The 144,179-nt window shown below is 44.9% G+C and overlaps 1 protein-coding gene across 2 annotated transcripts; it reads right to left on the bottom strand.

The window, feature by feature from the left end:
* Positions 1-42,509: 42,509 nt before the first annotated feature.
* LOC126163026 (juvenile hormone acid O-methyltransferase-like) lies at positions 42,510-127,255 on the bottom strand. Of its 2 annotated transcripts, XM_049919894.1 has the most exons (6): positions 127,205-127,255; positions 111,226-111,384; positions 98,440-98,660; positions 75,599-75,728; positions 57,128-57,275; positions 42,510-42,806 (listed from the first exon to the last, which is right to left on the bottom strand). In XM_049919894.1, exons 2-6 carry the CDS (start codon positions 111,376-111,378, stop codon positions 42,619-42,621), a joined length of 840 nt encoding a protein of 279 aa, XP_049775851.1. In that variant the 5' UTR covers positions 111,379-111,384; positions 127,205-127,255; the 3' UTR covers positions 42,510-42,618. The 2 variants fall into 2 exon arrangements, with proteins under 2 accessions (XP_049775851.1, XP_049775852.1); XM_049919895.1 differs by lacking the exon at positions 127,205-127,255 and having other exon boundaries at positions 111,226-111,395.
* Positions 127,256-144,179: the final 16,924 nt, after the last annotated feature.

Genomic DNA, 144,179 nt, shown 5'->3' with positions numbered 1-144,179 from the left:
CTACAGGTAGTACAAAGGCGGCAACAGTTATTTAGTTTCTCACCTAATCGTCCCATGTAATGACTACCCACAGTTACTTTAAATGATTATTTGAGTAAACGGTCAGGAATAAGTTTTATTACATCGTTGGATGTAAGGTCCGCCAGTTACGCTAAACAACGGTTTTTTCAAAGTTTGCAAACATGTTTCAGCACCTCTGTGTCATCAGCAGTGGGTTTCTGTTTTATTTAATCTGTAATGTGAACAGTTTTACTAAATGATTACAAAATTACAGAAATATGTAGTTCAAACAACTATTTGTTTCTGTTAGTTAATACCTTTACATTCGGTTTGCATCGTTTTGCAGGACAACTTGTGTATTATGTCGTACTGATAGCTTGTCATCTGCAACCAAACGATGTTTCTTGGGAGCCACCGTATCATTTTACGCTTTAAAATAAATTTAGTTTGTCGCGATATTTCCCGCATATATTCGTTTTTACCTACGTTTTCCTGTGGCAAATCCTTTTTTCTGTTGTGAAGTACACGTAAATATAACACATTTTTCAGAAAATTGGTCGCGATGAGGACTTTACACTTCACCAAAACACACTATAATCGTGGTTGTTGTGTGTCCCAGCCCAGTCAGTATTCATTCGTTCACCAGTGAGTTTGGTGCCAAATTTGAATTTTGATGTATTCTTCAATTTCTCCAGGCGTATTTTATGACGAAATAAATCTCGGGTGCACAGCCTGTTTTGAGTGTGCATAGGACACAATATTTCGGCAATCGACCACGTTGCCATTATTAGTGCACTGATGTACTGACCGGCGGTGGGCCGGCGCCATGTACACTCCTGGAAATTGAAATAAGAACACCGTGAATTCATTGTCCCAGGAAGGGGAAACTTTATTGACACATTCCTGGGGTCAGATACATCACATGGTCACACTGACAGAACCACAGGCACATAGACACAGGCAACAGAGCATGCACAATGTCGGCACTAGTACAGTGTATATCCACCTTTCGCAGCAATGCAGGCTGCTATTCTCCCATGGAGACGATCGTAGAGATGCTGGATGTAGTCCTGTGGAACGGCTTGCCATGCCATTTCCACCTGGCGCCTCAGTTGGACCAGCGTTCGTGCTGGACGTGCAGACCGCGTGAGACGACGCTTCATCCAGTCCCAAACATGCTCAATGGGGGACAGATCCGGAGATCTTGCTGGCCAGGGTAGTTGACTTACACCTTCTAGAGCACGTTGGGTCGCACGGGATACATGCGGACGTGCATTGTCCTGTTGGAACAGCAAGTTCCCTTGCCGGTCTAGGAATGGTAGAACGATGGGTTCGATGACGGTTTGGATGTACCGTGCACTATTCAGTGTCCCCTCGACGATCACCAGTGGTGTACGGCCAGTGTAGGAGATCGCTCCCCACACCATGATGCCGTGTGTTGGCCCTGTGTGCCTCGGTCGTATGCAGTCCTGATTGTGGCGCTCACCTGCACGGCGCCAAACACGCATACGACCATCATTGGCACCAAGGCAGAAGCGACTCTCATCGCTGAAGACGACACGTCTCCATTCGTCCCTCCATTCACGCCTGTCGCGACACCACTGGAGGCGGGCTGCACGATGTTGGGGCGTGAGCGGAAGACGGCCTAACGGTGTGCGGGACCGTAGCCCAGCTTCATGGAGACGGTTGCGAATGGTCCTCGCCGATACCCCAGGAGCAACAGTGTCCCTAATTTGCTGGGAAGTGGCGGTGCGGTCCCCTACGGCACTGCGTAGGATCCTACGGTCTTGGCGTGCATCCGTGCGTCGCTGCGGTCCGGTCCCAGGTCGACGGGCACGTGCACCTTCCGCCGACCACTGGCGACAACATCGATGTACTGTGGAGACCTCACGCCCCACGTGTTGAGCAATTCGGCGGTACGTCCACCCGGCCTCCCGCATGCCCACTATACGCCCTCGCTCAAAGTCCGTCAACTGCACATACGGTTCACGTCCACGCTGTCGCGGCATGCTACCAGTGTTAAAGACTGCGATGGAGCTCCGTATGCCACGGCAAACTGGCTGACACTGACGGCGGCGGTGCACAAATGCTGCGCAGCTAGCGCCATTCGACGGCCAACACCGCGGTTCCTGGTGTGTCCGCTGTGCCGTGCGTGTGATCATTGCTTGTACAGCCCTCTCGCAGTGTCCGGAGCAAGTATGGTGGGTCTGACACACCGGTGTCAATGTGTTCTTTTTTCCATTTCCAGGAGTGTATATATAGGACAATCCCCCTCCCGCTCGTCCCTCAGGCGTTTCCTATGAGTCGGTGCGGTCCAGGTACAGCGTCCGTTCTCCCGCCGTCTGGGCGCTGCGTTCTGGGTCTTCTCGTTCAGGAGGTTCTGCAGGCACCGCTCTCGTTATTCCTCCCTGCTCCCCCGAAGTCGGAACACTCTGGGAAATATCCTTTTTCTTCTTAATCCAATCATACCAGGCTGTTCACACGATATTTATTTCGTCATAAAATACGTCTGGAGAAACTGAAGAATCACATCACATACCTCTACGGGGAGGAGATGCAGTATGAAGAGGATCGACAAGCTGCGTCATCGGAGAAGTCGTATACTGACCTCTTTTGTTTTTCTTATGAAGTGCCGAGAAGAACGTGTGGAACCGAATTTTGCTAAGGTCAAGCATCACATCGACTCAGCGGCGGCCAGAATAATCAAGAAACGTGCCAGCCTAGCACGACAGAGTACGACAGAGAGTTCGCTTCACGCGGTGACGCATGGACACCAAACAAACCAAAATAAAGCTGATGAAACCGAACATCTCCTACAGGGAGAGGGCCGCCATGCGGGAGCTAAGAGAAGATCCAGACGTAGTAATATTACCTGCAGACAAGGGCAACGCAACAGCGATCCTATCCCGACAGGATTACGCTGAGAAGATGCGGGGCCTACTTGGTGACAGCGCATACCGCAAGATGGACACCTATCGTACAAAGAGGGTCGAGAGGAAGACTCTGGCGCTTCTCAAGGATTCAGGCTTCCCTAACAAGATCACCAAGAAGCTACGCCCGAGGGCTGCTGTTCCTCCTAGACTTTACGGACTGCCGAAGGTGCACAAGGAATCGATTCCGCTACGTCCCATTGTCAGCAATATTGGTACCCCAACGTACCTTCTCACCAAGCACCTCAAACAACTGCTTACCCCTTACATTGGGAGAAGTACACACCATATCCGTAACTCCGTGTATTTCCTAGGACGCAACAACAACCTTGTGCTTAAGGAATCTGACATACTGGTGAGCTTCGACGTGGTATCTCTATTCACTAAAGTTGTCTTACAATAATCCTTGGAACTCATCAGCCAGAAATTTGACGAAGAGACCACCAACCTTTTCAGACATTTTCTAACATCACATTACTTCTTATTTAACGGTGAATACTACGGGCAGACAGAAGGAGTAGCCATGGGGAGTCCACTCTCACCCGTTGTCCCAAATATGTACCGGGTGATCAAAAAGTCAGTATAAATTTGAAAACTGAATAAACCACGGAATAATGTAGATAGAGAGGTACAAATTGACACACATGCTTGGAATGACATGGGGTTTTATTAGAACAAAAAAAAATACAAAAGTTCAAAAAATGTCCGACAGATGGCGCTTCATCTGATCAGAATAGCAATAATTAGCATAACAAAGTAAGACAAACAAAGATGATGTTCTTTACAGGAAATGCTCAATATGTCCACCACCATTCCTCAACAACAGCTGTAGTCGAGGAATAATGTTGTGAACAGCACTGTAAACCATGTCCAGAGTGATGGTGACGCATTGGCGTCGGATGTTGTCTTTCAGCATCCCTAGAGATGTCGGTCGATCACGATTCACTTGCGACTTCAGGTAACCCCAAAGCCAATAATCGCACGGACTGAGGTCTGGGGACCTGGGAGGCCAAGCATGACGAAAGTGGCGGCTGAGCAGACGATCATCACCAAACGACGCGCGCAAGAGATCTTTCGGTAGATGTGGTAAATCCAACCCGTACCGTGACTTTCTCGTCATGCAGTGGAGTTTCCACGACAGTTCTAGGATTTTCGGTAGCCCAAATTCTACATTTGTGGGCGTTGACAGACCCACGGAGCGTGAAATGCGCTTCGTCGGTCCACAAGACGTTACTCAACCAATCGTTATCTTCCGCCATCTTTTGAAACGCCACACCGCAAATGCCCTCTGCTTCACTAAATCGCCAGGTAACAGTTCATGATGCCGATGGATTTTGTACGGATAGCATCGGAGGGTACGCCTCAGTGCCAACCAAACAGTAGTGTATGGAATGCCGGTGCGACGTGCGACTGCACGAGTGCTGACTTCCCGGTGCATAGACGAACCCGCTACTGTCTCCATTTCTTCCTGAACTGTCTTAGCAGCATTACGCCTTGTGCTCGGTCGGCCACTAAGGGGTCTATCATCTAAACAACCTATGGCTTCGAACTTCGAAATCATTCTCGCCACAGCTGCATTTGTCAACGGACCTTTACCCGTTCGAATCCCCTTCCTATGGCGATAGGATCGTAACGCTGAACTAGCACATTCCCCATTCTGATAATACAGCTTCACTAAAAGCACCTTTTCAGGTAACGTCAACATGCTGCGACTTCTGGCGCATCTGATTCTCTCTCTCATTACAGCTCCTTTTATACACGATTGTCATGCGCAGTCACTGACGTTTTGCTGTCCAGCGCCATCTGTCGGACATTTTGTGAACTTTGTTTTTTTGTGGTACTAATAAAACCCCATATCATTCCAAGCATGTGTGTCAATTTTTACCTCTCTATCTACATTATTCCGTGGTATATTAAGTTTTCAAATTTATACTGACTTTTTGATCACCCGGTACATGGAACATTTCGAGGAGGAAGCCCTTGAATCAGCACATCTAAAACCCACCTGTTTCTTGAGATATGTGGATGATACCTTCGTTGTCTGGCCACATGGAAAAGATAAATTGGCAGACTTCCTCACACATCTCAACTCCAGACACGACAATATTAATTTCACCATGGAGATCAAAACGGAAGGGATGCTCCCTTTCCTAGATGTTTTGATTAGAAGACGAGCAGTCGGCACTTTGGGCCACAGCGTGTATCTACATCTACATCTACATTTATACTCCGCAAGCCACCCAGCGGTGTGTGGCGGAGGGCACTTTACGTGCCACTGTCATTACCTCCCTTTCCTGTTCCAGTCGCGTATGGTTCGCGGGAAGAACGACTGTCTGAAAGCCTCTGTGCGCGCTCTAATCTCTCTAATTTTACATTCGTGATCTCCTCGGGAGGTATAAGTAGGGGGAAGCAATATATTCGATACCTCATCCAGAAACGCACCCTCTCGAAACCTGGCGAGCAAGCTACACCGCGATGCAGAGCGCCTCTCTTGCAGAGTCTGCCACTTGAGTTTGTTAAACATCTCCGTAACGCTATCACGGTTACCAAATAACCCTGTGACGAAACGCGCCGCTCTTCTTTGGATCTTCTCTATCTCCTCCGTCAACCCGATCTGCTACGGATCCCACACTGATGGGCAATACTCAGGTATAGGTCGAACGAGTGTTTTGTAAGCCACCTCCTTTGTTGATGGACTACATTTTCTAAGGACTCTCCCAATGAATCTCAACCTGGTACCCGCCTTACCAACAATTAATTTTATGTGATAATTCCACTTCAAATCGTTCCGCACGCATACTCCCAGATATTTTACAGAAGTAACTGCTACCAGTGTTTGTTCCGCTATCATATAATCATACAATAAAGGATCCTTCTTTCTATGTATTCGCAATACATTACATTTATCTATGTTAAGGGTCAGTTGCCACTCCCTGCACCAAGTGCCTATCCGCTGCAGATCTTCCTGCATTTCGCTGCAATTTTCTAATGCTGCAACTTCTCTGTATGCTACAGAATCATCCGCGAAAAGCCGCATGGAACTTCCGACACTATCTACTTGGTCATTTATATATATTGTGAAAAGCAATGGTCCCATAACACTCCTCTGTGGCACGACAGAGGTTACCATAACGTCTGTAGACGTCTCTCCATTGATAACAACATGCTGTGATCTATTTGCTAAAAACTCTTCAGTCCAGCCACACAGCTGGTCTGATATTCCGTAGGCTCTTACTTTATCAGGCGACAGTGCGGAACTGTATCGAATGCCTTCCGGAAGTCAAGGAAAATAGCATCTACCTAGGAGCCTGTATCTAATATTTTCTGGGTCTCATGAACAAACAAAGCGAGTTGGGTCTCACACGATCGCTGTTTCCGGAATCCATGTCGATTCCTACAGAGTAGATTCTGGGTTTCCAAAAACGACATGATACGCGAGCAAAAAACATGTTCTAAAATTCTACAACAGATCGACGTCAGAGATATAGGTCTATAGTTTTGCGCATCTGCTCGACGACCCTTCTTGAAGACTGGGATTACCTGTGCTCTTTTCCAATCATTTGGAACCTTCCGTTCCTCTAGAGACCTGCGGTACACTGCTGTTAGAAGGGGGGCAAGTTCTTTTGCGTACTCTGTGTAGAATCGAATTGGTATCCCGTCAGGTCCAGTGGACTTTCCTCTGTTGAGTGATTCCAGTTGCTTTTCTATTCCTTGGACACTTATTTCGATGTCAGCCATTTTTTTCGTTTGTGCGAGGATTTAGAGAAGGAACTGCCGTGCGGTCTTCCTCTGTGAAACAGCTTTGGAAAAAGGTGTTTAGTATTTCAGCTGTACGCTTGTCATCCTCTGTTTCAATGCCATCATCATCCCGGAGTGTCTGGATATGCTGTTTCGAGCCACTTACTGATTTGACGTAAGACCAGAACTTCCTAGGATTTTCTGTCAAGTCGGTACATAGAATTTTACTTTCGAATTCACTGAACGCTTCACGCATAGCCCTGCTTACGCTAACTTTGACATCGTTTAGCTTCTGTTTGTCTGAGAGGTTTTGGCTGCGTTTAAACTTGGAGTGAAGCTCTCTTTGCTTTCGCAGTAGTTTCCTAACTTTGTTGTTGAACCACGGTGGGTTTTTGCCGTCCCTCACAGTTTTACTCGGCACGTACCTGTCTATAACGCATTTTACGATCGCCTTGAACTTTTTCCATAAACACTGAACATTGTCAGTGTCGGAACAGAAATTTTCTTTTTGATCTGTTAGGTAGTCTGAAATCTGCCTTCTATTACTCTTGCTAAACAGATAAACCTTCCTCCCTTTTCTCATATTCCTATTAACTTCCATATTCAGGGATGCTGCAATGGCCTTATGATCACTGATTCCCTGTTCTACACTCACAGAGTCGAAAAGTTCGGGTGTGTTTGTTATCAGTAGGTCCAAGATGTCGGTTCCCTGTTTAATTGCTCGAGGTAATTTTCGGATAGTGCACTCAGTATAATGTCACTCGATGCTCTGTCCCTACCACCCGTCCTAAACATCTGAGTGTCCCAGTCTATATCTGGTAAATTGAAATCTCCACCTAAGACAATAACATGCTGAGAAAATTTATGTGAAATGTATTCCAAATTTTCTCTCAGTTGTTCTGCCACTAATGCTGCTGAGTCGGGACGTCGGTAAAAGGAGCCAATTATTAACCTAGCTCGGTTGTTGAGTATAACCTCCACCCATAATAATTCACAGGAACTATCCACTTCTACCTCACTACAGGATAAACGACTACTAACAGCGACAAACACTCCACCACCGGTTGCATGCAATCTATCCTTTCTAAACACCGTCTGTGCGCTTGTAAAAGTTTCGGCAGAATTTATCTCTGGCTTCAGCCAGCTTTCTGTCCCTATAACGATTTCAGTTTCGGTGCTTTCTATCAGCGCTTGAAGTTCCGGTACTTAACCAATGCAGCTTCGACAGTTTACAATTACAATACCGATTGTTGCTTGGTCCCCGCATGTCCTGACTTTGCCCCGCACCCTTTGAGGCTGGTGCCCTTTCTGTACTTGCCCGAGGCCATCTAACCTAAAAAAAAACAGCCCAGTCCACGCCACACAACCCCTGCTACCCGTGTAGCCGCTTGCTGCGTGTAGTGGACTCCTGGCCTATCCAGCGGAACCCGAAACCCCACCACCCTATGGCGCAAGTCGAGGAATCTTCAGCCCACACGGTCGCAGAACCGTCTCAGCCTCTGATTCAGACCCTCCACTCGGCTCTGTATCAAAGGTCCGCAGTCAGTCCTGTCGACGATGCTGCAGATGGTGAGCTCTGCTTTCATCCCGCTAGCGAGACTGGCAGTCTTCACCAAATCAGATAGCCGCCGGAAGCCAGAGAGGATTTCCTCCGATCCATAGCGACACACATCATTGGTGCCGACATGAGCGACCACCTGCAGATGGGTGCACCCTGTACCCTTCATGGCATCCGGAAGGACCCTTTCCACTTCTGGAATGACTCCCCCCAGTATGCACACGAAGTGCACATTGGTTTTCTTGCTGCCATATCCCTAAGGGGCCCCATTACGCGCCTGACGTTGGAGCTCCCAACTACCATTAAGCCCACCCTCTGCGACCGCCCGGATCTTGCAGACTGAGGGGCAACCTCTGGAACAGGACATGCAGCCTTGTCCGGCCGAAGATCAGTATCAGCCTGAGACAGAGCCTGAAACCGGTTCGTCAGACAAACTGGAGAGTCTTTCCGTTCAGCCCTCTGGAATGTCTTTCGCCCCCTGCCACACCTCGAGACGACCTCCCACTCTACCACATGTGAGGGATCAGCATCTATGTGGGCAGTATTCCGGGCAGCCACAGTCGTAGTCCGATCAGGGGATGCTTGGGCCGAGCTGGCCGTCCCCGACAAACCGCCATCCGGACCCCCACAGTGATGCCCATTGGCAACAGCCTCAAGCTGTGTGACCGAAGCCAACACTGCCTGAAGCTGGGAGAGAAGGGATGCCAACTCAGCCTGCATCCGAACATAGCAGTTGCAGTCCCTATCCATGCTTAAAACTGTTGTGCAAAGAACGTCTGAACTAACCCTACAGAGAGCACAAACAATTCGACACAAAATTTAAACGGTTATTAAAATACAAGATTGCCTAATAGATGCAGTAATGCTGCTACTTGCGCACTGCTGACACACTGCTCGGCGGTGAAAGGAGAATACGCGATTTTACACTATTCAGGTACTAAAACGCGATGCTACAACTCTCAGATACTATAATACGCCAGAAATTTATGAATTAAACAATGCAAGTACAAAAAACACGCAAAGGAATTAAGAATTAAACTATGTAACAAATAAGTGAGCTAAGAGTATACGACTTGCTGCTGCAGCTGCTTATCCAACGGCGGCAGGGAGCACACCGATTTGTACCTACATGCGGATAGCTGCCACCACCCGGCACAAAAGAATGGCGTGCTAAAAACTCTTGTACACAGAGCTCACACCATCTCCGACAGGGACAGTCTCCAACAAGAATTGGACCATCTGAAGACCGTGTTTCGGAGGAACGGTTACAAGGAAGGGCAAATTCGGAAGGCTCTACATCCCACACCTGCAGCACCGGCGAAAACTGAGGATTAACCTCAAGAGGAGGCGGACTTGGCTATTACTCCGTTTTGTGGGGCCTTACCCGGAAACATTGGACGCATTTTACGTAAACACCAAGTGAAAACCATCTTCCGTCCTCCAGGCAAAACCAAGAGCCTTCTTGGTAGTGTCAGGGACAACCTTGGTCTACATAAATCAGGGGTTTATCAGAAACCTTGCCATTGCGGTAGTGTATACATAGGGCAGACCATTCGTACCATTGAGAAACGATGCCGAGAACATCAACGGCATACTAGACTGCAACAGCCCAGTAAGTCGGCAATCGCTTAGCATTGCCTGTCGGAACACCACAGCATTGATTATGACCAAACCAAAGTCCTGACACAGACTTCCAAATACTGGGACTGTGTCATCAAAGAAGCCATAGAGATCAGAGTAAGGGAGCCACAACTAAATCGTGACAGCGGTTACATCCTTAGAAAGGAAACCCACGATCACCCGGATTAAGAAGAAAAAGGATATTTCCCAGAGTGTACCGACTTCGGGGGAGGAGGGAAGAATAAAGAGATTGCGGCGGGAGAACGGACGCCGGTCAGTACATCAGCGCACCTGATAATGGCAACGTGGTCGATGCCGAAATATTGTGTCCTATGCACACTCGTACCAGGCTGTTCACCAGAGATTTATTTCGGCAATTTGAATTTTGTTTACATTTTATCTGTGTGTGTGTGTGTATGTGTGTGTGTGTGCGTGTGTGTGTGTGTGTGTGTTTGTTCTGTACGCTTCTTAGCTGCTAGTGTTGTCTGTTAAGTGGTGTTCCCTTAGTATGGAAAATTGATGAGCCTTCGCAGAGCATAGTGTATTCATTTGTCATATATCTATATATATATATATATATATATGACAAATGAATACACTATATATCCTACCCCCATGAACCATGGACCCTGCCGTTGGTGGGGAGGCTTGCGTGCCTCAGCGATACAGATGGCCTGGCCGTACCGTAGGTGCAACCACAACGGAGGGGTATCTGTTGAGAGGCCAGACAAACGTGTGGTTCCTGAAGAGGGGCAGCAGCCTTTTCAGTAGTTGCAGGGGGCAACCGTCTGGATGATTGACTGATCGGGCCTTGCAACACTAACCAAAACGGCCTTGCTGTGCCGGTACTGCGAACAGCTTAAAGCAAGGGGAAACTACAGCCGTAATTTTTCCCGAGGGCATGCAGCTTTAATGTATAGTTAAATGATGATGGCGTCCTCTTGGGTAAATTATTCCGGAGGTAAAATAGTCCCCTATTCGGATCTCCGGGCGGGGACAACTCAAGAGGACGTCGTTATCAGGAGAAAGAAAACTGGCGTTCTACGGATCGGAGCGTGGAATGTCAGATCCCTCAATCGGGCAGGTAGGTTAGAAAATTTAAAAACGGAAATGGATAGGTTAAAGTTGGATATGGTAGGAATTAGTGAAGTTTGCTGGCAGGAGGAACAAGACTTCTGGTCAGGTGACTACAGGGTTATAAATACAAAATCAAATAGGGGTAATGCAGGAGTAGGTTTAATAACGAATAAAAAAATAAGAGTGCGGGTAAGCTATTACCAACAGCATAGTGAACGCATTATTGTGGCCAAGATAGATATGAAACCCATGCCTACTACAGTAGTTCAAGTTTATATGCCAACTAGCTCTGCAGATGATGAAGAAATTTATGAAATGTACGATGAGATAAAAGAAATTATTCAGGTAGTGAAGGGAGACGAAAATTTAATGGTCATGGGTGATTGGCATTCGGGAGTAGGAAAAGGGAGAGAAGGAAACGCAGTGGGTGAATATGGATTGGGGGAGAGAAATGAAAGAGGAAGCCGTTTGGTGGAATTTTGCACAGAGCATAACTTAATCATAGCTAACACTTGGTTCAAGAATCATGAAAGAAGGTTGTATACATAGAAGAATCCTGGAGATACTACAAGGTATCAGATAGATTATATAATGGTAAGACAGAGATTTAGGAACCAGGTTTTAAATTGTAAGACATTTCCAGGGGCAGATGTGGACTCTGACCACAATCTATTGGTTATGAACTGTAAATTAAAACTGAAGAAACTGCAAAAAGGTGGGAATTTAAGGAGATGGGACCTGGATAAACTGAAGGAACCAGAGGTTGTACAGAGTTTCAGAGAGAGCATAAGGGAACAACTGACAGGAATGGGGGAAAGAAATACAGTAGAAGAAGAATGGGTAGCTCTGAGGGATGAACTAGTGAAGGCAGCAGAGGATCAGGTAGGTAAAAAGACGAGGGCTAGTAGAAATCCTTGGGTAAAAGAAGAAATATTGAATTTAATTGATGAAAGGAGAAAATATAATAATGCAGTAAATGAAGCAGGCAAAAAGGAAGACAGATGTCTCAAAAATGAGATCGACAGGAAGTGCAAAATGGCTAAGCAGGGATGGCTAGAAGACAAATGTAAGGATGTAGAGGCTTATCTCACTAGGGGTAAGATGGATACTGCCTACAGGAAAATTAAAGAGACTTTTGGAGAAAAGAGAACCACTTGTATGAATATCAAGAGCTCAGATGGAAACCCAGTTCTAAGCAAAGAAGGGAAAGCAGAAAGGTGGAAGGAGTATATAGGGGGTCTATACAAGGGCGATGTACTTTAGGACAGTATTATGGAAATGGAAGAGGATGTAGATGAAGATGAAATGGGAGATAAGATACTGCGTGAAGAGTTTGACAGAGCACTGAAAGACCTGAGTCAAAACAAGGCCCCGGGAGTAGACAACATTCCATTAGAACTACTGATGGCCTCGGGAGAGCCAGTCATGACAAAACTCTACCATCTGGTGAGCAAGATGTATGAGACAGGCGAAATACCCTCAGACTGCAAGGTGAATATAATAATTCCAATCCCAAAGAAAGCAGGTGTTGACAGATGTGAAAATTACCGCACTATCAGTTTAATAAGTCACAGCTGCAAAATACTAACGCGAATTCTTTACAGACGAATGGAAAAACTGGTAGAAGCCGACTTCGGCGAAGATCAGTTTGGATTCCGCAGAAATGTTGTAGCACATGAGGCAATACTGACCCTACGACTTATCTTAGAAAACAGATTAAGTAAAGGCAAACCGACATTGCTACCACTTGTAGACTTAGAGAAAGCTTTTGACAATGTTGACTGGAATACTCTCTTTCAAATTCTAAAGGCGGCAGGGGTAAAATACAGGGAGCGAAAGGCTATTTACAATTTGCACAGAAACCAGATAGCAGTTATAAGAGTCGAGGGGCATGAAAGGGAATCAGCGGTTGGGAAGGGAGTGAGACAAGTTTTGTAGCCTCTTCCCGATGTTATTCAATCTGTATATTGAGCAAGCTGTAAAGGAAACAAAAGAAAAATTCGGGGTAGGTATTAAAGTCCATGGAGAAGAAATAAAAACATTGAGGTTCGCCGATGACATTGTAATTCTGTCAGAGACAGCAAAGGACTTGGAAGAGCAGTTGAACGGAATGGACACTGTCTTGAAAGGAGGATATAAGATGAACATCAACAAAAGCAAAACGAGGATCATGGAATGTAGTCGAATTAAGTCGGGTGATGCTGAGGAAATTAGATTAGGAAATGAGACACTTAAAGTAGTAAAGGAGTTCTGCTATAATAGAAGCTTTCGAAATGTGGTGCTATAGAAGAATGCTGAAGATTAGATGGGTAGATCACATAACTAATGAGGAGGTATTGAACAGAATTGGGGAGAAGGGGAGTTTGTGGCACAACTTGACAAGAAGAAGGGACCGGTTGGTAGGACATGTTCTGAGGCATCAATGGATCACAAATTTAGTATTGGAGGGCAGCGTGGAGGGTAAAGATCGTAGAGGGAGACCAAGAGATGAATACACTAAGCAGCTAAGCAGATTCAGATGGATGTAGGCTGCAGTATGTACTGGGAGATGAAGAAGCTTGCACAGGATAGAGTAGCATGGAGAGCTGCATCAAACCAGTCTCAGGACTGAAGACAACAAATATATATATATATATATATATATATATATATATGGGTAGATTTTTTAGCTGTTTGTATTGTCTTTTATGTAAAGTTCCTTTACTGTGTTAAGTAGTGTGCCCTTGCAGAGTGTAGTTTATTCATTTATGATCTGTTTTCCTCCTGCTATTGCCTTCTGTATGTGGAAGTTTTCCTCAATGGTCGGTTTGCTGTATAGGCTGTGGCTGGATTTTAATATTCCTGTCTGTGTCTATTGCAGTTGGGTGGTGATTGTGCGCTGTTAGGTGGTCATCAAATGTGCTGTGGGAGCTGTTGCTTTTTAAATCTCTGACATGTTCTGAATATCTTGTTTTGAAGTTTCTGCATGTCTGTCCATTGTATACTGACTGGCAGCTGTGCATGTGAGTTAATATATTCCTTAGCTGTTAAATTTATGTGTGGGTGTTTCTTGTGTTCTGATCTTTTTCTGTGTTGTGTTCTCTCCCCTGCATCCTATTTGGAGTTCCTGTTTCTTTAATATGGTGCCTATTCTATGAATAATTTAGTTGTTGTAGATAAGTATGTGCCATTTCGTTTTGTCTGTATGTCGTTGCTGCGTTGTGTCTTGCATGTGGTCATTGTTAGTGTTTTGTGTTGTTCTGTGTTGTATGAGAACTTGTGTCTGTCGTGTGATCTTTTCTGTATTGTTTACATACTTTTCGGTTTAATTTGTCTACCATACGGATATTATAACCATTTGTTGTTCTCATCATCATTTCATCCTCATCACCGATTACAGTGACAGTTGGAAGGAGACAAAGAGATAATGACAAACTTGCGTCAACACCGACTCAAAGGAAGGCCTCGGCGCTTGTTCGTGACGTCACGTCAGCTAGGCACGGCGAACGCCAGTATAATGGTGGTATCTCCCTCTCTGACACAGGAAAAGTGAAACTATTGGCGGTAGTTGACCGACACACATTGTTCTGAGTGATTTCTGCAATCAATTAATTGTGCAATTCATTACACTTCTTAACAAATACCGTACCCCTGAACTTAATTTTCCACCTGTTTTAAGGATTGACATACAAAAACAACTTCATGGTCCAGCAGCAACAGAATTCGTGCTTCTTTACCTTATTTGTAAATCTGAGGAAGTTACGTTTGTACTGGGTTGCTTTTATTTAACGAATAAATTTTTTTATCTTATGAAGTTTCTCCTTTCAGTTGCAAGAGGGGAATATTTATATTTCTAATGTGCATGTTTAAAAAAGTTTAAGCTCAGCAGTATTTTCGATGTATGAAGCTATTTTGTTTCCTGTTTAGAATTCCTTTAGTTGAAAACGACTGTAATCTAATGACTGGCAACAGTTGGACATTAACACATGTAAATTAGTTCACATTTCCAATGACGATGTCAAACGAAAATAAATAAATAAATAAAAGAAACGAGTTCATTGTAAGGGGGTTGGGGTAAGTTTCGATAACAATATGGATCAAGTAAATATAGTTACTTGAATGTAAAATTTCCGAAGCTTGCAATGGGGCAAAGCATCTTTTCATATTGATCTACGTTTGTTTCGACACGATTCAGTAATACAGAACTATGATCTTCATTTGTAGCTTTACGATAGTAAGAAAATCTTTCATCTAAATAAAACTGCAGAATACAAAAGAGTACCAAACATTTGGTCCAAAAATAAGAGATTTATAGCGATAAGCACGCCCAGGCGTTTCTGCCTGCAACAGATCTGGCGTTCGCAGTGCCTAGCTGACGTGACGTCACCAACAAGCGCTGAGGCCTTCCTTTGAGTCGGTGTTGACGCAAGTCGCCCAATGTGGCGTCCACTGAAATAAGACTTGCACTCGGCGACCGAACTTCCCTGGTTGGGGCCTCCCGACCAACAATGCCACACGATCATTCCTTTTTTTTCCGCCTGAGAAGCAGATCCATTAGAGACATTTCGGTCCTTCTAAAGCTGCCCAGGTCGACTGTTAATAGCGAGACTGTCAAGTGGGAACGCGAAGGAACAACCACGACTGAACCAAGATCAGGCAGACTAGATGTACTGACAGATGTGGACGGTCGAACGTTGTGGAAGATACCTGTAAAAATCATATGTCCATGAAAAGACTTCCTCGTGAATTCCACGGTGGTATCAGTTGTCCAGCTTACACAGTGATAGTGCGCAAGGAATCAAAAAGAATAGGCTACAATGGCCGAGCAGCTACTCATAGACCACGCATTTTTATAGTCAGTGTTAAGCGCCACTTAAGATGATGTTTTAAGGAGACCGAGCGACCGCTACGGTCGCAGGTTCGAATCCTGCCACGGGCATAGATGTGTGTGATGTCCTTAGGTTAGTTAGGTTTAAGTAGTTCTAAGTTCTAGGGGACTGATGACCTCAGATGTTAAGTCCCACAGTGCTCAGAGCCATTTGAACAATTTTTTTAAGGAGACACCACTGGGTGGTGGATGACTGGAAACGAGTATTGCACAGAGATGAATCGCGCTATACCATGCGTCAATCCTATGAAAGACTTTGGGTTTGTCGAATTGCTAGAGAGAGCGACCTGCCATATTGTGTTGTGAGTAATAACGATCCTGAAATAGATTGACCTCAGAAGGGACCTGACCTGAATCCAATGGAACACTATGGGATCACTTAAGACTTCGATGTCGCTCGAGATACCAGGTCCAACATTACTACCTTGTCTGGTTTCAGCTCTTAAGGAAGAACGAGCTATCATTCCCCCACAGACACCAAGGTACCTCATTGGAAGTGTCCCCAACAGAGTTCATGCAGTAATAAAGGCGAAGGATGGACCCCTCTCACATCAATGTCCACTAACAGGTATGCGGATACATCTGGTGATATAGTGCACCACGTAGAAAGATATAGCTGTCACATAGATGTCTCAGTTACAGATACAGCAGAGAAAATATTGTTAAGGTTACATTTCTTCTTTTACTGAAGTATAAAAATGAATTATTTTCTTACCTAATTCATTTTTATACCTAGGTGTTATAAGCCTACCACTACCCTTGTAATTTTGTTTGTTTTTGCCTAAATAACAGAAAACCCTGTCTCTATGTTGCCAGATATAACCCTCTTACCAAACTTAGTTTAGTTTCCAAATAATGTGCACTATTAGAAGATAGTTATGTTAATAGTAAAAGCTAATCAATAGGATTTGACCGTGCGTTATGTATAATGGATAAGTAAATCAGAGTATTCAATTCTTTGCCCGGATCTCGTGGTCGTGCGGTAGCGTTCTCGTTTCCCACGCCTGGGATCCCGGGTTCGATTCCCGGTGGGGTCAGAGATTTTCTCTGCCTCGTGATGGCTGGGTGTTGTGTGCTGTCCTTATGTTAGTTAGGTTTAAGTAGTTCTAAGTTCTAGGGGACTGATGACCATAGATGTTAAGTCCCATAGTGCTCAGAGCCATTTGAACCATTTTATTCAATTCTTTTCCTAAGATCTTACCCAGCGATTAGAAAGAAACGCAGTATGAATAGTATTATATTGAAGCTAATGCAAATCAGTTCCAAGTTCATTTAGTGGTTTACAATAGTTACTAACGGTCGCCAGCCTACCCAGGCAATGAAACAGTAAAGTATTGGAAAAGCAGAAGTATGAATTCTGCCTACTTTCTTGCAACTGTTTAAGTTGCTTCTTCAAATAATTATTACTGCACGTAAAAAAAGTTGGTGTAGACATTGGAATTTCTTTTTGACTGCTACACCTTGTAAGTAGGCTGTTTAGGTTCTTATATTGGTAACGCCAATGCCACGTAGCGCTCTGTATGAAAATCACTGACTGTGCTGTGTGCAGTCTGTGGCTGCTTTGCATTGTTGTTGGCTATTGTAGTGTTGGGCAGTTGGCTGTTAACAGCGCGCAGCGTTGCGCAGTTGGAGGTGAGCCACCAGCAGTGGTGGATGTGGAGAGTGAGATGGCGGAGTTTTGAGAGCGGATGATCTGGACAGAGACAATAAATTTGTAAGACTGGATGTCATGAACTGATATATAATGACTTTTGAACACTGTTAAGGTAAATACATTGTTGTTCCTCTGTCAAAATCTTTCATTTGCTAACTATGCCTACCAGTAGTTAGTCCCTTCAGTAGTTAGAATCTTTTATTTAGCTGGCAGTAGTGGCGCTCGGTGTATTGCAGTAGTTCAAGTAACGAAGATTTTTGTGAGGTAAGTGATTTGTGAAAGGTATGGCTGAATGTTAGTCAGGGCCATTCTTTTGTAGGGATTATTGAAAGTCAGATTGCGTTGCGCTAAAAATATTGTGTGTCAGTTTAGTGTTGATCAGAATAAGTAAAGAGCGAATTGTCTGAGTACGTTCAAATAACGTAATGGGTTAACCAGCATAGTAATTCAATAATTTTTCTAAGGGGACGTTTCAACCTTTATACATTACGATCTTAAAAGAAAACCCAGTAGATAACTCCGAGGAAGCTAAAAAAATTATTCCTGGGGGAGGGGGGACCTTTAGAAAAGCACTTTCTGTATTCAACAAACTCAAATACTAAAATATACTTAGATACTAAAGCACACACTTTTTATACTGAACATTTCACTTCAAGAAAATCTCTTTCTTACTGGAATTTACTTTCAAACACTATTATTCTTTGAACTAACACTGTGTAGTCATTTAGCAGGTTCTAGTAACTTGGCTTCACTCTGATTTAATTTTACGTAAGCAAACTTTTACTATAATAAAGCGCTGTACCTCTGAGGATGTCTGCCGCAGTCGGAGGCAAAACGTCAGGAGAGAGTTTTATATTTCGACCACGGCCTATCAGCCTGGAAGTTTCAAGTGAATACCGGCCGTGAAAGCCTACATTGTATGATTTTACTATAATACTTTGCAATTGTTAAAAAAACTTTCTCATTATTTCCAAAAAACAACTTAAATGGCGCCTTTTTATATCAACTTGTCACTTCATAAATCTGTAAAACAGGATTTCTCGGATTAATCAAACACCAGGAAGGAACCCTTTATAGGTGTATGATTAGGATGAAATAACAGGTGAACCAGTCCTTTAAAGTTCGAGAACGATTATTCACAGTTTAAGTTAATGGTTTACGCTGTATAAAAGTAGAATAAAAAAAAATTATCTGGTGGCTGTGGACTTGAGAGTGGCGAACAATTACAGCGGCTACACTCCCACAGCTTCGCGTAGTTCGCGTATGAGGTCGTTGTGACAGAGACGGTCGAAAACTTTTTCGATGTCCAGGAACACGGCCCCTGTGGCTTTGGCCGTGTATTATATGTTCGACTACGCGGAGGAATTGTGTGTTATTGAGTGGTGATTCCTAAAGCCGAACCGCTCCAGTCTTAGGGTGTCGTTGGTGATGCAGTGTCTAGTGATGCGTTTTAGCATTACCTTCTCAACAATCTTGCTGGGCGAGCACAGCAGACCGATGGGTCGGTAATTATGGGGGCGAGAGTGTTCTTTCCCCGGCTTCCTGAACATCAGGACCTTGGCCACCTTCCAAAAGTCAGGGACATGGAGGACACGAATGTGAATGCCATCAGACGCAGGGGCTTTCCTAGCATTGGTATGTTTGATAGCCCAAGTAATTTCATTTGTCCTCCTGCGTCTGATTGCGTCACGCGAGGGCTGGGCTACAAGTCGTGTAACCTTCTGGTCCGTTTCAAATGTGAATACTGGATCTGAAGAAGCCTGATTCGGCATGAAAGACGCTGGAAGTGTTGTGACATAAGCTCTGCCTTCTCCATCGCGGAGTAAGCTGGGCCGTCTGGTCCTTGTAGAATGGGAATGTAATGTTTCTCCCTGGTGAAGTGTCTGGCTAGCTTCCACACGCCAGGACGTGTGGTCTCTAGCCTGCGAGATACTCTTCCCCCTCCCCCCCCCCCCATTGTTCGTTTCGAAATGTTTGTATTTTGTCCCGTATTATACCCTGAAGTCTCTAGAACGGGCACCTGGTACTCTGTCAGTATCTCCTGAGGCTGTTGCTCATTGAGATAAGGTCCAGGATTTCCTGGGGCAGGGTCGTCGAGTGTTGTTTTGGTGTTATACGTGGAATGGCATCAGTCATTGAGTCCTGGACGGGAGTAGTAAGAGTCTCCACCGCCTCATCAATTTGTTGCGTGTTGTTAATTTAGTGGCTGTCCGGAATACGACTATCAAGCTTTTCATTGAACAGGGTCCATTTCGCGCCCTTGTAGCTCAGTATCCTGCGTGGTTCTGTGTCCTGCAGTTTTTCTTTCGTGTAAGCGCTGGCAGTTGAGGCATTGTTCGGGGGGGGGGGGGGGGGGGTGCGCCGCGTGTTGTAAACCTCTACATTGACTACCATGTGAAGAAATAATTTTAACTTCAGCAGGTCGCGGCCAGCTTGACCATGTAGTTATGGGATGATCTCACTGTGACGAGATCAAGTTATTCGATTTACACGAATGCACTCCCATACGAGGGCGGTGAGTTCCTCGTATACTGTCTCGATCTGGGTTCGATAGTGTACCCCCTTGATCAAGTACTGCTTGCTAGTTTCCAAGACTGCCCTGTACATGAAGTGTTTTACCTTTCTTTCTTTAAGAAAGTCCAGCAGATTCTTGTAGTGTAATTTGTTCGCCACGTACTGTGCGGCGTGGTCCCCGGTGAGTTTGGAGTAGAATGTTGTAGGGTTGTGTTTGTTATTAAATTATTTGTTTAGGAGACTAAGGTCTCCATAGTTGTGTACAATGACTGGTGGGAAGCCAGCCGAGGGCTTGTTCGGATTCTGCGCAGCTGCTTGTGTGTTTGTGCGTGCTGCAGTAGCAGGGTTGTTCCCTGTGTTGCTGGTGTTGCTATTTTGCGTTGTAGGTAGAGTCGGCAGCAGGACACGGCGGTTGCCTCGTGAGTTTGTGGGTTCACTTGTTTGTGTGTTTTAGGGGGTTTGTGTCGTAGACCAATCTGCTGCCATGACAGTTGTTGGTCTCTTCTGTCGGCTCTTGCTCCGGCTCTGTCGGAGCCTCGACCGCCAGAGGTGAAAGCGAGGACATATCTAATGTGTTTGTAGCAGGCGCTCGTGTGTCTGGAGCCTGTGTCGGGGTTTGTGTGTGTTCGGAGCCTCGGCCGCCAGAGGTGAAAGCGAGGAGATATCTAATGTGTTTGTAGCAGGCGCTCGTGTGTCTGGTGCCTGTGTCGGGGTTTGTGTGTGTTCGGAGCCTCGGCCGCCAGAGGTGAAAGCGAGGACATATCTAATGTGTTTGTGGCAGGCGCTCGTGTGTGTGGTGCCTGTGCCGGGGTTTGTGTGTGTTCACCCTCCATCAGCAGCTCGATCAGCTGTTGCTGCTCGGCGATCTTTTGATCCTTCGAAGCAACTGCCTCTTGGAACACGGAGAGTGGGATGGAGATGCTGGCGGGAACAGCCAGCATTCCCGCCTCTCGTGCTGCAGCTTTGCTACGGGTTAATGGAGGAGATATGCTGGAAGGATCGGACATGTTTCCTGCATAAGGATGTTTTATTTGGATAGGTTCAAGGGGGCAGGCGGTGTACGACAATTTTGCTCTTTTCGAAAACGACAACTTTTGATTTTTCGGCGAGAGTGTAATGTATTGTGTACCTACAGAAGAGGGGAGTCACTACGACCTATTTGCACAAAGTGCAATGCGTGGCGCAAGAGAGCGCGGGTACAAGAGAGCGGCCTACAGTGCGCGGGGTTATCCGACGTGAACGAATCCCAGCCACTGAAACACCCTACCAAAGAACGTGAGAGTCCCGCTGCGGGCGGTTTGCAATTGAGGTTGCGGAGAGGTGAGCCGAAACTCTTGCCGCTTAGCGTTCGGAAGCGAATGCCAGTACGGCCTGCAAGTAACTTGTCGTACGTCCTCAATTTCTCTTCCTGGTGTCGTTCAGTTTAACATACAGTTGCCCAACAACTCGCAGCTATGCCATAAGCCGTTTGCAGTTTTCATCCGAGGCATTTTCGTGCAAATTAGCACGCAAAGCTTCTCCTGCTCCACAAGGGTGTTGCCTCAATCACTGCTGCCTACAGACTGTGTGACTTACTTTCTGCGCTCGCTCTAGGTAGCTCGCTAATTCACCCTTGCCACATTTTCCACTCCCCAGAGCCACTTTCGTTTCAAATAAAAGCACGCTGGGTTTTACATAACACCTATTTCTTACATTGTTCTTAAGCGTGGCCATTTATTACAACTGTCAAATTTACATCAACATGAGTAGTTTTTACACACAACTATTTTTAAATATAAATGTCATAATAGAATAAAATGTTCTCGGGTTTCCAACGGCGTCACTTGCTTAAAACTAGACGAGCTTTCAGCCAAGCACTCCTTGGCCATTGTCAAGTGGTATGACTGCCAGTGGGCTGTTGGTGCGCCCTTAAATACGCTAGCTGCCGGCTGTGACGTCACTGGTGCCCGTGACATTGCCATATGTGGGCATGTTTTGAGTCGGCGTTCGATGTGCCCTCTTCAACCGCGCGATCGCTGGATCCCACGCAGCGCTGAGCTGCAAGCCACTGTCTCTATTCAGGGTGTTTGCGGTAATTTTTATTTCAATAGGTTCCTTTATTAAACTGTCCCAGAAGCCGTTAGTGCGAGCCTCCACAGAGGTATCTGTCAGATTTTATGTAGTGACCGTTTTCTAACACATGCTCAGCTAACGCAGATTTATCTGGATAGCGTAGGCGATAATACCTCTCATGTTCCTCCCTGCGTTGTTCCACAGTGCGCACTGTTTGTCCGATGTACTTCTGGCCACACTCGCAAGGTATTTCGTAGACTCCAGGTGTTCTGAGACCTACTGTGTCTTTAACTGGTCTCAGTAATTGACCGATTTTCGTTGGAGGCCTGAAGATTGATTTAATCTTGTGTCTTTTCAACAAGCGGCTTATCTTGCCCGACACAGAGCCACAGAATGGCAGTAAGCAAGTTTCTTTTCCTGCTCTTCGTCGGTGGTCTTATTCTGATATTTCCCAGAAAGCACTTCTTTCACTCGATGGGCGCTGTAGCCGCTATTCCTGAAAACCTTGCGTAGGTGGCTCAGTTCGTGGGGCAGGTTATCGTCGTCTGAGATTACTCTTGCACGATGCACCAATGTTTGTAATACTGTGCGCTTCTGTGCTGGATGATGATGGCTAGTGGCGTGAAGGTACAGGTCTGTGTGGGTGGGTTTTCTGTAGACGCTGTGGCCGAGGCACCCATTTCGTTTACGGTGGACAAGGACGTCGAGGAAGTGCAATGCATTATCTTTTTCCACCTCCTTGGTGAAATGGATATTACTGTTGATGTCATTGAGATGTTACAAAAACTCGTCTAGTTTTTCGCGTCCGTGTGGCCAAATGACGAACGTGTCGTCAACGTATCGAAAGAAACACTTCGGCTTCAATGGCGCAGTATCTATGGCAATATCCACAAAATTCTCCATGAAGAGGTTTGTAACAGCTGGAGCCAACGGGCTACCCATTACTACGCCGTCTGTCTGATCGTAATACTGGCCGTTGTACACGAAAAAGGAGGACGTAAGAGTGTGCCTAAATAGTTAGACCACGTCACTTACAAAGTACTGGGAAGACACAAGATCAAATCAATCTTCAGGCCTCCAACGAAAATCCGTCAATTAATGAGACCAGTTAAAGACGCAGTAGGTCTCAGAACACCTGGAGTCTACGAAATACCTTGCGAGTGTGGCCAGAAGTACATCGGACAAACAGTGCGCACTGTGGAACAACGCAGGGAGGAACATGAGAGGTATTATCGCCTACGCTATCCAGATAAATCTGCGTTAGCTGAGCGTGCGTTAGAAAACGGTCACCACATAAAATCTGACAGATACCTCTGTGGTGGCTCGCACTAACGGCTTCTGGGACAGTTTAATAAAGGAAGCTATTGAAATAAAAATTACCGCAAACACCCTGAATAGAGACAGTGGCTTGCAGCTCAGCGCTGCGTGGGATCCAGCGGTCACGCGGTTGAAGAGGGCACATCGAACGCCGACTCAAGACATGCTCACATATGGCAATGTCACGGGCACCAGTGACGTCACAGGCGGCAGCTAGCGTATATAAGGGCGCACCAGTCATACCACTCGACAATGGCCAAGGAGTGCTAGGCCGAAAGCTGGTGTAGTTTTAAGCAATTGACGCGGTTGGAAACCAGAGAACATTTTGTTCAATGTTATCGCCGCGAGACTCTGCATTCATACATAAATGTCATAAGAAAATTATTGAACATAATAAATAATTTACATAGTATTTTACGAACATTACTAACATACAATGCCAAAAACTTCAATCTCCAGTATAGTACACTTTACATGTACAGAAAATGTAGTACCAATATGCGAAAAATTTAAAGAAGAAAATTATAAAAAATGTTCACGAACCATAAACAAATGGTGTTATATTGTGAGGAGGATGGCAAAAAGAAAGTGTGAGAGATGAAGTACGGTTAACATTTTGGGAAATTGCGAAAGAGAGGGGGAGTGGTGTAAGGCTTCAAAATTATCGGGAGTAATTTTACATCCGAAATGGTCGCCCCAACCGATTTGGTGTCAACTGTAAGTGAATTAAAGCCTAATAAGTGGACTGCGGATTTTTAGGTCGTAAAACGCGTAATTTAGGCACCTAAAATAGGTTCTTTCAATACATCATTTAGGCCATATTAAAACTAAAATAGACCCTAAAAAGTATTTCACAGAAAAACTAAACGTAATGTAAAGTGCGCATTGTTCACTTATGAGCGAATTGTTATTCGTTTACGATAAGGAAAATGAAAACAGGTGTTCGTCAGGATATAAGTCAGGAGCGGAGGGCGTTGTAAAATGAAAATTAATTGAGTGGAATGGACCCAGTTTATTCTTGTAATGATGGTACAGTGGTGCCTACGTAGGGCTGAGCAGCCCCAAGAGGGGTTGCCGTCTGCTCATCAGAGAGGCAGAGGCTAGAGGAGCGACTACTCGGGGCCGAGGTCAGAAGCTAAGAGAGCGCGGAGCTGTTTCCAAGCCGCCCTCGCCGCTCCCGGCCGCGTCCCCACGTGATCACACGATTAGTCTCTGATTGGAGGATTGATTCCGCCCACGCGCCTTGCTAGTAGCGTACCCCCGTCAGCGCAACCAACCCGTGGGACTTGAGTCTGACCGAGGAGCACGTGGCAGGAATGTGCCGACCATGGTCTTCCGGCCAGCACCTTCCACCACAGTATGCCCAAGCCGGCTACGGCCGAACATTATGCCTAAAAAATTTATTTAATAAAATTTTGTCGGCAATGATCCCTCTTGGGGGTCTCCTCCCTGCACACAGGCACAGCTGCAAAACACAGAAAGCATTACCCACTATTAATGTTCCAAATGACTCCAAACCTTTATAGATTATCGAAGATAAAAACACGGTACAGAACACAAGCCATATGTTGAAATACATGTCATATATAATTTAACAAAATGGGATAAACTAGTGGTTTCAAAGTTGAGACCATAGTTGGATTCACAGTAAATGACTAACTCCTTTATAGGTTTTTCATTGAAAAACTACGGTGCTTGTCAGTCAGTGTTAATTTATACACCGAGAAAGAACGTTCTAAATCACCGGATGGGTCAGGGACGCACTTCATTAGCGGCACGTGTCTCCTTTATAGGTTTTCCATTGAAAAACTACGGTGCTTGTCAGTCAGTGTTAATTTATACACCGAGAAAGAACGTTCTAAATCACCGGATGGGTCAGGGACGCACTTCATTAGCGGCACGTGTTGGATAGGAACGCTGCTTCCAGCGGAACTGGATTTTCAGGTACTGATGCTGCCGCGCTCACGTCCTTCAGGCCGGGTCTCTTCTGGAAAACCTGCTCCTTTTTTGCCTGTACTTTTCAGCCGACTTCTACTGGCGCTTCATTAATTTTCTTTCTCACTTCCCGTGGCAAAGCAATGTTCTCGTAGGTAGATCTCCCTGAGCCTTGTAATTCGGAAATAATTCTCGCCATAAATGTGTAGGTTGCTCTAGTATAAGTCCAGTCCCGTTGAACTGAGGGATCTTTGAGTAACTGTTTTGCGGAAGTTACAGTAGCGGCATCCTCCGGCGGATATTGAACTACCCTCTGAATCGCTGGGATGTGCTTGCTGTAATATTCTGCTGCAGCGAACGACGTGCCCCAGCGGGTAACTATAGGTTCAGGTGGCAAGGGGACATCTGGAAGTTGCTCCTTGAATGCTTGTACCCTTGATGGTCCCTTAACAAAAACTTCTTTTGCCGTGGAGATTAATTTATTTACCTTAGGGAACTCTAGCCTTACTTGCTCCGCAATATGGTTGATACCGTGTGCTACACAAGTTACATGCAGCATCAGAGGGTAGAACACTTGGAGCAAATGAGACGCGGCAAGCATGTATGCAGCGGCATCTATGACGGCCAGAAGCACTTTATTTTCATCTGCGCCATTTCGATATGGCACCTTCAGCCTATTGTTGACAAACTGTGCGATTGTTTGTTGGTTAGTCTTTGGGAGTTATTCTGAGCAAATCGAATACGCTGTGGATGGCACATCTGGATCCAACTTGCCAACAGTCAGATTTGCAATGTACCGGCCGAGATTGTCAGTAGTTCCATCCACAGAAATCCATATGCAAGACTCCCCAATTTCTTCTTGGATTCTTTGCAATGCATCAGTGTAAGTTGGGTCCACGTAATTTTTACGCAACGTTGATTCTGCAGGTACAGACTGACGGCAGTACTTCTAAAGAAAACCTTTGAAAATAGGATTTTCCTATTTTTCTAAAAGGCTGCGTTAAGTGGGACTTTCGAAACCTAATCCAAGAAAGAAGCATGATGCTGTAGAGAAGTGTGTATCGAAGTGGCATTCTTTGTGGCTTTCGTTTATAAAAAATCAAAAAAACATTAGAAAAACTTAAAGCACAGTTTACAAATTTTTGTTTCCCAAGTATCCTGTCACTGAATAGATTTTTGTTATAACTCAAAACTTTTATAAAATGTGCATCATTTTAAAAACCTTCATGCTTTGTACCGTAGAAATGACATTTTCACATCGCTTAATTTTCCTTTACATCAAAATCGAACTCGGCAACTTAGAAGTTATGGTAAAACAATTAAGCCCCTGTGTCTGTAAGTATTATTTTAAAGGATATTTACACAATAAACTGCCTCACAAATGCCCTGGTGTCGAAAGATGTGAGAAGAAATTCGCAATTCCGAAATTGGAAAAGCTAAGAGGAGGAGGAGGATATTAGTGTTTAACGTCCCGTCGACAACGAGGTCATTAGAGACGGAGCGCAAGCTCGGGTGAGAGAAGGATGGGGAAGGAAATCGGCCGTGCCCTTTCAAAGGAACCATCCCGGCATTTGCCTGAAGCGATTTAGGGAAATCACGGAAAACCTAAATCAGGATGGAAAAGCTAAGAGGCATAAAAATATAACAGCTGACTTCTATGTTGCAAGCCTGGCAAAATATAATTTTCCCATCTGTTGTATAGAGCGGAAACTCTGTCAGCCAATGTCTTATGCGATTACACTTTGAACCAGCAGTTTTCGCCATTTTCTTCTGTTGGACCACTTGCGCACAGAAACTAGAATAGCTTTTGAACAGTGAACATGTTCCACTTTGTACATTCAGCTTTACACTATGTAACAGTTGCCGCCACCAAAATAGATAAGGGAAGGTCATACCCGCTGCGTGACTTCGTCAGCGCATAGCACTCTGATTTGTTAGCTTCACAGCGTTGTTGCCACATTCGCGACACTGCAAAACGATGGGCAGCACCAGCTGAATTTTCAGTCTTTCCGTGCAGTACTCACGTGTGGCTTCAGTCTTCACGTGAAAGGTGAATGTCCGAAAGAACAGATACCATCGGTGACCATGCAGCTCGTTAGAATGAATTTACAATGAAATGAACGCCCTTAGCTGCTTACAGGCGTTGACATACGTCAACGGGGATAGATGAAAATATGTGCCCCGACGGGGACTCGAACCCGCGATCTCCTGTTTATATGGCAGACGCTCTATCCGTCTGAGCCACCGAGAACACAGAGGACATCGCGATTGCAGGGATTTATCTCTGGCACGCCTCCCGCGAAACCCACATTCTCAACGTATTGTCCCGCACTACATTCGTAGTGCCCCCGCCCATTATACTCATTACTCGCGGCGCGTTGCCGATTCCCGTAAGAGTTCGGGCTCTATTTGTGCATTCGCACAGAAGAAGAAGATGGTCAAGTGGCCGGTGAGCCTTAACTATATATATATACTAAGATGGTATCTGTTCTTTCGGACATGTAATGAGTATAATGGGCGGGGGCACTACGAATGTAGTGCGGGACAATACGTTGAGAATGTGGGTTTCACGGGAGGCGTGCCAGAGATAAATCCCTGCAGTCGTGCTTTGTGTACTCGGTGGCTCAGACGGGTAGAGCGTCTGCCATGTAAGCAGGAGATCCCGTGTTCGAGTCCCGGTCGGAGCACACATTTTCATCTGTCCCCATTGACGTATGTCAACCCCTGTAAGCAGCTGAGGATTTTCCTTTCATTGTGAACTGATTTCTGTTTGTAGTAAGTGTAATGCAGGAGCAAGGGCGTGCATCGAGCGGTAAGCGTAAAGGGCGACAAACTAATATTGTAGTATCAAACGAACTGATCTCCAGATGTGAGCACACATCGTGATTCTCGAAGAAAGGGACATAAATGAAAACGGAAATATACGGAAAATGGCGAGTTTGACAAAAAGTTTGGGCGTAGAACTGCACTCCGTTACTACGAAAGAGAACGGTATCTGACGGATAGAAAAATACATATTGATCTCGTGATAAAATTTATTATTCTGGCTCAGAGACCTCCGTTAATTGCCTTCTCCGTTCACCAGATTTTCGATTTAGAAAGTGTAACGATCGTTGAAAATGTTTATGGAATACAGGGTCAGTACAGCAGCAAGAACTAAGTTTTGTGTACAGTGCACTGTTTGCGTTCTGAGGATAACAGTCTTGCAGTACATTTCGGTGGAACGTGGCTTTGACAAAACCATACGCACAAATTCAGTATACTTTTCTCGGCTTCAACGGAAATATTAGTCTAAACTTACCCACAATTTCTTTTTTATAGCGTATACCGGCGTCTTGCGAGGTGGGCTAGTACTGAAGGGTTTGCAGCAGCTGCAGATTTAAAATTTCACGAGGTAAGGAACATCCACAGTTTTGTTAAGACGAGTCCAAGGAACTAAAATCCTGTCGCGGATAGATGAGCTTGCAAATAAATTGCGTTCATAAAGGGTGACAATTATTGAACTGTATGAAATGAAATCGTCATAATTTCTGAACCGTTTGCGTTAGGACGTTCAAACTGCACAGTTGGCTGCATGGGAATTACTATGGGAATTAGTATGCGCATGCGCATAGCACATAGCGACCAAGCCCACTTTCGTTTGGGTGGGTTCGTCAATGAGCAAAATTGGCGCATTTGGGGGACTGAGAATCCCCATTTCGCGATCGAGAAGTCTCTTCGGCCTCAACGGCTGACTGTGTGGTGTACAATGTCCAGTCACGGAATAATCGATCCGATATTCCTTGATGACACGGTGACTACCGAACGGTACGTGAAGGTTTTGGAAGATGATTTCATCCCCATCATCCCAAGTGACCCTGATTTCGACAAGATGTGATGCATGTAAGACGGAGCTCGACCCCATCGAAGCAGGAGAGTGTTTGATATCCTGGAGGAGCGAGCACTTAGGGGACCGCATCCTGGCGGTGGGTCACTGGCATGTGCCTCGATTGGCCACCATATTCTCAGGATCTGAACACTTGCGACTCCTGTTTGCGGGGCTATATTAAAGACAAGGTGTACAGAAAAACCGCCAAAACTGTTACTGTGTTGAAAAACGCCATTCAGGAGCTCATCGACAGCATCGATGTTTCGATACTTCAGTGGGTCATGCAGAATTTCGCTTTTCGTCTGCACCACATCATCGGCAATGATGGCAGGCACATAGAACATAACCTAAATCCGAATATCTGTAGTGACGTTTACATGTTGAATAAAGCGTGTGCACGCCATAGTTTGTAACTAATTCACATTTTGCTTTTTCAGATAGTTCAATAATTGTCACTCCGTAGGTGACGCGTTAAAATAATGATGTCTCAGATGTTACCAGAATTAATTTCAGGAACGTACCTACAGCTTTTACATGGGGGGGGGGGGGGTCCAACACTATCATTTTGGAAGGTAAACCTGTCTTCGCCCACCACATAAAAAGGTTTTGCTGTTAACGCCAATAGAGTCAATCAAGAAGAAATCAAAAAACCCACAAATACGGTAGCATCCACATTACATGCAGGTAAAACTGTAGAGAAACACTAATTGATCCAAGTGTCTTTAAATAAAACATATGTATTGTAGCTGTTGAGGTATTTATTTATGAAAAAGCAACTAATTGTAAGCTAACATTGGAGGTAATTATATATTTTTGAATATCATTATTAATCATTTCTGTTAAGCAATAATATTATTATATTAGTCTTTATATTTAGATTGTGACACTTTGGCATTTTGCTGTAACTTCAGGTCGTAAGTTAATTTAAAAATAAACTTTAATTACTTTAATTTAAAGTATTATATTTAGCCTTTTACGTCTTGCTGCTAACTTACTAATAATTTCTTCACAATCTGATTGCACCGCCAGATCACGATGAACACTCAGTAGAGCAAGACCAGTAAGTCTTTCACCTCCCATTTTATTCCTTATGTAAGTTTTTAGCGTCTTCATAGTCGAGAAACATCTTTCAGAGGTCGCCGTTGACACTGTGAGTCTGACTAATATGATAAGAAGCTTTTTCATCGAAGGGAAAAACAGTTCATCACACTGATCAATAACTTCTATTGCGGTGACAGGTTTTTCCTCTACAGATTTCCAGTGATTGTGCCATATCTCGTATTAACTCAGATTGTTGTGCCTACATTCTCACCAAGAAATATTTGCACTATCTTCTTAAGATTTTCTTTTGTCCTGGAGTCATTATTGTTTTTCTCAGGCAGAAGCATCTGAATTCCTTCGATTGTTTCTCCATGTGGTTTAAAACGAGCATCAAATTCTGTTATCACATGTTCAATAAAAGAGTAAAACACATTTCGACGATAATATATTTCAGCAGTTTCTCCTGATACATCGCTGCGCTGGGTTTGCCTTCCAGTCGCTCTTGGAACAGCTATGTCACTTGAGCCCATCTACTTTGACTGCTCGAAAAGGACTGAGAACTCACTTTGATTACGAATATTTTTTAGAGTAGTTTTAACTGTTTTCGCGTAACTGCAAGTGTTCATCAGGTCAACATTGACCTTCTGCATTGCTTTATTCAGGTTCGCTGGATATGAAAAAACTTTTCGTAATATAACAAGCGACATGATAAATTGAGTATTGGCCCATTTGTTCACTTGTAATTAAATGTTAATCTAGAAGGTTCTTCTTTATTTTTTACAAAACTGCGGCTCAAAATCATATAACCCTTTTTATAACGGTAAATAGGAGACTCACCCTTCTTTGCTTCATCCTCAGTTTTCCTAGATGGTCCCGCTCCTTCGCGCTGGGATTCCGCATCACGTGGTGACATGCCACTCTCTTTCGAAACAGGTGCATCAGAATTCTGTGTCTCTTTTTTAGAAAAAAAAAACAGAAAGTCTTGTCCGTTTCATAGTTTTCTTCTTTCTTCAAACACGACTCTTTTAAACAACCAAACACACGCACGCACACTATAATCGAGCTTAACACACGACGTTCGAAACTTCGTCACTCTAATTGTGATTTCCCAACGGGAAGCGACAGAACACACTGGATTGGTTCCGTTAAGTGTTTCCAGCCAAAAATAAGTTAATACCGCTACGAGCTCATCCAAATTCCACTACAGTTTCAAATGTAATTTATGATATAGTCTAGGTAATTCCTGAGGATATACAGGCTAAATAAATAATTTAAGCTATAATCAAATATATTTCATATCTTTCCAACTGGCGCATTTAACGATCAGCAACAGCTAGGACGACAGTGTCCAGTGATGGACCTGAATATCGAGCTTCATTCAAATAGTTGCTGTAAATACAGTAAATGTAGTTTGATGCGACAGGTAATTTTCCTCTTTATATGGAATCTGAACTGGCTAATGCGTAAGGAATTAATTAACAAGGTTTTGTTAGCTTTGTGTGTGTGAAACTTTTCAATGTTTATTAAAATCGCAGCGAAATGTATGAATTTGTTGATGCAGCAATGCTTTGGTCACCTTCAGTTCTCAGGTAATAATTGATACGTTTTTCAAACTTACGGAAATGTTCCTCCGTAATTGTGTACGAAATATAATAATGATCAATAACGGTTGTTGTTTTGGATGTCTAGTCATACTTTCAACAAGTGGTTCAAAATGGTTCAAATGGCTCTGAGCACTATGGGACTTAACTGCTGAGGTCATCAGTCCCCTAGAACTTAGAACTACTTAAACCTAACTAACCTAAGGACATCACCCACATCCATGCACGAGGCAGGATTCGACCCTGCGACCGTAGCGGTCGCGCGGTTCCAGACTCTAGCGCCTAGAAAGGCTCGGCCACTCTGGCCGGCTTTCAACAAGTCACTTAACGTTTCTGCGAGTAGCTTAATAAGTCTTTAAGTTTTAATGTCTGTTATCATGAAGAAAGACTGTTCGGTATCTGCATTCCCGTGCATATATTACATGTTTTGTACTTGGCAGTGAAAATTTACGAGGGTTTTACATTTCGCCAAAGAAAGTTGAAGTCCGCTACATCTTTAACAATTTCAGAATTTCGCCGCTACGCTACGAACGCCAAAAAACTCCAATTCGCGTAGAGGAATTCCGCTACGGTTGGCAACATTGCACTCACTTCCTGTTGCACACATAGTGAGGGTGGGGGTAGACACCCCGCCGCAGGGCACAGCTATTTTTTGCAGCTCATTCCTCCATGCCGTCCAGAGTGGCCGTGCGGTTCCAGGCGCTACAGTCTGGAACCGCGCGACCGCTACGGTCGCAGGTTCGAATCCTGCCTTGGGCATGGATGTGTGTGATGTCCTTAGGTTAGTTAGGTTTAAGTAGTTCTAAGTCCTAGGGGACTGATGACCTCAGAAGTTAAGTCCCATAGTGCTCTGAGCCATTTGAACCATTTTTTTTCGTACCTCCATGGCTTCTCACTACGTCAACCAAGCGTAGTGCGCGAGTATTTTGTGGCACGGGGTTTCAAAAGCGGGTATTCTTCTAATATTGGCGTTTTTTGTGTATACTAAGGAAGGGGGGGGGGCTCCGTATCCCCTTATGTACGTCCGTGATTAATTTTATAGTTTTGTTAACAACTTTCCTGCTGGAAGTTTTTGCAAGGTCTGACAGAACGCAAATTCATCAGCGACGACAGTATTCGTTGCACAGGTGGAATAGGTTCACTCTACATACGGTATTTTGTTGTTTATCTTGGTATAGTTTTCGTTTTCACGTGAAAATATTTATGGCGTGGTTCTATACATTCTGAGAGTGTTTACATATTTTTTCAGTCCTGATAGGTCCACTCTGTTTTTTTTCCAAACGTTGAAGTAAAAAATTATTTTCTTCAAAATTTATTGTAACATTAGTTTATTTTATAACAGTTGACTGGAATTCTCTTTTGGAAAGTACTCCTACATATTCTAGACTAAAAATACATATGTCTGGTGTTTTTTCGGAATTTTTACTAGCATTTGAAATCACCGTTGACTGGCAATGCTGTAAAGGCCTGGCCAGACAGAAAACAGCTTGCATCAGCGGCATACGGCACAGTGGATGGCTGGGGCGTTAAGTGACGAGCACCGCCACTAGAGGAGAGCGGCTGGCAAGTGTCGCGCTGTGTAATCCGCCGAAATCCCATTAGGACGTTGCATGTGCAGCACAGTAGGACAGAGCTGCCTCGCACTGCTGCTGGCGAGTGCGCTACCAGACGCGAACAGTCCGACCGGCGGTGAATCTCGATTGTGAGACAAGCTGGTTGCCGCTGCGTCGGAGCCGCTTTCTGTGAGACCGACACCATACAACAACGAGCACGTCATTGATGCTGCGTAGCCGTTGCAGCTCAAGGCCACAGGTTGAAGCACAAGGCCGCGTTGTGTCTGGTCAGGCGTTAGGGTGCGGTCACAGTGGCTTCGATATCGGTGGATTCCGCTGACGACCGACATCGGCCAGAGAATGCCGATCTTTTCAAATCAGTACGCCACTATGTGCGCGGTTACACTATAGACGATCTTATTTCCCGAACGTTCAGACTTCAGACGACAATCGGTGAAATTCAAGTCAGTTTGTTTTCTTCGGTCAAATCGACCGACGTTCCCGCAAACGAAATATGGAGCGTGGGAAACTGATTAACTTAGTCCAAGAAAGAGCGAGTTTGTGGCATCCTGAGGATGGAAATATCACCATCGGGTTATAGCTCGGAATCTATGCACTGAAATCGCAGGTTTATTCGAAACCTCAAATAGGTAATATCTGTATTGGAAATTTTAAGCATAAATTATAACCTCAAAAAATAACGTATTCTAGTGAAAACGTATCTTATATGCTTATAACAACTGTACTGGATCTTTCTTGCGGTAGGTTGTCATTAGTTGTCAACAAATCATTATTACTGCTTACTGGCGTTTTATGCCAGCGGGGGAGTGATTCTGTTAATACGACGTGGTTTGCAAATGTGGTGTACGGTATGTATTTCCACTTTCAAGAGCTTTGTGTTTTCAGAGTGTCTTATGCTACGTATTTTGCTTGTCTTTCGCTCTTGCGCTAAATGACAGTCATTGAAGGTTAATTGACGTACGTCTGCCCAGCGAAACAGTGTTTATAACTTGCTTTTCAAGGTCATCACGAATTACCTTGAGTATGTAACAGAACGTTTCTCCCGTCATCTCATATATTCGTAAAACTTTCTGCTTATTCCGATAAAGAGGACAGAGTGTATAGTACGAGGCAGGAAAGCTCAAATGATTCAAATGGCTCTGAGCACTATGGGACTTAACATCTAAGGTCATCAGTCCCCTAGAACTTAGAACTACTTAAACCTAACTAACCTAAGGACAACACACACATCCATGCCCGAGGCAGGATTCGAACCTGCGACCGTAGTGGTCGTGCGGTTCCAGACTGAAGCGCTTTGAACCGCTTGGCCACACTGGCCGGCAGGAAAGCTCATTCGTATGTATTCGGCGTCTCTTTAACAGCAGAAGGCACTATGCAGCACTCGTATCCAAGCACAGAGGTGTCGGATCTAAAAGGTTAAAATCAAACCTACTTCATACCTACAATAGCTTCTAACCTAACCTAACCTAACCTAGCCTAGCCTAGCCTCTTTGACCCTGCAAAAAACTGACAAAGGAGATCGGACACACTATGACCACGCTGTCGCTCGATATTATCGGGCGACTTCTGGCCTATATCTCGGACGACCGTTGTCGGTGCCACTGTGAACACAGCCTTAGACCGTGAGATGTGCTCCAGGTGCGTATTTTCGTTACAGCCGCTAGTGTTCAGTTTGGCGGGTGGATAACAAAAATTCAACAATGACCTTGAAACGCCCCCTTAGAAAAATTTATGAATTACTGTGTAGTAAATCTTTTACATTATTTGATTTTCAAACAGCTGAGCAATACTGAACGTACTCAGACATTCACTAAAATGACACAGAATATTTTTAGCGCAACGCAATCTGACTTTCAGTAATCCCTGCAAAAGAATGGCCCTGACTATAAGCCATACCTTTCACAAATCACTTACCTCACAAAAATCTTCGTTACTCGAACTACTGCAATACACCGAGCGCCACTACTGCCAGCTAAATAAAAGATTCTAACTACTGAAGGGACTAACTACTGATAGGCATAGTTAGCAAATGAAAGATTTTGACAGAGAAACAACAATGTATTTACCTTAACAGTGTTCACAAGTCATTGTATATCAGTTCATGACATCCAGTCTTACAAATTTACTGTCTCTTTCCAGATCATCCGCTCTCAAAACTCCGCCATCTCTCTCCCCACATCCACCACTGCTGGAGGCTCACCTCCAACTGCGCAACGCCCAACACTACGATAACAATGTTCCAACAATCCAAATCAGCCACAGACTGCACACAGCATAGCCAGTGATTTACATACAGAGCGCTACGTGGCGTTACCAATATAAAAACCTAAACAGCCTACTTACAACCTTGCTTTTCTACAACGAGAGTCGCTGTATAACTGAGGAGAAAAGTGAGAGTTTTTTTCTTTTTTTCTTTTTTACGACGGTTGTTAGGCCATTTCAACTCTCCTTTCTTATGTGTGTTTATCTTCTTTTTCCATCTGAGGTCGATTCAAGGCCTACGAATATCTTTCCTTGTGATTCTACGAGCTACAGATTTTTTTTCCAAATATCGACTTCAGTGCTTCTACCTATGATTCTTCGATGCAAGTCTAATCTTTTAAAAATAGAAGAAATAGGTGCCTTTTAGGATTTTAAAGTTGAAGTAGGCAAAAAGAGGCCTTAACATTGAAATAGGTTGTATTAGGTGCTATGAAGTGAACGGTTTCGGTTTTAATTAGTCATGAAACGCATAAGTACAAGTTTATTTGCAACAAAGAACTCAGGAAAGGAATAGGTTTTAACCTAAAGATCCACGGTCTACTAATAAGTGTGTTACATACAGATGTGTGAGTTATGGGTTTCTTATATGAGTTCTTGTAAATGTTGTAGTGGTGGCGACAATGTAGTGTAACGGAAAAAACAACCTCGCAGCTGTCCTCAGCAGCATCAACGGGCGGCTGCAAATGATAATAACTTGATTGTTAAAGGCTGAGTGGAACGCTGTTCATTTGCTTGGAAAATGGTTCCGAATGAAATGAACGTAGGGCTTCTGGTCATTACGGTCTGAGGTTGAGAGATGGACAGTTCAGTTTTGGCTTGAGAGTCAGTCGTTCGGAAGTAGTAATGGACAGTCGGGAGTTGGCCGCAAGAACTGTGGTAGTGCGCCAGCGATCTGTTGAATTCAGTATTGCGCGTCCGGTAAAGTAATGTGAGACGCGTGGCTCACTGGTTAGTAAAGAGCATGTCAGTATAGGGGGATATTATTGATTTTCCGCGAGAGAGGTTATTTACGCGAACGTGTATCTGAAGTTTGAGTGTCGAGATCTGAGTCTATTGAAAGTTAATATGAGGTTAATGCCCAAAGATTTAATTCGGTAATAGTTGATGCACTGAAACACTTATTGGCCTTTGATAAGGTTAAATTGATTTGTTTGGTGATATTTGAAACGGATCGGAGAGCCGACTATTCCGAAGTAATAAAAGCAGTGCCTCTGTCTAGCTCGCTCAAAATTAGTTGAGTCGAAGCTTTTGAATACGTTGCGGTATTCTTGTGGATTTGTGGGAAATGTTTGAGATTGTAACTCCGTTGTATGTTAGGTTGGCGAGCCCTACGTACACGCGAATGGAACATTATATGGTAACAGCACTTGGTAATTGATTTAACGTTGCGACTCAGATTTGAAGGTTTAATTTCGTACTCTCTGGAATTGAACAAGTTTCTACGGAACCATTTCACTGAGCAAACACAGTTGACCCATCCACTGTGAATAGAAAATTGCGAGTGGCTTAAAGCAACATTTTTAATTTGCGCGCTTTATTGGTCCAACGCCTTAAATGACTTTGTACCCTAACCCGCTAAACGTCAGAGTTTAAGTGGTGGTTGTTGTGGTTTATTTTTATTTATTTTTCAGATATTTAGTCCGTTTTTCAGGGAGTTGCCAGATCTCGTAACGTACCATCGTATTAAAGAGAAATGAAATATTATTGTTCAAAGTGAAAGAAAACTATATCCCGCCATATTAATAAATTGAAACCCATCTACTGTCCTTTGATGCAAAGGAAGAGAAAAATAAATGGTTAAAGAAAGTAATAATTTTAATAAAGAATAATTATTAGATCAGAGAAGTTTGCTAGACCGAAGTTTTGAAGCTTGTGGAATAATCAAAGATATTAAAACGAGGTTACTAATTAGGAAAGAAACAAAGTTGTTAAAACTAGTCAAAAGAAGAAGTATAATATCATTCGGAAGGAAAGATCAGGAGTAGCTGGCATATCAGGAACAGAAAATAATATTTTGAACAGTTGCTAGTACGAAATATTTAGTAATGATAGCAAAGACAGAGATTACCAGTAGTCAATCCGGCAAGCACCGTATCGATGGCGTGAATTTAAATTCATAACTGACTTCAGAGACAAGATGTGTAATATTTAAACGAGTATTTTTAACGTTGAATTGCCATAGGAAGAGTGGAAGAAAAATATCGGGCTTGAGTTTTTGAAGAACTTCAATGGTACAGGATTTCGTGAGTATTTACTCCGCTGGTCGGTAAGTTATGTGAAATGAATTGACAGGAGTATAATCCCGTAAGGTTTAAAAGTACATGACTGACCGCCATTTAAGACCTGTGTACTAAAGTTGCGAACGGAAAATATTATTTGTTACTAAATTATTTAGTCCCAAGATGGGCTTTGTGTGTTATTTGTTAGGAGATTGAATGTTACGAGTGGATTCATCTCTCGTGTATATGCTAACATTCTTGAATACCGTAAAAAATTATTAGATGAACTTTGTATGTGTTGATGCACAATATACGCGTCATTTATCTTAGGAGTTGAGCATAGAAAAGGCTGAAGTCAAAGTAACCACGCTCATTGAAATAGTTGGACTGTAGGGGGGATAGCATGGAAAGGCCCTGCTATGTATTAATAGGAAAACTGTTAGCACAGGGTTAACGTTTTGCTCTTATGGAAGCAGTACGAGCGTGCATTACATTTAGAAGTTGGCGCGGCTGGTACTCAAGTGCTGCAGAGTATGATTGCAGCTGCCTTAGTTAAAACAGTCTTGGAATCGAATAATCTTAGCCCAGCATGACGTCTTGTAAGGCTGTATTCATTGTGAATTGTGAATAACTTTGGTTTACTTGCACGTGTGAAACGGAGTGACGTGAGTAAAGCAAGAAACAACACAGCTACCAGTAGTGGTATGTGCCGAAGTTCTACATCCGGCGTAGACGATTTGTTCATTAGTTCACCTACAGTTAAGGTGGAGACTGTTTCTTCAAACAGTGTCTGTGACCCAATTAGTGAACGTCGTTTCGTACCATTCTCGGTAGAAGTTTTCTTTGGGAAGGACGCATATGCACAATAATACGATACATACAGCATGCTGGTGTATAGTGTTCATGGTTGCGTATTAAAATAGTGATCCTGTACCAGATAAAACAAAGAATAGGGGATATTCGGATTAACTCTTTAACAAGGCAAGTGGGCGAAAGAGATACAGTGTTGTATAGATATACAGGGTGCATCAAAAAGAATCATCCAATCAGGCACATCTATATTTCTGAAACTAATAAACATATACAATGAATTTTGTTTTTTGATGAACGGGAGACTGAAAAAGTTTTTTTTCATAGCTTTTCATAGGTGTTCAACATGCCCCCTTTGATGATGATGATGATTGGTTTGTGGGACGCTCTACTGCGCGGTCAGCAGCTCCCGTAAAAAGTTCCAATTTTTACACAGTCCAATTAGCCACTGTCATGAATGATGACGATGGTGATGACATGATGACAACACAAACACCCAGTCCTTGGGCACAGAAAATCGCCAACCCGGCCGGGAATCGAACCCAGGACCCCATGATCCTGAGGCAGCAACGCTGTCCACTAGCTGCGGACTGCCCCCTTTGAGATGCACGGCCTATGTTAATGCGGTATTCAAACTGTTCTCACACTGCCGCGAGGATGTATCGAGTTACAGCTTCCACAGCTGCTGTTATGCGATGTCTCACTTCATTCATTATTGCTGGTAACGGAGGTACAGAAATAGTCTTTTATAAACTCCCACAAGAAATAATCACATACAGTCAGGTCCAGTGACCTTGTAGGCCAGTAATGTAAAGAAGAATCATGTGGTCCAGTGTAATCGATCCATCGTTCAGTAATCCTTTGATTTAAAAATTCCCGCACTTCCAGATGCCAGAGCCCCGTTCTGTTAGTAAATGAAGTCGTTCGAATCAGTCTCCAACTGTGGGTAAAAGAAATTTCTCAAGCATATCGAGATACGTGCTTCCTGCAATAGTTTTCTTGGCAAAGAAAAATGGACCATACAGCTTTTCCCGTGAAACTGCACAAAACACATTAAATTTTGGAGAGTCCCTCATGTTGTACAACTTCATGTGTGTGTTCCGTGCCACATGTTCCATTCGGATGGTTCACCTTTCCATTTAAATGGAATGTTGCCACATTACTAAACACTAAGTGCGGAAGAAAACTGTTCTCCTCCGTCTTACCAAGAACGAAATTACAGAACTCGACACGTTGTTGTTTGTCACCTTCACGAAGAGCTTGCAGTAGCTGAATTTTGTATGATTTCATGTGTAAACGTTGACGCAACACACGCCAGATGGACATTGGGGGCATGCTGAGCTGTCGAGCTGCACGGCGATGCGGATTTCTGCGGACTTCTTATGAAACTATGACGGATACATTCGACATCTGTGTCAGACACTTGGGGCGGCCCGGCGATTTGTTTTTACACAAACAACCTGTTTTTCGGAGTTGTTCATGCCATCATCTAATGCTCTGTGCTGCAGGAGAATCCACACCATACGTTATACCAAAATAACGCTGCACAGTTATTACCGAACCGCTCCGCGCAAAACGTAGAACACAAAACACTTTCTGTTGTCCCGACACCATTTTTACTAGAACTGAAGTGGGTGCATACTGCTGCTACCTAGCGGGAACCATGTAAAAGTCGAGAATTTGTTGTTTCCAACACTACGTTGTTCACGCACATATGTCAAATAACATAATAGTTATGATTTTTTTAAATGGGATGATTCTTTTTGATACACGCTGTATTTATCGGACGTCCGATTAGAGTATTCCTAACACGGCTAGCAATTCGTTTGCTTATCCGAAAATGGCACAGAAAATGGCGTAACTGTTTAGGTGTGGTGAAAGGCTGTAGCTGCACGCTCCGGAGCTTTCATTACTGTGGTTACGCCCCTGGTATTGAGCGCCCGATGAATGACTGTCTATTTGTTTCCGTACATGTCATAATTTCTCTTATCTTATTTTCGAGAGCCCCGTGTAAGACACAAGATTGTGGCAGCAATGCGTTTGTATGGTCTTCCTGAAATATAGCTCCTCTACACTTACGCAATAGGATTTGGCAAGATATTCGTCTTCTTTGAGGATCGTCCTTGAAGTTCCCATCCTTTGCAGATCGTAAATCTAGCTGTTCAGCTTTGAGCAGTCTACAGTGCAACATTCGTATAGTTGTACCTCTTGTTAAATATCCTCCCTTTAAGTTTTGGTTATTACTCTTTCGTATTATTATACAGTGGTATCTAGTAGAAAGTAGATGAGGATGCAAGAGGAATTGTCGCTTCCCCAGCCAGTGGATGTGGCGTTAGATGTCTTGCCTTGCCCTCGGTCGTCTTCTCGGTCTTTTGGTTTATGTCAAAGTGTAGTTTTGGTGGCCTTTATTCCTACGGAGAACCAATGCCCCGAGGAACATGTTGTGATGTGAATTCCCTTGTTGGTTTTTTTTTTTTGGTCATCAGTCTACAGACTGGTTTGATGCGGCCCGCCACGAATTTCTTTCCTGTGCTAACCTCTTCATCTCAGAGTAGCACTTGCAACCTACGTCCTCAATTATTTGCTTGACGTATTCCAATCTCTGTCTTCCTCTACAGCTCCCTCTAGTACCATGGAAGTAATTCCCTCATGTCTTAGCAGATGTCCTATCATCCTGTCCCTTCTCCTTATCAGTGTTTTCCACATATTCCTTTCCTCTCCGATTCTGCGTAGAACCTCCTCATTCCTTACCTTATGAGTCCACCTAATTTTCAACATTCGTCTATAGCACCACATCTCAAATGCTTCGATTCTCTTCTGTTCCGGTTTCCCCCACAGTCCATGTTTCACTACCATACAATGCTGTACTCCAGAAGTACATCCTCAGAAATTTCTTCCTCAAATCAATGTTGGTTTACCATGTTATTATGGCCATGAGAAATTCATTCTGGGATGGCTGGGATCTTTTTGACTTGCTCTTTCCTAGTGGCGTCCTTGGTGCAATTATGCTGCCCTGCTGCAGTCGATCTGATGTTCCCTGTGTCCAAGTAGACAACCTATAGCTTAGAGAGGTAAATCATGCCATCTGCTGATAAACAGCTAACACGAAGTGCCCAGAAAGAGTGTAACAGTATTTATAACTTTGCTGATTTTTAGTGTCTTACAGGTGTTCTCTCGCTAATTAAGTGTACTGCGGTGGCTAAATTGCATTCACAACACTCATAAAAATACAAATACACAACGTCGATACCTGTCAAATGTTATAAAGCATAATAGTTTCTGACATCTACAATTGTGTAGGTGTATGACGTTTAATATTTTAATTTAACATATTGCTGTCTACAAGGTATCGTGATAACTGCCAACTGTGTTAGTTCTTAAAACATCTTATTTCTAGGGAAACCAAATAAATGTATAACGATCTCTTTAATAGCGCCTGCGAATTTCCCCATAAAAGAAAGATGTCTTTAAACCGTATGTTCGTTCTTGTTATGTATTCATGGCTTTATTTTCACATTTACTGTCAATTTTTCTCGATACCCAAAGATTATATGCAAAGAAGCCTCTCTTAGCTCATGACGTATCAAGACAGCGAGTGATACTTCAGTCTCTACTTTGTGTGGTCCCTTTCTCGATTTTACGAGAACATACCCTAAAATGTTTAGTGGCGCTTTTGGGCGACGTTACGCAATTAACATGCTATAAAATGAAGCTGCAACTTTTAAGGGTATATAATGATACAACTGAATTTCAGGAATTTATCACTGGAACGATAGAAACTTTGATATTGTAAATCACAGACACCGATTTAAAACTCTGCTGAAGTAGGCCTACAGGTGAGAGATTAAACATGGCAGCAAATAGCCGAACAATTTCATAGGTTATGATGAATTTATTTCACAATACAGATTTGTGCTTGATATTACTTTGACTCCAATAACTTTCGTATGCTGCATCATCAACTGCTAATTTAAGATGCGTCTACGGCTTCCTCGCGACGCAGAGGATACAAGGGAAGTTGTAAGAAAACTTCGTTTTCCCAGTATCTTCGTCACGACGTATGGTAATTGACTTTTGCTTTAGGTTGGCTTCCCATACTGCGTTCATGAAGTCTTCCTTCTCGTGCGCGGGTATGTGACTCAAGAATGGGTTGACAGAGGTCAAGATACCTGAAATAAAGAAAAAAAGTCTGCTATTTACTACACATAGACAGCAAGAAAATTTTAGGGAAGAGGATGCTAGGTCACGTGTAGGCAAAGTAGCGTATTTTAATCCATGTAAGAGCACAATAAAAGTTTCATAATCACACATAGATATCTGTTTCCAACAGTTGAGTCTCTGTATGTAACGCGGGAACTGTGTCAGACACATATACTATTAGGACCAAAACTGCTGTTACTTGGTGGTGTACTCTGAGATAAGAATTCTGCTCTGAAACATATTACAGTATCTGACGAACCTTTCATCGCAACTTACTGCGCTTGTGCAGGAAAATTTAAAATGCATGACAGTATCTGTCGGTGAGCAGAGTGAAGGGAGGTAGTACAGAGTGAAACACTGTGACAGCATGATTTACACCAGCCACAAATAACTAATGCTGCCCGACCTATGCACATCACAAAAGAGTTAGAATGATCTCCAAATTTCCCTATATGTAACAATGAACGTCTCTGCGTTCGCATGTGACTAAGGATTGCAAGGAAAAGAAGTGAGAAAAAAAACCAGTAATGCGAAGAACTTTCATCGCACGTCAAGGTGAGTAGAGAACTTTTGATATAATACAATGCCACACACACACCTCACACATACGCAACCACGCGTAACACAAAATATATGGACTTTGCACTTTTACTTTGATGTGAAACTAACGAAAGTGATGATTCCCACCCTCGCTGGCTCAGATGGATAGAGCGTCTGCCATGTAAGCAGGAGACCCCCGGTTCGAGTCCCGGTCAGGGCACACATTTTCAGCTGTCCCTATTGAGGTATATCAACAACACCTGTTGGGAGCTGAGGGTTTCGATTAATTATCATTTCTTTACAGAGAAGCTGCATGGTCATCACTGGTATCTGTTCTTTCTGAACAGTTAATATCTTCATATAGTTATAGGCTACCCGGCCATTGACCTTCTTCTGTGCGAATGCGCACACTTTGCCCGAACACTCACGGGGATCGTCACCTTAGTTGGCGTGAGTAATGAGTGAATGGGCAAATATCCTTTAGGAACATTACGAATGTAGGTTATGGACAGATGGGAATGTGGGTCTCACGGGAAGCTATCCTCTGTGCCCTCGGTGGCTCAGATGGATAGAGCATCAGCCATGTAAGCAGGGGATCCCGCGTTCGAGTCCCGGTCAGGGCACACATTTTCAGCTGTCCCCATTGAGGTATATCAACAACACCTGTTGGCAGCTGAGGGTTTCGATTAATTATCATTTCTTTGAATAAGGTCTTTACTGTTCGTCTCATTGCGTATTTCTTTAAATTATCTTCTGTACTATACTGTACCAGTTCTTTCTACATATGGTCCTTACGACACATCGTGCAAATGATACCTTCGTCCTTCAGTGTCGCAACCATTGTATGAGGGAATTGTATGGACTACCAAAATGGATGACAATACCAACCTCTGCTCAGGACTGCCAGCACCTCGTCCCCAGCACAATAAGGTTCAAAAATGGCTCTGAGCACAATGGGACTTAACTTCTAAGGTCATCAGTCCCCTAGAACTTAGAACTACTTAAACATAACTAACCTAAGGACATCACACACATCCATACCCGAGGCAGGATTCGAACCTGCGACCGTAGCGGCCACGCGGTTCCAGAACCGCACGGCCACCCAGGCCGGCACAGCACAATAAGGCTTTTGTGTTAAAGCAGGAAAGAGTGAAAGTATTAACTGTGTAAATACACGTAATAAAACTGAGGTTCGTTATGCCTCATTTACGACTGCATGCTGAAAAGTAATGCCTACGAATTTTTTACATGAAAATTCTTTAAGTTTTTTAAATAAAACAAATGTTATCAGCATTCAACACCTTTATTCTTCTTGGCTACATATTTTTTCTCAACATTGTCACTCTGGCGACGAACAAATTTTTCCCAACGAGAGACCAGTTTGTTGAGACTGTTAGTATGGAATGTTTGACTCTGTCGACAGAGGCACAAGCTGACCTCTGGTCGCACTGCTTCATCACTATCAAAGTGAAGCCATCGAAGGTGTTCTGTAGTTTCTGGGAACAGATGAAAATCGGATGGGGCCAAGTCGAGACTGTATATAGAATGATGTGACGGTGAAACCAAGGCGTCGGATTGTTGCAGATGTCACAGAGCTCGTGCATAGGCTGGCAGAGGTTGCGTCTGAGTGGACGGACTCGTGGAATTCGAAACTCCATTTCGGCACGCTGTTTGTTATGCGCCGGCATAGTTAGGTAATAGACCGTCACGTTAGACGCTACAATTCGGAGCCCTCTAGCGGAAGAGGCCTGAAAATCGGTAGACATGAAGAATAAAGATGTACAATGTCATAACGTTTGATTTACATAAAAAGCTTTAAGAGCTTCCACGTAAAACATTCTCAGGAACTTCTTTACAACACCCTCTACATCTGGAGTCATTATATCTTTAATGGTAATGATGGTCCATTACAAAATTAAGTAAGGTGCCGGTACTAAATCAAGTTTTTAAAGTTTGTCAACAGTTCGCATTATTGCAGTTTGCAACGAATAACATCGTTATTTTATTTTTCGATCGTTTACGGTATTTAATAACGTGTTGCCTTTTCTTTTCTTTTCTTTTCAAATGTGATATAGTATTTTTGTTACTAGAATTTATAAAGGTTGTTGTTCTTTCCTTTGATGCGTTGTTGGAAACAGTATTGTAACGGCGTTGCTGTGCATACTAGACAAACATTAGTAATGAAATAGTGTTAAATTAAGATAATCTTGCATGATTCATGAAATGAGTATTGGAAGCATGTAAAGTAGTCTACGGTAACATCTGTGCTATACGAGTACTAATAGCAAACATGTAAACCTTCGTGCCTGCTTGTTTGTCTTTCAACAAATCAGTCTCCAAAACTACTACACCAATTTCTACCAGATTTTCACTGGTAATGTCAACGTAGCTTGAGACCATGTACAAGCTTTATTGCAACAAAATCGAATCATGGAAAAAAATGTATCCATACATGTAAAAATGTATGTTCCATATCTTCTCCGAAACCAATGAACCGATTTCAAAGTAGACATTTAACTTACGGTCTGAAAAGAATTGCTGCGGGTGTAAGAACCCCTGCAAATCAAAGTGGTGAAAAAGAAGTGTAGGACACGACATGCGAATGCCCAGATTTTATTCATCCAGTAATTGAGAACTAGAGCACTTAGTGACTTACAAAAAACTTTAAACATAATTTCAAGCCTTTAAGAAACTCCCACAAAATAATGAAAGGAAAAAAGTTTATCGCTTACTACTATTTCGCTGTTCATTTTCGCATCAGACATGAACTTTTAATTTATTACTTCCTTTTTACTAACTGTATTCGCATCACATTTTGCAGAGAATATTGGCATAAACCCCAGAATACACGTGAAAAATTTTATGACTGTTCGACACATACGTCAGGATATATGAAGTCATAAACACTGAGATGCGTTAAAAACTGCCGCATCGTGCATGACATTTAACTTTATTATTACTAACCCACAGAACAGATTTCGATGAAATTTCATAAAAAGATTGAACCCTCAGGGAAAATATGGATTACTTGAGAACGAGTATTGTGCAAGATACTTACTGATTTCAAGAATGTGACGTTAATTAGGGAAAACTGTATACTCTTTGATATAACCATTTACTCATTGATTTTTGAACTTTATCATATTTATGGAAATGCTTCTGTTGGTTGATATTTGCTATCTGATATGATTAAAATGCATATACAGTGCTTTTGCAATCATCGGTGTGTTCCGTCAGTACTTGCACACTAACGTACACTTTGCATAATGTACAGCTATTATGCACGCATCCAGTATTCGAGGACGAGAGCACTTGTCAGTGACTTGCAACTATTTTTGCATATCATTTAAAACTTTCTGTGGTGTCACCACACTTGCTAGGTGGTAGCCTTTAAATGGGCCGCGGTCCGCTAGTATACATCGGACCCGCGTGTTGCCACTATCAGTGATTGCAGACCGAGCGCCGCCACACGGCAGGTCTAGAGAGACTTCCTAGCACTCGTCCCAGTTGTACAACCGACTTTGTTAGCGATGGTTCACTGACAAAATACGCTCTCATTTGCCGAGACGATAGTTAGCATAGCCTTCAGCTACGTCATTTGCTACGACCTTGCAAGGCGCCATTACCAGTTACTATTGATTCTGAGTCATGTACAGTCAAGAGCGACGCTGATCATTAATGGATTAAAGTTAAGTATTCCACCAGCTACGTCCGTTTTTCTAAAGTCTAATTTCCTTGTCCTGTTCCAGACCTCATGCCAGCCTGCGTGAGCTAAAACGCATGCCTTTCGGCTTCCTCTAGTAACACGGTGTTGGCTCTCCTGCCAACCCACAACACTGGCGACGAGGCAACACCGCGTTCGTAAGTATACTGCCCTGATTTACATGTGTAATGGCTTCGCCACCATCTCCAGATGTACTGTCCGAATTTTATCGCTTACAGAATCAGCAGACGCAGGCCTTACTGGATGCCCTCGGACAGCTCGTCCAGGGTCAACGTGCAATGCAAAACGATGCGGCGGCCGCCGCTCCACCGCTAACGCAGCCACAACACGCAGTTGCACCTCCTTTTCGTCCTTTTGATGCTACACTGGAAAGCTGGAGTGGTCACGTCAATTTGGATTCCATCTCGCCGCCTACAGAATTCAAGGTAACGAGCGGCAGCCTTTTTTATTGTCCTCCGTCAGGGTGCACACGTACCGTGTGATAGTCAAATTATTTCCCCGACGCGACGTAGCAACTCTGTCCTACGAAGAAATTTTGTCTGCATTAGATGCATATTTCAAAGAATCAGTCAATGTAGTTGCCAAACGATATACCTTCTCTCGTACAAAACGTACAGCAGGTCAGACTAATCGGGATTGGGTTGCAACCTTGCAAGGCCTTACTAGGGATTGTGCTTTTGAGTGTCAATGTGGACTCCCTTATTCAGATACTATGGTACGTGATGCAATTGCACAAAGAAATTATTCACAGATCGAGAAAGAAGCATTGGCTCTCGTATTTGGTGTTACAAAGTTTCATGATTTCTTGTATGGTCGTCACTTTACCATCATCACAGACCACGAACCTTTGACATCGCTTTTTCATCCGACCAAGCCTGTACCTCCACGTACAGCGCAGAAATTCATTCGCTGGTCTATTTTCCTCTCGCAGTACCGCTACGATATCTTGTATCGGTCCACTGCTAAGCACGGAAACGCCGATGCGTTGTCCCGTTTACCTGTTGTTGAGGATAGAGCATTCGATTCCTCCGAACTTGCTTGCATGTTCATTGATTCGGAAACCGATGACGTGGTCGAATCGTTTCCGATTGATTTTCGTCGTGTAGCTACAGCCACAGCTGCCGACCCTGTCGTTGCTACCGTTCTGCGTTTTGTTGCTACTCAGTGGCCCTTGTCAAAGTCACGGATCGGGGTCCCGTTGGTTCGCCGATTTTTTGCTCACAAGGAGAGACTTCTTGTACGACGTGGTGTTTTGCTGTTGCGTCCTGATAACGATCAGTCCCGGGTCGTGGTCCCACGTTCGTTACAGTCCTCTGTCTTACAGCTTCTCCGCCAAGGACATTGGTGTACAGTGAGAACGAAACAACTTGCTCGTCAGCACTGTACTTCGGTCGGAATCGATGCCGCGATTACGAATATGTGCTCTTCTTGCATGGTGTGTGCCGAACAACAATCAGCACCACCGCGGAAATTCTTTGCATGGCCAAAAGCCGCTTCCCCTTGGCAACGCTTACACATCGATTTTGCTGGTCCATTCTGGAATGCTCGATGGTTGGTTGTGGTAGATTCATTCATTAATTTTCCTTTTGTTGTCCGGATGTCTTCCACGACGTCATCTGCCACCATCCAAGCGTTATCCGCTGTCTTTTGCATTGAAGGTCTTCCACAGACTATTGTTTCCGACAATGGCCCACAATTCATGTCCGCAGGATTTCAGTCATTCTGCAAGGCCAATGGTATTCAACAACTGACGGCCGCACCGTTTTCGCCACAGTCAGACGGTTTCGCTGAACGATTGGTCAGGACTTTCAAGTCACAGATGTTGAAGTTGAAAGAGTCGCATTCTCGGGAGGACGCGTTATTGCTCTTTTTGTCCTCATATCGCTCTCAGCCCCGAGATGGTCGCTCGCCGGCTGAGTTGCTTCACGGTCGCCCTCATCGAACCTTGATGTCTTTGCTACATCCGCCGCATCAGGTTCCTGTGCAGCGGTAGACACCTGCTTTTGCCCCAGGCGATGTTGTCTACTACCGCCACTATCGAGGTTCACGGCGTTGGCTCGAAGGGCGCATTCTTCGCTGCCTCGGCCGCGCTATGTATCTGGTTTTGGGGGCCTCTGGTGAGGTGCGTCGGCATCTCAATCAGCTGCGCCTGTGTCGTCGCACGGGATCTGCCGCTCCCTGTCTGCTTTCAGCGACGGTGCCGTCCGGTCAGCGCCCTGGGGACCCATCTACTGGCTCGCCTCAGCCCCAGGTGTTACAGACGCTGCCTTCCATTTTGCCCCATGGCGACGCGCCGCCGCCGCCGCCGCCGCCTGTTCTCCCGCCGGCGACGCCCGCAGTGGACGCGTCACTGCAACCGCCGGGCGCCTCCCTGGGTCACGCGCTGCCGATCGCTTCCCGTGACCAGTTGTCCTCCGCCATGGAACTCTTGCCCGCTCCGGACCATATGTCGTCTTCGCCCTTGGGGTGCCCCGGCCCGATGGAGGTCGACCCTTCGGCCTCTCCTGTCTCTCTGTGGGCGCATACACCACAAGTTGGCGTGCATCCTGGAGCAGGTTTTCAGGCGTTTCCTAGCTCCCCGCAGTCCGAATAGCTGGGTGCGGGTGGCACAGCCTCGCCTGTTGTTAGGCTTCCCACCTCGTCGCATACAACATGGGGTCCTTCCCACGGGGGGCGGAAGCCTTATGCCCCAACCGTGCGCCGATTTGCGGGGAAGGAATGTGGTGTCACCGCCAGACACCACACTTGCTAGGTGGTAGCATTTAAATCGGCCGCGGTCCGCTAGTATACGTCGGACCCGCGTGTCGCCACTATCAGTGATTGCAGACCGAGCGCCGCCACACGGCAGGTCTAGAGAGACTTCCTAGCACTCGCCCCAGTTGTACAACCGACTTTGCTAGCGATGTTTCACTGACAAAATACGCTCTCATTTGCCGAGACGATAGTTAGCATAGCTTTCAGCTACGTCATTTGCTACGACCTAGCAAGGCGCCATTACCAACTAGCCACAGACTGCACGCAGCACAGCTAGTGATTTTCATACTGAGCGCTACGTAACGTTGCGAATAAGAAAACCTAAACAGCCTACTTACACAGTTACTATTGATACTGAGTCATGTACAGTCAAGAGCGACGCTCATCATTAATAGATTAAAGTTAAGTATTCCACCAGCTACGTCCGTTTTTCTAAAGTCTAATTTCCTTGTAGTGTTCCAGACCTTACGCCAGCCTACGTGAGCTAAAACGCGTGCCTTTCGGCTTCCTCTAGTACCCGGTGTTGGCTCTCCTGCCAACCCACAACACTTTCAAGAAACTTTTTCTCGCTTACAACCTCCGCAAAATGAAAAAAAGAAAAAAAAACTCATTTACTGCATTTTCGCCTATCGTGCAGCAACACAGTCACGTGAGGCGTGACGTCATAACGTTTAAATTTATTACGTCTTATGGACTAACTATCTTCGCAACGTATTTAGCAGACAGTACCCACATATATCGCTGAATGTACCTACATACCTACAAATGTCATTGTACGACACAGAGGAGGAGATGGATAGGGAGAAGGGGGCGAAGAGGATATGGACATAGACTAAAAAAATTTAACAAATGAAAGTGTACACCACGAACGAATCATCCGAGTGGGACAGAAATTGATAGATGTAATTTACATGTACAGATGAACAAATACAATTTCAGAAAAACTGGATGATTTATTCAGGAGAAAGAGCTTCAGGAATTGAGCAAAGAAAAACGCGTTGGTCTACCTCTGATCCTTATGGAAGCTGTTATTTGGCTTGGCATTGATTGATAGATGTGTTGCATATTCTCTTGAGGTATTTCGTCCAACTGGCGCATTAGAACGTAAAAATCCCGAAATGGTTGCAGGGCCCTGCCTGTTATGCTCAAAACGTTAATTGGGGACAGATGCGGTGACCTTGCTAGCCAAGCAAGGCTGTGGCAAGCACCAAGACAAGCAGTAGAAACTCTCATTGTGTGCAGGCGGGTATTAAGGCTAAAATGTACGCCCACGGTGGCTTGACACGAAGGGGTCAAAACAGGACGCAGAATGTCGTCGACATATCAACCAAAGGAGTCCTTATGAAAAGAAATGGCACCCCACACCATCACTCCTGGTTCTCAGGCTACATGGCGGGCAACATTCAGGTTGGTATCCCATCTAATATCATTGGAATAGAATTGTCTTCAGTGATGAGTCACGCTTCTAAATGATCCCCGATGACCAGTGAAGTCGTATCTAGAGACGACCCAGATCTTTCACTGTGTGATTTTCACACCCTTGTCGACCTGAGGAAAGTCATACATGAATGTCGTTTTCAGTCGTTAGGAAGTATTGATCGTCTCGTCCTCCAGTGGTATAAATGTCTTAACGCATGTGGTGATTGCTTTTGAATGGAACCATTTTATGGTCTCACTCAGGCGGACGTTCGATTTTCGTTTGACTGCGTCCCATAGAAAGAGTAGATGGACAGAGAGAGGGTGCCGAGGAGAGGAACAAAGACAGGAGGGAGTAGCACAATGGGAGAAGATGGACAGTGTGGCAGTTGGAGGAGGTGGACAGAGAGAAGAGATAGGAGTGGGACAAAGAGGGGAGGGAGTAGCAAGTGGAGACGAACGGGATCAGATGGAGAGAGAGCGACAGGTGGAAAAGGTGGACGGAGAGAGGAGAAGGAGATGGACAGACAGAGGGGAAAGGAGGACTGGACTACCAGAATTTAAATGATTGTATACCCAGGCATGTTGGATACTCAGTTAGTGAAGTAATGTTTCAAGTCAGCCTGTTTAAGCTTCACAATAATTAATTTCTGTTATCTAACTAGGAAATTTTTACACACAGTTCGAAGGTAACCAGTGGTTTCAGTTCTCTAAAGTACTCAGAATTATGATAGTGAAGAAATACTGAGCCGCGCGGAGTGGCCACGCAGTTGGAGGCGCCATGTCACTAATCGTGCGGCCGCTCCCGCCGGAGGTTCGAGTCCTCCCTCGGGCATGGGTGTGAGTGTTGTCCTTAGAGTTAAGTAGTTAAAGTAGTGTGTAAGTCTAGGGACCGATGACCTCAGCAGTTTGGTCCCTTAGGAATTCACACACATTTAAAGAAGAAATACTGATATTTCAAAGTGATTTGTGTGTTGATTATCCTATTTCTGGTCACTGTCCTTTCTTTAGAAGTGAACTTAAGTTGTGCTGATAGTTGCTACAAACGTCGGTTTCCTCATCTACTGTCGATCGTCTATACACGACGTAATTTAAAATCAAGCAGAATAAGAGTATACAAGTATCCTATTTTAAATCGCTATTTACTATCCTTGTGTGCTGTGATAGCATTAAAAGCGGCGGCTTCTCCATTATGTTTATGCAAACATAATCACGGTCATTTACAAACAAAACAGAAAATTTGCGAAACAGATTCGCCTATTGCGACTATACACTGAGGTGACAAAAGTCATGGCATTTCCCCTAATATCGTATCGGACCTCCTTTTGCCCGGTGCAGTGCAGCAGCTCGACGTGGTATGGACTCAACAATTCTTGGAAGCCCGCTGCAGAGAATCTGAACCGTCAGTAACAGTGAAAGTGTTGCCGTTGCTGGATTGTGTGCTCGAACTGACCTCTCGATTATGTCCTATAAATGTTCGCTGGAATTCATGTCAGGCGATCTGAATGGTCAAATCATTTGCGCTTATTGTCGAGAATGTTCTTCAAACGAATAGCGAACAATTGTGCCCCGATGACAAGGCGCATTGTAATCCACGAAAATCCTATCATTGATTGGGAACACAAAGCCGATGAATGGCTGCAAATAGTCTCCAAGTAGCCGAACATAACTATAACCAATTAATTCAGTTTGACCACACTCCATTACTAAGCCACAACAAGTTTGCACAGTCCCTTGTTGACAACTTGGGTCCATGGCTTCGACGGATCTACGCCACACTCGAATCTTACCATCAGCTCTCACCAAATGAAATGTGGACTTGCGTGACAGTGCCACGATTTTCCAATCGTAGCGTCCAACCTATATAGTCATGAACCCAGAAGATGCGCTACAAAGGCACTCGCGTCGGTCGTCTGTTGCCATGACCTATTAACGACAAATTTCACCGCATTGTCCTAACGGATACGTTCGTCGTACGTCCGACATTGATTCCTGGGTTTATTTCACACGGAATGAGTGCTGTCGACAAGGGATCTCAGATCGATTCCATATTCCTAGATGTCCAGAAGGCTTTTGATACCTTTCCTCACAAGCGACTATTAATCAAATTGCGTGCATATGGAGTGTCGTCTCAGTTGCGTGACTGGATTCGTGATTTCCTCTCAGAGAGGTCACAGTTCGTCGCGATAGACGTTAAATCATCGAGTAGAACAGAAGTGATATCTAGTGTTCCGCAAGGTAGTGTCATAGACCTCCTGCTGTTCCTGATTTACATAAATGACCTAGGTGATAATCTGAGCAGCACCCTTAGATTGTTTCCAGATGATGCTGTAATTTACCGTCTAGTAAAATCATCAGACGATCAATTCTAATCACAAAATGATCTAGAGAGAATTTCTGTATGGTGCGAAAAGTGGCAATTGGCAATAAACAAAGAAAAGTGCGAGGTCATCCACATGGGTACTGAAAGAAATCCGATAAATTTTGAGTATACGATAAATCGCACAAATCTAAGGGCTGTCAATTCGACTAAAGACCTAGCAATTACAATTATGAGCAACTTAAATTGGAAAGACCACATAGATAATATCGTGGGGAAAGCGAAACAAAGACTGTGCTTTGTTGGCAGAACACTTAGAAGATGTGACAAACCCACTAAAGAGACAGCCTACATTACATATTCCTCTCCTGGAATATTGCTACGCTGTATGGGATCCTGACCGGGTAGGATTGACGGAGGACATCGAAAAAGTGCAAAGAAGGGCAGGTCGTTCCGTGTTATCGCGCAATAAGGGTGAGAGTGTCACTGATAAGATACGCGAGTTGGGGTGGCAGTCACTGAAACAAAGGCGGTTTTCTTTGCGGCGAGATCTATTTACGAAATTTCATTCACCTACTTTCTCCTCTAAATGCGTAAATATTTTGTTGACCCCACCTAATTAGGGAGAAATGTTCATCATAAAAAAATAAGAGAAATCAGAGTTCGAATGGAAAGATTTGGGTGTTCCTTTTTCCCACGCGCCATTCTAGAGTGGAATGTTAGAGAAATAGTATAAAAATGGTTCCATGAACCCTCTGCCACGCACTTAAGTGTGAATTGCAGAGTAACCATGTAGATGTAGTAGATGGAACTCTTTGTCTGTTACCACTGCCAACTCTACGAAAATGCCGCTGCTCTCGGTCGTTAAGCGAAGGATGTCGTCGGCCACTGCGTTGTCCGTCGTGAGAGGTAATGCCTGAAGTTTAGTATCCTCGACACACTCTTGACACTGTGGATCTCGGAATATTGAATTCCCTAATGATTTCGGAAATTCAGTGTTCCATGCGTTACCTCCAACTAACAATTCGCATTCAGAATCTGTTAATTTTCGTCGTGCGGCCATAATCACGTCGGAAACCTTTTCATATGAATCACCCGACTACAAATGAAAAATCCGCCAATGCAGTGCCCTTTTATATCTTGCGTACACGATACTATCGCCATCTGTATATGTGCACATCGCTACCACAAGACTTTTCTCACCTCAGTGTACATTGACATCAGCTGTTTGCGACATGAAAATTTGTGGTGGAGTGGGACTCGAGCCCGGAATTGCGGCTTATCGGAAGCAATCACCTTAACCACAGCGGCTATCCCAGCACGCCCGCCCCGGTGGCCGAGCAGTTCTAGGCGCTTCAGTCCGGAACCGCGCTACTGCTACGGCCCCAGGTTCGAATCCTGCCTCGGACATGGATGTGTGTGATGTCCTTAGGTTAGTTAGGTTTAAGTAGTTCTAAGTTCTAGGGGACTGATAACCTCAGATGTTAAGTTCCATAGTGCTCAGAGCCATTTGAACCATTTATCCCAGCACGCCTCCATGACCGATCAAACCTTCCATAGGTCACGTAGTCACAGCCCTTATGCTCGCACAATTCGTGATTCCAACACAGGGAGGCAGATATTATATCGTCATTTTAGATTGATTACTGCGTTTCATTAGTAGGTATGGATGCTGCAGATTGTTCGTTTTTTGTGCACTGGTTAATGGACATTGTCATAAGACAGGTTGTCTGTTCAAAGAGCTGGACAGTATCTTGTCTCTAGAGGAAAATAATAATTTCTGGACAAATACTGAAATTAACGAAGGTGTACATCGAGTCATTAGTTGGTACAGGGTGTTTAAAAAATGACCGGTATATTTGAAATGGCAGTAAAAACTAAACGGGCAGCGATAGAAATACACCGTTTGTTGCAATATGCTTGGGACAACAGTACATTTTCAGGCAGACAAACTTTCGAAATTACAGTAGTTACTATTTTCAACAACAGATGGCGCTGCGGACTGGGAAACTCTATAGTACGATATTTTCCACATATCCACCATGCGTAGCAATAATATGGCGTAGTCTCTGAATGAAATTACCCGAAACCTTTGACAACGTGTCTGGCGGAATGGCTTCACATGCAGATGAGATGTACTGCTTCAGCTGTTCAATTGTTTCTGGATTCTGGCGGTACACCTGGTCTTTCAATTGTCCCCACAGAAAGAAGTCACAGGGGTTCATGTCTGGCGAATAGGGAGGCCAATCCACGCCGCCTCCTGTATGTTTCGGATAGCCCAAAGCAATCACACGATCATCGAAATATTCATTCAGGAAATTAAAGACGTCGGCCGTGCGATGTGGCCGGGCACCATCTTGCATAAACCACGAGGTGTTCACAGTGTCGTCTAAGGCAGTTTGTACCGCCACAAATTCACGAAGAATGTCCAGATAGCGTGGTGCAGTAATCGTTTCGGATCTGAAAAATGGGCCAATGATTCCTTTGGAAGAAATGGCGCCCCAGACCAGTACTTTTTGAGAATGCAGGGACGATGGGACTGCAACATGGGGCTTTTCGGTTCCCCATATGCGCCAGTTCTGTTTATTGACGAAGCCGTCCAGGTAAAAATAAGCTTCGTCAGTAAACCAAAGGCTGCCCACATGCATATCGCCGTCATCAGTCCTGTGCACTATATCGTTAGCGAATGTCTCTCGTGCAGCAATGGTAGCCGCGCTGAGGGGTTGCCGCGTTTGAATATTGTATGGATAGAGGTGTAAACTCTGGCGCATGAGACGATACGTGGACGTTGGCGTCATTTGGACCGCAGCTGCAACACGGCGAACGGAAACCCGAGGCCGCTGTTGGATCACCTGCTGCACTAGTTGCGCGTTGCCCTCTGTGGTTGCCGTACGCAGTCGCCCTACCTTTCCAGCACGTTCATCCGTCACGTTCCCAGTCTGTTGAAATTTTTCAAACAGATCCTTTATTGTATCGCTTTTCGGTCCTTTGGTTACATTAAACCTCCGTTGAAAACTTCGTCTTGTTGCAATAACACTGTGTTCTAGGCGGTGGAATTCCAACACCAGAAAAATCCTCTGTTCTAAGAAATAAACCATGTTGTCTACAGCACACTTGCACGTTGTGAACAGCACACGCTTACAGCAGAAAGACGACGTACAGAATGGCGCACCCACAGACTGCGTTGTCTTCTATATCTTTCACATCACTTGCAGCGCCATCTGTTGTTGAAAAATGTAACTACTGTAATTTCGAAAGTTTGTCCGCCTGAAAATGTACTGTTGTCCCAAGCATATTGCAACAAACGGTGTACTTCTATCGCTGCTCGTTTAGTTTTTATTGCCGTTTCAAATATACCGGTCATTTTTGAAACACCCTGTAAATAGGCAGTCAAAATCCATGATGTATTCTGCATGTTGAAAAAATTTGAATTTATGGCACCTCAAATACTACATAGCACATTTAACACATTCTCACATTCACATATGGATTTCATGTTTGAATTAAACACTTTCGTACAGACATTAAACTCTTACCTTTACAGTCTTCTTTAGTGTCGTAATCAATGCTTCTGGGTTCTGAAATCCGGTAAACGACTTCGAAACCTGCGTCCAGCAACAGCTGCAGGAAGTCTGCTGTTGGGTCCTTGGAATAGTGGTACGGCGACAGGAACAGCTCAACGTCCTGCAACAGAAGTGGGGACATTTCATGGTCGTCAACTGTGCGGCCTGTTGCTACCAGCAGACCTTCTTCCATAGCTTTTTATAAAAAAAATGGCTCTGAGCACTATGGGACTTAACTTCTGAAGTCATCAGTCCCCTAGAACTTAGAACTACTTAAACCTAACTAACCTAAGGACATCACACAACACCCAGTCATCACGAGGCAGAGAGCTTTTTATACCTGGGATTCATAGTCATGTAGAACTTTATAAAAGACATAGTTACGCCAGTGACTGTAACACTTTCTCTATTTCACGATTGCAATTTCGGCCTTAGACCATTATCAAATGCATATTTTTGTGGCTTTAAGCCATGTCGACTTAAAATGAGCTGACACATTTATACGTCGTCGTCATTACTATTAAATACATTCGTGACGCTGTTACATATTGCGGGCACACATATCCATAAGTTTTATGATCTTTTATTTTTCCATAGCGTGCAACAGTCACTGACGAAAAAGCGATAACAGGTGGTAACGCCTATAAGCTACGTAGAAAGCCCGCTGTCTTTCTCCCTCTAAAGTGTTCCTTGTTTCAAGTTTATCACATCAGCCCGCCACCAAGTTTTCTGGCAGACGTAGATTCGTTTGAAACTGTAATGCTGACAACACAAGTCTTACGACTTGAGCGCTGGTGTGTTTTCATGTAGTCAGTGAATCAGTGGACTGCAGAGTGTAGTAGTGGCAGGCGGAATTTTGAGGGACAGAATTACTTGGAATATTAGGAAATATAAAACGTGAAATTGGTGAAGACCACTGGTAAGCAGTATGATTGTGATTAGAAGAGGAATATTAATTGGAAATATATACGAGAAAGATGATAATAAGCTGTACTGTGGAAGTAATGGTCGAGTTTAAAGTGGCTCAAGTGGTAAGGCTAACAATCTCGCGTGAATCGTAAGAAGCAGTAATTATCCTGTACAATGTTACATCTGATCTTTTGTGATTTTGATGGGGTCATTTTCCGAATCCTTCCAGCCAGATTGAAATCAGTATTTTAAGAGCGGAGTGCGAGTAGCAGCTGAAGCTGTTTAGGTTTGAAATGCTTGTCGTATAAACAGTGACGGTATTTGTGTGCTTTGCTGCTTCTTAATTACTGAATACAAACCATGTGCATACTAGCATCTAATAAATTGGAATGAACAATTATGAAACTACATTAACATCGAAACGGCAGAGTCTTGGTACTAGACGTGCAGTCACAACTCTCAAGAGTCCCATGTTTCTCTTTATGTGTTTCTCCCACTCCCCCACCCTCCCTCCTCTCCAACTAAATAATTTCCTAAATTTGTGACCGATAATGTCGTTTCAAATATGGGACTTGGCGTGGGCAGAAGACTACATTGTGTTGGATGAGCTTGTTAAGGTTGCTTCAGATTCCTTTCATCAGGAATCTGGAACATGTCAGCTGCTGTTTGGCTAAGGACAGAACTGAGTAGTTTTAACTGTTACTAAATTGAAAATTAATTGAATTATATTGACAATTTTCATGTTAGGTCCGTCTGTGCATAAGCGAATCAAACGAATTTGATCATGATATACATGTACCGCCTACTATTTTACTTTACATATTAGACACTGTAAACTGAGCTTAGAAACAGCTGTGGCACATTCTGATTCTCTATAACGTAACAATAGTCCAAATTTCTGCTTACAGTGTTCATAGGTGCTGCTCTGTACGTGTTCTTGTTCTGGTTTTATAGCGATTCTTCTGCTTTCTGACATTCCAATTTTCATTGGTGCAGCACTGTGAATATGGACGTTCATTTACTTCGTTTTATGCTTTGAATGTTTTTGCCAAATACTGAGCATACATACTACAACAGACACAACAAATCGCATTAGGGGCAATCACACATAGGAGCCAGTATTCAAACAATGAAGCAAAAGATAATAATCAGTAACTTCACAATAACTAAGACAGACAAAGTATACGTAACATTATTCATTAATAAAGAACAATCAACACAAAAACAAAGGAATACATAAATACCAACATCATACGACCATTGAAATCGGACTCAATAACACCACTCCAGGCAAATGTGAGAAAGACTTTTCAAAAATTCAACATGCACACTCAGACAGACAGAAATACTATGTAACTCAGAAGGACCCACAAGAACCAATACTCTACAGCCAAACAAAAGTAGCTAAATACAACATACCCATAAACTAGATATAAATTTCAGAAAAGCTCCAACGTACCACCTGACAAAATGTTTCCAATAAGTGCTCACAAAACATTAAAAACAGAAACTAATAAGCCGTGAAAAAGCAGAGATAACCTAATAGAACATATGTACAACATGTATACACCACACACAGGATTACTGATCTCATTTGACATTGAAAACATGTACACTTCCTTCCTCATCATGAACACAATCGAAATGATAGAGCTAAGTGTCACATTACACGGCAGCCACATTTCTGTAGTGTCAGGAATAAGAATTAAGCTCTAAATGATCACTTGACAAAACTACTTCAAGTATGAAGACGAATATTATCTGCAATTGGATTTGCTACCAATGGATCCCCAATATCAAGAATCTTAGCTAACATTTTATCCCTCATTTCGTAAACCAAATATTTGAAAAAACAGTGACTGAAAAAAGATTTAAAATCACGTATTGGCCCAGATATGTGGACGGTGTAATTTACCTGGAAAATGAGCCGAAAGGAAAAACAGATGAAATCCACTCACATGGAACGCCTTGACCGTGTGGTCGCAAGTTCAATCTTTAGTAATGCTCATTTGAAAGTATTGTATAAACGATTAAGACACAAAATATATTCGCTACCATGTGCGTCAGGAGGGCGATAGAAAATGAGTGTCCAGGAGCATTTTCTATGGGATTTATGTATTACACATCACAACATGAACATCGTCGACGTTCAAGAAATGTTCAAAACAAACCATTAACTTGCCCCATGAACCGAAAGAAAAATAGCACTCCAGAGTGATCACAAAGGCTCGCACCATTAAGATCGAAGTCGAACTCCTTGGGAGTTACAAACCGTGCGTTTCAGATGCAGACGCGATTTGTGGCTCCCTGTCCGGCAGCAGAAAGTGTCATCACATCTGTCTCTATGCTGTTCATGTTTGGAACACAACCTACGACCAGCTTAGAGACATAAGTGATGACACTTTCTGCAGGATCTGGCCATCATTTTACAGAACAATGCTCAAGCACTTACAGTGCAAGCTGTTACTGATTTGTTTGACTGACGGGGTAATAAGTGCTATACCACCTACTGCACTCCCCTGACTTAAGCCCTCGTAAGTTCAACTCGATTTCTAAACTGAAGGAAACACTTCGCTTCAGAACTGCTACAAATTCATCGGGCAATAGACCGCGCCGCTCGAACTGTCAACACAACTGGCACTGCTAAGAGTATTCTACGACTTCCACGTCGCTGGCAGTGGGCTGTACACAATGCTAGTGACTACTTTGAAGGTCAGGAAGCCGGCCGGTGTGGCCAAGCGGTTCTAGGCGCTTCAGTCTGGAACTGCGCGACCGCTACGGTCACAGGTTCGAATCCTGCCTCGGGCATGGACGTGTGTGATGTCCTTAGGTTGGTTAGGTTTAAGTAGTTCTAAGTTCTAGGGGACTGATGACCTCAGATGTTAAGTCCCATAGTGCTCAGAGTCATTTGAACCATTTTGAAAGTCAGTAATACTTTGAAACACGTATATGTTTTGTGCGAGCTGTAAATAAACAGTTGCCAATATTAAAGTTCCAACCCTTGAATTTTAATATTTTTCACAGTATTTTCCCAATACCTAAATTATTTCAGATCTATCTTTCTGACAACGTACTGAAATGCTTTTGGAACAGATGTTGTCTGGACTATTTTCAATTTAATTTATAACGCTATGCTTTTCATGACGTACACCTCGAATAAGTATTTATAATTCTATCAGTTAAAGTGAAAATACAGCAAATCTGAAAAATGTGCATGCAAACGACATTTCAATACGAATCCAAAAATCTAACGTAAATGCAGTAAGTAAAAATCACACTTTACTATCGTAGTAAATGCAGTAAGTAAAAATCACACTTTACTATCGTATGAAATGAAATGGTTTTAGATCAGGAGCCAAACCAACATTTTCAGTAAGTACGATTGCAGACCGTTCTTAAGTGAATAAAACGAAATGCGTATGGTAAAAGAAATAGGAAATTTTTTGGAGTAGCAAAGACGGATTTGAAATACTTTAAATAAGTAAATAACAGCTACGACACAAAGGCGACAAAAATGAAAAACTGAGTAAATGATTATAAAGCTGCCACCTCAATCCATTCGAGGGATGAAAGACGACACAGGAAAAAAATGGAGATCTGACACTATCGTCTATGTGTCAGCAATGACATCTACTTCCAAAATGTTCTGTAACTCATTGGAATGTTCACACTCAATGCGAGGAGTGAGTACATTGAAGCTACTTGAGCCTTTTAACGTTAGGCAGAGATAACATAGGTAAGCGTATTTCGTTGTTATCTGTGCCTAACATAAAACTATATGTCAAAATCTTGTCCTTGAAAATGGCTTACTGACGAAATCGCAATCGTAAAACAAAATTCTGACAGACGAAGGCAAGATGACAACTTTTAAAAAATCGGATGTGTTATTCGAAAATAATACCAACCTGTGTATCAATGCACATAATGAAGTTGATTTAAAGTAAAAGTTAGTGTTATAATACAAGAAGTTACAAGATAATTTAAGACAACCATTAAATTACAGAAACATCATTGGTCAACATAACACATAAAGACAACATAATCATGGATTTGTAATACTGAGCAGACATCTTTTGTAACGTTTTATGGATATGTTGTTAGAAGATCATATAAGATGGTAAAATCGCGATGAGCTACCGAAAATGATTGAGAGATTATTGATGTAATAAAATATGTTTAATGATTAGTGTAGTACTGAAACACAATTGTTTCCTTGCTACTCAAACACGTTTTATATGTTACAAACTCCTGAGATATAAAGCAGAAAGACAGTCGCACAAAAAACATTTAAATTTCAAAAATTAGCACTAATGATAATGATGGGTGTAACCAACAGGTAACAGCGCAGAATGTTTATGTATATTTTCTGGTAACACATAATTAATTTTCGGACTTTAACAGCGAGGATCTAATTTATGAAACTAGCAGGGAGATACTTCCGTAAATGACTGTGTAGAATAACCAGGTATCAGAAAAACAGCCTAAAATAATAGCTTCTATATCTACATCATACTCCGCAAGCCACATAATGGTGTGTGGCGGAGGGTACTATCGGTACCACTATCTGATCCCTCCAACCCTGTTCCACTCGCGAATAGTGCGTGGGAAGAACGATTGTCGGTAAGCTTCTGTATTGGTTCTAATTTCTCTAAATTTCTCCTAGTGGTCAATACGCGAGATATATGTGGGGAGAAGTAATATTTGTCTGACTCCTCCTGAAAAATGCTGTCCCGAAATTTTAATAGTAAATCTCTCCGTGATGGACAACCTCTCTCTTGTAACGTCCGCCAGTGGAGTTTGCTTAGCATCTCCGTAACGCGCTCTCGCCAACTGAACGATCCCGTGACGAAACGCGCCGCTCTTCGTTGGATCTTCTCTATCTCCTCTATCAATCCTACATTATACGCATCCCAGATAGATGATCAGTACTCAAGAATCGGGCGAACAAGCGCCTCATAAGCCACTTCTTTCGTGGATGAGTTACATTTCCTTACGACTATTCCGATGAATCTGACTATTGTGTCTCATTTTCCCGCTATCTGTTTCATATAGTCATTCCACTTAAGGTCGTTCTGGATGGTTACGCCTGGATATTTTAAAGCGGACGTTGTCTCCAGCTGTTTGCCATCAATAGTGTAGCTGTACAGTAATGGATTTCTTTTCCTATGTATGCGCAACATGTTGCATTTATTTACGTTCGGGGTCAACTGCCAGAGCCTGCACCATTCATCAATTCTCTGCAGGTCGTTCTGCAAATTCTTACTATCTTCTGGCGTTCCAACTTTGGTATAAACAACTGCATCATCTGCGAATGGCCTTGAAGAGCATCCGACGCTTTCTACTAGATCGTTTACATATATTGTGAACAGCAACGGACCTATCACACTTCCCTGTGGTACTCCGGATATTACCTTTACATGTGTCGATTTAGTTCCGTTTAGAGCGACGTGTTGAGATCTGTCTGCAAGAAAGTCTTGAATCCAATCGCAGGGCTGCTCCGATACTCCGTAACCTCTATTTTTTTCATTAAACGGCAAGGCGGGACGGTGTCAAGTGCCTTACTGAAATCAAGGAACACGTCATCAGCCTGTGGAACTCATGGAGGAAAAGAGCGAGCTTTCGCAGGGTCTCTGTTTGCGGAATCCATGTTGATTTTTTTAGAGGAGCTGTTCATTTTCCAAGAGCGTCATAATTGTTGAGAATAAAACATGTTCCATAATTCTGCAACAGATTGACGTCAACGATATAGGTCTATAATTGTGTGGATCTGTCTTATGGCCCTTTCTTAAAAGCGGGAATGACCTGCGCTTTTTTCCAGTCGTTAGGTACCTTTCGTTGCTCAAGCGATCTACGATAAATAACTACTAGAAGCGGAGCAAGCTCTTTCGCATAATCTTTATAGAATCTTGTAGGTAATCTGGTCCTGAAACCTTTCCGCTACGATAAATAACTGCTAGAAGCGGAGCAAGCTCTTTCGCATAATCTTTATAGAATCTTATAGGTAATCTGGTCCTGAAACCTTTCCGCGATTGTACATCTACATCTACATGATTACTCTGCAATTCACATTTAAGTCCTTGGCAGAGGGTTCATCGAACCACAATCATACTATCTCTCTACCATTCCACTCCCGAACAGCGCGCGGGAAAAAACGAACATCTAAACCTTTCTGTTCGAGCTCTGATTTCTCTTACACTCCTGGAAATGGAAAAAAGAACACATTGACACCGGTGTGTCAGACCCACCATACTTGCTCCGGACACTGCGAGAGGGCTGTACAAGCAATGATCACACGCACGGCACAGCAGACACACCAGGAACCGCGGTGTTGGTCGTCGAATGGCGCTAGCTGCGCAGCATTTGTGCACCGCCGCCGTCAGTGTCAGCCAGTTTGCCGTGGCATACGGAGCTCCATCGCAGTCTTTAACACTGGTAGCATGCCGCGACAGCGTGGACGTGAACCGTATGTGCAGTTGACGGACTTTGAGCGAGGGCGTATAGTGGGCATGCGGGAGGCCGGGTGGACGTACCGCCGAATTGCTCAACACGTGGGGCGTGAGGTCTCCACAGTACATCGATGTTGTCGCCAGTGGTCGGCGGAAGGTGCACGTGCCCGTCGACCTGGGACCGCACCGCAGAGACGCACGGATGCATGCCAAGACCGTAGGATCCTACGCAGTGCCGTAGGGGACCGCACCGCCACTTCCCAGCAAATTAGGGACACTGTTGCTCCTGGGGTATCGGCGAGGACCATTCGCTACCGTCTCCATGAAGCTGGGCTACGGTCCCGCACACCGTTAGGCCGTCTTCCGCTCACATCCCAACATCGTGCAGCCCGCCTCCAGTGGCGTCGCGACAGGCGTGAATGGAGGGTCGAATGGAGACGTGTCGTCTTCAGCGATGAGAGTCGCTTCTGCCTTGGTGCCAATGATGGTCGTATGCGTGTTTGGCGCCGTGCAGGTGAGCGCCACAATCAGGACTGCATACGACCGAGGCACACAGGGCCAACACCCGGCATCATGGTGTGGGGAGCGATCTCCTACACTGGCCGTACACCACTGGTGATCGTCGAGGGGACACTGAATAGTGCACGGTACATCCAAACCGTCATCGAACCCATCGTTCTACCATTCCTAGACCGGCAAGGGAACTTGCTGTTCCAACAGGACAATGCACGTCCGCATGTATCCCGTGCCACCCAACGTGCTCTAGAAGGTGTAAGTCAACTACCCTGGCCAGCAAGATCTGCGGATCTGTCCCCCATTGAGCATGTTTGGGACTGGATGAAGCGTCGTCTCACGCGGTCTGCACGTCCAGCACGAACGCTGGTCCAATTGAGGCGCCAGGTGGAAATGGCATGGCAAGCCGTTCCACAGGACTACATCCAGCATCTCTACGATCGTCTCCATGGGAGAATAGCAGCCTGCATTGCTGCGAAAGGTGGATATACACTGTACTAGTGCCGACATTGTGCATGCTCTGTTGCCTGTGTCTATGTGCTTGTGGTTCTGTCAGTGTGATCATGTGATGTATCTGACCCCAGGAATGTGTCAATAAAGTTTCCCCTTCCTGGGACAATGAATTCACGGTGTTCTTATTTCAATTTCCAGGCGTGTATTTTATTTTGATGATCATTCCTACCGATGTAGGTTGGACTCAACAAGATATTTTCAATTCCGCGATCGGCTATCTCAATATCTGCCATTTCAACGTTCGCACGACGGTTGGAAGCAGGGATCGTGTTACGATCTTCCGCGGTGAAACAACTTCGGAAGATCGAATTCAGTATTTTTGCCTTCTCTCTGTTATCTTCCGTTTCGGTGCCGGTGTGGTCGCTGAGAGAATGAGTAGATGATTTTGACCCACTTACAGATTTTACATACGACCAAAACCTCTCAGGGTTTTTGCTCAGGTTTGTTGACAACGTCTTACTTTCAAAACCATTTAACGCTTCTCTCATTGCTCTCCTTGCGCTCATTTTCACTTCGTTCAACTTTTGTTTGTCAGCTAGGATTTTACTTCTCTTGAATCTGAGACGAAGTACTCTTTGTTTACGTAGCGCTTTTCTAACACGGCTATGAAAGCATAGTGGATCTTTCCCATCCCTTAAAACCTTACGCGGAACAAACTCATCTAGGGCATATTGAACGATGCTTTTGAATTTTTTCGATTGGTTTTCCACATCTTCGTCCTCATCACCGAATATTTGATGCTGACTGCTGATATATTCTGAAATTTGTATCCTGTCACCCTTGCTAAGCAAATATATCTTTCTACCTCTCTTAACGTTCCTTGTAGGACCCTTCGTCATAGGTGCTGTCACAGCCTTATGATCACTGATACCTTCCCCTACATTAACTGATTCGATATGTTCAGGTCTGTTTGTTGCCAGGAGGTCTAAGACGTTACTCTCACGAGATGGTTCTCTAACTATCTGCTCAAGGTAATTTTCGGACAAGACATCCAGAACAACGCCACACGAATTCCTGTCTCTGGCACCAGTTTTGGTGGCATAACACTCCCAATCTATACCTGGCAAGTTGAAGTCACCCCCTATTACAACGGCATGATCAGGGAAATTACTAATGATATTCTGCAAGCTCTGTCTGAAACGCTCTACAACTACAGATCTTGACCCAGGTGATGTATAAAAGCATCCGATCACCATTTTTGACCGTTCTTTGCTACTCAGTTTCAGCCAGATTAATTCACGTTTGGAATCAGTGATAACCTCGTTAGATTTTATCGAATTTTTTACTGCAATAAACACGCCGCCACCATTGGTGACTAACCTATCCTTACGACAAACATTCCAGTCTGAATTTGGGATTACGTTGTCACTGACCTCTGGCTTCAACCACCTTTCTGTTCCCAATACTATCTGTGCATTATAACCTTCAATAAGCGATACTAATCCTGGGACTTTTCCTTGGATGCTCCTGCAGTTTACTAAAATCATATTAATCTTTTCTATCTCTGATCTGCGACGACCAACATTCTCTGAGGTCGCTGTGGCTGATTTAACTGGCAAATCGTGTTTGTTCCCAGGGGGGGGGGGTCATCTAACCTAAAAGGGCCCGATGTGCATGCCACACGTACTGCGCTACCCTAGTAGCAGCTTCCTGAGTGTAGTGCACGCCTGACTTGTTAAGGGGAACCCTTCAATGCAGCACCTGACGGCGAAGGTCGAGAAATTCGCATCCGATACCGTCGCAGAGCCGTCTGAGTCTCTGGTTTAGACCTTCCACTCTGCTCCAAACCAGAGGACCGTGATCAACCCTAGGTACGATGCTACAAATAGGCAGATTAGCTTGCACTTCTACGGTCAATGAAAAAAAAAATACAAGAAAATTACTTTCATTAAGAATTTATAGAAATAGTTGCTTCTAATAAATTCTATTGCATTAATGTACATTTGCTTACTAATTAATTTGTAGGGTGATATAATTAAACTTCCAAACCGCTGTAGAAATAACACCCTGGCGTTGTAAGCATCATAATTTAATAGTGGTCGCTACAAAAATGGTTCAAATGGCTCTGAGCACTACGGGACTTAACATCTGTGGTCATCAGTCCCCTAGAACTTAGAACTAATTAAACCTAACTAACCTAAGGGCATCACACACATCCATGCCCGAGGCAGGATTCGAACCTGCGACCGTAGCAGTCGCGCGGTTCCGGACTGAGCGCCTAGAACCGGTAGACCACCGCGGCCGGCAGTGGTCGCTACAAATGACAATCATACAACAATGCCTAAGGTGTACGTTTGACATTAAAGAAACTGTACTACTCAGCGTGCTTGGGTGTACAGGTGCGATACTGTTAGTTACGTAAGCCCATCCACCAAGGCAAGGTCATATCACATCGGATGGGAAAATCGGTTTTTAGGCCACGAGGGGTACCCGCGAGGTCTAAGGCGCCTTATCCCGGTCCGCGCGGCTTCCCCCCCCCCACCCCCCACCATCTGAGGTTCGAGTCCTCCCTAGGGGCCCGCATCTCGTGGTCGTGCGGTAGCGTTCTCGCTTCCCACGCCCGGGTTCCCGGGTTCGATTCCCGGCGGGGTCAGGGATTTTCTCTGCCTCGTGTTGGCTGGGTGTTGTGTGCTGTCCTTAGGTTAGTTAGGTTTAAGTAGTTCTAAGTTCTAGGGGACTTATGACCACAGCAGTTGAGTCCCATAGTGCTCAGAGCCATTTGAACCATTTGAACCATCCTCCCTAGGGCATGGGTGTGTGTGTTGTCCTTAGCGTAAGTTCGGTTTAAGTTAGATTAAGTAGAGGATAAGCTTAGGGACCGATGACCTACGCAGTTTTGCCGGCCGGAGTGGCCGTGCGGTTCTAGGCGCTACAGTCTGGAACCGCGTGACCGCTACGGTCGCTGGTTCGAATCCTGCCTCGGGCATGGATGTGTGTGATGTCCTTAGGTTAGTTAGGTTTAAGTAGTTCTAAGTTATAGGGAACTGATGACCACAGCAGTTAAGTCCCATAGTGCTCAGAGCCATTTGGACCATTTGAACCTACGCAGTTTGGTTCCATAAGACCTTACTACAAATTTCCTAAAAAAATTTAATTGTCGTGAGGTCAAAAACCGCATACAAAGAATCACTCACATGGTTTTTAATTGTCCTGAGGCCAAAAATACCATAAAAAGCATCAATCAAAACCATATAGGGTTATTAATTTCCGTGTGACTGGCGCAAAACATGATCAGTATGCTGTCCACCGTTTTGTGCATCAAGTTGAAGCCGAGAAATATCATGTTCCACAACTGGTCGAGGTGTTTCCGTGGTCACGTTCAGAAAGTGTTGCGCAATGCATGCCTTCAATACAGCTAAGTTTACAATCGTAACACAGAACCTTTCTGATAGTCCCACAACCGGAAGTCACACTGATTATGATCAGGAGGTCGGGACGGCCAGGCTGATAGGAAATGGCGGCTGATAATTCTAGCATTCCCGAAATGGCGCTTCAGCAGCTGTTTACCTGGATTTTCAATGTTTGGAGGTGCGCTATCTTGCATAAAAATGATCCCATCGATACATCCACGTTGTTGGAGAGCTAAAATGACGTGGTTGCGCAAAACACACTCATAGCGCTTACCAGTGATGGTACAGCTAACAGGGCCGGAGGCAACTGTCTCTTCGGAAAAATATGGCCCTATGATAAATGATGCCGTAAACACGCACCACAAAGTGACCTTTCCAGGATGAAGTGGTATTGCAACCAGAACCACTTCATCCTGAAAAGGTCACTTTGCGTGTGGATTTTCCGTTTTCCATATTCGACAATTCTGTGTATTGACATATCCTGGCAGATGGAAGTGGACTGTCCACAAAATCTTCCACGGCCAATCATTGTCCACTTTCATGAGGGCAAAAAATTCTAAAGCAGAGGTCTGTCTTACTGACAGGTCAAAAGGAAGCAACTCGTACACAGGGATAATTTTGACTGGATAGCAAAGAAGGATGTTTCGTAGAATTTTACCCACAGTGCTCACGGGTATGTCCAGCGTTCGGGCCATTCTCCGTGCACTACACGTTTGCACACCACCACTCGTCTCCTCCTGCATTGCTGTGGCCACTGCTTCCGCTGACGTCGAATCAGTTCGTTTCCTCCCTCTACCAGGTTCCACACCAAAAGAACTCGTCTTTTCGAATTTCTGAATCATTTTCTCCTGACCCACTGCAGTCATCGAACCAACGCCTTTTTTCAAACTCTCCAATGTCCGGAACTTCTGCAGAGCGACGTGTGAACAGTCATCATTCTTGTAGTACAGCTTTACAAGCAAGGCGCGATGTTACATTGACACAGTCTTGGCGAACGTCGCAGACGCGAAAGGAGAAAAGGCCGTGTACTTGGCCACACTATTTTTTTCTTTGGCCATACGTTTTCCCCCTTCACCGATAATATTCCGTTGCAATTTGACATCAATCTGACCAGTTATGTTATTTCTACAGTGTACTGAAAGTTTAACTTTAACTATAATAACCCTATATATAATAGTCAGCTGCTTTTTGCTACGTTGACTAAGCGTCTTATATAAGAGTGTTTCTATTAATCTTCTTCTGTTTTTATTTCTGCTGTATCTTCACCAGTACAGTTTTCTCAAATAAATCTGTTGAAGAACTCGAAAGTAATGTATAAAATGATGTTAGGATAGCACTGTGAAACTGGGTACTGTACAAGGGAAGTCATAAAGTAAAGAGAGTTTTCTAACTTTTTGCCGTAGAGCTTGGTAACACTGATAGTATCCAATGCTGAAATATTGTCATCTGCAGCAATTCTACACAAGGTGTCTTTCTTATTTCCGCGTTAGTCGTTGTATTGTAGTAGACCGTGAAACATGGCAGTTCCATTGTCGATCTGCACCAAGGAAATGAGGGCAGCCATTAGCTTTTTGTTTGCGGAAGGTGTTAAACCTGCGGAAATTATTCGTCGAATGCAAGCGAAGAAGGGTGATAGCTGTTTATCGCGAAGCAAGATCTATGAATGTATAAAGCGCTTCAATCGGGGACGAACTAACCTGTGTGACGAGGAAAGATCGTGCAGGCCATTGACGTCAACAACTGAGTACAATTTGGAAGTAGGCGAGGGTACGGTGATGGAAAACAGATGAATTACAGTGGACAAAATCGCCAATACTTTACACATCAGTCATGTTTTAGCGTATTGCATCTTACACGACAGGTTAGATTTTCGGAAAGTGTGTGCAAAGTGGATACCGACAGAATTGTCAGCGCAGCTTAGGCGCAAAAGATGGACGTATGTCTTAAACCTCTGGCCCATAATCATAGCGAGGGAGATGGATTTTTTCGGCAAATCGTTACTGCAGACGATACAAGGGTGAATCATCACAAACCGGAGAGTAAGGCTGCGAGCATCGTTCGGAAACACCCATCATCAACAGAAGTTAAGAAATTTAAACATCAACCATCAGCTGCTAAGATTATGCTAACTGTACTCTGGGACATGGAAGATATGGTAGCTGTTCTTATCACCCCAAGAGGCGAAACTGTGAACAGTGAGAGCTATTGTGATGTGTCGCGAATTACACTGAACCCTGCAAGCAGATCCAAACTTTGCAGAAAACTGGGAAAAGATGTCATCCTGCAGCAACATAATGCTCGGTCACATTCTGCCAAACGGACGACCGAAGCAATAAAGGAGTTGCGATTCGAATTGCTGGAATACCCGCTATACAGTCCAGTCCTGACTACAAGCGATTTCCATATGTTTGAACCACTGAAGAAAGCGCTCAGAGGAAAAAGTTTTTCAACCGATGCAGAAGTCATTGATGCGGTGGAAAATTGGTTAAGGTGCAACCAAAAACCTTTTTTTCCGACGGAATCAAAAACTTGTGAAACGTTGGACGAAGTGCATTGAAGTGCAGGGAGTTTATGTAGAAAAATAATGTATGTTTCAGTTTTCTATCGTTTAGAATAACTATTCCTTTTCTCGAAATTTCCTATACTTTTTGACTGTCTCTCGTATATTATTCTTCTTCTTCTCTTCTTCTTAAGTTGCCAATCCTAAGATTGATTTGCAGCAGCTCTCCATTCAGCGCGATTGTCGGCCAGCCTCTTCAATTCCGTGAAACTTCCGCATCCTAGGTCCTGCATTATCTGGCTTATGTACTTTCTTCTAGGTCTGCCTCTTGCCCTTTTGCCCTCCACAAGGCCTTCCGTTATAGTGTGGAGAAGACTTTCATGTCTCAGAATGTGTCCCATCCATATATCTCTCCTCTTCTTGACCGTCTTCCAAAGAACTGGAACTTCCTCCGCTCTCTGCAGGACTTCTTCATTTGTCATCCTGGCCGTCCATGGAATTTTTAACATCCTTCGCAGACACCACATTTCGAATCCTCCAATCCTTCTTCTTTCGTCCTCTCCAAGTGTCCAGGTTTCGCTGCCGTAGAGAAGCACACTCCCAACAAAGGTCTTTATTAACCGCTTCCTTAACGACAGACTTATCATATTTGATGTGAGGAGTCCTTTCCTTTTATAGAATGCAATCTTTGCCTGATTTATCCTACTTATTACATCTTTCCTACTACGACCATCTGATGTTATTGTGCTTCCCAAGTAGACAAAGTCTTGTATTTCTTTCAGCTTCTCTCCATTCAGCCTTATATTATGCACTGATCAGCCAGAACATTTTGACCACCGACCTACTATCGATATAAACCCGTCCAGGCGATAGCAGCAACAGGCGAGGAATGATTTCGTCAGACACACACACAGTGCATGTAGTATCAGTGAGCGTGCTATCCGTGGGTAGAAGGGGAAGGGACGTGATCTATCTGAGTTTGACTGAGGGCAGATTGTGGTGGCCCAGAAGCTTGGCACGAGCATTTCGCAAACTGCGCGACTTCTCGGGTGTTCGAGGACTGCTGTGGTGCCTTCAACAAGTGGCGAAACCAAGGTGAAACCACGTCCAGACGTCGTGGGGTTGGACGGCCATCCCTCATTACAGGTGTCGGACGTCATAGGCTGCTCAGACTGGTAAAAAAGGACAGGCGGCGAACTGCGGCGGAACTAACATCAGACTATAATGCTGGGCAGAGTACAGGAGTGTCTGAGTACACAGTGCACCGAACACTTGTAACAATGGGCCTTCGCAGCCGACGACCCATGTATGTGTCAGTGTTAGCAACACGACATTGCCAACTACGACTGAAATGGGCACGTGACGATCGGTACTAGACATCTGCGCAGTGTCAAAGCGTTGCACGTTCTGATGAGCCCGATACCTTCATCATGCCGATGGGAGCGCGCGAATCTGCTGTCTTCCAGGGGAACAGCTCCTTGCCACCTGCATTTCTGGACGGCTGGCGGCGGCTCCATTATGCTCTGGGGAACATTCAGGTGGGCATCATGGCTCGAGCCATGGCGACCAAGGAGTATCGTGCACTGGTTGGAGACGCGAACATTCAGCTGGGCACCAATGGGTGCAGTGGAGCTCGGGGTATCACGCACTGGTTGGAGACGCGAACATTCAGCTGGGCATCAATGGGTGCAGTGGAGCTCGTCATGGCTCGAGCCATGGCGACCAAGGAGTATCGCGCACTCGTTGGAGACGCGAACATTCAGCTGGGCATCAATAGGTGCAGTGGAGCTCGTCATGGCTCGAGCCATGACGACCAAGGAGTATCGCGCATTGGTTGGAGACGCGAACATTCAGCTGGGCATCAATGGGTGCAGTGGAGCTGGTCATGGCTCGAGCCATGACGACCAAGGAGTATCGCGCACTGGTTGGAGACACGAACATTCAGCTGGTTACCAATGGGTGCAGTGGAGCTCGTCATGGCTCGAGCCATGACGACCAAGGAGTATCGCGCACTCGTTGGAGACGCGAATATTCAGCTGGGCACCAATGGGTGCAGTGGAGCTCGTCATGGCTCGAGCCATGACGACCAAGGAGTATCGCGCACTGGTTGGAGACGCGAATATTCAGCTGGGCATCAATGTGTGCAGTGGAGCTCGTTATGGCTCGAGCCATGACGAGCAAGGAGTATCGCGCACTGGTTGGAGACTACGTACACCCCTTCATGGAGAACATGTTTCCCGACGTCAGCGGCATTTTTAGCAAGGTAATGCGCCGTGTCACGAGGCCAGGAGTCTGATGGAATGGTTCAAGGAACACAGTGGTGAGTTCCTATTCATGTACTGGCTTCCAGACTTGCCAGATATAAACCATATATAACACATCTCGGATGTGATTGAACGAAGTGTCAGAGCTAATCATCCATCTTCCAGAAATTTACGGGAATTAGATGACTTGTGTGTGCAGATTGGTGCCATCTCCCTCCAGCGACCCACCAAGGCCTCACTGCTTCCAAGCATACACGCGTCGCCGCTGTTATCCGTCGCAAATGTGGACGTACCACCTATTGGGTAGGTGGTCATAATATCGTGGCTGATCAGTGTAGATGTACACTCCTGGAAATGGAAAAAAGAACACATTGACACCGGTGTGTCACACCCACCATACTTGCTCCGGACACTGCGAGAGGGCTTTACAAGCAATGATCACACGCACGGCACAGCGGACACACCAGGAACCGCGGTGTTGGCCGTCGAATGGCGCTAGCTGCGCAGCATTTGTGCACCGCCGCCGTCAGTGTCAGCCAGTTTGCCGTGGCATACGGAGCTCCATCGCAGTCTTTAACACTGGTAGCATGCCGCTACAGCGTGGACGTGAACCGTATGTGCAGTTGACGGACTTTGAGCGAGGGCGTATAGTGGGCATGCGGGAGGCCGGGTGGACGTACCGCCGAATTGCTCAACACGTGGGGCGTGAGGTCTCCACAGTACATCGATGTTGTCGCCAGTTGTCGGCGGAAGGTGCACGTGCCCGTCGACCTGGGACCGGACCGCAGCGACGCACGGATGCACGCCAAGACCGTAGGATCCTACGAAGTGCCGTAGGGGACCGCACCGCCACTTCCCAGCAAATTAGGGACACTGTTGCTCCTGGGGTATCGGCGAGGACCATTCGCAACCGTCTCCATGAAGCTGGGCTACGGTCCCGCACACCGTTAGGCCGTCTTCCGCTCACGCCCCAACATCGTGCAGCCCGCCTCCAGTGGTGTCGCGACAGGCGTGAATGGAGGGACGAATGGAGACGTGTCGTCTTCAGCGATGAGAGTCGCTTCTGCCTTGGTGCCAATGATGGCCGTATGCGTGTTTGGCGCCGTGCAGGTGAGCGCCACAATCAGGACTGCATACGACCGAGGCACACAGGGCCAACACCCGGCATCATGGTGTGGGGAGCGATCTCCTACACTGGCCGTACACCACTGGTGATCGTCGAGGGGACACTGAATAGTGCACGGTACATCCAAACCGTCATCGAACCCATCGTTCTACCATTCCTAGACCGGCAAGGGAACTTGCTGTTCCAACAGGATAATGCACGTCCGCATGTATCCCGTGCCACCCAACGTGCTCTAGAAGGTTTAAGTCAACTACCCTGGCCAGCAAGATCTCCGGATCTGTCCCCCATTGAGCATGTTTGGGACTGGGTGAAGCGTCGTCTCACGCGGTCTGCACGTCCAGCACGAACGCTGGTCCAACTGAGGCGCAAGGTGGAAATGGCATGGCAAGCCGTTCCACAGGACTACATCCAGCATCTCTACGATCGTCTCCATGGGAGAATAGCAGCCTGCATTGCTGCGAAAGGTGGATATACACTGTACTAGTGCCGACATTGTGCATGCTCTGTTGCCTGTGTCTATGTGCCTGTGGTTCTGTCAGTGTGATCATGTGATGTATCTGACCCCAGGAATGTGTCAATAAAGTTTCCCCTTCCTGGGACAATGAATTCACGGTGTTCTTATTTCAATTTCCAGGAGTGTATTTTGATTAGGTTTTTAGTTATTCACAATTTTTATACACTTTTTTTGTAATACGTCCGATTGTTTCTATGTTATGAACATTGCGAAGTTTCCTAAAATATTAGAAAGTTGTAAATGTATAGTCTCAATACACATTCTTCAAAATTTCTTTTACACATCTGAGCTAATTATCAGTGAACTTACTTGCATGTATTTGCTCCACCTGGGATCTTTTCCCACGATATCATGTGCGAGGAAAGGGCTTGTTGCCATCATGACGAATACAGCTTCTCCTCCAGACGCCAGTAGCTTGTACATGTTCAGTATCGCGCGCCTGAAAAAAAAATAAAAAAAATACAGCACTTCTTTTAGTGTAATTGGTGTACACAAATTTCTTATCATTAAATTCAATAATCTTTCCAATTCTCGGGTCCACATTGCATTAAATCTAATCTGTATCTACATCTACACTCTGCAAACCACTGTGGAGTGCACGGCAGAGGGTACTTTCCACTGAAAAATATATTAAGAGATTCTTCCAGTTCCATTCGCGTGTAGAACGCAGGAAGATGGAGTGCTTTCCTGCATCTGTGCGCACGGTAATACTCTACCTGACCATAAATGTCAGGACATTCTAATGTAATGCGGAATCGAACACTAGGTATCATGAGAGGCTGACAAACGGTATTCAGTGGGACGGAGATTATTGTTCTGTCAGTAGAGAAGCGGTAACAGCCCAAAGTGTTGGGCGGGAGAGCTCAGTTACTTCTAACGTAGAATATTCTTTGGATATCAGCTGGGGACATTTCAACCCTTCTAAGGTCGACCAAGTCGACTGTTGATGAGAGTGTGAAGCGGAAACGCGGAGGAACAACCACGGCTAAACAAGAACAGGCAGACCTTATGCACTGACGGACGCGAACTGTCGAGCATCCCAGAGGGTGGTTGCAAAATATCGTATGAAATCAGTGGAAGGAATCACTCCTGAGTTCATAAGTGCTACTACAATTCCAGCTAGCACAACGTCTGTGCGTAGGAAGTTAAAAGGAATGGGGTACAAGGGTCGAACAACTCCTCGCAAGTCACACATTTTTGCAGTCAGTATTAAGTGACGGTTGTGGTGGCGTAATAAGCTGCGCCACTGAACAGTTGATGGCTGGAAGCTATTGATTCCGAGTGACGGTTCACGTGACATCTTGTGACAATTCATGTGTAGTGCCAACAGTGAAGTGCAGATGAGATGGTGTCACGGTATGGCGGTGTTTTACGTGGTCAGAATGCGGTCTCCTTACTGTGCCTAAGAAAACGCTAAGTGGGGAGGGATGCGAATGCATTTTACAGCATTATGTACTGCGTACAGCAGAGGAACAGTTCGGAGACGATGATGGTTTGTATCAGCATGACAATGTGTTCCGTCATAAAACAGCAATTGTGAAGCGACGGTCTGAGGACAGTAACATTCTTGAAATGAAATGGTCGGCCCAGAATCCAGCCCTGAATTCAATGGAACACCTTTAGAATGAGTTAGAACGTTGCTACAGATCTCAGCGTCCAATATAGTTACCTCCTCTGCTTTTGGCTCTTTAGGAAGCAGGGGCTGCCTTTCCTCAGCAGACATTCAGTCACCCCGTTGAAAGTGTTTCCAGCAGAGTTCAGAGCCGTCATAAAGGCGGTCGGTGGACTGACCCCATCTTAATGTTCACTAACATTTGTCCGGATACCTTTGATCAGAGACTGTATATGTACTTTCTATTCGCGTTACCTACGAGAGTGACGTGTAGAAGGTTGCAGTATACTTCTAGATTCCACACTGATTCTTAGAACTTTGCAAACAGACTTTCATGGGGTTGTTTGTTTCTGTTTTCAAACGACTGCCTGTTGACTTTTTTTGCATCCGTGATATTCTCACATGGATCAGACAAACCTGTGACTATTCGTGCTGTTGGTTCTACGTGTTCGGTATGGGTCTCTCAATCTTGAGAAACATTCTATACTATGTAGCACGAGTGCTTTTTAAGCAGTCTTCTATGTAGACTCATTCCATTTTCCCAGTATTCCACCAATGAAGTGAAGTCTATTATCTGCATTGTTGCACTGTCTATGACAGAGGCTCATGTTACCGTTCCCTTTCTTATCCTTACAAATTTTTTCACCCACATGTTTGTATGGGATGACTAATTCCAATCGTGACTCACTGATGCTCAAATAGCAGATACAACATTTGAGCGTTTTGTGAAGTGCACGATTTTACATTTAAAGCAAGTACTCTCGGCATTACATTGAAGTGGCGCCAAGATCTGGGTGCATAACTGTGCAGCTATTTAATTTCAGGTATGAAGCCATTTTTATGCATTGGCTGTATTTTTATTTTAAACAACCATTTTATCGCATTGGAACCGAGTCTTCTACAGGGAAAAAGGACTTCGTGCAACAAACGAGTCGCTTCCACAACTTAAGGTTGTAAGAGTGCAATAAGACTATAGGGGACCTACATAAATCTATTTTTCTTTTATTAATTTGCTATGCTTATTATTTATTGTATTAAATATCGACATTCAAATACTACAAATATATCTGTCTGGACATAAATTTTTCAACGTATATTTACGTATCTTTCCGAAAAGAGAACATATTTCGACTATCGAAACTGAACGATCGAATGAAAGGATCCGTAACGAGGGAACAATGACTTTTAACATGACGGGATGGCTGGTATGTTGGCTCCTATGTGTGAGGAGACGGATAAAATATTTAAATTATGTATACCGCATCATGTGAACAACACAAAGTGCTTATTGAAAGAACTGTGAAACTGAATGAAGTTGGACCTTTATTAAGTGTGCAGGGGCGCGTATCGGTAGCCGCTGCTGAAAAAATCTGTGTACATGATATCAGATTTGATCATTACGGGGACTGTGCAGTTTTGTTTCAGTGACTGCCACCCCAACTAGCGTATCATATCAGTGACACTCACACCCCTATTGCGCGATAACACGAAACGTGATGCCCTTTTTTGCACTTTTTCGATGTCTTCCGTCAATCCTACCTGGTAAGGATCCCACATCGCGCAGCAATATTCCAGCAGAGGACGGACAAGTGTAATGTAGGCTGTCTCTTTAGTGGGTTTGTCGCATCTTCTAAGTGTTCTACCAACAAAGCACAGTCTTTGTTTCGCCTTCCCCACAATATTATCTATGTGGTCTTTCCAATTTAAGTTGCTCATAATTGTAATTCCTAGGTCTTTAGTCGAAATGACAGCCCTTAGATTTGTGCGATTTATCGTATACCCAAAATTTATCGGATTTCTTTCAGTACCCATGTGGATGACCTCGCACTTTTCTTTGTTTAGCGCCAATAACCACTTTTCGCACCATACTGAAATTCTCTCTAGATCATTTTGTAATTGGAACTGATCGTCTGATGATTTTACTAGACGGTAAATTACAGCCTCATCTGCAAACAATCTAAGGGGGCTGTTCAGATTATCACCTAGATCATTTATGTAAATCAGGAACAGCAGAGGGCCTGTGATACTACTTTGCGGAACGCCAGATATCACTTTTGTTCTGCTCGATGATTTACCGTCTATCACTACGAACTGTGACCTCTCTGAGAGGAAATCACGAATCCACACAACTGAGACGATACTCCATATGCACGCAATTTGATTAATAGTCGCTTGTGAGGAACGGTATCAAAAGTCTTCTGGAAACTAGGAATATGGAATCGATGGGACATCCCTTGTCTACAGCACTCATTACTTCATGGGAATAAAGAGCTTGCTGTGTTGCACAAGAACGATATTTTCTGATTCCGTGTTGGTTATGTATCAATAAGTCATTTTCGTCAAGGTGATTCATAATGTTCGGGTACAGTATATGCTCCAAAATCGTACTGCAAATTGAAGTCAGTGATATGGGTCTGTAATTCAATGGATTACTACATTTTCTTTCTTGAATATTGGTGTGACCTGTTCTGCTTTCCAGTCTCTAGGAACAGACCTTCCGTCAAGTGAGCGGATGCATATGATTGCTAAGAAAGGCGCTATTGTTTCTGCATACTCTGAAAGGAACCTGATTGGTATATCATCTGGACCAGAAGACTTGCCTTTCTTAAGTGATTGGAGTTGTTTCGCAAAACCTAAGATATCTACTTTTATGTCAATCATGCTAACAGCTGTTTTGGTTTAGAATTCTGGAATATTTACTTAATCTTCTGTATTTAGTAACTCCGCTTTAGTGGCAGCATCATCGATAACATTTCAATCGCTATCGTGCTTCGAGGGGCCGGCCGAAGTGGCCGTGCGGTTAAAGGCGCTGCAGTCTGGAACCGCAAGGCCGCTACGGTCGCAGGTTCGAATCCTGCCTCTTGCATGGATGTTTGTGATGTCCTTAGGTTAGTTAGGTTTAACTAGTTCTAAGTTCTAGGGGACTAATGACCTCAGCAGTTGAGTCCCATAGTGCTCAGAGCCATTTTTTAGCCAGCGCTTCGAGGGGAGTGGGATGTATGCGGTTTGGAGTGAGGTGACATGATATGTGGCAGTGATATGCTGTTTCACTGATCATAGGCATTTCTGAACGAACAAGGTACGTAATATAGTAAGTAACATTAGAGAATAATTTAAGTCGTAATATATCTTAAATACGGTCTTTGATTTGCAATTTACTGACACTGACCACATCAAAATTCGTCATTTGGAACACGATATGTGACTTTTAAACTGAGTAGCGTACCAAAATCCACCGAGGCATGCGGTAACCGGTTTCGGCCATTGAAATACAAGCTGTGGTGGCGCCACGACTGAAAAGGGGGAGCCTCCAGGTGAGGCGGAAGCGAGGGCGTCTAGAAGATCCTCGAAGCTTCGCATAGCAATAATTCTGGGGGAAACAAAATGTAAGGTGCAGATTTTGTGGGGAGACGTACCATGGGAACAGTTCGCGACTCCGTACCTGGCCCTCAGGGTGGGAAATGCAAAAGTAGTCCACTCAGAAAAATACACTAATCTTCATCAAACGAGCTGGACATAGAAGGACAAGGCGGACTGCAATCATTGTTGGTAGGCAGGTAAATGGTACCAAACGTACAATACGATTACACTTTCAGCCTGGAAAGACCAACATGCATTGTGGTGCATGGTTGGTTGGTTGGTTGGTTTGGGGAAGGAGACGAGACAGCGTGGTCATCGATCTCATCGGATTAGGGAAGGATTGGGAAGGAAGTCGGCCGTGCCCTTTCAGAGGAACCATCCCGGCATTTGCCTGGAGTGATTTAGGGAAATCACGCAAAACCTAAATCAGGATGGCTGGACGCGGGATTGAACCGTCGTCCTCCCGAATGCGAGTCCAGTGTGTGGTGCATGGTCCAAAGACATAATTTTTCGAATCGCATCGAGACCCTATAGTTGCGAACATAAGCATCAGCACGAGTGGCATGGCCTGTACTCAGATGTAGTCCTGTGATGCTCCATCCCACGCCGCTTGCTCCTGAGCGATCAGGTCCTACGTATTGTTGGGTGTAGGTGGAGTCCTGATGGCATACTCCACAATATCCCACACATTCTCCATCGGCCAGAGGCTGGTGATGCGGCTAGCCCTAGCAGAGTATAAAAAATGGTTCAAATGGCTCTGAGCACAATCGGACTTAACATCTGAGGTGATTAGTCCCCTAGAACTTAGAACTACTTAAACCTAACTAACCTAAGGACATCACTCACATTCATGCCCGAGGCAGGATTCGAACCTGCGATCGTAGCGGTCGCGCGGTTCCAGACAGAAGCACCTAAAACCACTCAGCAATTGCGGCCGGCCAAGAGCGTCGAGATGCAGTGTAGAGTGATTCCGGATTGAAGCGCCTAGAACCGCTCGGCCACAGCGGACGGCTACCAGAGTATCCGTAGCTGCAAGGCATGCTCAGGAGGTGGCTGTGGCTGTAGTATGAGGATGAGAGTTGCCTTGTTGAAAGAGAGCATGGCCAAGGGCGTGCACATACAGTCGAACTACCGCTTGCAGGACCACAGCCGTGTACTGTGAACTAGAGACAGTAACGATGAATTGGAACCACAGGAGAATGCTACCCACAGCATCGCACCAGGCTGACAGGACGTGTGATAGGAGACCACAAACTGTGACGTTTTGCACTGCGGCTCCTGGCACAGTCCAGCCACTAAAAAGGACTTGACGCCAGTCTGCAGAGCCCCATGCTCATCGTTGCTGACACCAGGCGCGTCGGGCGCGACACCGTAGGCTTGTGAGCGACGTGCGTTATAACAGTCGGAGTACTGTGAGGCCTTTGTGATGCACCCGCCTGTCAATAGTACTAGCTCTTACGGCACGTTGCATGGTAGGCGGATAGCCCGCCAGATATAACGTGTTATTGCCTTCAGATCTAATCGCGTGTGGTGGACAAACTGTCGGTGCTCCCGGCTTGTATTGCGTGTCCTGATCCTACATGTCATGCATGCATGCCTTCCTGTATCCATTGTCGGCACTGATGGACAACGGTAGGCTCTGTACGACCGTCGTGGTGCGCAATAGGACGAGAGGAGCACCCAGTCACCAGCGACGCCACGGTGCGGCCGCTCTAGAACTCGTTCAGCTGGGCAATTTACCAATACTATCAGACGTGTCGCCTGACCGCAGCGCACATACAGCTGATATTTATTTATGCTATCCGCTGTCATACTGGCTGTCACAGGCGTTTGGGGCCCTTTTATATCTGCCTATAAGAGAGACATCACGAGTCACTCATGGTCAATGAGTAGGTGACGAACCGTGCAAATGAAATTGGTGCCACAGTTGGTATCGTGCAACATACGAAGGCGGTATGCAGTGCATCAATTGGGTCGTTCTGGATGCAGCTCTTTTTATAACAATGAGTGTACTTTTTGCAGCTAATCCTGGGATCGCTAAATTATTATAAGCAGGGTTCAGAATGAGCTTATGCAGTAGGATCATGTGTGGAGCATCAAAATATCAAAATTTTATATTTTCAGAAAATTGATATATCTGACGTCCCAGTCGGGTAAATAGTTGGGGTCGCCGGTCCTTGTTCTAGGTAGATCGAGACTAGGGCTGACTGAGAACGGATCTGTAGTTAACGGGAGCTCAAACTCAATGACGCAATATGCTTTTTGGTACTTCTGACTTTTTAAAGTCGAAATATGAACAATCGCATAGGAAGTCTTTAGCTGGTGTTTACAAGTTCCACTTTTGACTGTGATAATAGTCAAAAAGTTCTAGTTTAGATCAGATGAACAAAGTTGAAGTCATGTTATGGCGTCATATCTCACCTTGGTACCGTGAAGTGGATTTACGCTCAATATCTGGCTGTCAGCTTGCTTAGTGTTGTGTTGGATAATAGCAGATTGCCTTTTGGTCGCGAGTGTGGGTGCTATTTTTATTGTATTGGAGAACATTGCGCGCTTAAGCAGTTTCAGAAGTATCCTGGCATTTTGCTTGTAAAGTCCCACGTGGCAACAATATGCTTTGCTTCGGACTGGGGTCGATAGACAGCCAAATTTACGGGAGACTAGAAATTATTGGCTACAGTGAAGGCTGCATTAATTATGGTGAACGGTACTTTCATCTTTGTTGCTAATGTACGGCAACTTAATATGAGGACACAGGTCCGCGACAACATTGTGCGTTTTTACCGGATTCGTGTGACACTTATTTGCTGGTGTACAATCTCACCCCAAGTTGTTTTTGGCAATGCAGAGCTTAGGTACTCTAGCCCCCTTGAAGCGCAGCGTTAAAACGAATGCCGACCAGGTAAGGGCAGATAGGTTTTAACAGATGGATGCAGTGCTGGTACAGAAGGAGTAACTGAACCAGCAGACCAGTCTCTGGTATCACTAGACCATACATGGCTGTTAGTCCACTGCTTACGGCTGCAGATAGTTCGTTCTAAAATACATTGTATGATTGCTTTTGTAGTCTTTCTTGTATCCGTTCTAAGTTGATGCATTAATAATTAATGGGTAAGCAGGAATAGCAGTTCAAGCAGAGGATGAATTTTTATGCACCAGTCCCCCCTCCCCCCCCTCTCTCTCTCTCTCCCTCTTCCCCTGTATGAGTGTATACAGTTTTATCTCATGAGGGTTCTAGGCCGCTGTCCTGTTTTTTTTTTTTTCAGAAATACTTAACAGTTTCGGCCTACCAACTCTACTGATGGCATCGCCAGCACCAGCTCCCGGACCATCGTGACTGCACCTTGACTTTCAACCTCAACACCCTCAGCAGCATAATCATCAGTACCTGGAGCATAACTGCAATAGCGCTGCCTGTGCAAGGACCGTCAACAACTGGATGCGGTCACTGTAGTTTTGACGACGATCATCTATCGGCCAGTAGCAGTCTCTCAGCACATTCTGTTTGTGATAATGACCATCAGGTTTGTTTGCCCCACAGCTTTGCCGTACTCAGTGATTCGAGGTGCAATTAGGGAAAGGATATCGTTTGCCCACATCTACACTCCTGGAAATTGAAATAAGAACACCATGAATTCATTGTCCCAGGAAGGGGAAACTTTATTGACACATTCCTGGGGTCAGATACATCACATGATCACACTGACAGAACCACAGGCACATAGACACAGGCAACAGAGCATGCACAATGTCGGCACTAGTACAGTGTATATCCACCTTTCGCAGCAATGCAGGCTGCTATTCTCCCATGGAGACGATCGTAGAGATGCTGGATGTAGTCCTGTGGAACGGCTTGCCATGCCATTTCCACCTGGCGCCTCAGTTGGACCAGCGTTCGTGCTGGACGTGCAGACCGCGTGAGACGACGCTTCATCCAGTCCCAAACATGCTCAATGGGGGACAGATCCGGAGATCTTGCTGGCCAGGGTAGTTGACTTACACCTTCTAGAGCACGTTGGGTGGCACGGGATACATGCGGACGTGCATTGTCCTGTTGGAACAGCAAGTTCCCTTGCCGGTCTAGGAATGGTAGAACGATGGGTTCGATGACGGTTTGGATGTACCGTGCACTATTCAGTGTCCCCTCGACGATCACCAGTGGTGTACGGCCAGTGGAGGAGATCGCTCCCCACACCATGATGCCGGGTGTTGGCCCTGTGTGCCTCGGTCGTATGCAGTCCTGATTGTGGCGCTCACCTGCACGGCGCCAAACACGCATACGACCATCATTGGCACCAAGGCAGAAGCGACTCTTATCGCTGAAGACGACACGTCTCCATTCGTCCCTCCATTCACGCCTGTCGCGACACCACTGGAGGCGGGCTGCACGATGTTGGGGCGTGAGCGGAAGACGGCCTAACGGTGTGCGGGACCGTAGCCCAGCTTCATGGAGACGGTTGCGAATGGTTCTCGCCGATACCCCAGGAGCAACAGTGTCCCTAATTTGCTGGGAAGTGGCGGTGCGGTCCCCTACGGCACTGCGTAGGATCCTACGGTCTTGGCATGCATCCGTGCGTCGCTGCGGTCCGGTCCCAGGTCGACGGGCACGTGCACCTTCCGCCGACCACTGGCGACAACATCGATGTACTGTGGAGACCTCACGCCCCACGTGTTGAGCAATTCGGCGGTACGTGCCTCCCGCATGCCCACTATACGCCCTCGCTCAAAGTCCGTCAACTGCACATACGGTTCACGTCCACGCTGTCGCGGCATGCTACCAGTGTTAAAGACTGCGATGGAGCTCCGTATGCCACGGCAAACTGGCTGACACTGACGGCGGCGGTGCACAAATGCTGCGCAGCTAGCGCCATTCGACGGCCAACACCGCGGTTCCTGGTGTGTCCGCTGTGCCGTGCGTGGGATCATTGCTTGTACGGCCCTCTTGCAGTGTCCGGAGCAAGTATGGTGGGTCTGACACACCGGTGTCAATGTGTTCTTTTTTCCATTTCCAGGAGTGTATAATTGGGTCGGATAGCATTACCCTATCTTTTTTCCTTTAAGCGCGTGTCAACCCATGTTGTAAAGGGAATTTCACGAGATCTTAAACGGCCTGTGATATCCTGCCACTAAGTGTAGCGCTACACTACGCTGCGAGTTCACCGATCTGCAGAAGGATGGAGTTTCCTAAAATTCCACTAAACATATTGGGGTGAAAATGGCGTGATGTCGCGGGGCAACTCAGTTGCTGTGTGGTTTGGGATATCTACCCTAAATGACATGTAGGCTCGATTCTCCAGGAGAGAGATTCTGGGGAAACCGTTAGGAGCGTCCTGTATCTGGACATCCGCATTCATGTGTTTGATCAAAAACGTGGGTGAGCGGGGTCTTGCAGATGATGTAGCTGGAAAAGAGGGCATTATTAATATCTAAAATATGGACAGTTATTACTCTGTGTGGTTACTTTTAGCTTGCGAGATAAAGTACAATAAACACCCACAGTATACAAGTAAACAGCACAGGGTGATAATAATAGTGGGTATTATGAACAAGGTGGTATTTAATTCCCCACAAAACTCCAGGACGTTGCTACATTTGAGAGGCGGAATAACTATTGTAATCCGTCACTTCACTGTTACACATTAAAAGACCCGACTTCAAAACAAGCGTTAGGCATTGTTTTGGAGTAAGATGCATCGAAGCATATGAATTTATAGAGTATTACTTAGCTGATTTTCTAGTTGACGGTCTCACTGTCTTCCGTAACGGCACGATACTCTGATCTAGTATGAAGAAAACCAACTGATGGAAGGACTGCAAAATTCAGATGGCTTCTAAAACTTACTGAATGAAGTAAAGTTCCTGAACTTTAAACTGTTTGTATTCAGCAGTATTTCGCACTCTGAAAAATTAGCACAAAACACTTCTGCCTTCAGCAGTTCTGCAGAAGCACACCATCATTTACAAAACCATGCTACCAAAAATGTCCATTTACAGCTAACCTCCCTCCAAGACTGTATACAACGAACAACAGAGATTTAACTTGTAAACCGAAGAGTTTACAGCTCTGACAATATTAATCGCTGGTGCATCTTTAAAAAACTTAATAAAATGAATTTAGACAATTTTAAGTAAAATGCTTCAACATTAATTCAAATATGTAGAATATGAAATAATTGGTTTTATGAAGATGTATTTATCCGAAGTCATTTTTATATAACACAAGATATCGATACCTCCTGGTATCATAAGATTCTTACTGTACCACTGGCTCGATTGCATTACACCACATGTCTATTCGAGTATACAGACGGAATGAATGTAGGTAAGAGAAGTACAATAATGAAATGCAGAACATTCAGGAAAGAGTTGTTGCATTCTTTCGCTTCACCAAACTTGCTAGTCGGCGTCAAAGGCAGATATGTTGTTCATCGCTCAGGGAAAAAAAAACGCAATACTGCAGCCCATTCTAATTTAGTGCTAGTTAATGAAAATGTACTAGCAGAAGATGAAATTGAGAAAAGACTACAAAATGTTTTTGTTTCTTTGTTCCATGAGCTATACAGTCAATAGACTAAGTAGGAGGCGAGACCGCGGTTTCCACCGCTGCACGAGGAATTTGCGTCGGTGAATGTAATCTTCCCGGAGTCGACGGCCATGCAGAAGAATAAGATGCCTGATAGTGCATTTCACTGTTGTGTTTACTCTTACAACAATGTAAAAAAAGGAAAATATTGCACGTGGTGAAATATGTCCAGTTCTGATCTAGCCACGATTACTTTTGCACACAAGCTGATTACGTGACAGTAATGTGCACGTTGTTCTGCGCTGTAAGTACGTTCGATATGTTGAAGATAACAAATGGTTCAAAAGGCTCTGAGCACTATGGGACTTAACGTCTGAGGTCATCAGTCCCCTAGAACTTAGAACTACTTAAACCTAACTAACCTAAGGACATCACATACATCCATGCCCGAGGCAGGATTCGACCCTGCGACCTTAGCGGTCGCGCGGTTCCAGACTCTAGCGCCTAGAAAGGCTCGGCCACTCCGGCCGGCTGAAGATAACAGAAATGTGTTTGTGTAATGATATATTTTGAAATAACCTAAATGAAGAAATTTCTGAAAATATCCACTGAGGAAATAGTTTAACGAGCTGATAATGCTGATTTAAAACTAAAAGCGCATTACGACGCTAAAGTGTACTGTGTAGCTATGTTTGGTCGTTGCACATTACGTCCACTTGAATTTAACATTGAATATTTGGATGTTCGTGAAAGGATAGAAGCAAGAAATTGTTTGTCAGTGAAAGGTTCTGTAATTAACTGCCCTAAAATGGATCATAATGAACACGAACTTTAAAATACCAGCTCAGATTAAACTGAGATTAACTATGTGCTTGTCAGAAACCATTGCACCCTGGGCCATCGCCAAAGCCATAGCTGTCGTAGGTTAAATCTGGCTGACGTAGCAACACAATCAACCGCGCTATTAATAAACAACATTCTATCGGAAGATCTTGATATGGCAGCCAGCCAGGAATCGCAATTCTCAGAAGTAAGATATTTTGTGAAAACAGTGGTCTGGCAAGCTGCGCATTTCCGTACTTACGAAACAAGTTGCCAAGAATAGTCGACTTGTTTCGCTATTAATAAATGCAATCATCTTTTTCCTCTCGAAGTTGTGTAATACTGAACAGCCAGGGAAACTGGTAGACCTGCCTAGTATCGCGTAGGGCCCCCGCTAGCACGCAGAAGTGCCGCAACACGACGTGGCATGGACTCCACTAATATCTGAAGTAGTGCTCGAGGGAATTGACACGGTGAATCCTACAGGGCTGGCCATAAATCCGTAAGAGTACGAGAGGGATGGAGATCCCTGAGATTCTGAACAGCACGTTACAAGGCACCCGAGATATGCCCAAAAAAGTTCATGCCTGGGGAGTTTGGTGGCCAGAGGAAGTATTTAAACTCAGAAGAGTGTTCCTGGAGCCACTCTGTAGAAATTCTGGACGTGTGAGGTGTGTCGCATTGTCCTGCTGGAATTGCCCAAGTCCGTCGAGATGCAGAGTGGACATGAACGGATGCAGGTGATCAGACAGGATGCTTACGTACTTGTCACCTGTCAGAGTCGTATCTAGACGCATCAGAGGTCCCATATTACTTCACCTCCACTCGCCCCACACCATTACAGAGCCTCCACTAGCTTGAACAGACCATGCTGACACACAGAGCCCATGGATTCATGGGGTTGTCTCCATGCCAGTACACGTCCATCCCATTGACACAATTTGAAACGAGACTCGTCCGAACAAGCACCATGTTCCCAGTCATCAACAGTCTAATGTCGGTATTGACGGGCCCAGGCGAGGCGTAAAACTTTCTGATGTGCAGTCATCAAGGGTACACGAGTTGGCCTTCGGCACCGAAAGCCCTTGTCGATGATGTTTCGTTGAATGGTTCGCACGCTGACACTTATTGATGGCCCAGCATTGAAATCTGCAGCAATTTGCGGAAGGATTGCACTTCTGTCACGTTGAACGATTCTCTTCAGTCCTCGGTAGTCCCGTTCTTGCAGAATCTTTTTCCTGGTGCAGCGGTGTCGGAGATTTGATGTTTTACCGGATCCTGACTTTCACGGTACACTCGTTAGTCGAACTATTCAAAAGCATATACCCAAGCGGCCATCTAGTTTCCTCGTCTTTCGCCCGTCTATTGTATTGTATTGTATGCATGTGGACGGAGGGACTTCGTCCCAGCCATAGCCCTCAGTGGATCACAACCCCACAAAAAGCTACAGCAGTCCACTCACCCCACCGCCGCCCCACACCGAACCCAGGGTTGTTGTGCGGTTCGGTCCCCAGTGGACCCCCCCGGGGACGTCTCATACCAGACGAGTGTAACCCCAATGTTTGCGTGGTAGAGCAATTATGGTGTACGCGTACGAGGAGAAACTGTTTAACCAGAAATCGCCGACATAGCATTCGCCGAGGCAGATGGAAAACCGCCTTAAAAACCACCCACAGACTGGTCGGCACACCGGACCTCGACACTAATCCTCGGGGCCGGTTCGTGCTGGGGACCAGCGTGACGTCCCGCCCGGAAAGCAGTGCGTCAGACCTCACGTCTAACAGGGCGGCCCTCTCCAACCTACAGTACATACAGGGTGTTTCAAAAATGACCGGTATATTTGAAACGGCTATAAAAACTAAACGAGCAGCGATAGAAATACACCGTTTGTTGCAATATGCTTGGGACAACAGTACATTTTCAGGCGGACAAACTTTCGAAATTACAGTAGTTACAATTTTCAACAACAGATGGCGCTGCAAATGATGTGAAAGATATAGAAGACAACGCAGTCTGTGGGTGCGCCATTCTGTACGTCGTCTTTCTGCTGTAAGCGTGTGCTGTTCACAATGTGCAAGTGTGCTGTAGACAACATAGTTTATTCCTTAGAACAGAGGATTTTTCTGGTGTTGGAATTCCACCGCCTAGAACACAGTGTTGTTGCAACAAGACGAAGTTTTCAACGGAGGTTTAATGTAACCAAAGGACCGAAATGCGATACATTAAAGGATCCGTTTGAAAAATTTCAACGGACTGGGAACGTGACGGATGAACGTGCTGGAAAGGTAGGGCGACCGCGTACGGCAACCACAGAGGGCAACGCGCAGCTAGTGCAGCAGGTGATCCAACAGCGGCCTCGGGTTTCCGTTCGCCGTGTTGCAGCTGCGGTCCAAATGACGCCAACGTCCACGTATCGTCTCATGCGCCAGAGTTTACACCTCTATCCATACAATATTCAAACGCGGCAACCCCTCAGCGCCGCTACCATTGCTGCACGAGAGACATTCGCTAACGCTATAGTGCACAGGATTGATGACGGCGATATGCATGTGGGCAGCATTTGGTTTACTGACGAAGCTTATTTTTACCTGGACGGCTTCGTCAATAAACAGAACTGGCGCATATGGGGAACCGAAAAGCCCCATGTTGCAGTCCCATCGTCCCTGCATCCTCAAAAAGTACTGGTCTGGGCCGCCATTTCTTCCAAAGGAATCATTGGCCCATTTTTCAGATCCGAAACGATTACTGCATCACGCTATCTGGACATTCTTCGTGAACTTGTGGCGGTACAAACTGCCTTAGACGACACTGCGAACACCTCGTGGTTTATGCAAGATGGTGCCCGGCCACATCGCACGGCCGACGTCTTTAATTTCCTGAATGAATATTTCGATGATCGTGTGATTACTTTGGGCTATCCGAAACATACAGGAGGCGGCGTGGATTGGCCTCCCTATTCGCCAGACATGAACCCCTGTGACTTCTTTCTGTGGGGACACTTGAAAGACCAGGTGTACCGCCAGAATCCAGAAACAATTGAACAGCTGAAGCAGTACATCTCATCTGCATGTGAAGCCATTCCGCCAGACACGTTGTCAAAGGTTTCGGGTAATTTCATTCAGAGACTACGCCATATTATTGCTACGCATGGTGGATATGTGGAAAATATCGTACTATAGAGTTTCCCAGACCGCAGCGCCATCTGTTGTTGAAAATTGTAACTACTGTAATTTCGAAAGTTTGTCTGCCTGAAAATGTACTGTTGTCCCAAGCATATTGCAACAAACGGTGTATTTCTATCGCTGCTCGTTTAGTTTTTATTGCCGTTTCAAATATACCGGTCATTTTTGAAACACCCTGTACATAGGTGTGATAAGTCTTGCTCTCGTACACTGCGTTCCTCAAGTGTTTCCGAGAACTCGAGATTCAGAGTTCTGTGAGAGTGTTTTAATTCACTTCGCAAAACATGAGACAGATGATCACGAGTCAGTAGCTAACACTCTGTAAGAAAAGATCTATACAGAAGCAGCGAAGCCTAAAGCTAAGTGTCCCTTTTCGCTGTAACGCCAAGTAGATAAATAAGTATTTTCAGGAAAGAGAAACAGAGTGAGGCATACGAAGATATTATGACATATAATTCTACTTAATGCGCAACGACAATCTCCACTTTCTGGACGACCTTCAACGATACAGCCAGTTGGATTGGTCTGGTAATTTCTCTCCACGCCGGAATAGTGAAAACAGCAGTCTGATAATCACCGTGCAACGACGTGTAAGTCCTTTACGCTTGACTTTTTCCACATTGTCGGCTCAAGACATCTTCTCGGAGAAGAACGATGTTGCCGACTCTGATTTTGCATTTTCGGCTACGTTCTGAATTGATAAAAACTCTTGGGTAACGGTAAGTAATATTTTCTCCAGCGAGTCTATAGGTCTTCTGTTAGTCTCTGCTGACACTTGAATTCGTTCAGTTGACTTTGAGAGCTCGTTCCCTCTCAGTAAAGTAGCGAATCCCCCCACTATTAGAAAGCGCGCTGACGTGAGCACTTCGATATCACTCTGGGAGATAGCTCTCGAGCGAGTTGAGTCCAGCTTCGATTTTCATAACAGTTTGAAGTCTCTCGTCGTCCAGCTTACTTCGCCCGAGTGCTTTACGAAGGCATCGGTTTACTGAAACAACGATCCCTTCCAACCAAGCAGCACGTGGAGCGCTGAACTACCTGGAGATACACCTTTGAGTGATAGATTCGTGGGTTCGATCAGACGTAAGGGTTTCCCTAAGTTCCAATATTTGTCGGTGAGCTGTTTGGGTGGTCTTAGCCTCGTCACTGTAAATACACTACGCGACACAATTAAACTGTCACGTTTCTGAAACCTCGTCATTTTCTCCCATTACGACGCAGAAGATACAAATTTGGTTCGAGGATGCCTACAGTCTTCCCAAAGCAAAGTGTCGACACTTGCGGAAAAAGGGTCGCACTTCAGAAGTTCATGTGGCATGTAATGTGGATTAATGGTGTCACATTGGCACTAAACTCCATCACGATTTTGACCAACCCCACCATTGAATGTGGCACACGATGGGAAGGTCGTCCCATCCCCCTTTACCAACATCTCAACCATTCTCCTGAAGTCTCTGCGATGGAGGTCAGAACCGGACTCATACGAGTTCAAATCATTCTGTTTTCCTATGGATGGTCGAGGAAAACATTTTAGACACAACACCGCTCAGAATTCACACAAAAAAGTCTCAGCAGGTGGCACAAAGTGTGTCAATGAAAGCGCCCCTGCTCCTGTGGTGTGTTTCCACACATTTTGCACTCGAAAACGACAGTTTACACTGCATCCATGATATGGCCTCGATCAAATGTTATAACATTGCACGTCTCACTAATCCTAGATCTGAGTGACACGGTGATGGCCAACATAAACCTGTGGACATCTCTATCTAGTTGAACTAATCCATCCGCCTGGCAGCAGGCAAGCGCGGATGCAGCGTTCATTTAAGGTGGGTGGAGTTTTTGAGTGGGTATCGCCCCATCCCCCCTCAAACATGTCATCATACCATCACAACCACGTGTAAAGTTCCTTCGATGCCTGAGATTTTAATAATAATAAAAATGAAATAGTTAAAATGTTTTAGTTTTTTTTTTTGGTCATCAGTCTACTGACTGGTTTGATGCGGCCCGCCACGAATTCCTTTCCTGTGCTAACCTCTTCATCTCAGAGTAGCACTTGCAACCTACATCCTCAATTATTTGCTTGACGTATTCCAATCTCTGTCTTCCTCTACAGTTTTTGCCCTCTACAGCTCCCTCTAGTACCATGGAAGTCATTCCCTCACGTCTTAGCAGATGTCCTATCATCCTGTCCCTTCTCCTTATCAGTGTTTTCCACATATTCCTTTCCTCTCCGATTCTGCGTAGAACCTCCTCATTCCTTACCTTATCAGTCCACCTAATTTTCAACATTCGTCTATAGCACCACATCTCAAATGCTTCGATTCTCTTCTGTTCCAGTTTTCCCACAGTCCATGTTTCACTACCATACAATGCTGTACTCCAGGCGTACATCCTCAGAAATTTCTTCCTCAAATTAAGGCCGGTATTTGAGATTAGTAGACTTCTGTTGGCCATAAATGCCATTTTTGCCATAGCGAGTCTGCTTTTGATGTCCTCCTTGCTCCGTCCGTCATTGATTATTTTACTGCCTAGGTAGCAGAATTCCTTAACTTCATTGACTTCGTGACCATCAATACTGATGTTAAGTTTCTCGCTGTTCTCGTTTCTACTACTTCTCATTACCTTCGTCTTTCTCCGATTTACTCTCAAACCATACTGTGTACTCATTAGACTGTTCATTCCGTTCAGCAGATCATTTAATCCTTCTTCACTTTCACTCAGGATAGCAATGTCATCAGCGAATCGTATCATTGATATCCATTCTCCTTGTATTTTAATTCCACTCCTGAACCTTTCTTTTATTTCCATCATTGCTTCCTCGATGTACAGATTGAAGAGTAGGGGCAAAAGGCTACAGCCTTGTCTTACACCCTTCTTAATACGAGCACTTCGTTCTTGATCGTCCACTCTTATTATTCCCTCTTGGTTGTTGTACATATAGTATATGACCCGTCTCTCCCTATAGCTTACCCCAACTTTTTTCAGAATCTCGAACAGCTTGCACCATTTTATATTGTCGAACGCTTTTTCGAGGTCGACAAATCCTATGAAAGTGTCTTGATTTTTCTTTAGCCTTGCTTCCATTATTAGCCGTAACGTCAGAATTGCCTCTCTCGTCCCTTTACTTTTCCTAAAGCCAAACTGATCGTCACCTAGCGCATTCTCAATTTTCTTTTCCATTCTTCTGTATATTATTCTTGTAAGCAGCTCCGATGCATGAGCTGTTAAGCTGATTGTGCGATAATTCTCGCACTTGTCAGCTCTTGCCGTCTTCGGAACTGTGTGGATGAGGCTTTTCCGAAAGTCAGATGGTATATCGCCAGGCTCTTATATTCTACATAGCAACGTGAATAGTCGTTTTGTTGCCACTTCCCCCAATGATTTTAGAAATTCTGATGGAATGTTATCTATCCCTTCTGCCTTATTTGACCGTAAGTCCTCCAAAGCTCTTTTAAATTCCGATTCTAACACTGGATCCCCTATCTCTTCTAAATCGACTCCTGTTTCTTCTTCTATCACATCAGACAAATCTTCACCTTCAAAGAGGCTTTCAATGTATTCTTTCCACCTATCTGCTCTCTCCTCTGCACTTAACAGTGGAATTCCCGTTGCACTCTTAATGTTACCACCGTTGCTTTTAATGTCACCAAAGCTTGTTTCGACTTTCCTGTAAGCTGAGTCTGTCCTTCCGACAATCATACCTTTTTCGATGTCTTCACATTTTTCCTGCATCCATTTCGTCTTAGCTTCCCTGCACTTCCTATTTATTTCATTCCTCAGCGACTTGTATTTCTGTATTCCTGATTTTCCCGGAACATGTTTGTGCTTCCTCCTTTCATCAATCAACTGAAGTATTTCTTCTGTTACCCATGGTTTCTTCGCAGCTACCTTTTTCGTACCCATGTTTTAATTCCCAACTTCTGTGAGGGCCCTTTTTAGAGATGTTAATTCCTCTTCAACTGTACTGCCTACTGCGCTATTCCTTATTGCTGTATCTATAGCGTTAGAGAACTTCAAACGTATCTCGTCATTCCTTAGTACTTCCGTATCCCACTTCTTTGGGTATTGATTCTTCCTGACTAATGTCTTGAACTCCAGCCTACTCTTCATCACTACTATATTGTGATCTGAGTCTATATCTGCTCCTGGGTACGCCTTACAATCCAGTAGCTGACTTCGGAATCTCTGTCTGACCATGATGTAATCTAATTAAAATCTTCCCGTATCTCCCGGCCTTTTCCAATTATACCTCCTCCTCTTGTGATTATTGAACAGGGTATTCGCTATTATTAGCTGAAACTTGTTACAGAACTCAATTAGTCTTTCTCCTCTTTCATTCCTTGTCCCAAGCCCATAGTCTCCTGTAACCTTTTCTTCTACTCCTTCCCCTACAACTGCATTCCAGTCGCCCATGACTATTAGATTTTCGTCCCCCTTTACATACTGCATTACCCCTTCAATATCCTCATACACTTTCTCTATCTGTTCATCTTCAGCTTGCGACGTCGGTATGTATACCTGAACTATCGTTGTCGTTGTTGGTCTGCTGTCGACTCTGATTAGAACAACCCAGTCACTGAACTGTTCACAGTAGCACACCCTCTGCCCTACCTTCCTATTCATAACGAATCCTACACCTGTTATACCATTTTCTGCTGCTGTTGATATTACCCGATACTCATCTGACCAGAACTCCTTGTATTCCTTCCACTTCATTCACTGACCCCTACTATATCTAGATTGAGCCTTTGCATTTCCCTTTTCAGATTTTCTAGTTTCCCTACCACATTCAAGTTTCTGACATTCCACGCCCCGACTCGAAGAACGTTATCCTTTCGTAAATTATTCAATATTTTTCTCATGGTAACCTCCCCCTCGGCAGTCCCCTCCCGGAGATCCGAATGGAGGACTATTCCGGAATCTTTTGCCAATGGAGAGATCATCATGACACTTCTTCAATTACAGGCCACATGTCCTGTGGATATACGTTACGTGTCTTTAATGCAGTGGTTCCCATTGCCTTCTGCATTGCCATGTTTTAGTACTATCACAATAATTTGTTTACAGCAGGGGTTAGTGATGTACTTTTGCTTCTTGGGGTTGGGACATTATGACCGATATCCATATAACCCTCTCACCCCTCCCCCAGTGGAACCAGCTCCTGGCAACGGGAACGCTCTCTCTCCCTCTCTCTCTCTCTCTCTCGGCAACACAACATTTACCTCTGAGATGCTCATGAATGTAGATAAAATGACACATTTTCTCACCTGTACCCGACTGAAGAGATGGTCCAGCTGATACATGACCAACTGTACTTGCTCCAACGGCGGGGTAAAGAGGTATCCTTCTGCTGGGTGCCTGGTCATGTCGGCATATGGGGCAATGAACAGGCTGATCGGGATGCCAAGGAGGCCTGCAGAGAGCAGGATGTGGTCCAGTGTCCTATCCCCTTGCAGTCAGTCATCGCTGCACTCCACAGGAAGTGCACGGAGTTGTGGGAGGACGAATGGTTGGCGGTGACGGCCAATAAACTGCGGTCGGTAAAGTCAACCACTCGGCCGTGGCGTTCCTCCTGCCGGCTGCTCAGGCGGGAAGAGGTGGCGCTCACACGTCTTCGGATCGGGCACTGTCCTCTGACACATAGCTATTTATTACGGCGGGAGGATCATCCGTTTTGTGATGCCTGTGGTGTGCACATCTCTGTCCGGCACATTTTAACAGACTGCGTTTTATACCGTGATGCAAGGGCAGAAGCACAAGTTGATGGGGATCTGCCCTGTGTTTTAGCTAACGATGAGACGTGTGTGTCTAGGGTTTTTAAGTTTTGTGATGTGTCTGGACTCTGGCCTAAACTTTTAGGCTGGCGGTTTTAGTGTATTGCAGAGTGGCTGACTCCTCCCTTTTTTCCTTGCGGTCAGCCAGCCACTTCCATCTGCTCCATTGTTTTAGCTCCCTCTACCTTTTTCTTCCTGTGTTGTCCATGTTTTACTGCTGACGCCCTGCTTCATCCCACGCTTCGGTGTGGGTGAGCACATATTTTTCCATGATTGTTCCCTGTGTTTTATGTTCCGGTTGATGTAAATGTTCTGAGTTTTTTTCTTGACACCCGTCTCACTATGATACTGAACGGGCGCTGAAGACCCTGCTGTCGTGCGCCCACAAAACCCTTCTACTACTACTACTACTACACTCCTGGAAATGGAAAAAAGAACACATTGACACCGGTGTGTCAGACCCACCATACTTGCTCCGGACTCTGCGAGAGGGCTGTACAAGCAATGATCACACGCACGGCACAGCGGACACACCAGGAACCGCGGTGTTGGCCGTCGAATGGCGCTAGCTGCGCAGCATTTGTGCACCGCCGCCGTCAGTGTCAGCCAGTTTGCCGTGGCATACGGAGCTCCACCGCAGTCTTTAACACTGGTAGCATGCCGCGACAGCGTGGACGTGAACCGTATGTGCTGTTGACGGACTTTGAGCGAGGGCGTATAGTGGGCATGCGGGAGGCCGGGTGGACGTACCGCCGAATTGCTCAACACGTGGGGCGTGAGGTCTCCACAGTACATCGATGTTGTCGCCAGTGGTCGGCGGAAGGTGCACGTGCCCGTCGACCTGGGACCGGACCGCAGCGACGCACGGATGCACGCCAAGACCGTAGGATCCTACGCAGTGCCGTAGGGGACTGCACCGCCACTTCCCAGCAAATTAGGGACACTGTTGCTCCTGGGGTATCGGCGAGGACCATTCGCAACCGTCTCCATGAAGCTGGGCTACGGTCCCGCACACCGTTAGGCCGTCTTCCGCTCACGCCCCAACATCGTGCAGCCCGCCTCCAGTGGTGTCGCGACAGGCGTGAATGGAGGGACGAATGGAGACGTGTCGTCTTCAGCGATGAGAGTCGCTTCTGCCTTGGTGCCAATGATGGTCGTATGCGTGTTTGGCGCCGTGCAGGTGAGCGCCACAATCAGGACTGCATACGACCGAAGCACACAGGGCCAACACCCGGCATCATGGTGTGGGGAGCGATCTCCTACACTGGCCGTACACCACTGGTGATCGTCGAGGGGACACTGAATAGTGCACGGTACATCCAAACCGTCATCGAACCCATCGTTCTACCATTCCTAGACCGGCAAGGGAACTTGCTGTTCCAACAGGACAATGCACGTCCGCATGTATCCCGTGCCACCCAACGTGCTCTAGAAGGTGTAAGTCAACTACCCTGGCCAGCAAGATCTCCGGATCTGTCCCCCATTGAGCATGTTTGGGACTGGATGAAGCGTCGTCTCACGCGGTCTGCACGTCCAGCACGAACGCTGGTCCAACTGAGGCGCCAGGTGGAAATGGCATGGCAAGCCGTTCCACAGGACTACATCCAGCATCTCTACGATCGTCTCCATGGGAGAATAGCAGCCTGCATTGCTGCGAAAGGTGGATATACACTGTACTAGTGCCGACATTGTGCATGCTCTGTTGCCTGTGTCTATGTGCCTGTGGTTCTGTCAGTGTGATCATGTGATGTATCTGACCCCAGGAATGTGTCAATAAAGTTTCCCCTTCCTGGGACAATGAATTCACGGTGTTCTTATTTCAATTTCCAGGAGTGTACTACATCTCATTGACTGCAGATGTCATGAGACTGGCTCACCTGTTGTCTGGTATCCAGTGCATTGAGTACACAGTGAATATTTTTCCGTAAGGTGCATGCTCCCACGCCGGAGTCTGCTCCAAGTGGCGAGATGCCGCGTCGTACACGTCATACTGTATGACGCCCGGGAGTGCGTTGTGCTCGTCGGCGTGCTTCAGCATGACCGGGCTCACGTCCGTCGCGACGAGCCTCACGCCTCTGGGAAGCCGTGCCGCTATCACCTGCCGCGAGAAACGGGAGTTCACGGATTCTGAGATACACATCAGCGAATAAAAATTTGTTCTATAGTGATTATACGAGAAAGTTTTTTGGTCAGCGTGTGTTTCTGGTCATCGCAAAAGAGGATGTAACCAAAACGCAAAGGACGTTACTACAAATCTACATCTACATCTACATCCATACTCCGCAAGCCACCTGACGGTGTGTGGCGGAGGGTACCTTCAGTACCTCTATCGGTTCTCCCTTCTATTCCAGTCTCGTATTGCTCGTGGAAAGAAGGATTGTCGGTATGCCTCTGTGTGGGCTCTAATCTCTCTGATTTTATCCTCATGGTCTCTTCGCGAGATATACGTAGGAGGGAGCAATATACTGCTTGACTCTTCGGTGAAGGTATGTTCTCGAAACTTTGACAAAAGCCCGTACCGAGCTACTGAGCGTCTCTCCTGTAGAGTCTTCCATTGGAGTTTATCTATCATCTCCGTAACGCTTTCGCGATTACTAAATGATCCTGTAACGAAGCGCGCTGCTTTCCGTTGGATCTTCTCTATATCTTCTATCAATCCTATCTGGTACGGATCCCACACTGCTGAGCAGTATTCAAGCAGTGGGCGAACAAGCGTACTGTACCCTACTTCCTTTGTTTTCGGATTGCATTTCCTTAGGATTCTTCCAATGAATCTCAGTCTGGCATCTGCTTTACCGACGATCAACATTATATGATCATTCCATTTTAAATCACTCCTAATGCGTACTCCCAGATAATTTATGGTATTAACTGCTCCCAGTTGTTGACCTGCTATTTTGTAGCTAAATGATAAAGGATCTATCTTTCTGTGTATTCGCAGCACATTACACTTGCCTACATTGAGATTCAATTGCCATTCCCTGCACCATGCGTCAATTCGCTGCAGATCCTCCTGCATTTCAGTACAATTTTCCATTGTTACAACTTCTCGATACACCACAGCATCATCTGCAAAAAGCCTCAGTGAACTTCCGATGTCATCCACCAGGTCATTTATGTATATTGTGAATAGCAACGGTCCTATGACACTCCCCTGCGGCACACCTGAAATCACTCTTACTTCGGAAGACTTCTCTCCATTGAGAATGACATGCTGCGTCCTGTTATCTAGGAACTCCTCAATCCAATCACGCAATTGGTCTGATAGTCCATATGCTCTTACTTTGTTCATTAAACGACTGTGGGGAACTGTATCGAACGCCTTGCGAAAGTCAAGAAACACGGCATCTACCTGGGAACCCGTGTCTATGGCCCTCTGAGTCCCGTGGACGAATAGCGCGAGATGGGTTTCACATGACCGTCTTTTTCGAAACCCATGCTGATTCCTACAGAGTAGATTTCTGGTCTCCATAAAAGTCATTATACTCGAACACAATACGTGTTCCAAAATTCTACAACTGATCGACGTTAGAGATATTGATCTATAGTTCTGCACATCCGCTCGACGTCCCTTCTTCAAAACGGGGAAATGCTATGAATTCGGCAATGAAATGTAAAGAAATGCCTGGGGCTAGTTTTGTTGGATTCCAGTGCGGGGAAGGGACAGGAATAGACTCCTAGTGTGGAATTTTTTATTGCTACACCGAATGTGGGGCACTTTGATTTCCTCCGGAAGCTCGTTCATTTGCTTTGCCTGTGAATGTAAGCGATAATACCGCAAGAGATTAACAGTGTAGGTCTGAGAAATTGACTGGTTTTCTCTTCTAATTCGTGGGTGCTGAATGATTCAGGTTTTGGTTGTCGGGCTGGATTTCTCTTGTGATACGCCAGCCTTTATCGAAATCCTTGAAGACTTGTTATTATTCTGCGGCTTCCTATAATCTTCTGCAGATTCAACTATGGAAAAATAATCGAAATATGTGCAAAGAATTACCGAACATTACTCTCAGTTGATAAATCTAGATCTAGCAAAAGATATCGAGTATGTTATGGATACTCTTAGTCATTCTTTCAAAGATTTCAGCAAAGTTAATTTGAAAGAAGCATTTCTCCACAAAGGGAACAAGTTTCTTCTCATTCCATATGCTGTTAATTTGAAGAACTAACATGAGAATTTTAAAGCGCTACTCACACTTATCAAGTATGAGAGTGAAGAGATACCTAGGTAACTGCAATTCTTCTCGGCGTTGAGTTTCGGTACACAAAGCACGGCTGGGACAGAAGACACAGAAAAAAAAACGCTATTAGAGAAAAACTGACCTTATCGTAATGAACTCCTAGCTGGGCAGAGGAATATAGTGAACGTCCTCTTTATTAACTCCAAAAATGTGTGTCTAGATCTACCTTGATTGGATTGAGGAGTTCCTAGATAACAGGACGCAGCATATTATTCTCAATTGAGAGAAGTCTTCCGAAGTAAGAGTGATTTCAGGTGTGCCGCAGGGGAGTGTCATAGGACCGTTGCTATTCACAATATACATAAATGACCTGGTGGATGACATCGGAAGTTCAATGAGGCTTTTTGCAGATGATGCTGTGGTGTATCGAGAGGTTGCAACAATGGAAAATTGTACTGAAATGCAGGAGGATCTGCAGCGAATTGACGCATGGTGTAAGGAATGGCAATTGAATCTCAATGTAGGCAAGTGTAATGTGCTGCGAATACACAGAAAGATAGATCCTTTATCATTTAGCTACAAAATAGCAGGTCAGCAACTGGAAGCAGTTAATACCATAAATTATCTGGGAGTACGCATTAGGAGTGATTTAAAATGGAATGATCATATAATGTTGATCGTCGGTAAAGCAGATGCCAGATTGAGATTCATTGGAAGAATCCTAAGGAAATGCAATCTGAAAACAAAGGAAGTAGGGTACAGTACGCTTGTTCGCCCACTGCTTGAATACTGCTCAGCAGTGTGGGATCCGTACCAGATAGGGTTGATACAAGACATAGAGAAGATCCAACGGAGAGCAGCGCGCTTCGTTACAGGATCATTTATGAATCGCGAAAGCGTTACGGAGATGATAGATAAACTCCAGTGGAAGACTCTGCAGGAGAGACGCTCAGTAGCTCGGTACGGGCTTTTGGCAAAGTTTCGAGAACATACCTTCACCGAAGAGTCAAGCAGTATATTGCTCCCTCCTACATATATCTCGAGAAGAGACCATGAGGATAAAATCAGAGAGATTAGAGCCCACACAGAGGCATACCGACAATCCTTCTTTCCACAAACAATACGAGACTGGAATAGAAGGGAGAACCGATAGAGGTACTGAAGGTACCCTCCGCCACACACCGTCAGGTGGCTTGCGGAGTATGGATGTAGATGTAGATGTAGATGTACTGCACGTTAAATACTGTCTTGTTAAAGTCCTTGTGAAATACGTGGGCAAAACTTCACGTGTACTCATGTACTTGCGATAGACGTTTTCGAGGATCAGTAAATCAAAAATTAAAGGAGAGAATTTTGTAGGCCCGCAAAGTTATTGATTTAATGTCTGAATAACATTTCCTCGATTTGTTAGTGACACTGACAAAAAAAAGGCATGACTATCTTTCAGGAGTGTCTGCAAGAACTTTGGAAGGCAGCCATAGGGCAGAGAACTACAACGATATTGCCCAAGAATTACTGAGATCATACCAACTAATGGGCTGTAACATGTCACTTGAATTGCATTTCTGGAATGATCATTAGGACTGCTTCCTGACAACCTTGACGTTTTTAGAGACGAACAAGAAGAACGGTTCCAGTAGGACATTTCTGAAGTGGAAAAGGCGTCATCAAGGCAAATAGAGACCCGCGATGTCGTCCGACTACTGCAGGTCCAAATGGAGCGATGTTTTTGTTCCTGATTAGGAAGGAACCATTTTTTGGTATGATTATTTTCTTTACTCTTATGTCACTTGTTTCTTCGATTCCTTTGCACATCGACAAAGCTTTTTGCTGTTTCCTTTGGAAAGGCTTAATGCGACAGCTGTCATTTTGCCAGAAGCACGAAACAGATTGGGATTTACAAAAACAATTATTATATGAGAAGTATGGTTGGCACAGAAAGTCTGATATCAAGGGATGAATTGTCTCTCAGAAACGGTGTATACTGTTCCTGCACTACTGAAAAATGCGGCTTTCAGTAGATCAGTGTAATCAGAAAAAGTGGTCCACTCTGAGGGGGAGAAGCGACAACAAGCCATCACCAAGCACCCAGATACGTGTCTGGCTCATGCACATTGCATGAAAGCCACACTGGCTGCTCATCATTGGGCAATGAAATACACTAATTTCCTCTAAGTAATATCTGCCTCCCAGTGTTCCATTCGCCTGTAACGACTAACAGCCAGAGAAATAAGCATCAGCTTATCATTCAAACAATACACACACTACTGTTTTTATGTTAATGTGTGATGGTACTATGTTAACTGTTTGAAGTGAAACACTTCAGAGTTAGGGTTCATTGGCTTCCTTTGGCTCATGGTAAAATATGTCATACGTTATGAATGAAAACAAACAGCCATGTCTAAACTTCTACAATATTTTTTTAAGTAACTGATTTCCGGCTGTTAGGCCGTCATCGGGCACTAAGATATTTGTGACTGCGAATTTTTCATATCAAAGATTGTAAACTAGGTGCGTTCAGAGACTCATAAATAACAGATATTAAAGTAGAATACAACAATAAAGTAAGAAAAATTATTTCTATAAAAATAGTTGAGTAAAAACAATTTAGTTCAAATCAAATATATGACTTAATTAATGGTTTAGATAACAAATTCCAACAACTGTTCAGAGACGAAAAAGCAAACTGATGAAAATCCAGTAATCTTTGGTCACTTGTTACGAAGTTAAGACTGTAAAAGATAGTACTGTTTTAGATAAGTATTACATTAAAAGTGAGATAAATGATGAGAGTAGCCTGGTAAGTGAAACAACAGTAATTATATGTAGTAGAATTATAGGGAAACTGAAAAAAAAGTAATTGAAGTAAAGTATGGGCCATATAAGTAGAACAGTAATTTACAAAGTAGTTTGGTTGGACTTGTTCGCAGCATCTGCAGTTAAATGTGGTGAGTAAGAGAACTCTCTCTAATCATTCAGTACCACGTTTGCGAAACTGAAATACACTCCTGGAAATTGAAATAAGAACACCGTGAATTCATTGTCCCAGGAAGGGGAAACTTTATTGACACATTCCTGGGGTCAGATACATCACATGATCACACTGACAGAACCACAGGCACATAGACACAGGCAACAGAGCATGCACAATGTCGGCACTAGTACAGTGTATATCCACCTTTCGCAGCAATGCAGGCTGCTATTCTCCCATGGAGACGATCGTAGAGATGCTGGATGTAGTCCTGTAGAACGGCTTGCCATGCCATTTCCACCTGGCGCCTCAGTTGGACCAGCGTTCGTGCTGGACGTGCAGACCGCGTGAGACGACGCTTCATCCAGTCCCAAACATGCTCATTGGGGGACAGATCCGGAGATCTTGCTGGCCAGGGTAGTTGACTTACACCTACTAGAGCACGTTGGGTGGCACGGGATACATGCGGACGTGCATTGTCCTGTTGGAACAGCAAGTTCCCTTGCCGGTCTAGGAATGGTAGAACGATGGGTTCGATGACGGTTTGGATGTACCGTGCACTATTCAGTGTCCCCTCGACGATCACCAGTGGTGTACGGCCAGTGTAGGGGATCGCTCCCCACACCATGATGCCGGGTGTTGGCCCTGTGTGCCTCGGTCGTATGCAGTCCTGATTGTGGCGCTCACCTGCACGGCGCCAAACACGCATACGACCATCATTGGCACCAAGGCAGAAGCGACTCTCATCGCTGAAGACGACACGTCTCCATTCGTCCCTCCATTCACGCCTGTCGCGACACCACTGGAGGCGGGCTGCACGATGTTGGGGCGTGAGCGGAAGACGGCCTAACGGTGTGCGGGACCGTAGCCCAGCTTCATGGAGACGGTTGCGAATGGTCCTCGCTGATACCCTAGGAGCAACAGTGTCCCTAATTTGCTGGGAAGTGGGGGTGCGGTCCCCTACGGCACTGCGTAGGATCCTACGGTCTTGGCGTGCATCCGTGCGTCGCTGCGGTCCGGTCCCAGGTCGACGGGCACGTGAACCTTCCGCGGACCATTGGCGACAACATCGATGTACTGTGGAGACCTCACGCCCCACGTGTTGCGCAATTCGGCGGTACGTCCACCCGGCCTCCCGCAGGCCCACTATACGCCCTCGCTCAAAGTCCGTCAACTGCACATACGGTTCACGTCCACGCTGTCGCGGCATGCTACCAGTGTTACAGACTGCGATGGAGCTCCGTATGCCACGGCAAACTGGCTGACACTGACGGCGGCAGTGCACAAATGCTGCGCAGCTAGCGCCATTCGACGGCCAACACCGCGGTTCCTGGTGTGTCCGCTGTGCCGTGCGTGTGATCATTGCTTGTACAGCCCTCTCGCAGTGTCCGGAGCAAGTATGGTGGGTCTGACACAGCGGTGTCAATGTGTTCTTTTTTCCATTTCCAGGAGTGTATGTTTATTCATTCCCATTATCTCATGACGGTTCATCTTCTTCTCTCTCTATATATATATGACTTCATGCTGCACATTGTAACTGTGGTCTTCATTAAGTCTCCAACTTCTTTAGTGTTCCGTCATGTAGTTCGATATTGCCCTCCTAAGCTGGCTTTTGCAGAATTCGCGCAGTTACAAGTGATTTTGTATATTCTAAAGCTGATTTGGTGTCCTTATAATTGTATAAAATGTGTTCTGTAATGTTGTACACGTAAGATTTAAGTTTCCTCTCTACATTCGGAGCGACTTTTCCTGAATCTGGACTTGTGTATATTTATTTGAGGTGTGTGTCGAACGCAGGGCAAGGAAGAATGCAGAACTCTTGTTTTTCTTTTTATACGCAGTATGAAGTCTACCAAGGCAACAGTAAAACCATAGCTTGATATTGTTTGTTTAATTTTGCATGGAATTTATCACACACAGTTATCTAAGCTAAATAGTTTGTACAGGATAGGGAAAAAAAGCCACTGATGTCAATGAGCAGGAGAACTGCCCATCACAGAAACCGCTGGAAACCTCGATTTCGATGCACCAATCGGGTGCTATTACATGTCTGAGTCAAGTGTAATCACGTTTCTGGATTCTCAGTCCCTCATTTTTTCAGATGAGGCCTGGTTCAGCCTGTTGGCATAGATGAGGTCAGAGAACATGCTACATTACACATCAGAAACTCCACGTCCATACGTCGAAGATCCGTTACAAAATCTGAAGATAGGTGTTTTTTGCGATATGCCTAGTATCTGCATCTTAAATGTTTCTTTCAGGTAATCGTTAGTGATGACTGCTATGTCCAGAAACTGTGCAATCCATATCTGGATCAACTCACAGAAGATGAACGAATGTATAGATATTTTCAGCGAGACAGAGCAATTGGACACACTATCTTGATAACCCTGTCACGACTGCATGAGATGTTCGGTGAGCAGGAGGAAGTCGGCAGAGGCAGAGATATCTCCTGGCCACCTCGATCGCCGGGTCTGATTTTTATCTGGGGGTGAAACTGAAGGATCAGATGTACTCAAATAATACTCCCACACACTGGAACAGCTACGGCAGAACACTATTGCTGCTATCCCTAAGACAAAGCTACTACACGTGTCTCACAGTTTGATAAACCGAACACGATGCTGCGACTTCAATGGCGGCCACTTTCGGTATCTCCTGTGATGTTCATTAACGAAAGTCAATCGTTTGTCAGTCTTATTGTACATATTTTCTGTGTCAGTTGTATTCTTCACATTTTTATCGAAGTAATTCTTCTCACTTTAGTGTTATACGTAACGTTATTAACTGTCTTCTTTCGCAGTCAACTATGAGACTCTTTGGATTACCTAGTTTAAAATTGTAAGTAGGCTGTTTATGTTTTCTTATTGGCAACGTTACGTAGCGCTCTATATGAAAATCACGGGCTGTGCTGTGTGCAGTCTGTGGCTAGTTTGCATTGTTGTCTGCCATTGTAGTGTTGGGCAGCGGCAGCTGGATGTGAACAGCGCGTAGCGTTGCACAGTTGGAGGTGAGCCGCCAGCAGTGGTGGATGTGAGGAGAGAGATGGCGGAGTTTTGAAATTACATATATTATAACTTGTGATGATATTTAGGTAAATAGATTGTTTGTTCTCCATTAAAATCTTTCATTTGCTAACTATCCCTATCAGTAGTTAGTGCCTTCCGTAGTTTGAATCTTTTATTTAGCTGGCAGTAGTGGCGCTCGCTGTATTGCAGTAGTTCGAGTAACGGAGATTTTTGGTGAGGTAAGTGATTTGTGAAAGGTATAGATTAATGTTAGTCAGGTCCATTCTTTTGTAGGGATTTTTGAAAGTCAGATTGTGTTGCGCTAAAAATATTGTGTCAGTTTAAGCACAGTCTTATATAATTGTTCTAAGGGGACGTTTCAAAATCTATAAAATTCACGGTCATCCTTGTACCTGATGACTGCATAACAATCGAAAACCGATTGATGAAATAAATATTGTGAAATATTGTGCAATTGCTGTCATTCAAAATGACTTGAGAGTGACTTGTTAATCACCTTTGTGGAGAGTATCATAAATTTAGCTGTGGCGCAAAATAGATTCAGTATCTGATGAAAATTATCCGGACAATGCTATGTAATGCTGCATTGACCACTAGACATCAGGAGAGTGGTACGCGCTAGCATAAACCGAAGCGGCGAGTATAGTGTTTTTGAGTACAGAAGAACTAACGGCAGAGCGGTTCCGTTAGGACAGCTCAGTGATTCGAAAGTGAACTAGCCATTTGATGTCATCGAGTAATAGATCCATCAAGGACATTACAACGCGTCTAAAACTGCCCAGGTCGAAACTTTGGAGATGTAACTGTGAAGTGGAAACATGAAGAAACAACCAGAGATAAACGAGCGGCATGCCCACCTCACGTATTGACCGACAGGGTCATCGTGCTTTGCATAGGATGGTCGTAAAAAATCGCTTTAAATCAGTGCAAAGAGTCTCTCGTCAGCTTCAAAGCGCAGTCAGCAGTCCAACTAGCACAGCCACTGTGCTTAGGGAGTTAAAAAGAATGGAGTGTCTCAGATACTGCACTGCAGTAAAAGCAATGAGACACAATGCTCGAGAAATTCGTCATAAGCGTTAAATTTCTAAAATCAGTACTGACCGAAATGTTTGGAAATTTGTGGTAAGGTGTTATGGGACCAAACTGCTGAGGTCATCCGTCCCTAGGCTTACGCACTATTTAATCTAACTTAAACTAACACTAAGGACAACACACGCACGCCCGAGGGAGGACTCGATCCTCCGACCGGGGGGGGGGGGGGGGGGGGAGGGGAGCCGCGCGGATACTGAGCGACGGTTGGTGTTTTGTAAAGAGTGATGCCACTGGGTAGTGGATGACTTGAAACGAATGATTCTGGGTCATGAATCACGCTATTCCTGTGACAATCCAATGGAAGAGTCTAGGTTTGGAGAATGCCTGGAGAGCGTGATGTACCCTCACGTAAAGAGCTAACAGTGAAATACAGCGGAGGTTTTGTTACGGTATGGGTATGCATTTCGTGATTAGGGCGTGATAGCTATATTGCTCTTAAAAACCTCTAAATGCGGAAGGATATGAACTAATTTTACAACAGTATTTGTTTTGTAAATAAAAATGCCTTGCCTTGCTGCACTGTGTTCTATTTTCCCAGATGCGTTTTGCCTTTTTTCACTTTAAGGCATCATCAGTGGGTTCTATAATGATAAAATTATGATACACTTTTGTTTTGATATGTATTATTCGTAGATTATAAAACTCTGTGTGTGTGTGTGTGTGTGTGTGTGTGTGTGTGAGTGAATGAATGAAAGAGAGAGACTAAATATGCACGGATTTTTCTTGGTTTAAATGTCTTGTGGAGAGGTTCATGGACAAGTGAGTGGAAAGAGAGTTGGGAGGTATTATTATTATGATCCTCTGTTGTATTGTTACTCTATTATTTTATCTATTAGTGTAAACAATGAGTTGTTTGGTATACTTAATTGATAATTCAACAGGGTTTACTCTTCTGCTTTGGTTTTCTGTATATGACAATTTTCTTTCAGAGTTAGGAGGTGTTTTTTATTGTTGATTCTAATTATTTTCATGTCTTGTTCTCTAATGGTTGGTTTGTGATTGTGTTCTCTTAGGTGTTCTGCAAATGTGGAGTGGTTTGTCATGAACTTCTAGGCTCTCATGAGTTCTTTGTATCTGACATCAAATGTTCTACCTCTCGGAAGACTCAGAGTGCATCAAAACAATAAGTGCAAACAAAATAAAAAGTGGGAAGAAACTCAAAAAACGTGTACGTAACTTCCTGACAGATTAAAACTGTGTGCCGGACCGAGACTCGAACTCGGTACCTTTGCCTTTCGCGGGCAAATGCTCTACCAACTGAGCTACCGAAGCACGACTCACGACCCATCCTCACACCTTCAGTTCTGCCAGTACCTCGTCTCCTACCTTCCAAACTTCACAGAAGCTCTTCTGCGAACCTTGAAGGCGGACTTGCCCGCGAAAGGCAAAGGGCCTGTGTTCGAGTCTCGGTCCAGCACACAGTTTTAACCTGTCAGGAAGTTTCATATCAGCGCACATTCCGCTGCAGAGTGAAAATCTCATTCTGGAAACGTGTACGTGTTTTATGTTTCGTAAATAGAGCGGTAATGCGACCTCCAAGTGACCAGGTGAGAGGAGACACTAATGCCAGCTAAAAGCAGGAAGAGCCGTAAGTAATCACTTGTTTACATAAAAAGCGAGCAGTAAACTGTTTTATAATCTACGAGTAATACATATCAAAACAAAAGCGTATCATAACTGTATCATTATAGTTCCCACTGATAATGCCTTAAAGTGAGAAAAAGGCGAAACGCATCTGGAAAAATGAAACACAGTGCAGCAAGAGAAAGCGTTTTTATTTACAAAACAAATGTTTCTGTGCTCTCTGCGGAGGATGGCCAAGCAAAGAAACTCGTCATTTTACAGCACTGTGTACTGAGTACAGTACAGGAACAGTCCGGAGACGTGATCGTTTGTATCGGTATACAAATGTACCCCGTCATAAAGCAGTATCTGTGAGACAATGGATTGTGGACAATAACATTCCTAAAATGGAATGGCCTCGCCAGATCCCTGACGTGAACCCACTGGAACATATATGGACTGAGTTAGAAGGCAGACTTCGCTTCATAGCCCAGTGTCCAACATCACTACCTAGCCTTGTTTCGGCTCTTGAGGAACAATTAGCTGTCATTCCTCTACAGACATTTACACACCTCACTGAAAATGTCCCAGCAGAATTGGAGCCGTCATAAAGGAGAAGAGTGGACACATCCCCATGTTAATGTCCACTAATAGGTGTCCGTATACTTTTGATCAGATTGTGTAATTTTTGTGGAAGTGTGAGAAATTATGAGGTACTCTAGTCAGTGTGGCTGGTGCTTCTGAACCGTTTACTTCTAGTGTTTACGAGCCGATAAACCCAGGAGGAACAATACTTAATCGGCAATTTCGAATGGTAGCATATGCGGATGACGTGGCATTAATAACAAGGAATGTAAGGGCACTAAAGGGGAACTACGATACGTAGGTTTAGAAGTAAACATAAACAAAACAAAGTATATGGTGATGGGGGAGCCCAATATAAACGGACAAAAGAATTCAATAGCAATGAATGGGAAAGGATATGAAAGAGTGAAAACATTTAAATATTTACGTTCTGTAATAACGGAGGACAATAAAGTAGCAGTAGAAATTCAAGAAAAGATACCAAATAGCCGGCCGGGGTGGCCGAGCGGTTCTAGGCGCTACAGTCTGGAACCGCGCGACCGCTACGGTCGCAGGTTCGAATCCTGCCTCGGGCATGGATGTGTGTGATGTCCTTAGGTTAGTTAGGTTTAAGTAGTTCTAAATTCTAGGGGACTGATGACCTCAGAAGTTAAGTCCCATAGTGCTCAGAGCCATTTGAACCATTGATACCAAGTGGAAATCGTTGCTATTTTGCCTTGCAGAACGTATTTAATTCCAGGAATGTTAGCAGGAATCAAAATATACCCGACCATATTAAGACCTATAGTAATATATGCATCAGAAGGCATTAAAGGAGGAGAACTGGTTATTGAGATGGGAATTAAAGATACCGAGAAGGATTTTTGGAGCAATGAGCGAGGAAGATGTCTGGAGAGTAAGGACAAACGTAGAATTACAAACACTTTTTGGACAGATAGATATTGTTGTTAAAATTAAGCAGGGAAGAATAAGATGGGCAAGAAATGTACAGAGAATGCCAGAAACTCGGACTGTCAAGAAATTTTCATGGGAAAACCTGACGGGAGAAGGAAAAGAGGCAGACCCAAGAAAAGGTGGCTGAACGATATTGAAGAAGATCTAAAGGCGATGGGAATAAGAAATTGGAGAAGGAAGGCGATGGACAGAAAAGAATGGAGGCAGGTGATACAGGGGGCCAAGCTTCTTCAAGGACTGTAGAGCCAACCAAAAAGAAAAAGCTTTCTAGCGCCACGGCGGCTGAGTTACCTGCCGGGTGACCTCGCCGGTGCCGCAGCCGACGTCGAGGGCTGGCAGCGGCCGGTCCGGCCACGTAAGTCGCGGCCACAACTCGTCCAGGAAGGCGCCCGCCGTCTCGAACACCTTGGCGCCGTGTCGCGCGTACAGCCCCGGGTCCTCCATTTCCACCTGCAACACCGCTACTCAACGTAAACACACCCGTTCCGCTACGCTACACCTAGGTGTTTCTACTTAATGGGCACAGGTGGTACCTTTTATTGGAATGGGGGTGGGCGGGAGAGGACTGCAAGACATTGATACAGTCATCCACTACATCTTCTCCTGTGCTAACCTCTTCATCGCAGATTAACAGTCAAGCTCGGTTTACACCTGAGCATATGGAGGCGAACTAGTATTCGCAGACAATTCGCCATTGCTCACTACCGTTCGTCTGCATCTCTGAACAAGTGTTTACAGCGGAGAGAACACGAGAGAACGAGCATAGCCCATGAAAGCTGCGTTATTGTTTTTTTTAATTTTTTTTTATATATAGCGCTAGTAATCCGCACTCAGTATACAGTTATGTAGTTAGAGTCACGAAGCAAAACTTTGATATTCAGAGAGGATCATTTGGGGAGGGGGAACTTCAATAACGGGTAAGTGCTCTACCAACTGAGCTATCCAAGCACGACACACGACTCACCCTCACAGATTCACTTCCTCCAGTACCACCTTCCAAACTTCACGGAAGTTATGCTGACTAGCGCTCCTGGAAGAAATGATGTTGTGGACATGTGGCTTAGTCACATACCGGAGAATTGTTTCCAGAATGATTTTTTCGCTCTGCAGCGGAATGTGCACCCATCTCAAAGCTGTATCTCGCTGTTTAGCTTTTTTTTATTAAAAAATGGAAATGTCGTATGGCGAGGGCCTCCCGTCGTGTAGACCGGTCACCTGGTGGAAGCCTGTTTAGTTGACGCCACTACGGTGACTTGCGTGTCGATGGGGATGATATGATGATGATGAAGACAACACAATACCCAGCCCCTGAGCGGAGAAAACCTCCGATCCAGCCGGGAATCGAGTCCGGGCCTCTCGGCCAGGCAGTCTGCTGCGCTGACCACTCAGCTATCGAGGCGGACTTTTTTTTAAAACCGCATACCCGTCAGCAGATGGTCAAATCTATAAACCCTGTGAAATACACACCTCGCACTACCCAGTGTGCTGTCAAAGATGTACACCAATCCGACTTCCAATCACCCGCTGAGCATAGGCATATATGGAATATGAAAGGATGGTCTCTGCTCCAGTCTGCAAAGCTGTCAACATTCCTTTGTCAGTTGTGGCAACAAGTGGAACTAGTGTGATTCATAGTCTCACACATCTGACGGTCACAGTGCACTTGTTGAGCTTGGACAAAAGGAACAGGGCATTATGGGTTGAGCTCTATTATCAAAACAACGGTAATGCTCCAGCTACACTTCGAGAATATCGCCGGCTGGAAGGATTACGGAAGGGTCCTCTTTCTCCACCTGCTGTGCAGAGCGGGATGAAAAAGTTCGAAACAAGTGGAGAACTGGCCGTCGCTCTGGGAAGAGGCCGACAACGAATGCACCACAGGCGGTTGATGAAATCACTGTTGCTATGGCAGACAACGCAGCGCGCAATTCCTGATCGTCAGGCAATGGGCGTGCTGTGTCACCACAGTTGAATATCCCGTGGTTCACTGTACGGAAAGTGTTTCAAACCATTCTCAAATGGTATCCGTACAAGATCCATATCGTACAGCAGCTTGCATCACAGGACGCACACCGATCTGTTGACTTCTCTATCGACTTTCTCGTAAGAACTGAAGTTGACGAGGGATTTCCCTGTACAATCCTATTGACAGACGAAGCTTACTTTTCTCTGATGGGTGAGGTGACCACACAGAATTTCCGAGTGTGAGGATCTTCACCTCCAGCCACTGTGCATGAAGTTCCTCTGTATGGTGAACATGTCACAGTATGGTGTGGCTTCACGGCTGCGTTCATCATTGGTCCAATCGATTTCGAACAGGTGGCGCTCAGGGACAACAGACGTGCAGTGTGACTGGCCAGCGTTACAGCAATATACTTCGCCAGCATTTAATACCTGCACTACAGCAGAGCGACGTATTGAACTCAACAGTTTCCATGCAAGATGGGGCCCTACAGCACATCGCTCTTGAAGTTCACCTGCTTCTCCGAAACGCGTTTGGAAACGATCGAATTATCAGCCGATAGTTTCCAAATACTTGGCCAGCACGATCACTTGATGTCAATCCCTGTGATTTCTGGCTGTGGGGCTGCCTGGAGGACAGGGCTTACCAGGGGAACATTCACACATGTGCTGATCTGAAGCGCAGCATATCAAGAGAGGTATCCAGTATACCTATGGACGTGCTTCATTCTGCTGTGCAGAATGCAATCCTGCGCTTTCAGACTGTTTTGGACACTGATGGGCACCATATTTTCTAACCCTTTTCTATCAGCAATGCTACAGTGCGTAATGGTATGATGTAGTGTATCAGCATATTAAAAGTGTTTAAATTAAACTGATTCTGAATTATTTCGCTTCCCCATGTCCTCAATATTTTTGCTACCAAGTTTGGTCCACGTAAGATAATTAGATTCCTTGTTATAATGCGTCAAATGGGGAAAGTTTAATTATAACCACCCATTATAACCACCCAGTATATAAAGTAACATGTATGTATGTGCAGAATCTCCTCCAAAAGACATCAGTTTGTTTCAACCAAATTTGGCACACAAACAGCAAACTTCATGACTATCAGTACTGTGGAGCTTATAACCTCCTAGTTCCAATAGGAGCAGGGATACAGACAAAAGGCTGCCCTGCGTGATTTGTTATGCTGTGTAGGAGTAGTATCGACATGCTCTGCAGGGCATCTTACATGTTAGGCACAAGTAACGACTTCCCAGCCTCAAACATGTAGGATGTTTTCTTAGAGTAGTATCAGTCCACTTCATTGCTTTATCGACCTGCTTTGCATGGCAGCCTGCACGACATGCATGTTGTGGGACTAGAATCAGGCTGCTTTATCGATCTGCTTTTCAGGGGCTACATTTGTAGGTGGGCGTGGCTGTTGGAAGTCAGAGATGGACAGAAAGAGGATGTACAGAGAGAGAAGGGGCAGGAGGTGATGAATAGAGTGATAAGGGGCACAGAGAGGGGGATGGACAGAAAGAGGGGGAGGAGGAGATGGATACAGAGAGGCTGGAGGAGGAGATGGACACAGAGAGTAAGAAGGAGCAGATGGACGTTGTGAGAAAAGTGGAGGACAAAGACAGAGAGAAGGGGGAAGAAGAGATGGTCGAGAGAGGGGACAAGAGAGATAGACACAGACAGGAAATAGGAGGGAGTGATGTAGGAGGCAGGTGGAATGGGTAATGAGGTAGTGGGCAGGTGGGAAAGGAAGAGGGGGAAGAGGAAATATACAAAGAGAGGGGGAGGAGGATATGACAAAGGGAGGGAAGAGATGGAGATAGATAGAGATGGAATAACAAAGTGGATGGAGAGACGTGGGAGCAGTAGGTGGACATAGAGAGGGGGGAAGGAAGAGGTGTGTGTGATATATGTGTCAAATGCATATGGGGTTAAGCTGCAGGGAAAACTTCACTGCCACTGAGTTCTTTAATAATAAAATCACAGCATTCCCAGTGCATTAGGTCGCTAGTCGAACATATTTTTTCAAATATTTCCCATTTCTTTTTTGCAGTGTATGGGTATAGTTAAGCTAAAATCAAAATACTATTCATCAAGTGTTTCGTGTGAAGCCCAGCACTGATAAAAGAAATCGGAATGTCTCTCCTTGAAAATAAAATGTTTTTTGTGGACATTCGATAAAGTGCTCTGAAATTAGTTTTGCAGGATATTCACTTCAACGATGTATATCAACAAGGCAGCAAAATACGAAGAGTAAACAGTACTTCAAGCTGTGCCGCTGCATGGCTGTGCCCCAGACAGAAATCATGGTGCAGGCAGGCATATGAGAGTGGGCAATGCGGGAAATGACGTTGTGGCGAACAAATACTCCAAGATGTGTCAGGAGCTAGAGCACACTCGATCTGGCTTTTTTTAGCCTAAAGGCTAATAGAATTCCAGGCTGTCCTCAAAAATTTATCTTTGAAGCCATACTGTCCCGACTGTGTTGGTATGGTAGCTGTGTGGCGTTTTCTCGGTTGGTCTCTAAGCCCATTCATAATAGCAAAATACAGCCAAAAAATCGGTAAACAAACATCGTTTTCTGAGGAAACTGGTCATTATATGAAACATGTGATGAGCGCTATCTGTCTGGTATGAGTGACTATACACATTTGAATAAGAAAGCTGCAATACCTGTTGATAAACCATGGACTCTATACATATACATATATATAATAATTTTTCAATGGAGGTGAACAATTGTTAGAACTCGTCGACATCTTTCTGGGTGTGAAAATACAGATGACAATGAGGTGCAAATGTGGTTGAACCAAGATGGCCGATATGAAGTGACTAAATGTGCTGTTGTGGAAATGATACATAAACAGGATAGACATTGTAGTGATGAAGAGGAAGTGGACAACGTGGTTGCCAACGAAGTTAGTCATATTTATGGGAGGGCAACATCAGAATTACACTACTTTATGTGGCGCAGCACAACGTGGTGCCACAGCTGACACGTAGGCTGCCTTGCAAAGCAGGTCGACAATGAAGGCCGATACCTTTCTACACAAGTGTCATACGGGCATGCCTACGTGGCAGGCGCTGAAGATAGACGTTTCTGCCCGTATCTCCACTTCTACTGGAACTAGGAGATCATAGTTTATAAACCACACTGTGTTGATAATCATGAAGTTTGCTGCTTGTGTGTCATATTTGGTTGAAATAGATCCAGGCGTTTGGGAGAAGATTCCAGACTTGAATACATACATATGTCCATTATTGCTGCATATATATATATATATATATATATATATATATATATATATATATATATATATATAATTCTTTTTTCTGAAAATAAAATATGTACAGTAGTTAACAGCTGTTCAGTACATAATGTGACAGGTATGTGTAAATGCGCGTTTTGTGCCTGTATCTAAATCAGCAACAACGGGATGAGTGTGTCTATATCGTCTGTAGATTGTGTTGAGTGTGGAGTTCTAAATTTCTCAGTACTCTACACACTGTGTGTGCAGAGAAATGAGGGACTCTGGCGACATCTGCTAGTATCGAATGTTAACTATTCTGGTTGAACTCACTCATATTATAGAAATGCATGTTGTCCATTTGTATCTTATCAGTCTTTATTGCGTTGTTTGCTTTGTTTTCGTCAGACACAGAAACGTTACACAAGATTCTTGTATTTTTTTCTACTAGAGAGACGAAATATCAATAGGTATTTACACTCCTGGAAATTGAAATAAGAACACCGTGAATTCATTGTCCCAGTAAGGGGAAACTTTATTGACACATTCCTGGGGTCAGATACATCACATGATCACACTGACAGAACCACAGGCACATAGACACAGGCAACAGAGCATGCACAATGTCGGCACTAGTACAGTGTATATCCACCTTTCGCAGCAATGCAGGCTGCTATTCTCCCATGGAGACGATCGTAGAGATGCTGGATGTAGTCCTGTGGAACGGCTTGCCATGCCATTTCCACCTGGCGCCTCAGTTGGACCAGCGTTCGTGCTGGACGTGCAGACCGCGTGAGACGACGCTTCATCCAGTCCCAAACATGCTCAATGGGGGACAGATCCGGAGATCTTGCTGGCCAGGGTAGTTGACTTACACCTTCTAGAGCACGTTGGGAGGCACGGGATACATGCGGACGTGCATTGTCCTGTTGGAACAGCAAGTTCCCTTGCCGGTCTAGGAATGGTAGAACGATGGGTTCGATGACGGTTTGGATGTACCGTGCACTATTCAGTGTCCCCTCGACGATCACCAGTGGTGTACGGCCAGTGTAGGAGATCGCTCCCCACACCATGATGCTGGGTGTTGGCCCTGTGTGCCTCGGTCGTATGCAGTCCTGATTGTGGCGCTCACCTGCACGGCGCCAAACACGCATACGACCATCATTGGCACCAAGGCAGAAGCGACTCTCATCGCTGAAGACGACACGTCTCCATTCGTCCCTCCATTCACGCCTGTCGCGACACCACTGGAGGCGGGCTGCACGATGTTGGGGCGTGAGCGGAAGACGGCCTAACGGTGTGCGCGACCGTAGCCCAGCTTCATGGAGACGGTTGCGAATGGTCCTCGCCGATACCCCAGGAGCAACAGTGTCCCTAATTTGCTGGGAAGTGGCGGTGCGGTCCCCTACGGCACTGCGTAGGATCCTACGGTCTTGGCGTGCATCCGTGCGTCGCTGCGGTCCGGTCCCAGGTCGACGGGCACGTGCACCTTCCGCCGACCACTGGCGACAACATCGATGTACTGTGGAGACCTCACGCCCCACGTGTTGAGCAATTCGGCGGTACGTCCACCCGGCCTCCCGCATGCCCACTATACGCCCTCGCTCAAAGTCCGTCAACTGCACATACGGTTCACGTCCACGCTGTCGCGGCATGCTACCAGTGTTAAAGACTGCGATGGAGCTCCGTATGCCACGGCAAACTGGCTGACACTGACGGCGGCGGTGCACAAATGCTGCGCAGCTAGCGCCATTCGACGGCCAACACCGCGGTTCCTGGTGTGTCCGCTGTGCCGTGCGTGTGATCATTGCTTGTACAGCCCTCTCGCAGTGTCCGGAGCAAGTATGGTGGGTCTGACACACCGGTGTCAATGTGTTCTTTTTTCCATTTCCAGGAGTGTACATTTTGAAAAAAAAAGCCCACACTATGTATAAATAAAAAAACAGACAGATAAACAAGGGTTAATGAAAATTATTTCAGCAGTGAAAAAGTAACAATTATTTGACGAGAAAAATTATTTTCGTTGTCATTTGGCACATAACAAGAAAAAGGATAAAACGAAAAAGCGCTATTTACTGCATTCTTCATATTGTTTGATGAATTTGCAGGAATATATTTTCTCGAGCAAATAAATGCATTTGATCTGAAATGTTTGGTCGACACTTCTCCCATTCTTTCAGTTCTCAAGAGCACACAGAATTTACTACATGACATGACATGGCAAGAACTTCCACAATGAATTCTGTTTTCCTGATTAATAAACCCTAGTATCAATGCATCATTGCTTGTTCCTACATTTTGTTTTAGATTTTTTCATATAAAGAATAGTCCCTCATCACCTCGCTTTTATCGTTCACAAGCCAAACTGCTCAGCAGACAACTCTTATAACACAATATTTTGGCACTGACTCGTAAACGAAAATTACGACTTGAAACAGACGAGAGTCAGTACAGTAATTGGGCTCACTCATTAAGAGAACTCTGAACATGGACCAGTATGTTTATTTCAACAATAACTGCGTCTCGCAATGTTAACCATAGCTAAACAGTTATTTATAAAGAAATTTAATGCCGAACCTTACTATCCACGCAGATGCGCCCTCATGAACTTTCCTGCTTGGAGATATTGACGCGTGAAACACTTACAGCTCAACAAAATGCCCGACATAAAAAAAACACCAAAGTCTGAGACAATGGAAGAAGCTGACGGAATACACGCAAGCTTTAAGGGTTTTCACATAAAAAATTTGGAGGCATAACTTTTCAGCATGCCCTCGTATCCAGAACCTAACGAGTCAATATATTGGTGTGCAACTTTCTCTAACTTATAGGGGACATAACTGCGAAATTTCAGAGGTAGCAAAATAATTTTCAACGTTTATAACTGCCGAACTACGACATTCAAGTTTTTAATGGAAATATATACTCGGGAGAAACCTTGGAAGAGGACTTCGATGGCTTAACATGTGTGGAAGTGATGTTCCATGATACATGGAATTTCTTCTTTTCGACAAACTTGTTTCCTTTTAGATCCCTTTTTTTAGTTTTCTGCCCAGAAAGAAACCCAGAGTTATGTTATTCATGGATGATATTTTGCGTATGTGGACTGTATGTTATTGCTGCTACAATGTTAGTTGGCTTTTCTCTAGTAAGTTGCCATTGTTCTTCGCTGGGGCATTTTATTCTTCACATTTACTGTCTGCAAAGTTTTTCAAACTTAATTGTACAGCATGATCGTGATGGCTTAGCAGGATATGTGTATAACCCCATCGCTTCTCTAACACGCTGACGACACTTTCTATATACAACCATAGCAATATTTCGACTGTCGTAAACATTGAGAAATCCGAGTAGCTTCACGAGAAATTTGTCTTGATATGCTGCGCTACTGTCAGTCCTATTCGAGGGAGAGGGAAATTTTATCAAAAATCAATGAAGGCGCAGTATGGCGATGAAATCTGGGGCCGCTGGCAGAGTGTGGTAAGAGGCGACAGCCAGCGGGCCAGGCAAGGTAAACATGGCACTCGCGGACGCGGAGCTGCGACGTCGGTACTGAACGCACGATTTGTTTTGAGTGGAGCAACAACGAGGCAGGAAACTGCAGCGTTGCTTTAAGTTATTGCAATGCATGCGGTGGGGCACTAGGCCAGAGCCAAGAGTGGCGATTTGTAAGTGGCAGACGTGTGGGAATTTATCCCTGCCATAGTTTCTGTATCTCTCTGACACTACGTCAGAAGCGATGGAGAAACCAAGATTGGCAATTTTAGCTTGGGACAGAGTGTGCCAGGTCAGTCGAGCATCGGGACGGACCTGTGCTGGTCTACACTTATAGGGGCCAGTCTGGCAGCAATGTTATAAGCCTTCTGCATAAACTTGTACTTTGTTTCTATGTACTTGTTGGGGCTACAGGGTGTTTCAAAAATGACCGGTATATTTGAAACGGCAATAAAAACTAAACGAGCAGCGATAGAAATACACCGTTTGTTGCAATATGCTTGGGACAACAGTACATTTTCAGGCGGACAAACTTTCTAAATTACAGTAGTTACAATTTTCAACAACAGATGGCGCTGCAAGTGATGTGAAAGATATAGAAGACAACGCAGTCTGTGGGTGCGCCATTCTGTACGTCGTCTTTCTGCTGTAAGCGTGTGCTGTTCACAGCGTGCAAGTGTGCTGTAGACAACATGGTTTATTCCTTAGAACAGAGGATTTTTCTGGTGTTGGAATTCCACCGCCTAGAACACAGTGTTGTTGCAACAAGACGAAGTTTTCAACGGAGGTTTAATGTAACCAAAGGACCGAAAAGCGATACAATAAAGGATCTGTTTGAAAAATTTCAACGGACTGGGAACGTGACGGATGAACGTGCTGGAAAGGTAGGGCGACCGCGTACGGCAACCACAGAGGGCAACGCGCAGCTAGTGCAGCAGGTGATCCAACAGCGGCCTCGGGTTTCCGTTCGCCGCGTTGCAGCTGCGGTCCAAATGACGCCAACGTCCACGTGTCGTCTCATGCGCCAGAGTTTACACCTCTATCCATACAAAATTCAAACGCGGCAACCCCTCAGCGCCGCTACCATTGCTGCACGAGAGACATTCGCTAACGATATAGTGCACAGGATTGATGACGGCGATATGCATGTGGGCAGCATTTGGTTTACTGACGAAGCTTATTTTTACCTGGACGGCTTCGTCAATAAACAGAACTGGCGCATATGGGGAACCGAAAAGCCCCATGTTGCAGTCCCATCGTCCCTGCATCCTCAAAAAGTACTGGTCTGGGCCGCCATTTCTTCCAAAGGAATCATTGGCCCATTTTTCAAATCCGAAACGATTACTGCATCACGCTATCTGGATATTCTTCGTGAATTTGTGGCGGTACAAACTGCCTTAGACGACACTGCGAACACCTCGTGGTTTATGCAAGATGGTGCCCGGCCACATCGCACGGCCGACGTCTTTAATTTCCTGAATGAATATTTCGATGATCGTGTGATTACTTTGGGCTATCCGAAACATACAGGAGGCGGCGTGGATTGGCCTCCCTATTCGCCAGACATCAACCCCTGTAACTTCTTTCTGTGGGGACACTTGAAAGACCAGGTGTACCGCCAGAATCCAGAAACAATTGAGCAGCTGAAGCAGTACATCTCATCTGCATGTGAAGCCATTCCGCCAGACACGTTGTCAAAGGTTTCGGGTAATTTCATTCATAGACTACGCCATATTATTGCTATGCATGGTGGATATGTGGAAAATATCGTACTATAGAGTTTCCCAGACCGCAGCGCCATCTGTTGTTGACAATTGTAACTACTGTAATTCCGAAAGTTTGTCTGCCTGAAAATGTACTGTTGTCCCAAGCATATTGCAACAAACGGTGTATTTCTATCGCTGCTCGTTTAGTTTTTATTGCCGTTTCAAATATACCGGTCATTTTTGAAACACCCTGTATATTCCGCCTCTGGGGACACAACACCGGGGCAGGAAGGAACGGCAGCATGGAACTTGGAGATTGTACGGTCTGCCTGAAGGAGAGCAGTCACAGTGGTCTGCAATGGGTCCAGGAGGGGCTCGATCCCACTCGAGTCTACGGGCCACATTCGCTTCCCACCTGGCGTACCGGGGATCGGGCGAGGCGTACGCTGTGGGAGGTGCAGCAGCGCCAGAGACGGATGCGGGCGTTGCCATCCGGCAAGCACCACTAGCGGCAAGTTGCGGCACAGCGTCCAAGAGGGTGCAGGTTCGAGTCCGGTCCTGCCCTGGGGGCAGCAGCAGCCCGAGGGCCACAGGTGCCCAGTACACCCACCTTCGTCCCATGGTCGGACAGAGCAGGCCAAACAGGGCTGAGGGCAGCAAGGTCCAGGGGCTGTAGCAGTCTCCAGAATCGCGGGCAGTGGAGCGGCGCCAGTCGCAACGCCCCGGCGGGCGGCGACTGGCAGAGCACGACAGACTTCCATCGGCGGGCGACCTTGATGATGGCAGCAGCGACGTCGGCATATCAGGAGTTCGCTGAGCCAGCTGGACCAGTGGGACAGCTCGCGTTGCCACGCTGACATTACGCTTCACCCATAGAGTACTGTAAATTGGTTGAATAAACGGATGTTACCGAATACCGCTGAATCACTCTACACTGCCTCTCGACGCTCTTGGCCGGCCGCAATGGTTGAGCGGTTCTAGGTGCTTCTGTCTGGAACCGCGCGACCACTACGGTCGCAGGTTCGCATTTTGCCTCGGGCATGGATGTGTGTGATGTCCTTAGGTTGGTTAGGTTTAAGTGGTTCTAAGTTCTAGGTGCTGATGGCCTCAGATGTTAAGTCCCTTAGTGCTCAGAGCCATTTGAACCATTTGAACGCTCTTGAACTTGCTCGGCCTCCTGACAAAATGCGGAGTGGTGGGTCCCAGCTTCAGCTCTGCCAACTTGAGTCTCGGGTTCGACACCCCAACTCTGTAGCAGATAATTACAAAAGCAGACTACAGACTAATGGACTTTTAGTGTAGAGGTAAACAGAATAACGATGCCTGAGTTACGTGTTTGTTTACATGTGCTATGGGGGAAAATACGTTGCGGCAACCGAGTGAGGTGGCAAAGTGGTTAGCACACTGGGCGCCCATTCGGGAGACTGACGGTTCAAACTCGAGTTCGGCCTTTCTGATTTAGGTTTTCCGTGATTTCCCTAAATCGCTTCTGACAAATGCCGGGATGATTCGTTTGAAAGAGCATGGCCTAATTCCTTCGCCATCCTTCCCTAATCTGATGTGACTGATGAGTTTGTTGTTTAGTCTCTTTCCCCAAATCAACCAAACAACTAACTTTGTGCCACCTTTTCTCTTGGAGGAAGGACTGCCGTTTACAGCTCTATTATCTTGTTACTATTTAATCAAGTTCCACATTTTATGTTATGCCGCTGTAGATGTTTCCAAGGCCACAGATAAAGTATGTAGTTCCATTAAAAATGTCTACGACGTATTTGGGCAACTATAAACATACGTGGGATTTATCACAATGTGCACAATAAATTAGTGCGGTCATGCCAATGTTACAAAACCGTTAATATATAGAGCTGCATTTCCAGCATGAAATTTTCACTCTGTAGCGGAGTGTGCGCTGATATGAAACTTCATGGCAGTGTGAAAATTTCATTCTGGAAGAATCCTTCATTCTGTGGCTAAGCCATTCTTCCAGGAGGTCTGCAGGAGAGCTTCTGTGATGTTTGGAACGTAGGAGACGAGGTACTAGCGGAATAAAAACTGAGAGGAGGGGTTGTGTGTCATGCTTAAGTAGCTCAGATGGTAGAGCTATTGCCGGCGAAAGGTAAAGGTCTCGAGTTCGAGTCTCAGTTCGGTATGCAGTTTTTATCTACCAGGAAGTTTCAAGGCTACATTTATTTCGAAACGCTACAAGTGATGTGTAAATTACAAAGTGATAAACTATCCTAGTTTGATTTTTCATCGTCCCAGATGCCCAAGTACTGATAAAAAGCATTTCAACAATAAGTGTATCGGTCGTGACTCGCCAGTGCAGTGGCATTCCAGTTCTCTCGACTTGAACCCAGTTGATTTTTTTGTTTGGGGATACTTATGAGTTTTGATGTATTCGAGCCCTGATGACAGCGTCGATCAACTCTCTGAACGCATTGTGGATGCTTGTCTCTATCTGCATCTACATCTGAATCTGTTCTCTGCAGACCACGTGAATTGTGGCTAAGTGGATCACTTGTTATATTGTATTTGTCCTCAAGTGCACATCTGCAGTTCGGATCCTCGGGGACTCGGTTATAAGACTAACATGAACTGTGTCGTAACACGTCGTATTAGGGAAATGATTAGTTTCCTTTCCCATGTTTTTTAAGGATTATTTGGTTGTTTTATTGTCGTCTACCCACTCCATTTCGCTTGCAAGTACCATAGTAAGACACCCCGTATTGTGGATATCCTGCTTAAAATACCTTACCTTATACTGGAATGGCCAATATTCAGAGATATGACAGGAACGATCGTTCGAAGCGGCGAACTTCATATGGACATATGCACTAACCAGAATGGTTTCATAGATAGAACACATTTAATGTACATTTTTACTTATGTTCGGCATTATTCAATACATTGTCAGGTTTAGACATCTGCACATGCACGACATGCGTCTTATAAAGTTTCAATTGAAAAATCCGATCAGGAATTCGACGTGTCGGAAAGCGCCGACGGTATTCTTCGACAGCAACAGGAGCACTACCGTCGCAGAAGCTATACAATAGCTGTATATTCTTTTTTAGTGTGGCTACGTGGCATTTTAGCCAGCACATGTATAAACACAGTTAATCGATGCTTCTGTCTGATACACTCAGGCCCTCGCAATAACTAATTCACAATACGGCATGGACAACTGCGCCGTTCAACGGACTAGTTTAATGACAGTAAGAAATCCCGAGCAACGAGACTGAAAGCAACGATATAAGCTGGACTAGAACAAAGCGTCAGAGAGGTGTTCTGGGTAAGACATACGAACGCGCCACTAATCGAAACACAAATGTACAATGAATATCTTCTCTCTCATAAATCATTAGGAATAGGGTATATGGCCATACGACGTATTTTTCTTTAAATGAGCTTTGCTACATATCCCTGAATACTGACCATTCCTCCAGGGACAACATAAAAGTTCACAATTATTGAATTACTTGAAAAAAATGTAAATTAGTTACAAACTACGGCGTGCACACACTTTATTCAACATGTAAACTTTCTTTCTTTCTCTTGTGCCTTTGTCCCGCAGGTCAGCATGGTTAATCGGATTTGGCAATGTTAGATTAAGGGGTGGCCGGATGCCCTTCCTGCCGCCACCCCGTACCCCCCCAGGACGGAATTAGTGTCCCCCAACTGTCTGCGTCTAGTGTAACCCATGGAATAATGCGAAAGTGTTCAGATGTCTGTGAGCCATGTAACTGAGGCGGGACGTGGGGACCAGCCCTAGGGGGGTGTGGAAAACCGCCTAAAAACCACATCCAGGCCGGCGGGCGCACCAACCGTCGTCGTTAATCCGCCGGGCGGATTCGATCCGGGGCCGGCGCGCCTACCCGAGTCCACGAAGCAGCGCATTAGCATTATCGGCTAACGTGGCGGGTTTTTATTCAACATGTAAACATTACTACAGATATTAGGATTAGGTTATGACGTGTTCGATATGCCTGCCATCATTGGTGACGATGTGGCGCAGACGAATAGCGAAATTCTGCTTGATCCGAAGAAGTGTCGAGACATCTATGCTGTCGATGACCTTCTGATTGGCTGTTTTCATCTCAGCAATGGTTTTGGGGTTATTGCTGTGCATCTTGTCTTTAAGACAGACCCACCAAAAGGAGTGGCACGTGTTCAGATCCGGAGAATACGGCGGTCAATCGAGGCTCATGACGTGGCCTTTGGGTACCCCAGAGCCAGAATGTGGTCCCCACTTCCAGGACATAAAACTCTCTCCTGATTCGATGGGGTCGAGCTCCTTCTTACATGAAGTCAGGGTCACCTTGGATAATGTGGATGAAATCACCTTCCAAAACCTTCACTTACCGTTCGGTAGTCACCGTGCCATCGAGGAATATCGCACCGATTATTCCGTGACTGGACATTGCACACCAAACAGTCACCCGTTGTGGGTGTAGCGACTTCTCGATTGCGAAATGCGCATTCTCATTCCTCCAAATGAGCTGTACCGTGACATTTTCACGTGCAAATGGCCGACAACAACAAGGTGAGTGCGCATGCACATACTAATTCCCATCATGCCCCGCGGGCAACCGTGCAGTTTGAATGTCCGAACGCAAACCGTTCAGACGTTATGACGATTTTATTTCGTATAGTTGAAGAATTGTCACTCTGTATGTTCGACTCACTAGGAAAAAGTGAGAGACACGGTCACATACAGGTCATAGTTCTCTGACGATGTTGTCTTCACATCAAATGATATCACAGGAAATGGAAACCAGCGCAGTGTAATTTTTCGGATGTGTTGTTATTAGTAAACTGTCATAAATAAAGATAAGTAAAACCCAATTGTATTTGATCACAGTTTGTCTCTGGCATCTTGACTCAGTCACGTGGCGACGTTACGAAGCAATATAAATTGGGATAAGTGGAAGAGAGAAAAAAGATTTTCGGGTAGCCGTAGATTCCCAGATAACAGCTGCGAGAGGGCAAAGGAAATGATACGCAACAGTGCTGTGTGAGATTTTATTATTATTTCTGTATTTAAGCATCAAGCACTGCTGTAACGGTTCAACTGTGTTCTTGAGACAAACGGGCCGGTTTATTCTTTTGGAAAAAGTTAGAGATATTTTCGGGGGTCTTAAACTGGCAACGTATGGAAAAACATTGTTAGTTGCCGTAATCGGTATGTCGGTATTCGATATTCGATTTTGACAGCCAGACCGTTTCCAACTGCATCCCTCGTCAAGAGGAGATAACAGACATAGGGATGTGAGAAGTAGTATCGGAAAGTCATTATTGCTTTGTAATGGCTATGCTAACTGACACCCTCCATCGTGCTCCATACAGCGGTTTGAGGAATTTCGTTATGTATACAGAAACAAATTTCTAAGCATAATTTATCTTGAGGTAGTGTTTCTCCCTAGTGGCATAAGTTTGTTTTTGGGGAAGTTCCACATTGAGCAAACACATTTTCTTCTTCTTTTGTACCCAGACTTGTTTCTCTGAAGTTACATAATCTTCAGTGGGTTCTTTATCTGCTTTCTATCAAATAACAGGAAAGACTACTTCTTACAATCTGTACAACTACTTTAATTAAAAACTGAAATTCTGACTGTACAGACAGTTAAAAGTAATTTTTCCTGTTATTTGTTAGAAACGAAATAAAAGGAAACTTCTGAACATGCTGTAATTTCAACGAAACAATTCTGAGTAAAAAAAAAAAAAAATAGTGTCCGATCAAGGCTGAACATAAAAAGAAATATATTCATACATTACTGAAAGACAATGCATAAGATACACGCCGAAAATACTTCAGAAACAAGCACAAAGTTAGAAGTACTGGTTGTTACTGACCTCAGTCACGGATGCCGCAAGTGAGCGCTGTTACCTGGGAAGTGAGGATGAGTGGGGTGTGCACCTCAGCACGGTTATATAGCGAGCAGCAGGCCTGTTTTTCCCAAGGACGAGCAAAGAGACTGCTGGTCTGCGAGCGCGTAGCCAATGAGCGTCAGCACCAACCTCGAAGAAAGTGCGATTATAGCTAACGACGCATCGACGCTGTATGAATGTTCAATTTCAGTGTCGCCAGGCGTAGCTGTTGAGATTTCTCTTGCCGTTATCTGCTCTGAAACGAGTCTAGTAGGTCACGCAGTTATTTACATGATGGGCTGGAAATAATTGGCAGCCATTCATGTGGAAAGTTTGGTATTAATCTTCTTTAATGACTTCGGCTTCTAACACAACAGTTGCTGACATGTATAGATCTCGCTACCATGGAGAGGTAGGGCCAAATACAAAATGAAACCTGCAACGTAATCAGCGGTTCTTTGAAGACGACAAGTCTGTGCATCGTGTACTTTTTTTCTGTTATATTGCCTTCAGATAATCGTCAACCAGTCTTGTGCCTGTAAGGAATCCTCGTCCTGTTCTTAGACTTTAGGCTCTCTGTGGTTTTCCTGAACTACATCAAGCGACTGACGATATTCTCGTTTTACTACATGTAGTTACTTAGGTGGTTTCTTAGTTCCATGTTCCGTACATATTATTCGCGATAATTGTTATGACGTGGAGCGTGTCAGTTGAGCAAAATCTTACAATACTGGAGTATGTGCTGGCCTTTTACATGTTTGTAATTGACAAATTATTTCTATTAAAGAACTCGTCTGTGGTGTAGAAACAGTTGCTAAGGAGAAACGGCTTTGAAACTTCCTGGCAGTTTAAAACTGTGTGCCGGACCGAGATTCGAATTCGGAACCTTTGCCTATCGGGGGCAAGTGCTCCAGCATTTTTTTTTTTTTTTGGTTGATCTAATTTTGTTCTATATTGTTCCTTGAATTCGTTCTGAGCGGACGTCCGATGACACCCATTTAGGTTCTTGATCCATTCACTCAGTTTTTTGTTACAGAGGGTAGCTAACCGTCTGACCGAACACGAACACCAACTGAGCTACCCAAGCACGGCTGACGCCCCGTCCTCACAGCTTTATTTCCGGCAGTACGTCGTCTCCTGCCTTCCAAACTTCACAGGAGCTCTCCTGCGAACCTTGCAGAACTTTCATTCTAGTAACAGCTTTGCTGTTGTTTGTTTAGGGCGGTCAACATCGTGGTTATCGGCACCCTTGCAAATCCTACATGACATGAATGGGGTTAAAACCTACAAAATGTAGACATGTCAGAATCTAGATAAGATCGCATTTAATTTATCCATTTTATTAGTTCTTTAGCTCTCTGGCTATGGATCAAATTACCTTAAGAAATATAGCAAGGAGCCACTTCTTCACGTATTTTTAAAACTAATCTCCACCCGAACAGGCCATGAAGGCCCAATGGTACCGACCGGCCGCCGTGTCATCCCCCGTCCATGGGCATCACTTGATGAGAATATGGAGGGGCATGTGGTCAGCACGCCGGCGCTCCGCAAACCGGATGGCCACCCCTCCAAGTGCTAGCCCTGACCGACACCGCTTAACTTCGCTCATCTGACGGGAACTGGTGTGACCACTGTGTCAAGCAAGTATTTTTACTTGTTTTTATACGCGTTTCGTGGCTTCATCCATGCTCAGTTAGCGTAATACATATTTGAATCTTCAGCAAGTACATCTCTTAAAATATCGACAGCAAAGAGAAGGCTGCAGCCGCTCTGTGCAAAATAATTATTTTGTTTGCTTACTACACTTTGCGAGTTGTATTATGCGCTATATCGCTGGCTGCGTGTACTTAACTTCCTACTCAGCTTGCTGTTATTTCGATTTTCGCGTTTATAGATGTGGCGCCAATAGCTTTTCGCTTCTATCTTGTACAAAAACAGTTCAGTATCCGCAATTTTGCCGAATGACAACTCTGATTACATACAGAAGTTCTATCTGCGATCAAAATTAAAATTTGCTTACCGGTTCTGAAAGTACTAATTCTAGTTTAAGCTTCTGTATGACTAAACAGAACCGAAATTGTTTAGCGTGAATGAGCGAAGTACTGTCTGTGATTATTAAATAGAAGTAATGTAGTACATTTTATATAAAAATCAATAATGTAAATTTTACTCACAGTTGGAATGACTTTTATAAATAAAAAAGGATACAACTACAGATTTTCATATTTCAATTTCTTCATCGAAGTTCATTTTTCTTCTTTTATTAGCCAGGTAGAGTATTTGTAAGTTGTGAGCTATGACTGTCACTTGACGTTCATCTTCAGTTACCTGTAGGACAAATGTGCAACCTACTCCACCTGGCCAACAAAGGAAAAATAATGAACTTATTTGCAGAAACTGAAAATCGAAAAAGAAGACGAAGTAAATATTTCAGAATTCAAATCAAGAACAGCTGCCAACACGAGTAACGTAGAAATAAATATCCTCGGAGTAGTGAAGCAGCTGAAATCACTTAATAAAAATAAGTCTTTTAGTCCAGATTGTATACAAATCAGGGTCCTTTCAGAGTATGCTGATGCAATAGCTCCATACTTAACAACAAATATACAACCGTTCGCTCGACGAAAGATCCGTACCCAGAGACTGGAAAGTTACACAGGTCACACCAATATTCAAGAAAGGTAATAGGAGTAATCCACTAAATTACAGGCCCATATCGTAAAGGTCGATATGCAGCACGATTTTGGAACATATATTGTGTTCGAATATTATGAATTATCTCGAAGAAAATGGTCTATTGACACACAGTCAACATGGATTTAGAAAACCTCATTCTTGTGGAACACAACTAGCTCTTTATTCCCATTAAGCATTGAGTGCTATTGACAAGGGATTTAAGATTTATTACGTATTTCTGGATTTCCGGAAGCCTGTTGACACTGTACCACACAAGCGGGTTTTAGTGAAATTGCGTTCATATGGAATATCGTCTCAGTTGTGTGTCTGGATTCGTGATTTCCTGGCAGAGAGGTCACATTTCGTAGTAACTGACGGAAAGTCATCGAGTAAAACAGACTGGTGTTCCCCAGTGTAGTGTTATAGGTCCTTTGCTGTTCCTTATGTACATAAACGACTTTGGAGACAATCTGAGCAGCCGTCTTCGGTTGTTTGCAGATGACGCTGTCGTTTATCGACTAAAAAAGCGATCAGAAGATCAAAACAAACTACAAAAAGATTTAGAAAAGATATCTCTATGGTGCGGGGATTGGCAGTTGACCGTAAATAACGAAAAGTTTGAGGACATTCACATGAGTGCTAAAAGGAATCCGTTAAACTTCGGTTACACAATAAATCAGTCAAATCTAAAGGCCGTAAATTCAACTAAATACCTAGGAATTACAATTAAGAGCAACTTAAATTGGAAGGAACAGATAGAAAATGTTGCGGGGAAGGCTAATCAAAGACTGCGTTTTATTGGCAGTACACTTAGAAAATGTAACAGATCTACTAAGGAGACTTGCTACACTACGCTTGTCGGTCCTATTTTAAAATACTGCTGCGCGGTGTAGAATCCTTACCAGATAGGACTGACGGAGTACATCGATAGAGTTCACAGAAGGGCAGCACGTTTTGTATTATTGCGAAATATGGGAGTGAGTGTCACTGATATGATACAGTATTTGGGGTGGACATCAGTAAAACATGGCGTTTTTAATTGCGGCGGAATCTTCTCAGGAAATTCCAGTCACCAACCTTCTCCTCCGAATGCGAAAATATTTTGTTGACACCGATTTACATAAGGAGAAACGATCACCATTATAAAATGCAAATCAGAGCTCGTACTGAAAGATATAGGTGTTCGTTCTTTCCGCGCGCTATACTAGATTGGAATAAAGAATTGTGTAGGAAGTTCTATGAACCCTCTGCCAGGCACTTAAATGCGATTTGCAGAGTATCCATGTAAATGTAGATATTGACACAAATGTGAATCCCCAAATGTCACTCTAAATAAGTTTTTAAAAACAGCCACAAGTTGCACTTGGTATTTTTTATTTCGCTCTTTAAATGAACAAAGCATCACCAGAATACATGGTCTAAACCTGGATGACAGCATTAAATACTGCGTTTAAAGTTGGCTGACAGCACTAAGGATTAAACTACCTGTACTATAATAATTAAACTTACGTTTAAAGTACAGTAGTAAATGATGACACTGACAGCGCTAAAGATTAATCTTTGACACTGTCGATATCATCATTTACTACTGTGCTTGAAAGCTCGAAACGCGTAATGCTACTACTACTACTACTACTAGTAGTAGTTTAAATAAAAATACACTCCTGGAAATTGAAATAGGAACACCGTGAATTCATTGTCCCAGGAAGGGGAAACTTTATTGACACATTCCTGGGGTCAGATACATCACATGATCACACTGACAGAACCACAGGCACATAGACACAGGCAACAGAGCATGCACAATGTCGGCACTAGTACAGTGTATATCCACCTTTCGCAGCAATGCAGACTGCTATTCTCCCATGGAGACGATTGTAGAGAGGCTGGATGTAGTCCTGTGGAACGGCTTGCCATGCCATTTCCACCTGGCGCCTCAGTTGGACCAGCGTTCGTGCTGGACGTGCAGACCGCGTGAGACGACGCTTCATCCAGTCCCAAACATGCTCAATGGGGGACAGATCAGGAGATCTTGCTGGCCAGGGTAGTTGACTTACACATTCTAGAGCACGTTGGGTGGCACGGGATACATGCGGACGTGCATTGTCCTGTTGGAACAGCAAGTTCCCTTGCTGGTCTAGGAATGGTAGAACGATGGGTTCGATGACGGTTTGGATGTACCGTGCACTATTCAATGTCCCCTCGACGATCACCAGTGGTGTACGGCCAGTGTAGGAGATCGCTCCCCACACCATGATGCCGGGTGTTGGCCCTGTGTGCCTCGGTCGTATGCAGTCCTGATTGTGGCGCTCACCTGCACGGCGCCAAACACGCATACGACCATCATTGGCACCAAGGCAGAAGTGACTCTCATCGCTGAAGACGACACGTCTCCATTCGTCCCTCCATTCACGCCTGTCGCGGGCTGCATGATGTTGGGGCGTGAGCGGAAGACGGCCTAACGGTGTGCGGGACTGTAGCCCAGCTTCATGGAGACGGTTGCGAATGGTCCTCGCCGATACCCCAGGAGCAACAGTGTCCCTAATTTGCTGGGAAGTGGCGGTGCGGTCCCCTACGGCACTGCGTAGGATCCTACGGTCTTGGCGTGCATCCGTGCGTCGCTGCGGTCCGGTCCCAGGTCGACGGGCACGTGCACCTTCCGCCGACCACTGGCGACAACATCGATGTACTGTGGAGACCTCACGCCCCACGTGTTGAGCAATTCGGCGGTACGTCCACCCGGCCTCCCGCATGCCCACTATACGCCCTCGCTCAAAGTCCGTCAACTGCACATACGGTTCACGTCCACGCTGTCGCGGCATGCTACCAGTGTTAAAGACTGCGATGGAGCTCCGTATGCCACGGCAAACTGGCTGACACTGACGGCGGCGGTGCACAAATGCTGCGCAGCTAGCGCCATTCGACGGCCAACACCGCGGTTCCTGGTGTGTCCGCTGTGCCGTGCGTGTGATCATTGCTTGTACAGCCCTCTCGCAGTGTCCGGAGCAAGTATTGTGGGTCTGACACACCGGTGTCAATGTGTTCTTTTTTCCATTTCCAGGAGTGTAGATGAAAATTAGCTGTTTTTGTTGTTGTGGTCTTTAGTCCAGAGACTGGTTTGATGCAGCTCTCCATGCTACCCTATCCTGTCCAAGATTCTTCATATCCAAGTACTTACTGCAACCTACATCCTTCTGAAGCTGCTTAGTGTATTCATCTCTTGGTCTTCCTCTACGATTTTTACCCTCCACGCTGCCCTCCAATACCAAATTCATGATCCCTTGATGCCTCAGAGTATGTCCTACCAATCGATCCCTTTTTGTAGTCAAGTTGTGCCACAAATTACTCTTCTCCCCAATTCTATTCAGTACCTCCTCATTATTTACGTTGTCTACTCATCTAATCTTCAGCATTCTTTTGTAGCACCATATTTCGAAAGCTTCTATTCTCTTCTTGTCCAAACTATTTATTGTCCATGTTTCACTTCCATACATGGCTACACTCCATACAAATTCTTTCAGAAACGACTTCCTCACACTTAAATCTATAATCGATGTCAACAAATTTCTCTTCTTCAGAAACGCTTTCCTTGCCATTGCCAGTCTACATTTTATAGCCTCTCTACTTCGACCATCAAGAGTTATTTTGCTCCCAAAATAGCAAAACTCCTTTACTACTTTAAGTGTCTCATTTCCTAATCTAATTCCCTCTAATTTAATTCTAGTACATTTCATTATCCTCGTTATACTTTTGTTGATGTTCATCTTATATCCTCCTTTCAAGACACTGTCCATTCCGTTCAGCTGCTCTTCCAAGTCCTTTCTGTCTCTGACAGAATTACAAAATCATTGGCAAACATCAACGTTTTTATTTCTTCTCTGTGAATTTTAATTCCTACTCCAAACTTTTCTTCTGTTTCCTTTACTGCTTGCTCAATATACATATTAAATAACATCAGGGATACATTACAACTCTGTCTCACTCGATTCCCAACCACTGCTTCCCTTTCATGCCCCTCAGCTCTTACAACTGCCATCTGGTTTCTGTACGAATTCTAAGTAGCCTTTCGTTCCACGTATTTGAGCCCTGCCACCTTCAGAATTGGAAAGAGAATTTTCCAGTCAACATTATCAAAAGCAATCTGTCGGTATACTGTAGCGTGAATGTTGGACAATGATGGGCTGTTAGGATGCGCTGTATTAAAACTCGTCCGAGTTTCCCAATTGATTTACTATTTCCAGCTACACTGCCCCTATTCCTCTCGGTCTGTGTCACCCGGTCCCGCAATACTGAGGACACCACTTCACTGTCTGCAAAATGGCTTGGCGTGGAAAAGCTGCCTCAGTGACCCGTGCAGCGCACTGCTGTGTGTCGACCTTGTACGGCTGCGGAGTTGTGATGACGTCAGGAGGCGCTGGCAGTCGATTCAGCGATCTTCATCCCTGCTGCCTCAGCGCTGCTCATGGGGGAGCTACAATGCGACCTGTGGTGTTCTTCCTCGCCAACGTAGTTTACATCATGGCGACAAGAAGCGCCCGTAATGCGGCGTCCGAATCTGTAGCCCTCGTCTCGGGATGCCTCTACATCTACATTTATACTCCGCAAACCACCCAACGGTGTGTGGCGGAGGGCACTTTACGTGCCACTGTCATTACCTCCCTTTCCTGTTCCAGTCGCGTATGGTTCGCGGGAAGAACGACTGTCTGAAAGCCTCCGTGCGCGCTCTAATCTCTCTAATTTTACATTCGTGATCTCCTCGGAAGATATAAGTAGGGGGAAGCAATATATTCGATACCTCATCCAGAAACGCACCCTCTCGAAACCTGGCGAGCAAACTACACCGCGATGCAGAGCGCCTCTCTTGCAGAGTCTGCCACTTGAGTTTGTTAAACATCTCCGTAACGCTATCACGGTTACTAAATAACCCTGTGACGAAACGCGCCGCTCTTCTTTGGATCTTCTCTATCTCCTCCGTCAACCCGATCTGGTACGGATCCCACACTGATGAGCAATACTCAAGTATATGTCGAACGAGTGTTTTGTAAGCCACCTCCTTTGTTGATGGACTACATTTTCTAAGAACTCTCCCAATGAATCTCAACCTGGTACCCGCCTTACCATCAATTAATTGTATATGATCATTCCACTTCAAATCGTTCCGCACGCATACTCATAGATATTTTACAGAAGTAACTGCTACCAGTGTTTGTTCCGCTATCATATAATCATACAATAAAGGATCCTTCTTTCTATGTATTCGCAATTCATTACATTTGTCTATGTTAAGGGTCAGTTGCCACTCCCTGCACCAAGTGCCTATCCGCTGCAGATCTTCCCGCATTTCGCTACAATTTTCTAATGCTGCGACTTCTCTGGCGTTTGTTGGGAGCCAACATGACTGCCCACAGTAGTGAACTGTGGCGTGGCCCGCTGCTGGCTGGACGTGGACCCCGCGTTGGCCTCAGAGGGTCGAACCAGCGACCTGCTGTGGACTGGAATGCTGGCACCCCATCTGCTACTGTGTGTAGCCGGCGGTGTGACACGCCCTGCCATCCAGGAGAGCTGTCGCACTTGAAGGCCTTGTTAGTGAATGGTGCCTATTTATATGCAGCTGTGCGCCTCTGTTTTGCTCCGAGTCATGTACTCATAACACCTGGGTTGGCTAGTGCGTCCCTTCTGCCTGTAACATGCGCCATGCAAACCATCGCATTTACTCTTTTTATCGGGTCTATGGCCTTGTAGCCTCCATTCTATTTCGCAACCGCTGGAGGTATAACTTACTGTCAACAGCCCCACTACTGGCTGTAACTTGTGCACTCCGAAATATTGCACCGAATCTAACCTTTTCCCATCTTAAACAGAGGTTCCAGTACATTATTCCCCTCTTCGGAAAGACCCAGTCCCCGGGTCGACCTCAAACTACTCCTAAACTTTTTTTGGGTCGGCAGATACTTCTCACATATTTACTACTACTACACTACTTGCCATTAAAATTGCTACACCAAGAAGAAATGCAGATGATAAACGGGTATTCATTGGACAAGTATATTATACTACAACTGACATGTGATTACATTTTCACGCAATTTGGTTGCATAGATCCTGAGAAATCGGAACCCAGAACAACCACCTCTGGCCGCAATAACGGCTTTGATACGCATGGGCATTGAGTCAAACAGAGCTTGGATGGCGTGTACAGGTGCAGCATCAACACGATACCCCAGTTCATCAAGGGTTAGTGACTGGCGTATTGTGACGAGCCAGTTGTTCGGCCACCATTGACCAGACGTTTCCAGTTGGTGAGAGATCTGCAGAATGTGCTGGGCAGGGCAGCAGTCGATCATTTTCTGTATCCAGAAAGGCCCGAACAGAACCTGCAACATGTGGTCATGCATTATCCTGCTGAAATGTAGGGTTTTGCAGGGATCGAATGAAGGGTAGAGCCACGGGTCTGAAATGTAACGTCTACTGTTCAAAGTGCCGTCAATGCGAACAAGAGGTGACCGAGATGTGTTACCAATGGCACCCCATATCATCACACCAGGTCATACGCCAGTATGGCGATGACGAATACATGCTTGCAATGTGCGTTCACCGCGATGTCGCCAAACATGGATGTGACCATCATGATGCTGTAAACAGAACCTGGATTCATCCGAAAAAATGACGTTTTGCCATTCATGCACCCAGGTTCGTCGTTGAGTACACCATTGCAGGTGCAGCGTTGAGGGTAACCGCAGCCATGGTTCCCGAGCTGATAGTCCATGGTGCTGCAAACGTCGTCGAACTGTTCGTGCAGATGGTTGTTGTCTTGCAAACGTCCCCATCTGTTGACTCAGGAATCGAGATGTGGCTGCACGATCCGTTACAGCCATGCGGATAAGATGCCTGTCATCTCGACTGCCAGTGATACGAGGCCGCTGGGATCCAGCACGGCGTTCCGTATTACCCTCCTGAACCCACCGATGCCATATTTTGCTAACAGTCATTGCATCTCGACCAACGCGAACAGCAATGTCGCGATACGGTAAACCACAACCGCGATAGGCTACAATACGACCTTTATCAAAGACGTAAACGTAATGGTACGCATTTCTCCTCCTTACACGAGGCATCACAACAACGTTTCACCAGTCAACGCCGGTCAACTGCTGTTTGTGTATGAGAAATCGGTTGGAAACTTTCCTCATGTCAGCACGTTGTAGGCGTCGCCACCGGCGCCAACCTTGTGTGAATGCTCTGAAAAGCTAACCATTTGCATATCACAGCATCTTCTTCCTGCCGGTTAAATTTCGCATCTGTACCACGTCATCTTCGTGGTGTAGCAATTTTAATGGCTAGTAGTGTATTAGGAAACTTAGATGTGGTCTAGTCCTCTTAAAATAGATGACACGAGACAAAACGTAAAAATTCCTTACTGGATGACCACTCTACTTAATGCTCGATCAACCCCTTACCTACCCGTCTGATGCCTTCGGTATCCAATCCACTGGGATTTGGACTACCGTTAGTTTCCTCTTGGAATTGGCTCTCCGACTGATCAGAATAAAAACAACACACAACAAAGTTGAGGCTGCGATGATACTTGGCACAGAGGTGCTCAAGATGATTGTTACTTGTCGTTGCCTTTGCTTATATTGAGCGACATGCTGCACAAGCTGTTCAGCTGATATGCGCCCCTCTTGCCTGAAATGAACTGGTTTACATATCTCAACAGTCCTGACTCCAGTGTTTGATTTAACAAGGTCGGATTCTGCTTTGGCAAAACTCTTAAGTTACTACTGGTCAGTACAGCTGTGGCTGGGTAACATTCAGTTGCCTGACTCCTGAAATTGACGCTGGCAGATGGAAGGTTCGTCCTATTATGTTACACGCAGTTCCATTGATTAAGATTCTGCTCCCCTCGAGCTCTATACGTTTCGCTTCGGCAAATATTCCCAGCTCAAAACAACTTCCTACTACTATTAGTTTTTCTAGGTGAAGAAGATCCAATGCATCTCGGCCCATTGCAAGCTCAATTTCTTCCTTCCTAGCTAAAAATAACTGCACCTGCACGTGTCCAGATTGGTGCTTATCAGCCTGGCTGGACATACCGTTACCTTCCCTCTATAGCAGCTCCGTAATTTCTTGCTTGTCATCTCGGCGTACTGGCTGTTAATGCCGCGATCAGCAATACCTCCTCAGTTTTTTACTTCTACAAACTTGCTCAACGCTCCCCTTTTCAGTGGCCTGAGGACAGGGATCACCATCACCCTTCCTCCCTCTTCAAAAAGACTGCTGTCCCCAACAGGCTCACAATTCTCGAAAACACATACAACATATGAAAATACAATGCCTAATTAATCAATGCAAACCTAGTGATACATAACAAGAAAACAAATAAACTATAAATAACTCACTACTTTCTGGATTGCAAAGCATACGGCACATCATGCTGTACTCTGTCTTTCTGGTTTTCTCTGCACTGAACACCTCTCTTCACTCTTTCTTCCTCTTCCCTTCCTGTGACATGCATGGAATCACATCCGGACAATCCTTAAATGGCTGCAACCACACAATGTGTACTATCGTTGTTCTCATCATCAGCTGAAGCATAACATTAATGGCGGATGTGGTTTCAACTACTTAATATGGCCCTTGATACGTTGTGACGAACTTCTTCATTTTCCCTTTTGGCGTATAGGGGCTGGATAGCATTACCCATTGTCCTACTCTATACCGTGGTAAACTTCCTTTTCCGCTTCACTGTATCTTCCTGCCTTTCTAAAGCCTTTGTGTTAGCCTTTGTACCCGTTTCCAAACATCGCGAATTGTCCTTGTGAATTGACGTACAGATTCACTGGTCCTTCCTTTCTGTAGCTTCACTAAACCAAACGATGACGGCATTTTTCGCCCGTACACTACCTCATGAGAGACAAACTGCTGTTGGCATTGACTTTTGCATTGTATGGACATACAATATGCTTCAAATACTCGTCCCACTGACGTATATGAGAATCCACATAAAAACTCAGCAAGTTCCCAATTGTTCTGTGTACCTGTTCTGTCCTTCTATTCGCCTGTGGATGCAACACACTCATCCTCAGCTTCTTTACGTTCAATAATTTACACAACTGCTTCATTAAATCCAACATGAAGTTGGTCCCTTGTTCAGTAATTATTGCTTCTAGTACACCAACTTCAAAATCCAGTTACTTACTAATGCTTCCACGACCATTGCTGCCTGTTGATTTGGCATAGCCACCATCTCCACATACCTCGAAAAATGACCTAACATTGTCAGAAAGAATCTGTTCCTCGATGGTGATCGACTGAAAGGTCCTAAGACATCAATTCTCAACACAGAAAACGGACATGTCGCTTCTGGCAATTGTTGTAGTTGTATCCATTTCCAATTCAAATCTGCTGTCTCCGCACATGGTATACAATTCTTGACATACTGATCCACATTTACTGTCCTACCTCTCCGCCAATACCTCTCCACCACTCTCCTATTCGTTGCTCTACTCCCACCATGATCAGATAATACGTGATCATATGCTTGTTTTAAAACTTCATCTCTCAGTTTCGCTGGCACTACTACCCTTGGCCCTAACTTCGTTTCCCTGCACAGAAGACCGTCGTACATATTAAATTGTGGCTGTGTCTGATATACTTTACAATCATTGTCAGTGTCCCGTAATTCTTGCCCTACTGCTAGGTCATAACCTATGACTTCTACTTTTGCCACCTTTCTACTCAGTACATCCGCATTAGCGTGCTTCTTCTCAGGCTTGTGCACCACCTCGCAGTAGAATTCACTAATACTCATAGCCCACCTAGCGATTCTAGTGGACGGATCCTTCAACCGCAACAACCACATCAATGGAGCGTGGTCTGTCACTACCTGAAATCTTCTCCCATATGAATAACAATTAAAATATGTGATTCTATAGATTATGCTAAGCATCTCCCTCTCTGTAGTTGAGTAATTCCTCTCTGCTGCATTCAACTGCCTAGACACATAGGCTACGGGTTGTTCTTTCCCATCAATTTCCTGACTAAGAACACACCCTAATGCTTTATTCGATGCACCGCATGCTAGAATAAATTCCTTTTCAAAATCTGGAAACACAAGAACCGGACTTGATGTTAACAGTTCTTTCAGTTTGTCAAACGTTTTCTGACACTCTGCTGTCGTCTCAAATTTCACACCCTTCCGTGACAATAGCGTCAATGGCTGTGCTTAATCTGCAAAACCATTCACGAACTTTCGATAGAAACTGCAAATTCCGACAAATGATTGCACTTACTTAACTATTTTCGGCTCCCGAAAGTCCCTTACAGCCTGTACCGTCCTCGGATCTGTTCTCACTCCGTCCTTACTGATGACATGACCTAAATATTCCACTTCTTCCAATGGAAAATGACACTTCTACAGGCTCAAAGTCAAACGAGCTGCTGTTAACCTCATAGAGACTTCCCTCAACCGCTATAATTGCTGCTCCATACTACTTGAAAACACTATAATGTCATCCAAATAAACAAGACACTGCCGTGTTTTCAAACCGCTACATTCACTGTCTAGAAACCTCTGAAATGCTGCCGGAGCGTATTTCAAACCGAATGGAACTCTGATGTACTGGAAATGGCCTCTCGGATTAGAGAAAGCGGTTTTTAGACTATCCTCTGGAGCCACCTCTAACTGATGATAACCACATGTCATATCCACCGTAGAAAAGTACTGGCACTGTCCTAAGTGATCCAAAGTCTCCGATATGTTTGGAATGGGGTATGCGTCCATTACTGTCTTATTAGTGAGGTATCAGTAGTCACAACAGAACCTGTATTTCTTAGTTCCATCCATAGATTTTTTAGGCACAAAGTGTGCCCGCTCCCCAGCAACTATTACTATGCTCTATATAGCGTCTGCAAGCTACTGATCAATGAAATCCTCCACAATTAGCTCCAAATAACTTGGTATTCTGTATGGTTTACGGTAAACAGGTGCTTCGTTCCCTGTTGGTACTCTACGTTGAACTAATGGAGTTACTGGTAATGGCCCTCACGGAAAAAACAAATCCTTAAATTTCCACAACAATTCTTCCATGTGCTCTTTTTCTTCTCCTTTCAAATGCTTAACGTCTTTTGGCAATGCAGTTCTATCTGCAGTTAGTGGTTGATCGCTACGCCTACCTCTCGAACACCAGTCTTCGTCATCTGGTATATCCAAATTCGCTACTAAAACTCCTTTTCCCAAACTCGCGTCTAAAGCGCTAAAATTATCCACGTTCACGGGTACTTTTCGCCCACTCTTTCCCTCTTGTACGCATACAATACTACATTTCACAAAACAACTAATGAATCCAAAACTTCATTATCCTCCGATGGTTCAACAACACATACCGTACCCACAGGTAGACTTGACTCTACACTTACCCAAAGCGACTTCCCAGTGCCATTAGACACACACTCATGCGAATTAAGCCTTCATGCTAATGTACGCAGCTCATTTAGTTTGTTCATTACGTTGAACGCCCCTCGTGACAGCTCACCATCGACAAGTTCCCCCTGGCTGCAATAACATTCCACCAAGTTCCACAGTAAATTGTACAAGGTCACTTTTGGCATGATGTTGATGCAAGAAATCTACTCCTAGGATCATGTTGTAGCCCTCGCTTACCCGTGGTTCTACATCCAAACATGCATCAAATCGGACTTTCCCTATGCAAAAGTCAACTGTCCCTGACCCCAAATGTGTAACCTCCTTATCCCACACTCCACGCAACCTATAATGTGGTGGGTCTAACTTCCTTCTTCCTATTAAGCTCTTAGTAGCCACTGACACTTGTGCCTCAGTGTCCAACAAAATCTTAACCTTTTTAGTTCCTATGTACCCTACCACTCAATATTCCACCTCTGCATACGTATTTGTAGCACTGAAATTAAACGGGAGCTCCCTTAGGTGGGTCTTGGGCCCCCTCTGCCGTTTAACGATTGTCCACCTCTACTAACTCACTCCTCCATCCTCCACGCTGCTGATTTCCACCCCTTCATCTATTCCTCGGTGACTAGGTACATTGCCCCGGCACATGTCCCATACAATCCTACTTATAACATTTTATATGTGCTGTAAACACTGCTTGTCTATCACGTTCCCCTATTGTCACGTCTATTTCCTCACATTGAATTGCCAGCTTAATGGCCGAATACAAATTTTTCGGAGTCCTTCACGCACTTTCCGCGCCATATGCGCCGGTAACCCCCTCAAAAATACATCAAGTGCCCTTTGCTCAGCCTCCTGCAACAGAACACCATTTGCCTCATCACTCTGACCCAACTCGTAACTCGTTAATTTCTCTTATCCTCTCCGCAAATTTCTCTACCGTATCCCCTGCCTCTTGGTCATTGTACTCAACCTTTCCCTGAAGTACCGAGCGCTGTTCTGTTTCTTATACCTCTGTAAAAGTCCCTCTTTCAACTGCTTAAACTGTCTCGCCTTCCTTAAGGCCTCAGAACACCTTACATATGTCTTTGCTTCACCTGTTAATCTAATCTTGACTACATGTAACAACTGTTCATCAGACCAACCATTCATCACAGCTGAAGTTTCCAAGTCCTCCACAAACGAACATACATCCTCACATGCCTTGCCAGAAAGCAGAATAATGAAACTCATGGCAGCTGGATCAATCTCCTTCTGTGGCACCTAGGCAAAAACGACTGATCTGATGCGGTTTCCTGCTCACTTCTAGCTGTTAATTCACTTCTCAACTGCGTATTGTCCACTGCCAACTGTGCTACCTTTTCCACCAAAATCCGTACTGCTTCTGGTTCCGACACACCTTGCATCCCTGACTCTGCCATTGTGCTGCTGTCATTCCCAGTTAATTCCGAAACCAAACAAAAATGGTTCAAATGGCTCTGAGCACTATGGGTTCAAAAATGCTTCAAATGGCTCTGAGCACTATGGGACTTAACATCTGAGGTCATCAGTCCCCTAGAACTTGGAACTACTTAAACCTTACTAACCTAAGGACTTCACACACATCCATGCCTGAGGCCGGATTCGAACCTGCGACCGTAGCGGTCGTGCGGTTCCAGACTGAAGCGCCTAGAACCGCTCTGCCACACTGGCTGGCAAAACCAAACATTTCAGTACAAGAGAAACCTGACTTCCTACAGCTCCATATCATCATACTCAGTATCATTATGCACCAATATAAAAGTAATCAAATGCCATGAAAAACAACAACTTACTGCTCCAAGCACACTAAAACTTATTCTGACAAAAAAAGTAATATGCCTACGCAAAACATCTAAAATGGCCTGCCAGGAGCTATACTCAAAACACAAACAAAAAAAAAAGAAAGAAAACGTCTAATACTAAAAGAAAAATTGGTCAACACTCACCACGTTTTGTGACTGTAATGCAGACGATGGGCTCGAAAGCTGTACTGTACAGACGACGCCTGCTATTCTGACACCAAATGTAGAGGGAATGTTGGATGAGGATGGGTTGTCAGGCTGCGCCGTATTAAAACTCATCCCAGTTTCCCAAGTGATTTATTATTTCCAGCTACAGTGCCCCCATGCCTCTGTGTTACTGGGTCCCACAATGCTGAGGACACCACTTTGCTGCCTGTGAAACAGCTTGGCACAGAATGGCTGCCTCAGGGACCCATGCACCACAATGTTGTGGAGTTGTGACGTCAGGAGGCGCTGGCAGTCGACTCAGTGGTCTCCGTACCTGTTGCCTCAGTGCCAATTGTGGAGAAGCTGCAATGTGGCCCACAGCATGCTTCCTCACCAGCGTGGCTAAGGTCGCGGCGACAACAAGTGCGCACGATCCGCATCCATATCTGCCGCCCTCACCTCACGATGCCTGCGGCATGTGTTGGAAGCCAACAAGACTGCCCACAGTAGCAAGTGGTGGTGTGGCCCACCGCTGGGTGGCTGTGAACCCTGCATTGGCCTCAGAGGGTCGAACCAGTGACCTGCCGTGGACTGGGATGCTGACGCTCCATCTGCTGCTGTGTGTAGCCGGTGGTGTGACATGCCCTGACATCCAGGAGAGTTGTCACACTTGAATGCCTTGTTAGTGAACCGGCACCTATTTATACGTGGCTGTGAACCTCTGTTTTGCTAACGTGCCGCTCCGAGTCATGTACTCATAACACCTGGTTTGGCCAGTGGCCCCCTTCTCTCTGTAACGTGCGCAATGCATACCTCTGCCTTTACTCTTTTCAGTGGGTCTATGGCCCTGTGGCCTCCATTGTACTTCGCAACCGCTGGCAGTGTAACT

Source organism: Schistocerca cancellata, chromosome 2 (assembly GCF_023864275.1).
Source record: "Schistocerca cancellata isolate TAMUIC-IGC-003103 chromosome 2, iqSchCanc2.1, whole genome shotgun sequence".
Classification (NCBI taxonomy): Eukaryota; Metazoa; Arthropoda; class Insecta; order Orthoptera; family Acrididae; genus Schistocerca; species Schistocerca cancellata.
This window is presented reverse-complemented; position numbering and strand designations above follow the sequence as displayed.

Coding starts and splice junctions, on each gene's coding strand:
- LOC126163026 (XM_049919894.1), bottom strand. CDS start 111,378: ATGGAGGACCCGGGGCTGTACGCGCGACACGGCGCCAAGGTGTTCGAG. Junction 75,729..98,439: donor CACTGGATACCAGACAACAG/GTGAGCCAGTCT, acceptor TTTTTTTTTCAG/GCGCGCGATACTGAACATGT. Junction 57,276..75,598: donor GGTGGAGCAAATACATGCAA/GTAAGTTCACTG, acceptor CTTCTGTTGCAG/GACGTTGAGCTGTTCCTGTC.